The following is a 144,179-nucleotide window of genomic DNA, read 5'->3' as shown; positions in this document are numbered from 1 at the left end:
ACCAATGCGTGCATTACCATCTGTAAGTCATGCAACGAACAAGGCATTGTTCACAAGCATGTTACTGTCAGAAAATGCAGCAACTAGATTGGTGCCAACTAGGCCCAAAACTACTGAGGAATGCAGTAACGGAGCACTGCCCCAGCATGCACTTTGTAAAAAAGTGCAACAGAAATGTTGCTACCAACGGAAGCCATAGTTGCAGAAATACCACAACAAAATGTTGCTGCCATGCGGGGCAAACACGTGGGGAAATTCCAGCTTGTGAAGATGCTGCCACAAAGTCCATTGCTGCAAGAATGGCAGTGGCGAAAGGGGCTACCCTACATAAGTATCTCTGCAGTCACACTGCAGCAACAAAACGTGGCCCAACGGGTGCTACTACTGCGGAAAAATGCAGTGACACCAACGCTGCCCAAAGGGGCACAAACCTTACAGAAAATGACAGCCACTAGGGGCTGCCCCGAAGCGCACTTACTACAGAAAAAATACAGTAAGAGCGAGCTGCCGAGAGGTGGCAAGACTGACACAAACGGGCTAAAAAAGAAGGGTCCTCAAATAAGGCTTCGGCCATGGACAAGCTGCACCACGAGGCTGCAACCAAAGCGTGGTTACACATAGGCTGGTTCAAACAAGGAGCTTCCCACTCGCCCAGACTGCTGCCCCTAGAGGGCAGGACTGTCGAAAGTGAGTTATATCACTTGACGTGCTGTAACCGCAACACCCGCAACAACAAGGTCTGGACTGGCCTGGGCTAACCAGTCTACAGCAGGCTGGCGCTGCCCGCAACGAGCAAGACACTCCAGCTGTAGGGCATGGCGTTGCTGACTGGGCCAGACTGCCGAGCACCAAAAACTGCTCAAGGGGAAGGGGTTGCCCGACCCAGAGCCATGGCTAGTCTGGAGAGAACCAGAGGTCGGACCAGCCAGGCTCCTTCGACAGACCGCTAGGACAAACAACAGTGCCAAGCCTGGTCAGACCCGGGACGTCTAGCTGCTGCCGAAAAGGACAGGTCTGGGTTGCTGCCATAGCAGGGCAACACCTAGGTCTGGTCGTCACCGAGACAAATGACATCCGGTGCGCAAAAATTGTAGCACGCAAGGGAGAAAGAAAGAGGAGAAAAAAGGGTGTGGCCGCCCTGCAACAGATCGGCCTACAGATAGGGCGTTCTGCTACAAGATATGGCCTTCAACAGATGCGGTAAGCAAGCCTGAACTGGCTGGGTTAAACCCACACATGCTGGAAATAAAAAACAAAGGAAAACTGTGCATGGGAAAGAAAGGAAAAATGGGTTGGTGTTTGAAAAAATCGGGGGTTCAGCCCTCGGCGAGCTAGGGTGCCGGAGATGGCATCCTTTGCCCTCAATGCAGCAAGGATGAGGCCATGAACCGTTCAGCAAGATCCCCGAGCTACTGGCCCTTCTCGCACAAGAAAAAAATGTTGAAACCATGCATGATTATGAACAAAAAAGAGGGAAAGAAAAGAAACATGGAATCGAAATGTTACCAACAAATGAGCTTGGTGAGTGTGTGAGGGCATGCATTGTGAGATATGCAAGAGAGGCAAAAATAAACCCCATTGAGGATTCTAAATCCGCCTAGCCTCCAAGCATTTCATAAAATGATATGGAGCTTGGCATTATGCTAAACTCATGTTTTTCTACAAAAGGGAGTGACAGCCATGGAGTTTTTCTCACCTCGCAATTTTCTTTCCTAAACGGTGGAGAAGAGAGGATCTCCTCTTGCTTGGGGGTGTAGGGAGGAGTCCCACGTAGTACCCGACCCTACACTCTAGCAAGAAGAGAGGAGAAAGAGGGTCTCACGGTTTTAGAGAGAGAGAAGAGAGAGAGGGGAGAGAGAAAAAGAGAGGAGAGAATGAACTCTCTCTCTCTTCTCTAGGGTTATATAGATTAGGGTTTCAAGATCTACGGTTGTGTTTTAATCTTGAAAATGAAGGGATGTGGTTCATTCACTTAAGTGTCACACCCTTCTAGGTGGTGACACTTTTGTAAATAAACTCCCAAGCCTAAAAACACCCCTATATGCTTCTTTCTTTTAAATTCTTTTGAAATATCTTTCAATAGTGCCCCTCCAGGGCACTATTCATGCACTATTCGTGAGTGCCCCCTCTAGGTTTCATTATTTTATTCATTTCATCATATTTTTGTGAAATTACACTTGGGTTTTGAAAGCATCTTTTCAAATTCTGGTAAAAACCCAAAAAATTTCTTAAACCTCGATTCTTATCCGAATTTCTCAAAGTACATTGAGCGTAGGCATTTAAATTTTTTGGTGGATCAATTCAAATGTTTCTATGCATTTTAAATAAAAACTTAAGGATTCGGTATATTATCATCATGATGCATGTATATATGTATATATATTCATTCATTCTAGGGTTTTGTATATATATATATATATATATATATATATATATATATATATATATATATATATATATATATATATATATATATATATATATATATATATACGAATATATATACATACATATATATACGTATACATAGATCCACGTAGATACATAATTTAAAATTCCATCGTGTATTGAATTTTTTTTATCAGAAAATTTGCGGGTCTTACATAAAGATTGTATTTTTATTAAAATAAAACCTTAAACCAATAAAAATCAATAAATATTGTTCATACATATAAGTGCCCTTGCCCACGTGTTTGAGTGTGTCCGCTTGTGTCACCAGGGATACACTACCAAAATGGTGTGTCCCTCGGATATAGGTCCTAACCCAACCTGTTTTTTCAATAGATCTTAGGGTGTGTTTGACAGCGGGTCACGCAGGACTCTCGCGCAATCAAATTGCGGATGCATTATTAATAATTGTAGCCATTTTTTATTTTATCTAAAAAAAAAATTTAGGGGGCGCTGCCCCCGAACCCCCGACTATCACACCAGTTTTTTTTTTTGCCCCCCCCCCCCCCCTCACATGAATCCTACCTACGCCACTAGGTATGAACCCTTGGAAATCCAAGTGTGAACTCTAAATGGTCGGCGATTCAGAGAGAGAAAGAGAGAGATTACTGGTGACAGTACCAAAAGAGAAGGAGCATATGAAAACCTTAATGAGTTGTTTGCTCCAGGCAAATCAAACACAGGAGACATGGAAACACACTGTCTTTGTTCAGACAAACCAAACACTGAACAAGGACAACATGTACTGTCCTAGACAATAACAATGTCTTGTATGTGTTTTGTCCAAGCTTAGACGAAGCAAACATTTGAATGATTGTCCAAGCTTGGATAGGATAGTGTGCCTATAACAGATAAGACATGTCCTGTCCAAGACACACCATCCAATTTGTCATGGACATGTTTTTCTTGTTTTTTATTTTTATTTTTAAAAAAGTGTCCCGTTTCCCACCATTATAGGATGATGACGACAAAATCCCTGTTAAATTGTAGTGTGTGTTTGGGTCTGAGTCAAAAAAACAAATTTTTTTTCTTGTTACGTGTATGAAGCATTTTTGGTCAATTTGTCTTGCGTAAAGATTTTAAGGGTGGTATTTACATAATTATGTGCGGGTAGCGTGGCCATGTTAATTTATTTAGTATGTAGTAAATATCATGGGGCATGTGACAGGTTAGTATGATGAATATGAAAAGTAATATGTATTGGTGAGTCATTAGCAGTGAGTGATTAAAAATAAATTTTGGTATCTTGTATTGGGGCTTAAGAAAATAAGGCCAAAAGACAATGAAATTATAATAGAAGTGTCTACAAAGGCTCTCATTGCCTACATATGTGGGACCTGTACGTAAACAAGTGATTTATGAGTGAATTTTTTCTTTTTTCTTCATTGGTTTTTCTCTCTTGGGTTGGGTTTTTTCTATAAAACTCATCCTACAGATGTCTAGAACATCCCGAATGCACGTTCGCTGTTTGATGGGGACAACGTCTTGCTCGTCTATGATATCTCGTGTGAGACTTTGTATCAAAGGTGTCCTTATGGCACATAGTCACTTTTCTTGCCTGAATCTCTTTTTCTCAGGCGGGTCTCTCTCTCTCTCTCTCTCTCTCTCTCTCTATATATATATATATATATATATATATATATATATATATATACACAAATAAAATCATGCTCACTACAAAACATGCCAAACCTACTCATCATGTCTAGACTGTCTTATCATTTTATGATGGGATAATCCAGATTATCATGTCAAACCTCTTCCTCTCTCCCCGTCCCTCCTTCCAACGATGGCAATTGTAGAGCGTCGTCATCTCTCTTTCCCTAGGGAGAGGGGGAGGATGGGGACTCAGCAATCGCCGGCCCCAAAGGGAGGGGGATCTGCGGTTGCCGGAGCCGGAAGGTGGGAGGTGCGATCATCGCCAAAGAGAGAGAGGGGATAGGGCAACATGTTTTAAGTATATATATATATATATATATATATATATATATATATATATATATATATATATATATATATATATATATATATATATATATATATATCACTTTAATCTGGACAGACCTGGTGTGGTGGGCATGTTTGGCCAATGTTGTCAGTATGGGTATCAGTCCTGAATCCATTTCTAATGAAATAATTGAATACAAAAAAGAGAATTGAATTCCATTTCTAATGAAAAAAAAACATACCAAAGAATTGGAGTATGGAAAAATTTAATTTTGCCGAATCCAAATGCCATAAAGGGAAGGACTCCGAAGGAGTGAGAATCAACAATAAAAACAAGCACGAAATGATGTGAAAATATATTTAAATCTTAAATTTTTTTATTTTATTTTATGTGAATTTTACGACTTTTTATGCAAAGGTATTCGTTGTATTTACAGATAATATTATTGTAAAAACTGAAATTCGAGAAAGGAAAGTGCAAAGCAACTTTTCTGACATTAAAAGATGCATTTTAATATAGAGGATATCTATTTTAAAATAAAAAGAAATAAACTTTCCCATTTTTTTAATGTGAAATCTTGAAATGAAGCGTGAAAAAAAGCTTGTAGTTTCAATCACTTCCAAATGCAAGTTATTTGGTAGCCATAATTCTGGGGCTTTTCTGCCTATATAAATTTATTAAAATAGAGCAAAATCAACTAGATACGTCTAATTCACGCCTGCAAAGACTAAAGGTACCCTCCTCTGAAGGAGGGAGAGTTGTGTATGTTCGCCCCCGATGATTCACTGAATCCCACGTCCGTGTTCGGGGGATCGAATGAGCGCCACGTATTCATGCACATGGGGCTCGTATTCCCGTGTATGTTGACATAACTTTGCATCAGACTCTGGTGTTGTTGCAAAGACTTAATCACCCTTACTTGCTTTTCTTGCCCTGAAATGACGGTTCGAGGAAATGACAAAAATATCCTCCATTCAAAAGTTGTGAAACGACGAGTGGGGAAAAGGACAAAAAAGTCCTCCATCCAGAAAGTTTGATGTTAACCATTTAAAGTGGAGACGTTCACCTGCGCCATCTGCTGTAACAGTTGCTCCCATTATCAACCCAAACTTTGCCTTCGTCTCCAGTCGAGCTTTCCGCTATGTTTTTTATCCTGTTGTACAACACACTGTCGCCTTCTCGTGCCTGCCTTGTGTTACAAAACATTCCAGTGTCTTCCCTTCATTTCTGCTGTCGTTAGGCATCATGGAAGAAAGCAATGATTCACAAACATTCCAACCAGTGCCATTAAGGCACCGTGAGTAGCTTTTCATCTCATCATGCTATCGATGAAGAAGGCATGTCGTCTTGTGTGTCATTAAGGCATTGTTTGGTTATTGCAGGTAGATCTTGTTATTACGAAGGTTGGAAACTTATCGATATTTATAAGACACTGGGACTTGTTGACAAGAACGCTTGTTTGCAGATGCTAGGAAGGGCCTCTACCCCATCAGGTATCCTACAGTCACTCATCATATGCATTGTATCTCAAACCGCTGTATTAGTAACAGACTCTCATTTTTGTGAGATACATTTTTGTTAGTTAATATCGATTTGTTTGCTATTATGTTCAAGTTCTTCCTTATCGATTTGTAATTTATTGTGCGATATATTTATCGACCTTTTAGATAGTATGTTTTTGTATCGTCGAGTTGTAAGTTATAAATACTGAACTGCCGTATCGATTTTCAATATCTGACAAATCGCTATACATATCGTTTTGTAAGATATTATATGTTTTGTAATATGTATTTGTAAGATATTTGTACACAGACTTTGAAAACGTTTGGGTGCAGAAACACATCTTGACACGCATGGCGGGGCGATTTTCGCATGCATATCGTTGCTCTCTCAGTGACTTCTATTGAACTCGCTTTAGAGCCTCGTGGATATTATGAGAGCGTTATCGTCAACACACATGTACGACATGTTTATTTTATTGGCATGGTAAGCGACACGTCGATGCTCAGCATAAGCAAACATCAAACCGCACTTGCTTTGATACTTTCATTCATTAAATCGTTGCTTTGACTTGCGTAACCCGAGTGGTATCCGTTCTTATATGCATCCTGATTAAATCGTAGTAAACCTATGCCGCTTGCTAACGGAAATTGATATATTGCTTACAAAACATTCCACTGTCTTCTTTTATTTGTCGTTGTTGTTAGGCATTAAGGAAGAAAGCAATGATGCACAAACATTCCAACCAGTTCCATCAAGGCGGCGTGAGTAGCTTCCCAGCATCATGCTATTGATGAAGAAGGCATGTCGTTTTGTGTGTTAAGGCTTTGTTTGGTTATTGCAGGTAGATCTTGTTCTTACGAAGGTTGGAAACTTATCGATATTTGTAAGACGCTGGGACCTGTTGACAGGAATGCTTGTTTGCAGATGCTAGGAAGGGCCTCTACCCCATCAGGTATCCTACATTCACTCATCATATGCATTGTATCTCAAACCGCTGTATTAGTAACAGACTCTCATTTTTGTGAGATAATATCGACTTGTTTGCTATGTTGCTGCAAACACAAATTGATATATTGCTTAAAACATTATTGAGCTTATCATCAGGTTGTAATAAAGACGATGTAGCTCAATCAATAGAAAGATCTGGAGAATTGAATATCTATACTTATGACCCAACTGAAGAATTGAACATCTGCACTAACGATGCACATGAAAAGAAGGGTGCAGGCATTAGACCCACTATTGACTTGAATGTTCCAGTGGAAGAAATGCAATTCAATGATGAGGTAGACTACCATGACAGCGCACATAATAAAAGTGTATGCACCGGGAATGTACACGGAAGTACACTTGACTTCAATGTTCCAGGAGAAGAAATGCAATTCAATAATGATCCTGATTTTGATGTCAATACACTTAATAAAACCGTAGGAACTGGGAATGTACATGGAATCGCACTTGACTATGTTCCTGTAGAAGGAATGCATTTTAATAACGAAGAAGATGCATATAAATTTTACAATGATTATGCCTTAAAAGTTGGCTTCAGTGTGAGAAGGTTTTCTTGGTCAAAAAATGCACAGGATATCTTGGTTAGAAAGACATATGTCTGTTCCAAGCAAGGTTGGAAGAAATCAATGGGAAATTCAACTAGGAGCACACCAGAATCAAGATGTGGATGTCAGGCGAGATTGGTTTTGAGAAGACATCCGAATGGGAAATTTGTCATGCGTACTTTAATCAGTGATCATAATCATGATTTATCTGCATCATTTATTACTCCTATGCTAAGGTCACATCGTAAAGTAATTGTAGCGCATGCTGCAATGGCTGAAATAGCCGATAGCGCCGGCATTGCACCAAGGAAGACATACAATTTGTTTACCCGCATAGATGGTGGTCGCAAAAATGTGTCATTCACACCTTTGGATCTTAGAAACCACTTGAGCAGGAAGAGGACAGATAACATGAAGAACGGAGAAATATGTTGTTTGGTTCGTTACTTACAGAATAAATCAAGCAATGAACATGGTTTCTTTAGTGCAATGCAAGTGAACGTAGATGGATATGCTGTGAATATGTTTTGGTCAGATTCAAGGTCTAGATTAGATTATGAATGCTTCAATGATGTGCTTGTGTTTGATACTACAGTAAAGATTAACACTGAACAGTGGCCATTTGCGCAATTTGTGGGAGTGAACCATCACGCACAGAGTTGTATATTAGGCGGTGCTTTTGTGTATGACCAGACCAAGGAAACCTTTGAGTGGTTGTTCAGAGTATTTACACAGGCAATGAACGGGAAGCATCCTGAAATTGTACTTACAGATGGTGATCACGCAATTGCGGCTGCAGTGCTTCATGTGTGGCCAGATGCACATCATCGCCTGTGTTTGTGGCATATCTTTCAAAATGCAGCAAAGAACATAGGACACATATTTAATCAGAATACAGGGTTTGACAAACATTTTATAAGGTGTGTACTTCATAGCGTAGACGAGGTCACCTTTAAGTCAGATTGGGACAAAATGATTAAGACATACGACCTTGCTGACTGTCTGTGGTTACAAAATTTATATGCAGAAAAAGAGAAGTGGGCATTGGCATATGGAAGACAATACTTTTGTGCAGGTATGATAAGCACACAAAGAGCCGAATCTATGCATGCCACGCTGAAGAAAACCCTGTATTCATGTTTAACAATGTTTCGTTTCATGGAACAATATGAATTATTTGTAGACGGTCTAAGACAGAATGAGCTTGAACAAGACGTGAAATGCTTCAATACACGACCTCTAACTTTTGGCATGAAAATATTGATGCGACCTGCAGCTTTGTATACACTAATTGTATTTGAATGGATCAAGAAAGAGGTGTTGCATGTCATGAATTGCAAAATAGAAGAACTGGTGCAAACCGAGAATATGCACAAATACCATATTTTTTGTCAGGGCGAAAAGCATCAGGAATGGCAAGAAGCACATGTCACGTACAATGTCGACAACGAAAGGGTAGAATGTTCGTGCAAAATGTATGAATTCAAAGGTATCCTATGCTGTCATGCATTAAAGGCACTCAATCAAGAGAAGATACAAGAAATACTTGAGTCTTACGTAATGCGAAGATGGACGAGACGCGCGAAGATTGAAATGCTCATTATGGACAATGCGAGTAAATCTGGTGTTGACGAGAAGTGCCACATAGCCTCCCGTTACCAACAACTGTGTAGGTCATTCATGCATGTTGCTGATTTGACATCGAGAAGCGAAGAAGGCTATGCATGTGTGAGAAAAGTTGCAACGGAGTTACTTGAAAACGTGGAGTTAATTCACATTAAGTTTGTTGCAGCGAATGAATACCAGTCGAAGATAATGGGATCGAACAACATAGGTCAAAATCATGTCTCGCTTGACACTCCCGAGAAGTTGCGCCGAAGCGTAAACATTATCTTCAACAAGTCAGTAGTAAACGTTGTTGATTATGATGGACATATTCATGAAGCGCACGGTATCAAAAGAAAACCTGCCTCTGATCGCAGTCGTCGGATGACAAAGGGTGCACTAGAATTGGTTGGCAAGAAAAGGACTAAGAAACAACCAACCTGTAATAAAAAACAACAAAGCCCTTCGAATGAACAGGTATGTAAAACATTATATTGCTTCCCATTGCGTGAAGCTTGTCAAATAGCTAACTCGTGTAATGTCCATCATGCAGCAATACCCTGCAGAAGTACCAGCAAACGTTCAAACCTACATTCCTCCCGACCAGATTTTCGGCAACGATCACTACAGTTTTACAAGGCTTTTGGTATGTAATCGATGTTGCGAGGAGGTATGCATTTCTTGTGAAACTTAATTCAGTGTCTAATATTTTCTCTTTCATGACAGGCTATGATGCAGTCGACAGATAGGTTTGGGACACAGGAATCTCGTGTGGGCTATTAACTTAGTTGTCATGCCTCTTTGCATGACCCGATCTCCACAATGCCAGATTTTTTGAGAGTTTATAGTCGTTTGTCATTGATGACTTGCGGTTCGTGGTTGAATATGTTCAAATCGATAGATAGCGGGTTTTTGCTTCTGCAGGAAGGCGAATGATGACATCACTGTATGGCAATTTGTGGTTATCGTTGAATAGCGATATGTGGCATCGCAGCGTAGAACGTTGTTGATTATTGTTGGACTGTCAATCTTAGCGTGATGCGAAGGATTGTTCAAGTGTGTTGCGATGTGTGGCATCGCAGCGTAGGACTGTCAATCACTGTGCTGCGATGCCACAGATCGCTATTCAACGATAACCACAAATCGCCATACACCTCCAGTCAACTTCTTCTCCAGCAAATCTTTCGCGTTCCCGACACCTCCACTTGCCTTTTGAAATCATTATTGTTATCTTGTGAAAAGTTGTATCCATATATTATAAATAAAAGGCTACTCAATGTGTATTTTCCAACGGATACCCATAAATGTTTGAGTTGTCGTACAGTATTCATTGATCATGTTGGTTGAGCAGTACATCTTTTAGGTCATAAATAGTCGCACAAGCACTGGAAGGTGTGTTTGTCTTCTACTTCGTGAACCAGCAACAACCAAACCGACGGTTCCTTCATAAACCTGGAGATCCGCCCTCGAACATAGAAAATTGTAGTCGGTGAGGCAGACGAAGACAGCTACACGACCAACGATGGCGAATCATGGGTATATTGTCTACACATAGTCTACATGTTCAACAAAATCCGTCTCTTTCATGCATTTTTTGTGATTTGTTTTTGTGTACTATATAATGTAATTTAAATATTGGTCGTTGCAATGTCCGCATTCATTTCAGTCGAACATCCACCGACGAAGTTGGGCGAAAACTTAGTCAATCACTCCTGGAGGACATCAACCGAATGCGCAGTGAATTCGCATAATGCAACATGATCAGTAATTTTGTTAGTATGAAACTAGTAGTAGTTGTCTATAAACGTAAGCCATGTGTACGTATGATCAATACAACACCATATTTGCTGCAAACAGACTATATTCGATTTCGTAAATTATATTAAAAGCAACGCACCAAGCCAGACTGTGAGCGTCGTCAGCCCATATTTCATGGTATATCGGTTGTATTTTATGTTGTTTTTCATTATTGATTTAGTCCAATTGATTCGTATGTTAACGTTGGTGTTAGCAGTGTTTCTTTCGGTTTGCAGACTATATTACGCCGTTTGCCATACTCTAGTGGATTTCAAGACGGCAAACCTTATTAGGTTAACGGTAATCACTGTAGAGACCTTATGACAAGTGAAAAGGTAAGCAAACAAACCTACAGTGCAATATTACAACGTGACAGTGGTAACAACATTTTTTCGATCTATTTGCAGATATTGATTCCTACACTCTGGCAGTCTGAAAAGCATTGGGTCTTATACGTGATGGATTTACGCGAAAAACAACTATGGTGTTACAATTCGTTGGAAGTTGACAGTGGTTTACGGCTAGACATTTCCCATCTCGTAAGATTCCATTTATATGAGTATCGTGTAGTGTACTGGGGTCATGAATTTACTTTCGGTCGCATTATTCTCATATCGGTTTCCTCATAGCCATTTTGGGAGTCGATGTCAGCGAGTGGATCTATCGCACAGCATACCATGCTCCTTTACAAGATAATGGCGTTGATTGCAGCGTATTTGTAATGAAGTACATTGAAGCGATATACAATGGTGCAGAACCCTGTTTCGACGCTGTATGTCATTCCTTGACCTCTGTTATTGAGAATTAAGGGCATGTCTATTGCTTCTAGTTTACAATATGTTTTTGCAGGTTGATATACCCGGATTCCGCGAAGAACTCTGCAAAAAGTTGACGTCCTTTCTAATTTCGGAGGAGAAACTGACGGAGGCGTCGCGAGGATCTAAAAGGCTTGTAATTGATAAAAGATGTGCGCTCAACCCGCGTGATTGACAGTCGCAGGGTGAGACTGCGATGTGTGCAATGAACAAAGACTTCTAATGTTCGAAATGATAATATTCAACATCGCTATGAAATGTTGTATGCTTAAACATCGCTTTATTGCTGGCATATGAAAAAGGTGATGAATAAGAGCCATTAATGTCGCGTTCGTATTTTACGAATAGTACAAAGCGATACGCTTGGTGGTCTAACGTCAAACTACACTGCTACGACCATGAAAACCTGTGCCAGCATTTGAAAATTGCTTGAATTTTAAACGACGGTTTCTTTAATTATGATCTTACAGACGTATGAAAAAGGTATAGACGGATACGACAACTGCGTCGAAGCCGCCTATGCACTCGATTCAAGAATAAGTCGTTTATGCAGGAATTGTCGATTTTGTCGGTTCCTTATTCGCGAAGCAAAGTGGAACTGTGTGTTGTGTCATTCAAATATTAATGAAACGTCCTATCACCCTCCGTCAGTTTTCGAGTATATACGTCAGTTTCATTAAACCAAAAGCAAATCTTAAATAAAAAAGCACTCCGCATTAATGAAAACAATGTCATGCCAGAGGGCTATTCTGAATCGTAGTCAATGCGATTGGACCGAATCTTTAGGTCTCAAATAAATCCACAAGTACGTCTCAAGAAATCGCCTTAGGTGTACATTACCGTCGATTCATCAATACAGCGATTTCTGAGAACAAACATTTCTTATTGATAAGTTCACGTAATGCGATATTTAAAAATATCTTTCGCCGTACAGTATTCTTCATTGCTTAAGAACAACTTTACCAACATTGGTTATGCGTATACAACACAAAACTATTTCTGAATACAATTTACTTTTCATAGAACACCCATCACCGGAACGAGATGAACACCCATCACCGGAACGACAAATCCGCTGAGACCTCGCTAGGGAGAGGAAGAGGACTTGGCGGAGCTCAGCGCGACTGCACCGACTGGGTTGCTGTCGAGGAGGACGGCGAGAACGGTGATGGAGGGGCTCGTTAGGTTGTACAGACAGAGAAATCGATAGGTTTCACTTTATACTATTCTGTCTGTCGTTCGTTTTAAACTCAATCAATTTTCCGCATATTTCGTCGCGTATTTCCGGCATATGTTCCTGCAACAAAACAGGTAATGTGAAACCAATATATAACAGGAATACCCAATAACATCGGATACGAAGCTCATACAGCGTGGAAACAAGGTACTTCTCCATTGTATATTGCTTCAATATGCTTCATTACGAATATGCCACAATCGACCCCATTACTTTGTAACGGAGCATCGTCAGCACAGAGCAACATCCACTCGGCAATGTCGACACCCATAAGCCCGTTAAGGAATCTCGCCTGTGAAAAAGGGATAATATATTACAGTCTGGTCCACCTCGAATAGCTACTTCACCTTTGGGCACAAGCTTACCAAATGCATAGCATCGCGTTTTACGCCACTGTGGCAGTCCAATGAGTTGTAGCACCATAGTTGTTTTACCTGAAAATTCATCTCGTATAGGACCCAATGGTCTGGATGTTGCCAAAGTGTAGGAAGTAAAATCTGTGAATCGATAAAATCATTTTTCGTTCCAGAGACTTATCGTGATGGGGATGTTACGAATAAACCTTGGATAAGAGGTTTGTTCACTTACCTTTCCAAATTTCGAAATGTCTACGCACTCTTCATCGTTGTTCCAACAAGGTAGTGCATCTGCGAATCCTATGCCATATGGCTTTCGCCGGACGTACATCTGTTGCACGAAATAGCAAGGTTTAACCACCAAGAAACATGAGTACGTCATGAAAGCAAACAGAACAACAGCGGCCCAAACATACCATGAAATACGGGTTGATGATGCGTACTGTATTGCTCGTTGGGTTGCTCTGAATGTAATTGACAAAATCATACATTGTCTGGTTGCACAAATTTACGAACTTCAGAACATGCAAACCGATGACCTAGAAATTGATAGTGGACAAATACTTACAAAATTACTGATAGTGTTCCCATCTGCAAATTCATCTTGCATCTGCTCGATGTCATCTACGAACTCGTCAAGGCGTTGCCGCCCACCCGAGACTGTGGATGTTGCACTGAGTGCACCATGAGCGTGGTATTCAGAATTGGACATTAAAATTATTGTCTACAGTAAACAATACTAATCCAAATACGACATGAAAAGGCAAATGTTCACTAAACTGCTCAGGCGTTTCAAAAAATATACCTCTTAAGCGCTAGTCCTGGTACTGTGGATGTGGTTGTCTTCTTGTTCAGGGCCGTGCGTGGCCGTTTTGCTCCCATCGTCCACTCCATTGGCGCCGTGCCTGGTCGTTTAGCTCCCATCCTCCTATCTGTTTGCTTCGTGCCTGGTCGTTTTTCTCCCCTCGTCCACTCCTCTGGCGCCGTGCCTGGTCGTTTTGCTACCATCGTCCTCTCTGTTGCCGCCGTGCCCGGTCGTAGTGCTCCCATCGTCTTTGGCGTCGTGCCGGGTCGTATTGCTCCACTCGTCCTCTTCTTGGCCGCCATGGCTGGTCGTACTGCTCCGATTGTCCCCTTCTTCGGCGCCATGCCTGGACGGAGATATCGATGGCACCTTTGCAACGCAGATACTGAAACGCCGTCCTCACCTACAAAGGTAAAGTCCTTTAACGTGCAGCCATTTTTTGAAAACAGCCCGCTAATTAATTGATTGCGTTTAAAAAAAATATAAATACGGCTTTTCGCATGCCGCCTTTTTTTTATAACCGCCGCCAAATTAAATGCTTGCATTCGAAGTATTCAAAAATACGTCTTTCCATGCCGCTCATTAAGTTTTAAATATTCAAAAATACGTTTTCCATGTGTGATTTGACATTCGAACAATACCCACAAATCACTATGCTGCGATGCTCTCCGACTCAAAGCACAAAGTATCCAGCGATGGCAATAAATCCTTTCCTTATCTATTGATTATTTAACACAAATACCTTTTCACGATTATCGTATATGGATACAAACCTTTGTGCCGTCAGAACTCGTTAAATTATTGTTCATGGCTTAGATCGCGAATACTTTGTGCGATATTCTTTTGAGGCGAAGACAAATACAGCGATTGCTAAACAGAAATGCTATATCTTAGCGATGCCAAAGAGGTTAGGCAATGCCACGATTTCTGAAGAAACATCTATTTTCGTTTAAAGTTTATTTATTACCAAGACCCAAAGTCGGAAAGATGTAATAATAAAGAATTAAACAGTAAAAGAATTTCACGTTACCGCAACTCATTATACAATTACAACAAATGTATAGTGTGATAAAAATGAAAATCTAGGATTTATTCCGAGTCACTGGATGAATCTGATGAAATTTCATAGACTTGCCTGTCACTTTTTATTGGTGGACTGTCTATCCTGGGTGGCCTCTTCGTTGCGAAATCTTGCCTAAGAAGACTGGTCATCATGTCCACCACTGCATTCAATTGAATGCCCATAGTGCTTACTTCTGTCCTTAATTTCTTATTCTCCCTCTCAATAAGTTCGAACCTTGCGGCAGAGACAATCTTCTCTTTTGGAGCAAGTGTTCGGTCTTCCTCGTGATTTGTTACTGAAGGACTAGTCGTATTAACCAGAGCGAGACAACGTTTTGGTTGTAGAGGCTGGGCTACAACATGAGAAGGGACAGTTGGGAGGCATGGGTTGACAATTTTCTCAATCTTCCGATTTCGCCGCATTGGTTCCCAATAGCTTTCGAAATAGAAGGGATCAAATTGTCGTCCTTCATGATCATACGATACGGCAGGAAAACCACCTGAGTTCCAATTTAATAATTCGTCCCTTTAGCGATCGCTCCAATTCACGTGCCTGCCCCCACCAATATTCATCTTCTTTCTCACCTCCAAAGGCTTATTTGGGATAGACTGCCCCAAGCCAGATTGTAGGAGAACTCGACTACCTTGCTGTAACTCGGCTTCAAAATTACAGAATAGACACAAATCGCGGTCAGACAATCTGGCAGCCTCCGCAACAACGTCTTCATCATCGCCCCCATCTCCATAAGGTCTCCACAAAACCTGTACATTGGTAATTCTTTTTAATAACGAATGACAAATATATTAAAATTTATTTACGCATGATATGGCAACAACGATATCCACTACGGAAGACAATCCTGCAGTGATGTATACTTAAGAATGTTGAACATTACAACGATTTATAATACTCAATGGTAAATGCTGACACGATTGTAAACAATTTTAGAACGTTTACCTCATTTAATTGCAGCCCATCTAAAATGGACTTAGCATTATAAACTGCGACGTTTATTCTGGCCCAGCGACCGATCTTTGGAAAACCACAAATCGGAGGGCCACACCGTGGACGCAATGGGATAATATGTTCCAACGCCCAGGCCTAACAAAAAAAATATTATTAGCAACGCCACAGACTGCAATGAGATTTGTCTACAAATACTAAGTATGTAATCAACAAATACCTGAACAAATGGCCAAAATCCGCCAACTGTTTTTGTACCATTACTCGCACGGTGGAGTTGACTATACAGGTGTGCGAGCATAGCGGCACCCCAGGCATAGTTGTCGACTTTGTCTAAGTCTGCCAGGTACTGCAGCCACATGGAACTTATTCTCGAACCAGAACAATCGGAAAATAATGTAAGAGCAAAAAAATATAGAAGGAAGCCGCGCAACTCTTGGTCAGCTGTTTCAGATGCACAAGTAGCGGAGTAGCCTTCCCATTTATTACGAAAAATTGAGACCTTCATTGATGTGGAATTGCTTCCACCAGAAATACATTGACTCCATTCGTCCATCGACATTCCTAGAAGGGCAGTGCAGTTTTCCCTTGCGTTATAGTTTGAATGCCGTAATAGGACAGCACTGCCATCACACTTAAGGCCAGTGATCCTCGCCACATCTTCTAGAGTCATGGTGATCTCAAAAGAATCAAACTGGAATGTGTTAGTCTTATCATTCCACTTATTTACCAGGTGAGTCATGGTATTCCAGCAAGTTTCAAAATATTGCTGGTCCAAAAGGCCACCGAAGTGCATATTTCGTAGTCGGTCCTTCTGATATGCACTCAGTTGACCATACCAAGACAGAACTACAGGCCATTGACAGCGACCTCCGAGCTTTTCACCTGGTGCTCTACTTCTCCTGTGACCTCCCTGTAACACAAAATAACATATTATTCCTACAAATTATAAATTACTTTCATTTGTACTTATAAATACTATTCTACTAACCGCTATAAATAATATCGGTTGCAGACATACTATCGCAGTAATCGCTATAAATATCAATACCTAACACAGTAATCGCTATACCAAAATCGCTAAACATATTATTAAATCTTCGTAGACAGGACGGATATATTTACCTTGGTCGCTATTTTCTGTTGTTCTCCCTCCAACCTGGGACTTTCTGGTGGGTCCACTGCCTCCAACTGTCTTTCAATCTCCATCTCTACCGGCTCCACCGTCGCATGCCTTTCTCTCGCCTTCCTTTCTCTCGCCTTCCTTTTCTCATCCTCCTTCTGCTTCCTTTCTCTGTCCCTATTCTCCTCCTCCTCCTTCTGCTTCCTTTCTCTCTCCTTTTCCGCCTGCTCCTTCTGATTCCTTTCTCTCTCGCGTTTCTCCTTCTCCTTCCTTTCTCTCTCCCTTTTCTCCTCCTCCTCCTTCTCCTTCCTTTCTCTCTCCCTTTTCTCCTCCTCCTCCTTCTGCTTCCTTTCTCTCTGCCTTTTCTCCTCCTCCTTCTCCTTCATTTCTCTCTCCCTTTTCTCCTCCTGCATCCTTTCTCTCTCCTTTTTCGCATCCTCCTCCTTCTCCTTCCTTTCTCTCTCCTTTATCTCCTCCTCCTTCTGCTTCCTTTGTCTCTCCCTTTTCGCCTCTTCCTTCTGCTTCTTCCTTTCCCTTTCCTTTTCTTCCTCCTCCTTCTCCTTCAGCCGCCTTTCTTTCTCTTCGATTTCTTGTTTCCTTCTTTGCCGTAGTTCTTCCACCTGCTTCTTCCTTTCCCTTTCCTTTTCTTCCTCCTCCTTCCGCCGTCTTTCTTTCTCTTGCAGTTGTTGTTTCCTTCTTTCCTGTAATTCTTCCTCCTGCTTCTTCCTTTCTCTTTCCTTCTCTACCTCCTCCTCCTCCTTCTCCTTCCGTTGCCTTTCCTTCTTTTCCTCATTCTCCTTCTGCTGCCTTTGCATTTCCTTAGCTTCCTCGAACTCCAACTCCCTCCTTCGCCTTTCCTTTTCTTCCTCAAACTGAGGAATATTTTGTTCCTTCTCTTCCTCCTCCTTATTCATTTGCCTTTGCCTCTCCTCCGCCTCCTTCAGTAGCCTTGCCTTGTGTCGCATTGCTCTACTCTCCAAGTTTCTCCTATGAGCCTCCGCCAGCATATTGCTAACATCCCTTTCCCACTCCTCCGCCTTCTTCTTCCTCTTTTCCATCTACTGTGCGTTAATCCTTCGCCTTCTATTTATATTCTCATCAATATTTCTGGCCTTTGCCTTCTCTTCGTCATCCTTGTTCTGCATCTTTCGTTCTTCAGAGTTCTTCCTTTGGTCCGCAGCCTCGATATCTGATGGATAATCCTCCGCATAATACGATTCCAAGGCTATTTCCCTGTCTTCATCATTCTCAATCTTAAGTATATTTTGGTATCTTTCAAAAACTTTAGATAGATGGGACTGGCGGATCACTTCTCTAATAGACAACCCATAGAACGATGGGGTATCTCTAATCTGATGAGGCGCAGACATTGCTAACCTGCACAACACAATACACGATTATCATCATTAGAAATCGTCGGAATATTTGTGTTCATAATACAAATACTTATATAAGAAGCAATCTTCAGATTGAAGAAAGAAAACTTACACGAAACTCACCGAAACGATGGGAATTTGGATATTTCAACTGTAGAGTAAGCAACAGTAACAACTAATACGCAACAGAAGGTGGCAACGATGTTGCGACTGCGCGTAAGACGGAAACAGATGCTCTGGTAAGAGAGAAAGGATGCTCCGGCAACTCGAGATGAAAGCAAAGAATCTCCGGTAGAGTGCTTAGAGCGAGAAAGGATTTTTTTGAACTATTTATATCATACAACATAACGCTTGCTACATATGCAAACTCTGCGGAACGTTTTCCTGCGATATCGATGGAGGGCAGTTTTGTCATTTTCACGAACCGACGATTCAGTTTTCTAGAAGGAGGGCATTTATGTCCGTCCGAGGAAGAGGAAGCGAATGACGGTAAAGGTTACTTAAGTCTTTGTTGCGGCACCAAATTACGATGCAATATGATGGCGACCCACATGGGGATACATGCCGGTTTGCATCTTATACGTGGCGCGGTTTGGAACCCCCGAACATGAGATCTCAGTAACAGCTCTGTAAATTCTTCCGCAAATCGCTATAGCGATTTGTAGTGTTAATCAGTAAGCAAATCGCTGTAAATCGCTACCCGAATTAGGACCAATTTGTCAGGGCCATATCTCCCTAACCGGAGGTCATATTCCAAATCCGTAAAAAGTGGTGTATTCGTTATTGAGTCTAGTTTATTTCTGTAAATTTTCAGCGATTTCTATTGTCATTTCATTCCCCATTTTAACTTCAACGATACATTACAACCACAATCAACAAAAGAAAGATTGCCCAAGCTAAGAGTCTTAAGAGAGTAGAGGAGGGCCTCACCACCCACCGAATAAAAAAAAATACAACGACTCAACTTCAAGTGTGTAAACACCCCAAATTTTCACACTCATCTAGTGTTTGTCCATTTCATAAGTAATTGCATATCACTGCATACATTTTGCATATCATTTCATCGCATTGCATAGCATTGCATGACATTGCATCTCATTCTTGAGATCCAGCACTCCTATTTCAAAATATTCAATCCAGATTTGAATTTTAAAGCTTTATTTCAAAATCAATTTCAAAACCTGGGTTTTTATTCAATACTCTGTCATTTTCCAACCCCAGGACTTTATATTTCGAAATATTTTCTCAAGGAAACAATCTGGATTAATTTCAAATTCAAATTTTAATCGATTTAAATTCACAGATGAGACCCATTGAGGTGGTGTCGCTTCTGAATTCCTCTATTCATCAAATTTCTCAAAATTTTGAAAGTTTCAGTCCGATCAGGACTCTGTCTCAGAGTCCTGATCCGGTCAAGAGTCTGTTTTGAAGTCTGTTTTACTTTCATTTTCATTTATTTCCATTTGTTTTCAAAATTCAGGTCATTTTACAGAGTCCAGTTAGTTCAGGACTCTATTTTAGAGTTCGGTCGAGTTAGGAGTCTAACCCTGACTGTGTTTTCTGACTTATTTCATCATTTCTTGATAAAATCTTTTGAAAATTCTTTCATTTGGCTTTTAAAATCTAAAATATCAGAGTCCTAAGAGTTCAGGACTCTAACTCGGAGTTCTAGTTCGCTTGAGACCCTATTTTCAAAGATCTTGAATTTCAAATGTCGATTTTAACCCTTTTTCAAAGCCATTTTCAGTGTTTATTTCAAAATTTCCAAAACTCGATGTGGGCCCACTCAGTTGGCACCATATCCAGAGGAATTCTAATTCAGTTAGAACCCTATGCCATTTCAAAAATTCTAATTTTAAGATTACTTTTGAAAATCTTTTGAAAACTTTCTCAATTTCAAGTTTTAAAATCATTTTTTAAAAAAAAAAAAACTCAAGTAGGGCCCACTCGGGGTGACGCCATATTCGAGTAAGTCAGGGCTAGACTAGGGTTAGTCATTGTCCTAGTTAGGTTAGAGGTTTAGAGGAGTCAAAATCAATTTTAAAAATCTATTTTATTTAAGTTTTAAACCATTGGTTTTTAAAGGTTTTAAATTCAGGTTTTTAAAAACCAAATGTGGGTCCATACTAGGTGGTACCACATTTGGACTTTTTAGGGTTTAATTAGGTGTTAATTAAGGTTTAATTAGAGTTCATTTAGGGTTAGAAAACCACAAAAAATCGTTGCCTTTAGTGGATTTATTAGAAAGAGTCCTAAAAAAATGAAAAACCTCTTAATTAACCCTAATTAAGTGACTTTTTGAAAAACTATAAAAAGGGGCCTAAGGGGGCCCAAAAGGGGAGCTCTTTTTCCCTCAAATTTTCGTGGCATCTCTCTCCTATCCAGCACCTCCACCTTCCTCCATTGCAGATGCAAGCACCAAGGTAATATTTTTAATATTTTTTAGTTTTATTTAATACTTTTTCATGTTTTAAATCAATTTTAGCCATTGGTGTCATCCCCTTCATGGATTAAACCATGGATTTAACCGCAAGAACCATCAAGAATCAGCAAGAACGATCCAAGAAGGTGATCTAACCCTGTTTTGGATTATTTACAGAGATTTTAATCCATTAGAATTGATTTTAATATGATTCTTTACATTATTAACCAATAAAATATATGATTTACCCTTTTTATGGGTTAAATCTATGTTTTAAAGGTGATATCAAATTCCAGCCATTGATTCCCTATTTTTATTTTATTTTCATGGTTTATTCATGTTTGTTTTACGTTCTATAGCATAGAAATAAGTTTTATTTACTGTTTTATGGTTTATTTTATTTATTTACATTAGTTAATGCATGGTTTGTCAAGTTTCTTAAATTTCTGTGTGTTTTAGGTTTAGAACAGTAAAGATAATGTTATTTCGGATTGAAGTACTCATTGTTTATTTCTGATTTTTTTATATGTGATGCATGCATGAGTTATTGAGTCACTGTAAAAAAATCAGAGGTTTTGGATCTCGGGAACCCTGTAAAAAAAATCAGACATCAAATCGGGTTTTTAAAGCTTTAAAATCATGGTTAAAATCAAGAAGGTAACTTGCTGTTATGATATTTCTCTCATCTTATATCCGATTTTAGATCTGTAAAGTGCTATGGATTCACATTGAGTAGATCTGTCTTCTGTGAAATTTTTGGATTTTTTAATCACTGTTTAGTATTTTTCCCCTTTTAGAGAATCTGTTTTTAAATTTAAAACTCGTTAGGGTTTACCAAAACCCTAATCAGACTTGTGTTAGTCATAAATCCCAAACCACAGATCCGATTTTAGATCTGTAAAAAATGAGTATTGTTATTTTTCTGTCTACTATTCACCACTAAAATTTCAGAGATTTTTGTTTAGTTTTGATATTTATGTTTGTATTTTCAATCTGGAATAGCTGTTTTAATCCCTGTTAAGAGTGATATATTTTAGCTCAGATTGCCGGAAGGGTTTCTCCCTAACCGAAGATGATTTTTCCGATCTGTAAATTGGGAAATCTTTATTTTTATTCCTAGCTAGTCTCTGTAAAAGTTCATAAATTTCCATGGAGATTTGACCCCTGATTTAGGTCTTGGATTGAAACTGGTTGGTGAATTAGGTCGAAAATAGCATATTTTTAGGGTTTAATGCAATTTTCGGATTAATTCAATGTCAAAAAATTTATTTTTATAATTCCAATTCGAAATTAGGGTTATAAAAAGTGCAGGTACCAATTTTTATGGATTTTGGAATCCATTCGATGGCTGAATTAAGCAAATTGCAAAACCGGGTTCCTGAAAGATCCAAAAACATTGCTAAAATCACAGTTTTTGTGATATTATTGGATTTTCGTGCATAAGCATATATTTTTAGGGTTTAATCATGTTTATAATCATATTAGGATGCTTTAGGTTTAATTTGATGCTCATTTGATTTCATTTAGTGCATAAAACCTAAGTTTTTACCAAAAATCTATTTCTAAAAACCCTGATTTCAAGGCCATAGTCTTGCTATCGGGGGCAATTTGGTCATTTGACCTAAATTTCGAAATCCCTAACCCTAATTTCATATTTTTAATCATGTCATAGCATATTTGGTTTGAGTTTATTCCATTCAAATTCCAAAACTTGCATTTTATCAAAATATCTTTCTAAAAACCCTAATTTCAAGGCCATAGTCTTGTTATTAGGGGTATTTTGGTCATTTGGACCTCAATTTCGAAATTTCATATCTTATCTTCCTTATTTATTCCATTTTATTTCATACTTTATCACTTTTGATTTAAGGGAATCAAGGAAAAGGCTTATATCTAGCAAAATCCAGTAATTTCTAGATATTACTCGATAAATCTAGAAAAGCCAACATATTTTCATTAACCAAGTTTTCTAGTTTTGCAGGTACATTGAAGACTTTATTTTTCATGTATTTAAATTTCAATAGTGATGTAATTTGTAATTAAACTTTGGAATAAGAATTTACATTTCCTGCTTAGCTTAAGTTGCATTGCATATAGCTTATTTTTATAATTTTAATGTGTGATGGATGATGATTCATGCATATTTTTACAAATTCACCATGGTCTACACGAATGGCACATGCACCAGCTTCTATGAAGTTTATAAACTTGGTGGAATTTGTATTTATGGCCATAGTCAGAATATGAATGATACTCAGATTTATAATCTTCACATTAGCCACATTCAGCCTACACTCTTAGGCTAACTTCAAAATGCACTGCATTTCTCAAAAATACAAAAAGTATTTCTCAATTCCTCAAATCCATATTCATTCATTTCATGCATTTGTCAACTCCAATTCAAAATCCAAGTCAAGGAAATTGAATTCCTCAAAAGCTCCTAAGTCTTATAGCAAAATCGATTTTCCCAAAGACATTGAATTTCAAAGAATATTTCAAATATTTCCCAAGTTCCAAATTCAAATTTTCTAAGTTAGAATTTCAATTTCAAAGTTTGAATTCAGAGAAACCAAGTCTCTCAGAGTCGATTTTCACCAAATGTCAAGGATTTCTCAAAATCGATTTTTATTTCTCTCAGAAGTATATTTCAAATCCCAATTCACGATTTTCCATGTGATACCTATTCTAAATATTTCAATCATTCAAAGCAAACATCATGTTGTCAAAATGTGCATTTTCTGAAAATTCATAGCACATGCCTGATTCTATGTGCATTTAGAAATTAGAATATGATTTAGACAAGTTGAATAGAGTAGAGCATAAGATTGATCCTTGGTTCAATTACCCCTGTTAAAGGTGGCAGGAACGGTTGAACCTCGTACCGACAGGCGAGTCCCATTCTACGGAATTTTCCCGCATTTTAAAAACGGAGGCGAGTTATTTTCAAAAATCTTTTTCAAAGGTCAGTTTGATTTGCAAAAGTTAAAAATTTTGCGATGATAACAGGTTTGGCGACCGTGATGGGACCTGTCTTCGTCTGATCAATCTAATGCTTTGCTTAGTTCAAATTGTCACAATCGTGTTCCATGGAATGTCAGCTCTTACTTTATAATATCATGTGAACCTAGGAGCCTAGACTTGAACCCAGCTGACATGGACTGCATGTAGACTAGGTATGGTTTGGTAGGACCATATTGAGGAGAATTATTCATGCTCACATAGACTTAGGTCTAATACAACACTCGTCAATTTAGGAATTGTATGAAAACAATGTTTGCTTCTTCAAATATTTCAAAATCTCTATCTCTTTAGGTTTTAGAGCCTTTTGATTTGATTGGATGTGCTCATATTTTTCAAAAATCACCCCACCTATATTGTCCCGGTCTTCACGTTGCTGGGCTCTCTTCCAGAACCATAGTTCGGGACAGAGCCTCACAACTGGGCCACTTATTTGGGTGAAAACCCCCCTGCCACGTACCAAGGGTCATAGTCCAACGTATATCGGCAGGTACTCAAGGATGTTGGAAAACTTGAACCTAGAACCGGAGGAATGGATTTTATGCCACGTACATCGAGCCTTGGCTTGAGTATATAGGCATAGCATGATTGGACACAGATGATCTGAACCTTAGAGTTAGGATTAAGGTCCTACAGCCATTTCAAAATTTGTGCATCTAGAGTCAGCTGTCAGGGAATGTTGTTTGTGCATACTTGTTTATGCAGAATTTGATTGAATATGTTATTTCCTTTTTATTTTTCATATTTTTCCCAATTTTCTAAAATACTGGACGATTTTCTCAAAATTCCCCAATCTATGTCCATGTATTGTCCATGTTTTAAACCTTGGATGATTTTCCAAATACTTCATTTTCCATTTATTTCTTCATATTTCATCAAACCCTGGACGATTTTCCAAATTTCCCTTAATTTCCTTCAAAACTCCAGGTGATTTCCCATCTTTCCTGTCTTCTGGATCTCGAATTTCCTGCTTTATTTTTATCCTGCCTGCATTTTCCTCAAAATTCCTGTATTTTCAAAGTCTTATTCTAATTTTCCATGTTTTCCAGTCCGATGGCATCCAGTCAGCTTGATTGAGTCTTCCCTGAGGGTCACATCTCCTACGAGGTGCGACAAAGTCTTCCCGAACATCGAGTCCTCAGCACCGGATCCTTCTTTCCCCGGTGATATTATTCATGGTTCAAGAACTTCTCTCGTATGTTTCCGGACCATCTAGACGAGTGTGGATTGAAACTGGCGTCCGCAGTGGGAAAGCAGACAGTCAACGGCAACTTGATTCATGCACTAGCAGAGCGGTGGAATCCGAGCACTTCTACCTTCTGGTTCCCGTGGGGCGAGATGACAGTACTGATGGATGAATTTTCAGAGATTATGGGATTGCCCGAGCCAGCCGGTCAGCCTGAAGATCCATTGGAGAAACAGTTTCTGATTAATGTTAAGGGTCTGGACCCTAAGGATGCCTTAGCTCGCATGACAGGACGCAAGTCTTGGCCATTGATAGAGGAGGATGGAAACGAATATGTGGACCTGCTCGAAATCTACAGACAGTATGGAACATTTGCAGAAGTCAGCTCGTTGTCCAGGACAGCTCGAGAGAGAATTCAGCACGCGATGGTTCTGTGCACGGTGAGATTAGCTTTCTTTCCCGATGGATGGAATCATATAGATATCAGAATAGTTCAGCTTCTAAGGAGATGGGGAAATCGACAGACCAGCCGCCTCTCGATAGCCATGGCCGCACTCGCCTTTCTATACCGAGGGTTGACTCGTTTCGCACTCGAAGAATCAATTCTAGTCGAAGGGTGCACCTATGCCTTGCAATCTTGGTTCCTCCGACATGTGCCAGTCTGAGCCAGTTCATTCAGATACAATGGAGAGAAGCTTCTTCCAGTTGCGCGACACCGGTTCTTGATCGACAACCTTCAGGAGGAAGAAGTCGTATGGGACTACTTTGATCGTCAGGAATCACCTCCCATATATACTTATGCTTACGGCAAGCGATTCAGACTACTTGGCCCGTTCTTCTGCGCATACTATCATCCCGAGCAGTGTGTCAGGCAGTTCTCTCAGAGGCAGAAGCGCGTAGAGATTCGTCCACTAGCGGGGGTTCTGCCAGAATTCGATCTCGCATCAGATCAGTGGTTCGGAGCATACCATTCTGCCAGACTTGGCTGGGATTCCTTTGTCAATCTCACTATTTTTCCTGGTCCTCAAGTGTCCTCTGATTATCCGGAGTGGTGGAAAATTGTTTGTCCCCCTCCCCTTTGTCAAGAGTATTATTGATAAAATCATGTTTTTTCCCTCAATAAAATTCCTTTATTTTACATCTCATCTTGGTTTGACGACCTCGCCTAGGTAACAAGGCATATTTCCAGTTGTTTATTTTGCAAAGAATAGCAGCGCAATTGTCGTAATTCCAGCGACGACCAAATCCTTAGTAATGGGATACTCTTTCAATTGTCTACCAAAATTCTCAACAAATATTTTCCTCCAACCAAATTTCCTTCAGAAGCCTAACCATCAGTTCTGCCCTGCAGAGAGCATCAGCAACATCCAAGAGAACATTTGTGATACCCGATGGTTCATACAAGATCCAGAAAGAAAACCACATCAGTTGAAGGCGTCGCGTACTCAGTAGCTTCAGAAGAAGAGATGGACTCACCTCGATCCATCCAGAGTCAGGGTCAGCAGGCGGATGATGGCATCGATCCCCAAATGTACGTCATGTTCAAAAAAATGATGACCAAGATGCTGGCAGAGCAAGCTGAAGCCAGTGCTGAACAGACTCAGATCAAACAGAAGGATAGGGATCACACAACCAAGAATGTGAAAATCATTAAAAAGCAGAATCGCCATGAGGAAATGTTTGATGAGTCAGAATCAGCAGATGATACTGACAAAGAGTATGAAAACAAGCAAGAATTCAAAAGGTCGACTCAGGGGCAGGGGTCGGCCTACAAATCCAAGAATCAGTCTGTTGACGACCCTACGCAGTCACAACTGAAAGATGTGATGAAGATGGTTAAGGATCTTCAAGCTCGTGACAAGGGCAAAAGAGTCTTTACAAGTGAAGACTTCTATGATGCACTGGATGGGGATGATGATCTCTATAACCTCCCCAAGAAATTCATTAAGTTTGATGGTTCGGGTGACCCAAAGTCACACCTCGCCCTTTTCTTTGCAGAGTGTTCCAAGCTCAGGAGGAATAACCGAGCCTTATTTCTTTGTTTCCCTCGCAGTCTGGAGGGTATTGCAGCAAAATGGTATTCAGAGCATATTAATTCCATAGAGCTGAAAGAGTTTGATAAAGTGGTCAATTTGTTTATTGAGCGCTTTTTATTCAATGTTGAAGCACTCCCGACTCTCAGTCATCTCTGCAGTCTGAGGCAAAAGGAAAACGAGAAGGCCAGGGATTTCATTCACAGATGGAGATCCGCTTGCAATAAGATGCGTGAGCCAATAGCAGAAGGACACGCACTATCTTTGATCCTGAGCAACTTCTCGCAACCCCTGAGGGGACTGATTTCTACATCTCCATCGAAGAGCTTCATAGAACTGACAGAACGAGCTGAATGGATTGAGTTGAGTATGAAAAATGGATCTTATGAAGGTTTCATATTCACCAAAAGCAGCAGTCAGCAGGAATCTAACAAGAAAACCCATTTTACCTACCCTACCAGCAACAACAAGAACCATTATAAAGGAAATGTGAAAGATCACAGCTCTGGCCGAGGGGGACCAAACCCCAACAAAAATGAGCAAAAAGGTGAGTCGATTCCCCAGTATGATAAGCAACCTCAGCGATCTTTTGAGCAAGGGTTGAGACCTCAAGAAAAGTCGAAGCACGACAACTGGAGTTTTAAACGTGACTTTACTCCCCTAGATCAACCGCGTGAAGAAATCCTTGAATATATGTTGGCCAAAGAGATGATTAAGCTCCCAAGAGTCGATGATCCTCCTATCACTAGGGGAAGATTTAAAGATCAATTCTGCAAGTTTCATCGGGCCATGGGGCATGATACCGAGTACTGTTTCGTTCTCAGGAATATTATTCAAGACTATATCGATGAAAATATCCTTGTGGAAGGCAAAGAAGAAGATAAAGCAACCAGCTCATCAGCCCCTTAAGAGCGACAAGGCCATCACTCTTTCATTCTTGCATTTTGCTTTCGTCATTTTGTATGGATGACATGGTCTCATCTCTTTCATCAATAAAATTATCAATCTTCCTCATAGTTTGGCATCATCTTTTGTATTTCTCCTTCTTTACAAAATGTCTTTTTACAAGGAGTAACCTCTTTCAGAGTGTGTCCCGAATTCATCAAGAAGCACATCGTCAATCTTTCGACTGTTATCTTCAGAGAACATTCTTCAAATATCAATTATTTATCCTTTCATCCAATATCTTACTCCCCCATTACACTGGGGCATTATTTTAAAAATTGTCTTCAAAACATCCTGTATGCAGGCAGGTACAAGCAAATCTCTCATTTTGCACACATGTGTACTCAATTACATCATTTTGCATTTGCATGCATTCATTTGCATTTTTGCATACATCAACTTGCATCAATCCAATACCCATTTAGGATAAGGGATGAATTCTGAGACTCGTGGCATTTGTCTAGGTAAGCGTGAGGGTAAAAGATTGAAAATCTCACATTACAATCATCAAGCGCTTTCTAAACACCAACCTTTTTCAAGTTCGTCCTGCGGGCCGAGTTTTTATCAAAACCATTTTTACCGGTCAACCTTCAGGTGAAGCCTACTTTCTAAATCCAGTTTTCACTGGTCGAACTTCCTGAATCCGGTTTTCACTAGTCGAACTTCCTGAATCCAGTTTTCACTGGTCGAACTTCCTGAATCCAGTTTTCACTGGTCGAACTTCCTAAATCCGGTTTTTACTGGTCGAACTTCCTAAATCCAGTTTTCGCTGGTCGAACTTCTTAAATCCAGTTTTCACTGGTCGAACTTCCTAAATCCAGTTTTCGCTGGTCGAACTTCTTAAATCCAGTTTTCACTGGTCGAACTTCCTGAATCCAGTTTTCACTGGTCGAACTTCCTAAATCCGGTTTTTACTGGTCGAACTTCCTAAATCCAGTTTTCGCTGGTCGAACTTCTTAAATCCAGTTTTCACTGGTCGAACTTCCTAAATCCAGTTTTCGCTAGTCGAACTTCTTAAATCCAGTTTTCACTGGTCGAACTTTCTGAATCCAGTTTTCACTGGTCGAACTTCCTAAATCCGATTTTTACTGGTCGAACTTCCTAAATCCAGTTTTCGCTGGTCGAACTTCTTAAATCCAGTTTTCACTGGTCGAACTTCCTAAATCCAGTTTTCACTGGTCGAACTTCTTAAATCCAGTTTTCACTGGTCGAACTTCCTGAATCCAGTTTTCACTGGTCGAACTTCCTGAATCTATTTTTACTGGTCGAACTTTCTAAATTCAGTATTCACTGGTCAGACTTTTTCAAAGCCCAACGTTCGTGCGGGTACTTTTTTTTAAAATCCAGTGCTCATGCTGGTATCCTTCCAAAATCCAGTGCTCGTACTGGTAGCCTTTTAAAATCCAGTGCTCGAACTGGTATCCTTTAAAAATCCAGTGCTCGTACTGGTAATCTTTCAAAATCCAGTGCTCGTACTGGTAATCTTCCAAAATCCAGCACTCGTACTGGTAATCTTCCAAAACCCGGTATTCGTACTGGTAATTTTTCAAAACATAATGCTTGTATTGGCACATTTTCAAAATCCGGTGTTTACACTGGTACACTTTAAAATTCAGTGTCCACTAATTTAGTTTTCCTTTGAGATTCGAGTTCCGACTCGAATTTCCTACACTTTAAAATTCAGTGTCCACTAATTTAGTTTTCCTTTGAGATTCGAGTTCCGACTCGAATTTCCTTTCCTTCCACACCGGTTTAAGTTTGCCTTCGAGACTCGAGTTCCGACTCGAATCTTCTTTCCTTCTGGTTAACCTAGTTTTCTCTCGGAATTCGAGTTCCGACTCGAATTTCCTTTCCTTCCACACCGGTTTAAGTTTGCCTTTGGGATTCGAGTTTCGACTCGAATCTTCTTTCCTTTTGGTTAACCTAGTTTTCCTCCGAAATTCGAGTTCCGATTCGAATTTCCTTTCCTTCAAACCGGTCTAGTTTTCCTTCGGGATTCGAGTTCCGACTCGAATCTTCTTTCCTTTTGGTTAACCTAGTTTTCCTCCAGAGTTTGAGTTCCGACTCGAATTTCCTTATAACCGGTTTAGTTTTCCTTCGAGATTTGAGTTCCGACTCGAATCTTCTTTCCTTCTAGTTGATCCAGTTTGCCTTTGGGATTCGGGTTCCGACTCGAATTTCTTCTCCTTCCAAATTGATCTACCTTTCCTTCAAAGATTCGGGTTCCGATCCGAGTTTTCCTTTCCTTCAGAGTTGGTCTAGAAGATCCGAGTCCCGACTTGAATCTTCTTCCAAATCCAATTCAGAATTGGTCTAGAAAATCAGAGTTCCGACTCGAATTTTTTTTCAAATCCAATTTGCTTAGCTTTCCTTTACAAGTTTGAACTTCTACTCAAACTATCCTGCGAGTTGGTCTAGAAGATCCGAGTTCCGACTCGAATTGTCTTTCAAAATCCAATTCATCTAGTTTTCCTTGAAGAATTGAATTCCGATTCGAATCTTCCCTCAAAAACCCAGTTTAGCACCTGGTTCATTCAAAGCTCACAAGTTGGAATCATTCCTTCTTAAGCTATGATCCTTAGGTTGAATTCCTATGGAATTGATAGTTCGTAGGTCGAACCCCTGCGGGACCAATGTCATTCTTAGGCTGAATCCCTATAGAACCCATGTCATTCTCAGTAAACCAATTCACAATTTCGACCTTCGGGTCAATCAATTTCCAATTTTCAATTATCAATTTCCAATTTCAAATATCAAATTTCAAAATTCCAATTTCCAAAATTTGACCCTTTTGAGTCACCCAATACCCAATTTCAATCATTTTCTCTTGAGAGAGACCCTTTTATAGAGAGAGTTCGAGGGAGCTTGCTCTTTTCGCATGCTATCCAATTCGTTCACTTAGCCCCTTTTCAGGGAGAGTTTGAAGGGACTCGTGTCTTTGTGAACCGTTTGCAAAACAAAATTCCAAATTTCACACAAGAAACCCTTTTTATAGGGAGAGACTCGACGGAGACTTGCTTTCCTTGTGGCCCCATAATTTCAGACTAGGCCATTTCATCATGAAGGACCCTCTTTTCAGGGAGAGTGTGATGAACTCGTTCTTTCATGACCAATCTACCAACCTCACAAATTTTGGCCCCCTTTCCATAAGAGAAGCCTAATGTTAGGAAGTTTTGACGAAAGCTTAATTTCTCTTCGAAAGTTCGTTTTGCAAACACCTCCTCTTCAGGGAAGAGAGGAGTAATTCCCAATTCCAATTTCTGAATCTTCTCCTTTGGGGAAAGGAGAAGAGAATTTTTGTCATGGATGTGTTGCGTTGTGCTTCAAATGCTCGCTTTCACAAAAGGATTTCAAGAAAGTTTTGCCAATTTGTCACTAAATATTTGTTGATTTCAAAAATCTTTATTGCACAAAATTATTACCTTAGAATACCCTCAGTATTACTTCCGAAAGGACAAAGCTTTCGCGAAAAGGGATTCAAAGTTCAAAATCTTTCTATTGGCCAACCAAAAGGATGAAGAATAAATCCGCGATATGGCTAGCAAAGAGAATTCAATGTTGTTGCAAAGCCATGAGTGATTGATATTGATCGCAGTCAATGGCACATTTTTAAAGACCATTCTTGAAAAATAAAGCAGTCGAAATATCCTGGGTGATACAGAAAAATCCACTCAATTTCCATATCTCCTCAATCACCTAAGCTGCAATTAAATATCTGCAAAAGGGATCTCTTAATTTGTCGTCAAGATGAAGGCGAATTAAGCGAGTCGACCCCCGGGGCTAAAGAAGATTTGGATCATCTCCAAGATGACGGAGTTTGTGACGGATCCTTCCAGGGAAAGTTCAGATCACCGTCAAGATGAAGGCGAGTGTGATGAGCCTACCGACAAACCCTAAAAGATATTTAATTCCAGCTATCATCAAGAGATTTCCTACCAAAGAGCCAATAATCATCATCATAACCCCTGAGAGAAAAGAAGGATCAGAACATCTCTGAGATGAAGGAGTTTGTGACGTACCCTTCCAAAAAAAAAAAGAGAGAGACAAGTCAGGACATCTCCAAAATGAAGGATGATGTAATTCCCGAAAAATCCAAGAGAGCTCCAATCTGCTAAAAAGAGAGTGCAAAGAGATCATCATGAGAAAAGAATCCCAGGATATCAGACTTCCTAATCTATCAAGAATCTTCTTTAATTTTGTGAAATTCTTTTATCAATATTCTTTCACCAATAGCCCTCGCAATATCAAGAATACTTTCTTTTCCGTCCATATCAAGGAAATTGATAGCTTCCTTGAAAGAAAGCCAATCGCAAGCAATTTGAATTCGAATCTTGATTCTACGGAGTTAAGCCTAGTCGGAGGTAATACTTCAGGTAGAAAAGAGGGAATACTTTCAAAACAATGTGCATCATTTTCAATTATTTTGAATCAACAACAATTTTCAACATTTTGACAATATTTTCTAGCTATCCTGGCATGAAGCGAGAGCTTGAGGTTCATCTTTGGCGCATCCTGACACCATCCCTTTTAGGACTTGATAACGGGAGTTTTCAAGATTCCTTCCCTTCTTTGGTATAATCTGAGCGCACGGGCTCTCAGATTCGCACACTTCCCTGTGTCCCCACTGTCCCACCATAGACAGTCCAATTTCGGCTTGAGGTTAAGCCACCAATTTCAGCAAAAGGCAATTTCAAAAGCTATTTAGTCTCAGCAATGAGATACCCAAAATCAAACCTATTTCAAGCTTTAGGGACCTCAATTTCCTTCCTTTTGCAAAACCCCTATCGGATTCATTGTGCGGAAATCCGAGGGTTCCATCACGGTCTCTTCTTTCGAGGATTTCATCCATTCTCTGCCCAATCAGGTTAAGGGTATAAACCTGGGCCTCCTTTGATGAGGTATTTCATTTTCCACCCAATCAGGTTAAGCGTATAAACCTGGGCCTCCTTTGATGAGGTATTACATTCTCTGCCCAATCAGGTCAAGGGTACAAACCTGAGCCTCCTTTGATGAGGTATTTCATTTTCTGCCCAATCAGGTTAAAGGTACAAACCTGAGCCTCCTTTGATGAGGTATTTCATTTTCTGCCCAATCAGGTTAAGGGTACAAACCTGAGCCTCCTTTGATGAGGTATTTTATTTTCAACCCAATCAGGTTAAGGGTATAAACCTGAGCCTCCTTTGATGAGGTATTTCATTTTCAACCCGATCAGGTTAAGGGTACAAACTTGAGCCTCCTTTGATGAGGTATTCCATTTTCATTTCCCGGTCAGGTTAAGGGTCAAACCTGAGCTTCGTTTCTACACGAGGTATTTTCTGTCCCATCCAGGTTAAGGGCAAAACCTGAATCTCACTTCCTTTCGAAGTAAAATTTTCTCCTTATTCTTCATTTCATATCTATCATCATTACTTGGATTAATTCCTTCATACCCAGTCAGATTTATCTAACTGAGGCATTTTTATGGTTCAAATTTGGCGTATTTTCTTTGCCACTAAGCTCGGCTTTCAACCGGCTTAGCAGCAAAGAGGGGCATCTGTAAACACCCCAAATTTTCACACTCATCTAGTGTTTGTCCATTTCATAAGTAATTGCATATCACTGCATACATTTTGCATATCATTTCATCGCATTGCATAGCATTGCATCTCATTCTTGAGATCCAGCACTCCTATTTCAAAATATTCAATCCAGATTTGAATTTTAAAGCTTTATTTCAAAATCAATTTCAAAACCTGGGTTTTTATTCAATACTCTGTCATTTTCCAACCCCAGGACTTTATATTTCGAAATATTTTCTCAAGGAAACAATCTGGATTCATTTCAAATTCAAATTTTAATCGATTTAAATTCACAGATGAGACCCATTGAGGTGGTGTCGCTTCTGAATTCCTCTATTCATCAAATTTCTCAAAATTTTGAAAGTTTCAGTCCGATCAGGACTCTGTCTCAGATTCCTGATCCGGTCAGGAGTCTGTTTTGAAGTCTGTTTTACTTTCATTTCCATTTATTTCCATTTGTTTTCAAAATTCAGGTCATTTTACAGAGTCCAGTTAGTTCAGGACTCTATTTTAGAGTTCGGTCGAGTTAGGAGTCTAACCCTGACTGTGTTTTCTGACTTATTTCATCATTTCTTGATAAAATCTTTTGAAAATTCTTTCATTTGGCTTTTAAAATCTAAAATATCAGAGTCCTAAGAGTTCAGGACTCTAACTCGGAGTTCCAGTTCGCTTGAGACCCTATTTTCAAAGATCTTGAATTTCAAATGTCGATTTTAACCCTTTTTCAAAGCCATTTTCAGTGTTTATTTCAAAATTTCCAAAACTCGATGTGGGCCCACTCAGTTGGCACCATATCCAGAGGAATTCTAATTCAGTTAGAACCCTATGCCATTTCAAAAATTCTAATTTTAAGATTACTTTTGAAAATCTTTTGAAAACTTTCTCAATTTCAAGTTTTAAAATCATTTTTTTAAAAAAAAAAACTCAAGTAGGGCCCACTCGGGGTGACGCCATATTCGAGTAAGTCAGGGCTAGACTAGGGTTAGTCATTGTCCTAGTTAGGTTAGAGGTTTAGAGGAGTCAAAATCAATTTTAAAAATCCATTTTATTTAAGTTTTAAACCATTGGTTTTTAAAGGTTTTAAATTCAGGTTTTTAAAAACCAAATGTGGGTCCATACTAGGTGGTACCACATTTGGACTTTTTAGGGTTTAATTAGGTGTTAATTAAGGTTTAATTAGAGTTCATTTAGGGTTAGAAAACCACAAAAAATCGTTGCCTTTAGTGGATTTATTAGAAAGAGTCCTAAAAAAATGAAAAACCTCTTAATTAACCCTAATTAAGTGACTTTTTGAAAAACTATAAAAAGGGGCCTAAGGGGGGCCAAAAGGGGAGCTCTTTTTCCCTCAAATTTTCGTGGCCTCTCTCTCCTATCCAGCACCTCCACCTTCCTCCATTGCAGATGCAAGCACCAAGGTAATATTTTTAATATTTTTTAGTTTTATTTAATACTTTTTCATGTTTTAAATCAATTTTAGCCATTGGTGTCATCCCCTTCATGGATTAAACCATGGATTTAACCGCAAGAACCATCAAGAATCAGCAAGAACGATCCAAGAAGGTGATCTAACCCTGTTTTGGATTATTTACAGAGATTTTAATCCATTAGAATTGATTTTAATATGATTCTTTACATTATTAACCAATAAAATATATGATTTACCCTTTTTATGGGTTAAATCTATGTTTTAAAGGTGATATCAAATTTCAGCCATTGATTCCCTATTTTTATTTTATTTTCATGGTTTATTCATGTTTGTTTTACGTTCTATAGCATAGAAATAAGTTTTATTTACTGTTTTATGGTTTATTTTATTTATTTACATTAGTTAATGCATGGTTTGTCAAGTTTCTTAAATTTCTGTGTGTTTTAGGTTTAGAACAGTAAAGATAATGTTATTTCGGATTGAAGTACTCATTGTTTATTTCTGATTTTTTTATATGTGATGCATGCATGAGTTATTGAGTCACTGTAGAAAAATCAGAGGTTTTGGATCTCGGGAACCCTGTAAAAAAAATCAGACATCAAATCGGGTTTTTAAAGCTTTAAAATCATGGTTAAAATCAAGAAGGTAACTTGCTGTTATGATATTTCTCTCATCTTATATCCGATTTTAGATCTGTAAAGTGCTATGGATTCACATTGAGTAGATCTGTCTTCTGTGAAATTTTTGGATTTTTTGATCACTGTTTAGTATTTTTCCCCTTTTAGAGAATCTGTTTTTAAATTTAAAACTCGTTAGGGTTTACCAAAACCCTAATCAGACTTGTGTTAGTCATAAATCCCAAACCACAGATCCGATTTTAGATCTGTAAAAAATGAGTATTGTTATTTTTCTGTCTACTATTCACCACTAAAATTTCAGAGATTTTTGTTTAGTTTTGATATTTATGTTTGTATTTTCAATCTGGAATAGCTGTTTTAATCCCTGTTAAGAGTGATATATTTTAGCTCAGATTGCCGGAAGGGTTTCTCCCTAACCGAAGATGATTTTTCCGATCTGTAAATTGGGAAATCTTTATTTTTATTCCTAGCTAGTCTCTGTAAAAGTTCATAAATTTCCATGGAGATTTGACCCCTGATTTAGGTCTTGGATTGAAACTGGTTGGTGAATTAGGTCGAAAATAGCATATTTTTAGGGTTTAATGCAATTTTCGGATTAATTCAATGTCAAAAAATTTATTTTTATAATTCCAATTCGAAATTAGGGTTATAAAAAGTGCAGGTACCAATTTTTATGGATTTTGGAATCCATTCGATGGCTGAATTAAGCAAATTGCAAAACCGGGTTCCTGAAAGATCCAAAAACATTGCTAAAATCACAGTTTTTGTGATATTATTGGATTTTCGTGCATAAGCATATATTTTTAGGGTTTAATCATGTTTATAATCATATTAGGATGCTTTAGGTTTAATTTGATGCTCATTTGATTTCATTTAGTGCATAAAACCTAAGTTTTTACCAAAAATCTATTTCTAAAAACCCTGATTTCAAGGCCATAGTCTTGCTATCGGGGGCAATTTGGTCATTTGACCTAAATTTCGAAATCCCTAACCCTAATTTCATATTTTTAATCATGTCATAGCATATTTGGTTTGAGTTTATTCCATTCAAATTCCAAAACTTGCATTTTATCAAAATATCTTTCTAAAAACCCTAATTTCAAGGCCATAGTCTTGTTATTAGGGGTATTTTGGTCATTTGGACCTCAATTTCGAAATTTCATATCTTATCTTCCTTATTTATTCCATTTTATTTCATACTTTATCACTTTTGATTTAAGGGAATCAAGGAAAAGGCTTATATCTAGCAAAATCCAGTAATTTCTAGATATTACTCGATAAATCTAGAAAAGCCAACATATTTTCATTAACCAAGTTTTCTAGTTTTGCAGGTACATTGAAGACTTTATTTTTCATGTATTTAAATTTCAATAGTGATGTAATTTGTAATTAAACTTTGGAATAAGAATTTACATTTCCTGCTTAGCTTAAGTTGCATTGCATATAGCTTATTTTTATAATTTTAATGTGTGATGGATGATGATTCATGCATATTTTTACAAATTCACCATGGTCTACACGAATGGCACATGCACCAGCTTCTATGAAGTTTATAAACTTGGTGGAATTTGTATTTATGGCCATAGTCAGAATATGAATGATACTCAGATTTATAATCTTCACATTAGCCACATTCAGCCTACACTCTTAGGCTAACTTCAAAATGCACTGCATTTCTCAAAAATACAAAAAGTATTTCTCAATTCCTCAAATCCATATTCATTCATTTCATGCATTTGTCAACTCCAATTCAAAATCCAAGTCAAGGAAATTGAATTCCTCAAAAGCTCCTAAGTCTTATAGCAAAATCGATTTTCCCAAAGACATTGAATTTCAAAGAATATTTCAAATATTTCCCAAGTTCCAAATTCAAATTTTCTAAGTTAGAATTTCAATTTCAAAGTTTGAATTCAGAGAAACCAAGTCTCTCAGAGTCGATTTTCACCAAATGTCAAGGATTTCTCAAAATCGATTTTTATTTCTCTCAGAAGTATATTTCAAATCCCAATTCACGATTTTCCATGTGATACCTATTCTAAATATTTCAATCATTCAAAGCAAACATCATGTTGTCAAAATGTGCATTTTCTGAAAATTCATAGCACATGCCTGATTCTATGTGCACTTAGAAATTAGAATATGATTTAGACAAGTTGAATAGAGTAGAGCATAAGATTGATCCTTGGTTCAATTACCCCTGTTAAAGGTGGCAGGAACGGTTGAACCTCGTACCGACAGGCGAGTCCCATTCTACGGAATTTTCCCGCATTTTAAAAACGGAGGCGAGTTATTTTCAAAAATCTTTTTCAAAGGTCAGTTTGATTTGCAAAAGTTAAAAATTTTGCGATGATAACAAAGTGCAGTAAGGACCCAGAGTCGAATAAATTTAGAGGCAGCTCATCAGTAAGGACCCACAACAGTCAATGTGCAGGTCAGTCGGTGCTTGATGGAGCAATGTAGGATCTTCTGATGGATGTGCACAGAAGCAGAAATAGAAGGGAGAGAGAGCGAGAGAGGGTTGATGAGCCCCCGGACCCCCCTCCCGTAAGGGCAAAAGGCCATGAACACGCTGGGAGGAGCCCTCAGACCCCCCTTCTGTAAGGGTAAAAGCTCTGAATCAGACTCCATAACTCTTCAAGTTGAATGATGCTACCCACACTGGGAGGAACTCTCAGACCCCCCTTTCTGTAAGGGTAAAAACTCTAAATCAGACTCCACAACTCTTCAAGTTGAATGATGCTACCCACGCTGAGAGGAGCCCTCAGACCCTCCTCCTGTAAGGGTAAAAAGTCTGAATCAGGCTCCACAACAGTAAATGTGCAGGTCAGTCGGTGCTTGATGGAGCAATGTATGATCTTCTAATGGATGTGCACAGAAGCAGAAATAAAAGGAAGAGAGAGAGAGTGAGAGTTGAATGATGCTACCCACGCTGGGATGAGCCCCCAAACCCTCCTCCTGTAAAGGTAAAAACTTTGAATCAGGCTCCACAACAGTCAATGTGCAGGTCAGTCGGTGCTTGATGGAGCAATGTATGATCTTCTAATGGATGTGCACAGAAACAAAAATAGAAGGGAGAGAGAGAGTAAGAGGGTTGATGTTCATGGCCTCCTCCAGGGGAGATTTCTTTCTCGGATAATCCTGCAGTGCAGAGACTGGGTCTTAAATAATCATCTTCGGGGCACTTAAGTCTTTATAACCACTCCTTTTCAAGAACCGTCATTTTTTTTTGCACCAATGGAGGAGAGGGTACTTAAGTCTTTGCAATCACATCAAACTCCAACGCTAATTAATGCTGACAAACATGGGGATACGAGACGCACATGCTTACATATGTAGTGCTCTTTGGGACCCCGATCATGAGATGTAGAACATATAACCTGCTTCGTCTGAAGGAAATCTTAAAGTGGACGGCCTCATTTTTTGGGTTCAAGAAAGCATTGGAAACTAATGAAATGTTGACCGGGCGTTCAAGAAGGGAAGGGAGAGGAGAGGTGGCCATGAAAAGAAGTCGTCGTTGCAGCATGAGACCGACCGACCCAACGAAGGAGACCTTTGTGAATAATAAGTTGCAGTGACACATTTTCATTCATATTCTCTCATAGCAGATTCGTATTTTGTGGAAAAAGTACAGATAAAAGTAAGAGTCCGGGTGGAAGTGGGAAGGGAAGGGAGCCCAAGGAGTCTCATTCGATCGTTCGGTTGATTGGTTGGTCTCCTCTTTCTGTCGGTTTTCCCCGGCGATCCAAGATCCGCCGGCGAGGCGGATCCTTCATCTCTTCTCTCTCCACCTCCTCCAGGGATTCCGAATTGCAGATCTCTTCTCCACGAGTTCTGATCGCTCTCGGAATTGGGAGCGGAGCAAGCATTTCCGGACGATGGGGATTGCGGGGTGAGAGACAGAGACAAAGAGGAGGAGAGCAAAGAAAGATGTCTGCAGGGGAATTCGGCGACCAAGCGTACCTTCTCCGATCGGCGGGACCTTCGTCGGAGCCGGATTTGGAGGCGCAGGCCGGGAGGAGGAGCCTTCGGGATCTGTTGAAGCGTTTGGAGCGAGGGTTGTCCAGCCGAAGGCTCAGCAGGAAGCATCTGGACAGGGAGGCCGGACCTCTCTCTCCTCTTCCTCTCTCGTCGTCTCCCTCTTCTTCTTCCGCTCCACCACACGACGTGCTCGGAGACGGCGCTCCGCCGGAGTGGGCGCTGCTTCTCATCGGTTGCCTTCTCGGCCTCGCCACCGGTCTATGCGTCGCTGCCTTCAACCACGGGGTGAGAAAACTCTCTTTCCCTCTCTCGCTCTTCCTTTTCTTTTTTTTCACAAGGATTTTCCCGTTTTCTATCGCAAATTGAATCGAAATCGGGCCATCTGTTGGATTATGATCTCTAAGGCATAAGTCTTCGTGGATCTGAGGTTATTAACTGCCGATCCAGGCCTTATTTGTTATTCTATCAAGGGAAATCACATTTGCAACGTCAATTCATAAATTCCAAGACGAAGTTTACGCTAGAGCTAGTGTTGCTTCGTGCGTTAGGCATATCCGTTTCTAGTTCTAAAACTGAGCGTTGCTTGTGCTGGTTTTGCTTTTCTGTACATTAGTGGTTGTTTTGAATTCCTCAAGTTTGTAGTTGGGGAGATCAGCTTCGAGAAAAGAACACGTGTTGAGTATCGTGAAGTTTTCGAAGAGACTGTCTTCTTCTTCGTAGATTAGAGCAGCACGAGAAAGGATTCAACATAAGATGGTCTTGTGCACAATAGGACTAACCTTCTTCCAAAATGGGCGGAACTACGTTGACATCAGAATAGTATAGCTTTGCGAAGATGGAGAAGTCGGTAGACCAACCGTCTCTCTATCACCATGGCCGCACTTGCTTTCTTGTATCGAGGATTGACCCACTTCACACTCAAAGATTCAATCTTATTAGATGGGTGCATCTATGCATTGCAGTTTTGGTTCTTCCGGTATGTGCCATCTCGAGCCAACTCATTCAGATATAATAGCAAGAAGCCACTACCTACTTCTTGGTGTACAAATTATTGATCGAGAACCTTCATGAAGAAGAAATCGTGTGGGACTACTTCGACCGTCAGGAGTTACCTCCTCGGTACACTTATGCATATGGCAAACGATTCAAGTTACTCAGGCCATTCTTCTCAGTTTATTACCAGCTAGAGCGATGTGTCAGGCAGTTCTCACAGAGACAGAAGCGCGTTGAAGTTCGATTATTGTCAGGCATTATGCTAGAATTCGATCTAAAGTCTGCTCAGTGGTTCGGAACATACTTTTCTGCCAAGCATAGCTGGGATTCGTTTGTCATTCTTACTGTTTTTCCTGGTCCTCGAGTGTCTTCTGATTACCATGAGTGGTGGTAGATTGTTTGTCTACCCTCTCTCTGTCAAGTTTATTATTAATAAAATCATTCTTCTTCAACAATTAATCTCTTTATCATATGATGTTGTAAAATTGGATGATGCAAGGTGGCTCAACATTGGGAGGAGATACATAGCTAATGACTGAAAATCCTCCATGTAGAGAACGAATAGTGCAGTCCGAATGATGCTGGCCGGTGAGCGCACCGGGGCCTAAATATGCAAGTGCTTTACAAGTCATTGACGACACATAAGCTGTAAGAGGAACAAGTAAATACCACTTTTGGTTTTGATACCTTCAGTATGGTGTCTGGATTGCTTTTTAAAAAATACTTGTTTGGGTTTGCTTATCCAAGCAACATGAGAAGCTCGGGGAGAAAAGGAAAAGAACCATGGATGAATAAAAATACGAGTGACATCATTGAGTTGAGATATTAGAAAATGCAAAGTCGGCCACAAGAATCGGATGTGGACATTACTCTGCTGTGCATTGCAGGGATGTTAAGTTGCCATAATATGGGATGAAAGAGTTCTGCACATAAAAGTCCTGTTAGATTTGCTATTAGGCAACACTCTCTGATTAGCCCAATATCCATCATCAACAAGGCAATGAGAGCCATATTAATTCATAAAAATTCAGGATAAAACCCTGCCATTTTTACCATTTTTGTAGTAAACGTTGCAAGGTCTATGCTGGATCCAAGATGAATCTATTATCCCTTGCTAGGAGTAGCATCAAAATCTGGTTGGATCCAGATATGGCTGTGTTAGATTTTGATTAACAGGATTCAAACGAATCATAAAGGAATAGGTCCACATGGACCTAAAGAATAGGTAGGCTTCAGGTAACAATGCCAGGCCCAATTCATTTGCTGCCTTACTGTTTCTGCTTGCTTCTGATACTGTAAGATAAAAGGAAAAAAGGGTGATAGCGATATCATACCATCCATAGTGGGTTATGACATGTAAAATTGAAAACTGACGCTCAATAGAGGATACCCTGGAGTAGGTAGGGTTAGAATAAGTGACAATGAGAACATAATAATAATATAGGAAGGCAAATGAGAAAGGTACAAATAAGATTGGAAACCTTACAGTACCACAATATAATACATCAAAACTATGGGTCTCAAGAGAACGGGTAGTAGGAGCTCTGTTGAATAATAATTTGGTGCTTCTCCTAGGTCATTTTAATAACACACTATGGTAAACATATGCTTTTTCACTGTGCTCAATGCTGGGCAGCAAAGAAGCAACAAGAACATATCATTCTTATGGCTGAGATGCATATATATTAAAATGGATAGAATCAACAATTAGTACATTAAAATTAGCTTGTGAGTAGCAGAAATAGAATATAAAGTAATCAATACCGTTTGAATTGATTTTTGCATACTAGATAGAACCTAAAGCAAAGCTAGTCTAAAAGAACGATGTAGAATACACAGAAACCGAGGCAGAGAGAGAAAAGAAGAGGGATAAAATACCTAAAAACAACTTTTAAGAATAAAGACTTTAAGTGGTCGACTATTCTTAACACTCCCCCTCAAGCTGGAGCATAGATATCAATCATGCTCAGCTTGCCGCAACATTTTGAGAAACTGGGTCTGGCAAGAGGCTTTGTAAAAATATCTGCAACTTGGTCCTCAAAGTTAACATGCTTGGTAGAGATATGTCCATCTTGAACCATATCTCTTATGTAGTGACAGTCAACTTCAATATGTTTTGTCTTCTCATGAAATACCGGATTATTTGCTATATATGTAGCCGCCTTGTTATCACACATCATCACCATAGGAGATGGAACCTTCACTTGAAGATCACTCAGCATAGTTCGAACCCACATCAATTCAGCTGCTGTTTGGGCCATAACCCTATATTCTGATTCGACACTCAACCTAGCAACCACGGTTTGCTTCTTGTTCTCCAAAAAATTAAGTTACCTCCCACAAATACACAGAATCCTGTGGTAGATTTTCTATCCTCTATAGACCCAGCATAATCAGCATCAAAGTAAGCAACTATCTTCAGGGTACCCCCTTTCTTGAATAATAACCCTTTTCCAGGAGAAGATTTTAAGTATCTGAGTATCATCATTGCAGCATTCCAGTGTACCTCAGTCGGTTTGTCCATGAATTGGCTAACCTTGTTTACAACCAAAGCAATATTAGGTCTAGTCACTGTCACATATAGTAACTTTCCTACCAGTGAGCGATATCTTCTGCTATCAACAGGTTTTGACCCCTCTTTCAACAAATGAACTTTGTTATCCATGGGAATATTTGTTGGTTTAGCTCCCAACATTCCTGTTTCTTTTAGTAAATTAAGAACATACTTCCATTGTGACAAAACCACACCCTCACTGACCCTGGCTATTTCTATGCCCAGAAAGTATCTAAGGGAACCAAGGTCTTTTGTAACAAAATGTTTTTGAAGATGAGCATTTGTAGCTTCAATATCATTCATGTTATCTTCTGTAAGGATGATGTCATCCATATATACCACCATAACTACTATGCCTGAGTTAGTTGTCTTAATAAATAATGTGTGATCGGACGCTGATCTATTAAAGCCAAACTTTGACATTACTTCAAACAACTTTTGAAACCATGTTTGAGGACTTTGCTTTAAACCATATATCGCCTTTCTTAATCTACACACTTTCTGACACTCCTCCTCAACCTCGTACGCAGGAGGTTGTTGCATGTAGACAATCTCAGACAAATCTCCATATAGGAATGCATTTTTCACATCTAGCTGACACAAACTCCATCCACGGTGAACAACTACAAAAAGAACAAGACGAATGGTGCCCATTCGTACCACATGAGAAAAGGTCTCAAAGAAATCAGCCCCATATGTTTGAGTATAGCCTTTTGCTACTAACCTGGCCTTATACCTTCAATTGAACCATCTGAGTTATACTTAATGGTATATACCCATTTGCATCCAACAATGTCCACATCCTCTGGGGGATCAACAAGGTCCCATGTCTGTTGAGACAGCAAAGCATCGACTATCGAGAACTGCCTGTTGATAACTCATATGAATAGTTTCAGCAGTTAAGGCGAAAATAAAAGCTTTCATCTGATTACCGAGTCTGGCATCAGACACAAACTTAGATATAGGGTATAAGGTACATTGTCATGTTCCCTTCCGCAGAGCTATCAGCATGAATGTCATCGCTATCAGGAGTACTTACCTCAAGAGAAAAAGTAGATAAAGGCACCTGAGGAGTGGGAGCTCTACGCACATACACCAATGGAGGATTGTGAAACCGTGAGGGAGGTGGAGTTGGATTCGATAATAAGGGCACCAATTCCAAAGGAAGAGGAGGAACAAAAAGTGAAAAAGAGTCATCATGATTAGATTGCAGCCGAGTACCAGTACTAGAATAGTATGAAAGGGACTCCAGGAAGGATACATCCGCACTGACATACTCCCGACGAGAGATCGGATCATAACATCGATACCCCTTTTGGTTTTTTGGATAGCCTATAAATATACACTTAGTGGCTTGAGGTGCTAACTTATCACGATCAGGTCCAAGTCTATGCACAAAGCAAACACACCCAAATACCTTGGGCGAAAGAGGAAAGAGAGGTGCACTCGGATACAGGATTTGTAAAGGGATTTGGTCTTCCACAGATGAAGACGACATGCAGTTAATCAAGTAACAGGCAGTAGTAACTGCATCACCCCAATATGAAGCCGGAACATTAGATTGAATCATAAGGGTGCGTGCTACGTCAAGGAGATGCCTGTGTTTTCGTTCAGCCACCCCATTTTGCTGAGAAGTATATGTTAAAATGTAATATATATATATATAATAATAATATATATATATATATATATAATGAAATGGTGGTCTTCCAAGAATGCCCTTTGAATGATCGAACGAAGTGTCTAAAAGACACTTTAAGCAAAACCCTTAAAAAGGGTAAAATAGGAACAATACACACATAAATAAATAATTTTATTTATGTAAAAAGGATGCTTGAAAAGCATTACAAGAAGTGAAGTTTACAAGGGGGCTGCACCCCTATTTATACAAGAGCTAATGGGAGAGCTCTCCCTTCTAGCTGTTGGACTAGTCCAATGGCTAGAAATCTAGCTGTTGGACTAGTCCAATGGCTAGAAATCTAGCTGTTGGACTAGTTCCAACAGCTAATATTTGGTTAAGTTCCAAGTGGAACTTAACCAAACTAGATATTATCTAGTTCGATACGAACTAGATAATATTTATTGTACAATAAATTAAAAGAAAATAAAAAATACAACAACAACAACAACAACTACGCCTTCATCCTAAAACAATTGGGATCGGCGATATGAACCAAAAAAGAAAATCATTCTGGGTCTTCCACATGAATCCTTCTCCTCCAATCATTTCTATCCAATGCCATGTCCTCGGTGAGGTTCAAAGCATTCATATCCTTTCCTATCATCTCCATCCATGTCTTCCTAGGCCTACCCCGACCTCTTTTAACTAATATATTTTCCCATTTCTCTATCCTTCTAACTGGAGCATCATTAGGCCTTCGCCGAATATGTCCAAACCACCGTAAACGATTCTCTCTCATCTTATTTTCAATGGGTGCAATGCCTACCTTCTTACGTATCTCTTCATTCCGAATCTTATCTTTTATTGTATTTCCACACATCCATCTAAGCATACGCATCTCAGCTACACTCAATTTTTGAATATGATGTCTCTTGGCAGCCCAACATTCCGTACCATATAGTAAAGCGGGCCTAATAGTCGTCCTATAAAACTTTCCCTTCAACCGCAATGGCATTCTACGATCGCACAACACTCCAGTTGCACTTTTCCATTTCATCCACCCAACCTTTATCCTATGATTTACATCTCCATCAATTTCTCCATACTTTTGAATGATAGATCCCAAATATTTGAAACAATCATCCACCGGTATTTCTTGCTCACCAAGCTTCACTACACTCCAATCACTACTTCGTTGCTTACTAAACCGACATAATAAATATATAATAATAATAATAATATATTATTATTATTATTATATATATCTATATTACATTTTAACACTCCCCCTTAAACTTACGGTACAATGAGCGAAAGTTTGTCTAAGAGGAAGTGAAATCTGGGAGCCGCAAGAGGTTTGGTGAAGAAATCTGCTAGTTGGTACTCAGATGTAACATATGGCAGATCAATGGTGCCGTGTAGGTACTCCTCTCAAACATAGTGACAATCCATCTCTATGTGTTTGGTGCGTTCATGAAAGGTCCGATTGCTTGCGATGTAGATTGCACTCTTATTGTCACAGCACATGTGAGAGGCCTGTGTTGCTTCAGCTCTCATGTCAGCTAACAATCTTCGGAGCCAAACAACTTCTATTGTGGTGGTTGCCATGACTCTATATTCGGCTTCAGTGGAGGAAAGAGAGACCTTCTGTTGCTTCTTGCACCTTCACGATATGAGATTCACCTAAGAACACACAAAAACCAGTGGTTGAGTGTCTATCATTAGAATCACCTCCTCAGTCAGCATCAGTATAAGCAATTAAATCTAAAGAAGATGATGCAGACAAGAAAAGTCCTCGTGAAAGAGAACTCTTTAAATATCTAATAATGCGTAAGACTGCTCCCATGTGAACAGAGGTGAGAGCATGTTGAAATTGACTAGCTGTGTGGACAACATGTGCAATGTCTGGCCGAGTGATAGAAAGGTAGGAAAGAGCTCCAAAAAGTTGTCTAAATGAAGTAGGATCTTCAAGTCGTTCTCCATCATCAATTTTCATCTTAACATTAACTACTTCTGGAGTATCTACTTTCTTTTGATCTGAAATGCCAGACCTGCAAACAATGTCAAAAGCAAATTTAGTTTGAGAAATCAAATACCCTCTAGGGGAATAAGCAATTTCTATGCCGAGGAAATATCGTAATAGTCCTAGGTCAGACATCTCAAAATGAGTTTTAAGAAGAGTTTTGATATTAGCAACTCCCTGTTTGTCACCTCCAGTGATGATCATATCATCCACATAAAGAAGAAGGATAATGATACCTGCATAAGATTGCTTAATAAACAAGACAGTGTTAGTCAAACAAGAACGAAAACTAATATTAGTCATAACATGACTAAACCTGTCATACCCGGCTTTTGGTGCCTGTTTAAGATCATAAAGCGTTTTCTCAAGACGAAGAATTTTACCCTTAAGAAGACTAATACCAGAAGGAGCTTCCATGTATACTTCTTCAACAAGGCTCCCATTTAAGAATGCATTTTTAACGTCCATTTGAAATATAGGCCATTTCTTAATAGAGGCTAAGGCAATTAAAGTTTGAACTGTGGTCATTCGAGCCACAGGAGCAAAGGTTTCCTCGTAATCAATGCCATACTCTTGAGCGTAGCCTTTGGCTACAAGACGTGCCTTGTATCTTTCTAGGGTCCCATCACTTTTGGTTTGACTTTATAGACCCATGGACAACCTATAGGTTTCTTTTCAAGAGGTAGGTCTTGGATAGACCAAGTATTGACTTTTTCTAAAGCATCTAGCTCTAATTTCATAGCTTCAATCCATTCTGCATGATTTTTGGCTTCAAAATATGAGGAAGGTTCAACATAGGATTGAATTAAAGCAAGAGCTGCCCTATATGAGGGTGAAAAAGATTCATAAGACACAAACTTCCCGGGGGGTCTAGAGATTCTAGAAGTCCTATGAGGAGGAACTTCAGAAAATCTTTATAATGCGCATGGAGGTAGAGATTCTAGAAGTCCTATGAGGAGGAACTTCAGAAAATCTTTATAATGCGCATGGAGGGCGTTGCTCTCCAATTCTTCGTCTTGAATACTGAAGACTAACATCCCTACTAGTTTGATCTTCAGTATCAAGATCAAAGCTAGTAGGGCTTTGGTCATGGTCAAAACTATATTCTAAATTCTCTTCATCGGATTTGGAAGTTAAGTCAATTAAAAAGGAATATTCAGTAATATTCTTGTGTTTTTCACTTTAAAAAAAAACTTCTTTTCAAGAAAGGTCACATTCTTTGACACATATAATTTATTATTTTGAACATCGTAACATCTGTACCCTTTTTGGTTTTCGGCATATCCTAAAAAGGCACATGGGATTGCACGAGGGGAGAATTTATCGTTTTTGTTTGTAAATACAAAACATTTGCAACCAAATACTCTTAGTCTGGAGTAGTCTGGAGCTAAGGTATAAAGTTTTTTAACCGGAGATATGTTTTCTAAAAAAGAAGATGTCATTCGGTTTATGAGATAAGTAGCAATTAAAACTGCTTCTGCCCAAAACCCTTTTGGCACTTGGCTTGCTATTAGCAAAGTCCGAGTGATCTCCATAATGTGACGATGTTTGCGTTCTGCAAGACCATTCTGTTGTGGGGTGTTTGGGCAAGATCGTTGATAAATAATGCCATATGAAATAAGATAGTTTTTAAACTCTCTAGACATAAATTCTCCCCCTGAATCAGTGCGAAAAATGAAGACATTACTTTGAAATTTGTTTGTGACCATTTTATGAAATATTTGAAAGTGAGTAAAAACTTCGGATTTATGTTTAAGAAAATAAATCCAAGTATGTCTAGTAAAATCATCTATAAAGATGACATAATATGCAAAACCACCTTTAGAAATTACTGGTGCGGGTCCCCAAACATCTGAATGTATTAACTCAAGTGGTTTTGAAGAGACAAAAGTTCTACTAGAGAAAGGTAATCTTTTCATTTTTCCAAGAATGCAGTCTTTACAAGCAAAATTTTCAGATTTACAAAACTTTCCCAAATTTGGAAAATATTGGATTTTAGACATATGAGGATGGCCAATTCTTTTGTGCCATAAGTCTGTTTCCAATTTCTGAACATTTAAGCAAAAAACATTCTTGGGTAGCTCCAAAAAATCCATGTACTATAGTCCTCCTTCTCTATGGCCTTCCCCAATCAGCTTCCCTGATTGGCGATCCTGTATCCAAGAACCATCAGAAGAGAAAGATATATTACATCTATAATCAGAAATTTGAGAAACAGATAAGAGATTCAAATTAAGTTTTGGGATATATCTAACTTCTGGAACACAAAAAGTTTTGTGTTTTTCAAAACACCCAATTCCCTTTATTTCAAGAGATGTTCCATCTGCTGTAAAGACTTTTGAAATACTTGAGTTATTTTTAAGACATTCGGATAAACATTTATAATGTGGGGTCATATGAAATGAGGCACCAGAATCTAAAAGCCAAGAAAAGTTACCTGGACCGGAAACAGATGCAATTGCCGCTCTAGTTGAGGCTTCAGCGGAAGAAGAGACCCCTTGAAGAAGAGGCTGAAGGATCTCCATAAGTTGAGCCATAGAAACAGGTGCATCTTGATCTTTTGATTCTTCAACTGATGCAACCTTCTTTTCATCTCTTTTCTTTAATTTTGGACATTGAGGCCTATAATGCCCCGGTTCATGACAGTGATGACAAATCACCTTTCTTTTATCAAACTCACCATTTTGCCTCCCAAAATGAGGTGGCCTGTAAGTGCGAGTGTGATTCCCAGGCCTAGATACAGCTAGGACGGAATCATCATCAGTTTTAGAGGAACCTTTTCGGAGACGATTTTCCTCCATTGTTAGTTCTTCAATAGTTTCAACAATGGAGGGAATCTTTCCCAGGTGAGGGAGGGCCGATTTGGTGGTTTCAAATTCCGGCCTTAACCCAGTTATAAATTGGTAAAAGTGTTCATCATCAAGTTGCTTTTGGCGAAGCTCAATATCTTCGGCACAATGCCACTTTGGTTCTAAGAGAGAAAGTTCCTCCCAAAGTTCCGATAACCCATTGTAATATTCACGAATCGTTTTATCACCTTGAGTCATTATTCGAACCTTTTTTTGGAGGTTGTACACATGTGCAATATCTTTAAGGGAATACATATTTTTAAGGTATTCTTAAGCCATGACATTATTTTTGCATGAGCCATTCTCCACTCTTTCCATTTTTTCTCATAAGAGGCTAGGGCTTTGATTTTCTCTTCTTTCGATAGAGGAACCTCTTTATCTCCCTCTTTTTTGGTAAGAGATAGTTTAGGTTCCGAATCGGAACCATCCACAATCCCCCATAAACCTTTTCCCCATACATGGTGCTTCATGATATAAGCCCATGTTTCATAATTCGTATCACTTAACTTCATGGGAATGATGGTGACTTTATCATTGTCATCCATCGATTACAAGGGGAGAAAAAGAATAGGGATAGAAGAGAAGAACAATAAAAGAATGAAAAAGGAAAGGGATACAAGATGTGGGAGCTCTTCAAATGAAGTGATAAAACACTTTCCTTCAAGCGGCAAAACACTTTTGCAAGGGGCATGAAAACCGAGGCAGCTTTTCTCCAAGATCTAATATTCCCGTACCTCTGATACCATGTAATGAAATGGTGGTCTTCCACGAACGCCCTTGGAATGATCGAACGAAGTGTCTAAAAGACACTTTAAGCAAAGCCCTTAAAAAGTGTAAAATAAGAACAACACACACATAAATAAATAATTTTATTTATGTAAAAAGGATGCTTGAAAAGCATCACAAGAAGTGAAGTTTACAAGGGGGCTGCACCCCTATTTATACAAGAGCTAATGGGAGAGCTCTCCCTTCTAGCTGTTGGACTAGTTCCAATAGCTAGTATTTGGTTAACAAACTAGATATTATCTAGTTCGATACGAACTAGATAATATTTATTGGACAATAAATTAAAAGAAAATAAAAAAATAAAAAAATAAAAAAATAAAAATATAATAATAATAATATATTATTATTATTTTATATATCTATATTACATTTTAACAGTATAGGCACAGGAGAGCATTATCAACTCAAGAGCATTATCAGTGCGAATAATCTTAACAACTGACTCAAACTGGGTTTTTATTTCAATGACCAAAGATTTGAGAATATTAGGAACTTCAGATCTTTCTTTTATTAAGAATACCCAAGACAACTTAGAAAAATCATCAACAATGACAAAATAATAACGACACTGAGTCCTTGTAGGAATCTTACTAGGACCCCATACATCTGCATGAAGAAGTTCAAAGACTTTATGACTAGACTGACTCTGACTAGAAGGAAACGAACTCCGATGATGCTTGCTCAACTGGCATGCTTTATACTGAAATGATGTAGTAGACAAAATTTGAGAAAAAACACGACGAAGCTTTGACAATGAAGGATGTCTGAGACGACGATGCCACTGAACAGGACTGGAGGAATAATTGACTGCAGCATAAATGTTTTCCATTGGGTGATGTAGATAGTAGACTCCATTTTCTTCATAGCCTCCACCAATCTTCTTCCCCGTCAACAAATCCTGAAAATGACAACACACAGGATCAAATATCACTCTACAGTTTAGCTCTTTTGTAAGACAACTCATTGAGAGTAAACTTTGAGGAAATGAAGGAGCAAGAAGAACATTTTTCAACTGCAAAGAGGAGGATATAGAAACATTTCCCTGACCAATAACCGCAGAGGAACTCCCATCTGCTAATGAGACCCCCCGATGTGCAGTAATAACCTTTAGATCTGAAAGATTTTGAGAGTTTCCACATAGATGTCTAGATGCACCAGAGTCAATGATCCACTTACTATCATGGGGATGAAGATGGTTCCTATTAAGTAGGCCACACCAGCTACAGGAGAAGAGGAGCTTGAAGGACGATGAGCGACCAGTTCATCATATTCTGCACGACTCAGGGTGATACAGTCACTTGGAGAAGTGGTGTCATTCGCTACCTCTAATTTTGTAACATTAGCTTTTGGAACATTAGGCTTCGATGTAGGAAAGGTAGGCCGTCCATGTTTATCCCAGCAACGATCTTCTAAATGTCCTGGTTTTCCGCAAAAAGTACATTGGAGTTTACCTCTACCTCCCATACCTCTTCCACGACCTCGTCCTCTAATATTTAGATGATTTCTTCTTCCATAACTAGACGGAGCAGCTAGAGCAAATGGCTGAGATAAAGGTTGAGATTGTGGAAGAGAGATGGCAAGTCTACTCAAACGATTGTATGCATCAACAAGGGTAGGAACATCAGACCCGATCAACATTTGAACTTTAGCAACTGAGAAGTCTGAAGATAAGCCTGTGAGGAACCGAGCAACCATAGTCTGTTCTTGATGGTCTTTTTGCTTTGAACAACACAGTGGCCTATGAGCATTAAGTCTTTCAAAAGCAGTTTTAACTGAGGCATAGTACTGTGCCAAGGTCTGATCACCCTGCTGCAAGTTATATATCTCCTGTTCAACTTGGAGAATACGGCTCACGTTAGTCTCTTGAGAGTACGTATCTCGAAGATTGTCCCACATCTGTTTAGCTGTGGTATAATAAATTAGACCATCTGCAATATAAGGTTAGATGCTATTCATGATCCATGACATAACAATGTCATTATCTTCGTCCCAATTAATATATTTTCCCACTTTATCATTTGGTTCAATTTCCAACAGAATATATTTTTTACGATGTCCAGATACCGACATCATAAACGTTCTGGACCACCTGACATAGTTCGTTTTATTTAATTTCACATAAGAACCATAAGAGAAAGGATTTGCAAAGGCTTTATATTCCCCAATAGTCTCATTCTTGGAATCGGATTTCAGAACTTCACCCGTAGTGAATGCCGCTAACTCAAGAAATACTGCCAACAACACTGCTGCAACAAACGATCACGTGAAACAGAATTTATCACAGTTTTGTAAATCTGGTAGATTCCAAAAAGAAATTCGTTTAGAAATACTCTCCACTCCACAAAAAACTGAATGCTTCAAGACCATACGGTCTGCTCCACACGATGCAAAACTTAAGATGACACCAGAGATGGTGCAAAACCACGACACACCTGATCTGAGATCAAATCTGAACTAACCAGATTGGATTCAAAAGAAATCAGTTAAAAAAACGACATCGATCCAGGTTAAAAAAAATTTAATAGATGATCTGATATGAACAAATCTCAGACCAACTACTCCACCCGATGCAGGATTCACGACACCACCAGATCTGTGATCAGATCTAAATTTAACAAAAAAAAACAACTACTTCAAAAAAATCCCTCGACAGCCAGATCCACGACTGAACAACATAGTTATTCTGTTTCCACCCGATGCAGGATTCACGACACCACCAGATCTGTGATCAGATCTAAATTTAACAAAAAAAAATGACTACTTCAAAAAAAAAATCCCTCGACAGCCAGATCCACGACTGAACAACATAGTTATTCTTTACCCCAATCAGATCCATTATAAGATCTGAACTAACCAGATCGGATAAAAAAAAATCCAGTTTCACGACTTTTGCTCAGCACCCGTACCTGTAGCTACTCGATCCTGTCGACATGGATATATAGATCCAGCGTAACCTTTAGATCTGACTACAGATTTGAGTCATGACATTTGTCAGACCTCAGATCTGTTATCATATTTGTATTACTTATTTTCCAAAACAGAGATCGATCACACCTTTTATTTTTCTTCACATAATCTACTGTCCTTCACTCGAACTTGGCGCAAAACACGAGATCACGCTCCCAGGGTCGACAGCTTTGATACCATGTAGAATACACAGAAACTGAGGCAGAGAGAGAAAAGAAGAGGGAGAGAGAGAGAGGAAGAAAGAGAGATAGAAGAAAAAACGTCAAAAAGTTGTATTAGGTCTAATCTCCTCTTAGTTAAATAGAGATTAGCTAAAAGGTTAAAATTACATATGGGTCCCTTATTATATATAAAATACCTGAAAACAACTTTTAAGAATAAAGACTTCAAGTGGTCGACTATTCTTAACAAATGACATGACACAATTGAACAACATAGGAAAGAACAAATAGTTAAAGACCTAGGTTTTAGGTACCGATGATGATAAATGGAGAAAAAGGATTCGTAAAGGCCAAGGAATGCTGAGAACATAAAAGAAAATTTTAAATTATTACAAAGGAGTAAGATGGATTAAACTTTCAAGGTTTCAAACCTCAGATACTTGAGCCTCGACTAGACTGAGCTTGACTGGGGACTCTGGTTGGTCATGTAACACCCCGATCTGGGACCTCTAAAGTCCAGGTCCGGTTGGTATTACTGTCCAGAGGAAAAGTATACAAAGTTCGCAAAGAGAAAACATAGCTAATTTTTTTTCTTTAATAGACTCAAATTCTATAACAAGGTTCATCATTCATAATATACGAAAATAAAGATTACATGAATATTCAATATAACAATAACAACGCCTTCATCCCAAACAATTGGGGTCGGCGATACGAACCAAAAAGAAAATCATTTTGGGTCCTCCACATGAATCCTTCTCCTCCAATCATTTCTATCCAATGTCATGTCCTCGGTGAGGTTCAAAGCATTCATATCCTTCTTATCATCTCCATCCCAAGTCTTCTTAGGCCTACCCCGACCTCTTTTAGCTAATATATTTTCCCATTTCTCCATCCTTCTAACCTGAGCATCATTAGGCCTTCGCCGAATATGCCCAAACCATCGTAAATGATTCTCACTCATCTTATTTTCAATGAATGCAACGCCTACCTTACGTATTTTCTCGTTCTGAATCTTATCTTTTAGTGTCTTTCCACACATCCATCGAAGCATACGCATCTCAGTTACACTCATTTTTTGAATATGATGTCTCTTGGCAGCCCAACATTCCGTACCATATAGTAAAGCGAGTCTAATTGTCGTCCTATAAAACTTTCCCTTCAACCGCAATGGCATTCTACGATCGCACAACACTCCAGTTGCACTTTTCCATTTCATCCACCCAACCTTAATCCTATGATTTACATCTCCATCAATTTCTCCGTTCTTTTGAATGATAGATCCCAAATATTTGAAACAGTCATCCACCGCTATTTCTTGCTCACCAAGCTTCACTACACTCTCATCACTACTTCGTTGCTTACTAAACCGACATTCCATATATTCTGTCTTACTCTTACTCAACGTAAAACCTCTTGCTTCCAAAGTCTGTCTCTATAATTCTAACTTAGCATTAACCCCAGCTCTAGACTCATCAATCAAAACAATATCATCAGCAAACAACATACACCACAACACATTTTCTTGAATTTATCTCGTAAGTTCATTTATCACTATAGCAAAAAGGAAAGGGCTTAATGCAGATCCTTGATGTAACCCAACCGTTATAAGAAAATTGTTTGTCACCCCTCCACAAGTGCGGACATTGGTTACTACTCCTTCGTACATATCTTTAATTATACTAATGTACTTGAGAGAGATACCTTTCTTCATCATTGTCCACCAGAGAACATCCCTAGGTACTCTATCGTATGCCTTCTCCAAATCAATAAAAACCATATGCAAATCTTTGTTCCCCTCTCTATATCTCTCAATAAGTTGTCTAAGAAGATGTATAGCTTCCATAGTTGATTGTTTGTCACCCCTCCACAAGTGCGGACATTGGTTACTACTCCTTCGTACATATCTTTAATTATACTAATGTACTTGAGAGAGATACCTTTCTTCATCATTGTCCACCAGAGAACATCCCTAGGTACTCTATCGTATGCCTTCTCCAAATCAATAAAAACCATATGCAAATCTTTGTTCCCCTCTCTATATCTCTCAATAAGTTGTCTAAGAAGATGTATAGCTTCCATAGTTGATCTTCCAGGCATAAAACCAAATTGATTCTCCGATATCATGGCAACCTTCCTCAACCTATACTCAATCACCCTCTCCCAAAGTTTCATAGTATGACTCATGAGTTTTATACCACGATAGTTTGTGCAATCTTGTATATCACCCTTATTCTTATAGAGAGGCACCAAAGTACTCTTCCTTTACTCATTAGGCATCTTATTTGTTCGCCAAATCTTGTTAAAAAGATTTGCCAACCATACTAAACCTTTTTCACCCAAGCATTTCCAAGCCTCAATAGGTATACCATCCGGGCCAACTGCTTTTTTGGATTGCATTTTCTTCAAAGCCTCTGCAATTTCTTTCTTTTGAATCTTGCGCATGAAGTCACGATTCATCTCATGAAAATGAATGGAGAAGTCTCCAAGATCCTGGGCATGCCTTCTATTAAATAGCTTATCAAAATAATCTTTCCATCTCTCCTTAATCTCCTCATCTTTAACTAAAACCCTTTGTGTTTCATCTTTGATACATCTAACCATACCTAGATCCCTCGATTTCATATCTCTCATCTTTGCAAGCCTATAAATATCCTTTTCGCCCTCGGTATCCAACTTGTCATAGACCTCCTTATATACCTTATCCCTCGCGTTTCAAACTACTTTTTTAGCTTCCTTCTTTGCTACCATATACTTCTCCAAATTCTCATTATCACGACTCTTACTTAGATTTCTATAACACTCTCTTTTAACCTTAATAACTAATTTGACATCTTCGTTCCACCATGATGTATCCTTACCTAGCGGTGCACCGCATTTAGACTCACCCAAAACCTCCTTCGCCACCTTTCGCATGCAACCCGCTATCTTATTCCACATTGATTCTGCATCCTCCTCGAGACACCAATTATCTTCCTTAGCTACCTGTTCTACAAACATTCCTTGTTTAGCTCCTTTCAGTGCCCACCACTTAATTCTAGGATCTATCCTATGTCTATCACTTTTGTGGCATTTTCTAATTTTAAGATCTAAAATTAAGACTCTATGCTGTGTAGCTACACTTTCTCCCGGTATAACCTTACAATCGATGCAACAACCCCTATCTCTCTTTCTGAGTAGGAAAAAATCTATGTGACTCTTATTAACCCCACTTTTAAATGTTACTAGGTGAGACTCCTGTTGAGAAACTCTGTTTTGATGTCAAATAATATGATACACTGTCGTATTTGATTTTATATGATATGATAATATGTCTTCTTGAAAAATGTTATATTATGACTGAATATATTTTGCCATAAATCTAACGAGTATTTGATGCAAGGATATCTCACCCAAAAAGGATGAAGACTTCCTGTTCAAGTACAACTATGGTGCAATCATACTCCTTGAAGAAAAAGACTCTAGTTACCATCTTTAAAGAAATGATTTTAAATATAGGAAAAAGACAAAACATGAAAATCGGCTACACAAAGAAAACAAATATAATAAAGGTTTTGAAAAGACTCTAGTTACCTTTTTACAAACCCATAAAATGTCGATTTACTTGAAGTCATCATTCTCTTTGTATAACATTAAATACCTCCTGTAAGAAATCCTTGTTAAATATCCTTCTCAAGAATGTCGACTTTCTTGTAGTCTTTATTCTCTCTGAAGACTTTGAAAAACACAACATAAAAAAAACACTTGACATGACTATGTAGATAAAGCACTCATTGTACTTACACTCATTTAAAGTAAAGAAGTACTTATGTACCTCAAATCATTAATTAGAATAAAGACAAAACTACATAATAACCTACAATCCAACGTTCAATGTACTATTGTAAGAAATAGACTTTTTACATAAAATATGTATTACCTAAAATATTACAACGACTAGTGTACCCTACATTTTACTTTTATGGAAAAAAAACTTTCTCGAATTTCTCTAAAGATGTTTTTGAAATGACATAACATTTCACATCTCAAAAAGCTACGATTTCAAAAAGTAACGACTACTTTTTTAAAAGCTATATAAACACATTCAAATAAACTATTCAACAATGGAATGGACATGTGAGCTTACAACGAGAAAAATTCCTATTCATTATTTGAAAAGAGAGCCTTGAAAAAGAAAGAGAAAAAGAAAAGAGAAAAAGAAAAGAGAAAAAGTCAAGTATAGCTCTTTGACAAAGAGTATCCTCTGAGTGAAAAGAACAGAACATTCTGAGAATCCTTCATTCGTGCATTCATATCATTCTGAAGGTTCTATAGGAAGTACTGTAACTCTGTTATTCACTGTTTTCCTTCTTTGTTGAAAGAAGTAGACCTCTGTGAAAGAGGGTGTTGCCCTTCTCTGTTGAGAGAAGAAGACCTTTGTGAAAGAGGGTGTTGTCCTTCTCTGTTGAGAGAAGAAGACCTCTGTGGAAGAAGGTGTGTCCCTTCTCTGTTGAGAGAAGAAGACCTCTGAGGAAGAGGGTGTTGTACTATTTATTCGGTGACTCGGATGTTATAGTGGAAAGCTCAAGTGGTTTGCTTGGGGACTTGATGTAGGTCTGGGTTTTGACCGAACCAGTATAAATTCTGTGTTTTATGTGTTGTGCCTTATTGCCTGATTATTTTATTTTATCGATCTTTATCGTATTTCACTATTCACCCCCCCTCTAGTGGAATTTCATTTGGTATCAGAGCAGGTTTGCTGGTTTCAACATAACAAGTCTTCCAACACAAATGACATCTACCTCTTATGCTCGTGATATTGAAGGTCAACACGCATCTCGTCCTCCTTTCTTCAACGGCTCCAACTATGGATACTGGAAGTGCAGAATGACTATATTTCTCAAGTCCATAGATTTTGCTGTATGGAAAATTGTTGAGCATCCATACACATCTCCATCCGCAGACTATAACTTATGGTCTGATGAAGAAAAGGAAATGGAAAACCTAAATGCAAAGGCTATGAATGCCTTATATTGTGCCATTGATCAGAACGAATTCAATAAAATATCTATATGTGAATCTGCATATGATATTTGGCATTTTTTAGAGGTTATTCATGAAGGAACCAACAAAGTGAAAGAAGTCAAAATCTCATCTCTTGTCAGAAAATATGAGTTGTTCAAAATGAACAAAGATGAACCCATCACAGAGATGTTTACCAGATTCACCAACATCACCAACGATCTGAAATCTCTGGGTGTAACATATTCCCAGACAGAAAAGGTGAAGAAAATCTTGAGATCTCTCACAACTGATTGGGAGAAAAAGACTACAGCTATTGAAGAAGCTCAAGATTTATCTAAGCTTACTCTGGACGACTTAATAAACAATCTTATGGCCTATGAAGTCCACATGAAAGAAAGAAGGGAAGAAGAACAACCCTTGAAGAAAACTCTAGCCTTCCCATCCCTTTATGAGGATGAAGACTCAGAAAAAGAAACTGAGATTGCGCTACTCACCAGAAAATTTCAGCGCTTTATGAGAAGGAACCGACTTCCAAATAAGCACAAAGAAAGAAAAGACCCAAAAGAAGATTCTATGTGCTACCAGTGTAATAAGGCAGGTCACCTGAGACGTGACTGTCCTCTTCTCAAAAGAAAATCCAAGACTGAGGAACCAAAGAAAAGGTTCTTCAAGAAAAAGGCTCTGCATGCTCAATGGGATGATTCAGAACCATCCACCAGTGAAGAGTCAAATGATGATGAAGCAGAAACCGCCAACATGTGCTTCATGGCAGAAAGCTCTGTAAGTGAATCTCTTGATTTCTCCTTTGAAGATCTTCAAAATGCTTTTCAGGAACTTTTTGAAGAATCAAGGAAAACGATTCTAAAAAATAAACAGTTAAAATCTGAGAATCTAGAGCTCCTTTTGAAAAATGAAAAACTCAGTATTGAAAATTCTGAGTTACAAAAGAAAAATCTTCTTATTACTTCTGAAATCTCATCTACTAGCTCCAAGACTAAAAATCTGCAAGTATAAATTTCAGAATTAAAAAGTAAAACTGAGAACCTTATGAAAACGGTTTTCAAGTTTACTAAAGGAAAAAGAACTTGGATAAACTCCTATCCTCTCAAAAAGTCTCTTTCTACAAAAATGGTATTGGCTACTCCCATTTCAACAAGCCTTTTTGTATGAATCAAAAGACCACTTTTGTGAAAAGTTCTCCTGAACCAAATAAGGAGTATTATAATTCTAATTTTTTGAACTCCTCTAAGGCTATAGACAAACCCAAATCCAAATGGATATGGGTTCCAAAGTCTAACAAAAAAGGACCCGATTGGGTACCAAAAAGAAATTTTACTTAATGATTTGCAGGCTCCAAACAAGAAGAACAGATGAATTCTAGACAGTGGATGTTCAAAACACATGACTGAACATTCAGGCCTCTTTGCTGTTCTTCATAAAAAAGGAGGAACCGTCACCTTTGGAGATAACAACAAAGGTTTGATAATAGGTATTGGTAATATTGGAAATATAGATAAACCTCTTATCAAAGACATTCTCCTGGTTAAAGGCTTAAAACATAACCTTCTAAGTATTAGTCAAATGTGTGATACAGGTTATAATGTTAGCTTTAATCATAATGCTTGTCTTATAGCAGACACCAACGAAAATATTATCTTAAAAGGTATAAGAAAAAATAATATATATGAACTATACCTAGAAAACATCACTGAACATTGCCTCATAGCTAATAATGACTCTCAACATTTATGGCACATGAGAATGGGTCATGTCAATTCTAAGTACATGTCTAAATTAGCTAAAGATAAGTTAGTACGTGGGTTACCCAAAATATCTTTTAAAAATGATTATTTTTGTGATGCATGTCAATTAGGAAAACTGTCCAAATCATCTTTTAAATCAAAAAATATCATTTCAAGCAAAAGACCTCTAGAGCTTCTCCACCTGGATCTCTTTGGTTCTTCTAGAGTAGCTAGTCATAATCACAATAAATACGTTTCTGTCATTGTAGATGACTACTCAAGATTTACTTGGGTAATATTTTTGAAAAACAAAAGTGATACGTTTTGTCAATTTGAAATTTTATGTAAAAAATTACAAAATGAAAAATCTTGTTCTATTGTTAAAATCCGTAGTGACCATGGAGGAGAATTTGAAAATGAACTTTTTGAAAATTTTTGTAACTTGCATGGTATTTCTCATAATTTTGCCTTTCCTAGAGCTGCACCTCAAAATGGTGTAGTAGAAAGAAAGAATAGAACCCTTCAGGAATCTGCTAGAACTATGCTCCAACATAATAATCTTGCTAAATCTTTTTGGGCAGAAACTGTTAATACTGCATGCTACATAACAAATAGAGTTCTCATTAGACCTTTATTAAATAAAACTCCCTATGAATTATTCTATGACAGAACTCCAAGAATAGACTATTTCAAGGTCTTTGGTTGTAAATGCTTTATCCTAAACACAAAAGATAGCCTAGATAAATTTGATGTTAAATCTATTGAAGACATATTTTTAGGATATTCAAGTCATAGTAAAGCATACAGGGTTTTCAATAAGTGTTCTAAGTCTATTGAAGAATCTATGCATGTTAGTTTCTGTGAATCTATTGATCAATCTGTTCATAAGCAAACTAACGATGATGATGTTGAAAGTACATATTTATTTTTAGATAACACAGCTAAGTCTAATGAAGATGATCATCAAAGAACATTTGTCGATATCAAAGATCATCCTCAAAAGCAGATTTTGGGAGAACTGACAAAGGAGGTTCAAACTAGAGCTCAGCTAGAACGGATTGCAAACATGACTTTCATTTCTCAACTTGAACCAAAGAAGATTGATGAAGCCATCATTGATGAGTTCTGGATGCTAGTCATGACTGAAGAACTGAATCAATTCCAAAGGAATGAAGTTTGGGATCTTGTACCAAGACCAAAGGATCATCAGATCATTGGGACAAGATGGATCTTCAGAAACAAGCTAGATGAAACAGGTAATGTTATAAGAAACAAAGCAAGACTAGTAGCTCAAGGATACAACTAGGAGGAAGGTATTGATTTTGATGAAACATTTGCTCCTGCTGCTAGACTTGAATCTATTAGAATGTTTTTAGCATATGCAAGCTATATGAATTTCAAATTATATCAAATGGATGTTAAAAGTGGCTTTTTAAATGGTTTTATAAATGAAGAAGTTTATGTAAAACAACCTCCAGGATTTGAAAATGAACAATATCCAGATCATGTTTTCAAACTCAAACATGCTTTGTATGGATTAAAACAAGCACCTCGTGCTTGGTATGATAGACTTAAAACCTTTTTATTAAAAACTGGTTTTTCTGTAGGCAAAGCATACTCTACTTTATTTGTGAAAATAGTGAATAATCATACCCTAATTGTTCAAATATATGTGGACGATATCATCTTTGGATCTTCTAACATCACTCTTTGTGAAGAATTTTCTAAGTCCATGCAGAAAGAATTTGAAATGAGTATGATGGGAGAACTCACCTACTTTCTTGGACTGCATATTAAGCAAACCAAGGATGGAGTTTTCATCAATCAGTCTAAGTATGCTCGTGAACTTCTGAAGAGGTTCAACATGAACTCAACTGCCTCAAAATCTACTCCTATGAGCACTACTACTGTTTTGGACAAAGATGAAGATGGTAAGTCTGTTGATACAAAGGTATACCGAGGTATGATAGGATCACTTCTCTATTTAACTGCTAGCCGTCCAGATATTATGTTTAGTGTTTGCTTGTGTGCTAGATTTCAGTCAAATCCAAAAGAATCGCATCTTAAGGCTGTAAAAAGAATAATGAGATATTTAAAAGACACAGTTGATTTTGGATTATTCTATTCAAAATCCTCTACATTTGATTTAATCTCATACAGCGATGCTGACTTTGCTGGAAGTAAATCTGACAGAAAAAGCACAAGTGGAACATGTCATATGCTAGGGCACTTTCTTGTATCATGGTTCAGTAAGAAACAAAATTGTGTATCCTTATCAACTACTGAAGCTGAATACATTGCTGCTAGCCTAGCCTGTACACAAGTTATCTGGATGAAACGAACCTTAAAAGATTTTGGTTTAAATTTTGAAAATACAACTATTTTCTGTGATAATACTAGTGCTATAAACTTATCTAAGAATCCTATTTTACACTCACGAACTAAGCACATTCAAATAAGACACTTCTTAAGAGAACAAGTCTTAAACAACATAATTAAACTGGAATTCATATCCACTAATCAACAGTTAGCAGACATATTCACTAAACCATTGAAACATGAAGACTTTACACGAATTAGAAGAGAACTAGGAATATGCAAACTAAGTGACTTATAAAAACATCACACTCATTATAATACTTCTTATAAGTTTTGTTAAAATCTTATTTTAAAAGTTTTTTTCTTCTTATCGATTTTTGTTAGTCAAACTAGGTTTCCATATTCACGTATACTCTAAACTCTTATAAGACACATTCTTTATGTCTTTCAACTTGTCATCTTTCAAGTACACATCCATTATGACTCCTTGTCCTATCTCCTTTCACTCATATCCATAAAAACTAATTATATTAAAAGCTATCATAACATTGTTCACATCACTCATCTCATAACTCCTTTATTATTTTTGTCCTTTTGTGAAAACTTCTCTTACGATAAATTGATTCACCTTCAACATGATAACATATTAGTTTATGAGAAATCTTGCTTTTCAAATTGTTAGTTAAAATCTAATGATTATTTTTTTTTTGTTCTTTTACCTTTTTCTAAAGATCTAGTTGCTATGTTCTCACGTAAATTTTTACTATATCATTTGATATATCATATATTACGTACACTCTATTATATCTCACGTAAATTTTTACTATATCATCTTTTATATCATAGCCTAAAGAACTATCTATTATCATCTTCATGCTTTACATCTTTTACAAAAAGTATTGTAAAAACACTTGTACTCCACCCATTAGTACGTTTTGTATCACCTTTTTATCTCTCTCTCTCTCACTACATTATACGAAGCTCCTTTTCATCCGTAACCATGACTCTCTCATATATTTTATATCTCTCTCCAATCGAGACTCATTAAAACCTTGTCCTTCATTTTTTTATTCTCATTAGTACCTTTAGTACTTTCTCTCTCTCATACAAATTGAGCCTCCATTCTTGTCAATCCGTGTTTTTGACTACTTTACTAGTTTAAAACTTAACTTTATTCTCTAAAAACTATGAACTTCCTCAAATCGAGTTTCTTTAAAAATATGTTTATCAAATAAACATTAATTCATGTCAATCATAACTTTATTTTATGTCTTTTATCTCATATCAATCATGATTTTTTTTATTATTTCTTATCCTACTCGAAAATCCATATATGTCATCTCACTTTTCTCTATGACTACTCTCACTCCTTCCACGCCTATCCATAAAAATATTTCTTATATAAGCAATTATTACTCTTCACTCATGAATATCTTTTTGTCTCATCATCTCTCTTACCACTATTCATAGTCAAAGTGTGTCCTTCTCATATTTACGTATACTCATAAAAATTACAAATGTGAAGACACATTAATCATGACACATTTTTTAAGTCATTCTTTTCTTTCAAAAATGTCATATCTTTCAAACTACATATCCGTATCACCCTTCTTTATGTCTATTCATTATTCTTCCACGCATATCAAAATATATACTTATTAAATAACAAATTATTGCCTCTCACTCACTTATCTTTGTTTGTCTTATTCCAAAATCACTCTTCACGAATTTGGAATGCTTCCACATAAAGTAATATCTTGTAGAAAAAGTTTGTTTTATTAGGCCATTATTTTATTTCACTCTCTTCAATATGACACTCCATACTCAATTCATGACACTTCTCACTACTCGATAAACTCTCCCATAGTATATTTGTTCAAAACTATGTCCTTTTTAACATACATACCAATATAATACACTATCTTCCACCATTGTTTTGATTTGTCATTCACAAGCCCCTTAACTTACAACTCACGAATTTCCTTATTCAAGCTACAATCCAAAAATCATTCACTTCCATTGTCATTCAATTATTATCACAATTATTTTCTCTCTTCTATTTAATCGATTGGTTCATTCCTCACCAATACCACTCGTATCTCACTATCTTCATACATACTTTCAAACTCGTTCCTCCTCTCTCAACTCCCTTTTGCAATGACTTCCTCCTCAAACTCTGCTATCACTGCCGCCGATCTAAGGTATCCAGATCTTTTTCACGACTACAACTTACTTTGCTCTCGCCCAATTCATGAAGGTAAGTTGGTTCACTATGAAGACTTCATGTTATTTGACCTATACAGATCTCTCCCCGAACTCAAACACCTACTAGGATCTTCATCCTAAGCTGCCTACTATCCTGAACTCGTTCGACTATTCTACACAAAATTTTCTTCTGATCATGAACAAACTACCATCACCACCAAAGTACGCGGACGCCTGATGTTCTTTCATGCTTCCTCATTAGGCAAAATTCTTAACCTTCCTTCCACCGGCACAGACCTCAACAACATAGTACCACTCGAACGGTCGGTACTTCGAAAAATTCTTCTCTGCACCACCTGCTTACAACTTCCCTGGCACATGAGGAATCTCCAACCTCATGCTCAACTGCTTGCCCAGATTCTTCTCCACAATATCTATCCCAAGCCTCCACGCAAGGGATTAGTACCAAGAAAAATCTCTCTCCTTATCTACGCATTTTTTTCTTCTACTCCGATAAACTGGTCCAACATTCTTTTCGACCTTTTTATTCGTTATAAAAAATTCCAGCCTCTTCTTTTCGGGTGTTTTATAACTCCCATTCTAAAATACTTCAAAGTATCCCTTCAAAACGAAGTTATCCTCCATCCCTCTCAGGTCCTCGATACTACTTCCTTCAATCTCAGGTCCCTGCACCTGCCCGGCTCTGATGAAGATGCTCCACCATCCAACAACTTATTTTTTTGACTGTAATAACTTTACATTATTTCTATTGGTCTATAATAACTCTCTTACTCTGATCCCTTCCTTTTTGTCTATGACAAAGGGGGAGAAAACCTGTCTCCATTATTAGAGAAATACTCTTTTTAAACATTTTTCAATATTTTATAATATTATTATTTCTATGCATAATGTCTTTTTGATAGGGGGAGCATATTTTGTCATCATAAAAAAGGGGGAGAATGTTGAGAAACTCTGTTTTGATGTCACATAATATGATACACTGTCGTATTTGATTTTATATGATATGATAATATGTCCTCGTGAAAAATGTTATATTATGACTGAATATGTTTTGCCATAAATCTAACGAGTATTTGATGCAAGGATATCTCACCCAAAAAGGATGAAGACTTCCTGTTCAAGTACAACTATGGTGCAATCATACTCCTTGAAGAAAAAGCTTGATGAGCCATGCATTCCTAAAGATCAACTGAAGAGATCGGCTACCTCAAGATGAAGATTTTTTTCTTCTTTAGAGTCATATGTAACAGAACCTTCAGGAACATGCATATTGCATATTACATACTCATTCATAAAAGCTATATCATAAAAGTATACGATAGTTTCAAAAAGCTCTTTTTTGAAAACTAATAATTGTACCTTCTTACAACCCTTTATGAAAAAGGTATTTTGACATGATTTCAAAATGTAATAATTGTACCTTACATCATATACAAGACAACATGAAAAGAAATATAGGAAAAAGACAAAACATGAAATCGGCTACATAAAGAAAAACAAATATAATATGTTTTGAAAAGACTCTAGTTACCTTCTTTAAAGAAATGATTTTAAATATAGGAAAAAGACAAAACATGAAATCGGCTACATAACAAATATAATATGTTTTGAAAAGACTCTAGTTACCATCTTTAAAGAAATGATTTTAAATATAGGAAAAAGACAAAACATGAAAATCGGCTATACAAAGAAAAAAAATATAATAAAGGTTTTGAAAAGACTCTAGTTACCTTTTTACAAACCCATAGAATGTCGATTTACTTGAAGTCATCATTCTCTTTGTATAACATTAAATACCTCCTGTAAGAAATCCTTGTTAAATATCCTTCTCAAGAATGTCGACTTTCTTGTAGTCTTCATTCTCTCTGAAGACTTTGAAAAACACAACATAAAGAAAACACTTGACATGACTATGTAGATAAAGCACTCATTGTACTTACACTCATTTAAAGTAAAGAAGTACTTATGTACCTCAAATCATTAATTAGAATAAAGACAAAACTACATAATAGCCTACAATCCAACGTTCAATGTACTATTGTAAGAAATAGACTTTTTACATAAAATATGTATTACCTAAAATATTACAACGACTAGTGTACCCTACATTTTACTTTTATGGAAAAAAAAACTTTCTCGAATTTCTCTAAAGATGTTTTTGAAATGACATAACATTTCACATCTCAAAAAGCTACGATTTCAAAAAGTAACGACTACTTTTTTAAAAGCTATATAAACACATTCAAATAAACTATTCAACAATGGAATGGACATGTGAGCTTACAACGAGAAAAATTCCTATTCATTATTTGAAAAAAGAGCCTTGAAAAAGAAAGAGAAAAAGAAAAGAGAAAAAGTCAAGTATAGCTCTTTGACAAAGAGTATCCTCTGAGTGAAAAGAACAGAACATTCTGAGAATCCTTCATTCGTGCATTCATATCATTCTGAAGGTTCTATAGGAAGTACTGTAACTCTGTTATTCACTGTTTTCCTTCTTTGTTGAAAGAAGTAGACCTCTGTGAAAGAGGGTGTTGCCCTTCTCTGTTGAGAGAAGAAGACCTTTGTGAAAGAGGGTGTTGTCCTTCTCTGTTGAGAGAAGAAGACCTCTGTGGAAGAGGGTGTGTCCCTTCTCTGTTGAGAGAAGAAGACCTCTGAGGAAGAGGGTGTTGTACTATTTATTCGGTGACTCGGATGTTATAGTGGAAAGCTCAAGTGGTTTGTTTGGGGACTGGATGTAGGTCTGGGTTTTGACCGAACCGGTATAAATTCTGTGTTTTATGTGTTGTGCCTTATTGCCTGATTATTTTATTTTATCGATCTTTATCGTATTTCACTATTCACCCCCCCCTCTAGTGGAATTTCAACTCCCTCTTCCTAAACCACGTGTTGGCTAAGATCAAATCATAGGACAAACCAAAATCTAAAATCCTTTCTCAACTTTCGTTTCTTTCTCCTATACCATAGCCTCCATGGATACTCTCAAATCCATCCCTACTAATGCCTACATGTCCATTAAGGTCTCCGCCGATGAAAATCTTTTCTCCATGAGATATCCCTTGTACGACTCCGTCTAAATCTTCCCAAAATTGACGCTTAATGGAATCGTCTAAACCGACTTGAGGTGCATAAACACTAATAAAATTAATAATATCCGTACCTACTACTAATCTAATAAGTATAATCCTATCCCCCTTCCTACAGACCTCCACTACATTAGCTATAAACTCACGACTAATAACAATCCCAACTCCATTTCTATTCCTATGTATTCCTGAATACCAAATCTTATATCCCCAAGGTTGTATCACTTTTGCTTTCTCACCTACCCATTTGGTCTCTTGTAAATATTCAATGACAAAAAATAAAACTAACAAATATCTCTGCTGCACAATCGAAGTAGCTGATCACGTCCTGCCTCCGCTCGTGTACCTGGAACCTACAGTTGTAATTATTTAGGAGGGTAAGTCTACAACTTAGTAAAAAATATTTATAAGCAATAAATAACTTTAACTTCCAACTGTAATGGGCTTTAAGCCTCCTAATCTGAGTTTAGTTTTCGACACACCACACAAGGTTTGTATATTTTAAATTTGTTCTTCAACTCTCTCAATCTAACACTTACTCATAACAGACTATAACACTATGTCAACTATACTAGTTATAGCCGTCTATGAGCATAACAACTCAAGTAGAGTACCTCAATTCTATTTGTTGGCCAAATTATGAACCATACACTCTTAGTGATTCTCGGATCACCAGGCACTGCATTGAAACAATAAGAGAGACCCCATCGGTAGCTAACCAGAAAATCAGACTCAAACTCGACATGGTTCATGCTACATCCTAAACATAAATGACTTTCAACCATCTATGATTGTCTAGAGTCCCAATGATTGTCTAGAGTCCAAAATACTGTGTAAATATAAAACCTTAAGTCATATCTTAAGTTCATTACCTTAAACCTTACTCTCAAGCTCGTGTTTCACTCGTTTTTTAACGAGTGCTATCGTGAAATAATCACGATGGATCTCATTCTCAATCTCAAAATCGTATTAGGGTTCACACTTTGTATCATACTAAGCATGCAATGATATAGAGTCTCTACATCGTTAAATCACCGACGACCCACTCTTCATAGTGGCTGCACTCTGGCCGCGAACCAAGTAGCCTTTTCTACAAGTCACCACTTCTGGGATTTAAGGGGTTAAGCATGTTAATCTCAATTTAAATTCAAACAACATGACTAAACTCAAAAGACTCAAGGCTAATCACAATTCTCATTCCAATGCATTCAGAGCGTATAACATAGATATGTTGTCAAAAGACAATCTTTCTTTCTAATATGCATTTCATATCACGATCGACATGTGCATACATTCATTTCATTGCAATTAACTCATGCATGGTCATTCTATGCATATCATGTTCACGCTCAAGCGATACATTTCTAAACATGTTAATATACAACAAACAATGCTAACAGGCAACACAACATGATTTATTCACAACTAAGGTTATTTATAATATCCCTTACTTCGAATACGAATGTTGCACTCTAGCCACAATCGAGTTTCAAGTAGCTCTAATAATAAAATCTAATCATCACACAAGCATGTTCATATTTAATACACATACATTATTTATATTTTGATAAAATTGCCAAAATACGTCTCTCTAGGTGATCTATCAGACCTCGATTTTTGTGCCCCTAATTTGGTTAGATTAATAGGACAGGAAGATTCCTTTCTACGATACAAATCCAACACACAAAACCTCACTAAATTCTGAGTTCGATGTGCAAAGTTATGCCCATTTTACTTAATTGGATATTGGGTACATACAAGAGTAGTTTGATCATTTCAACTCTGTGATTTGACCTTACTCATCCTAAGTCAAAACAGGTTCGGTCTGAGTTTGAAACACTAGGTTTATTGAACCTAGTTCGGACCCAACTGAGTTTGGATTCAAACTTAAATGAATTTTCAAAAATTCATAATGGATCCGCTTACTAACAGGTGTGGATCCATATCCAGTTTGGTGTAACTGCACTGGACCCAACTATTCTAACTGGGTTCAGTTCTGTCTCAGTCAGAGACAGACTGAACTGGTTCAGTTCTGTCCCAGTCAAGAATAGACTGAATTGAATCCAGTTCAATTCCAAACTAGATCCATAATAAATTACAAACTGGATCCAGATCTAGTTCTTATTTGGATCCAAAACTGATCCATTCAGCTACAGACTGGATCTAAATCCAGTCATATGCTGGATCCAGAACTGATCCAAATAGTCTCGAACTGAATCCAGATTCAGTTCTCGAACTGAATCCAGATTCAGTTCTGATTTGGATCCAGGACTAATCTATCCCGCCTCATACTAGATCCAAACCCAATTTTGTCTGGATCTAGTTCAACTTGGATTGGTCCAGGTCACCTAGATCAAACTGGACCCAGACCCAGTCTGGTCCAGTTCAATCCAGACCCAAACTGGCAACCGAGACCTTATCAGACCCTACTCGGTTTGGTCGACCGAGTCGGGTTCAAGACTCGTTGACCAGACTCGGTCTGGACTGACCTAGACCGAGACGGTCTTAGTCGGACCCGACCCGGTCTAGGTTCACACCGTGACTGGTTTGGTCAGACACAGTCAGTCTAGTTTAGTCCAGACTGGTTTGGTTGGCCGAGACCTTTTTTTTTTCCTGGGTCGGTCTGGGTCTCACCCAGACCAACTCCTTTAAGTCCTGCCAGAGAGACCAACTCCTTTAAGTCCTGCCAGATCCGACTCGGTCTGGTTTACCCCCAGACCGAGTCAGCTCTGCCGACTTCTTGCCGAGGGTCGAGATTGTCAGCAACCTCTGTTGTCGGCTTCCTCTCCTTCTCTCTCACTCTCTCTCTCCCCTTCTCTAAAATCTCTCTCTCTCTATATATATCTGAAAATCTCTCTTTGTCTCCCTCTCTGTTACGATGCCGACAACAACCATGCTACCTCTCCTCGAACTTGTCAGCAGCCATGACTGCCGGGCCTCTTAAGGAAAACAGGAAAAAAGGAAAAAAGAAGAAAAATAGGGGGGAAAGAGGCGGTTGTTACCTGCGGTGGCCGTCAGCGGTGCTCTGGCAGCTGCCTCCCTCCCTCTCTCTCTCTGTCACTCTCTGCAATCCCTTCTCTTTGTCAAGTGGGGCAACACGGCACACTGTATAGAGTCCTCACAGTGGGTGATGATAACCTCACCCCCCCCACCCGACGATCGTGGGGGGCGAGGTTTAACCTCACCCCCTTCACCCGACGAGTGGGGGAGACTGTTGGGAACCGTCTTCCCATTCGTTCATGACTTTTTTTTACTTCCCCACCCGACATCGGGTGGGTTTACAGGTCAACCCAGCTTGACCTCCCACCAGTTCTACTTCTATACTCTGTTTTTGTTTCTAATATTCAAATTTTGTGTACTCCAAGAAAAAAATATAATAGGTTTGTAGGGTGCTGCCATAACTGCTTCTGCAGTTGTGTATAATATGTTTGTTTTTTATGTGTTTTCGGGGCTTCTAGTGAGTGTTGTTTGAATTGCTCCACACTTGATTCATTTGCATGCTTTATTATGAAGCCATCTCATCTGTACTTGCTACTAACTTTTCATACTTGCATGTCTTTTTTTGTAGGTTCATGTAATCCATGAGTGGGCTTGGGCAGGAACTCCAAATGAAGGTGCTGCTTGGCTTCGTCTGCAGAGGCTAGCTGATACATGGCATAGAATTTTGTTGATACCTGTAACTGGGGGAGTAATTGTTGGGATGATGCATAAGTTGCTTGAAATCATTGACCAAATTAACCAATCGAGGTCTTCTCAGCGGCAAAATTTTGATTTGCTGGCTGGAGTATTTCCAACCATAAAGGCTATCCAAGCTGCTGTGACTTTAGGAACTGGTTGTTCGTTGGGCCCTGAAGGTCCAAGTGTTGATATTGGTAAATCATGTGCTCATGGGTTCTCAGAAATGATGGAAAACAACAGAGAACGAAGGATAGCTTTAGTTGCAGCTGGTGCAGCAGCTGGGATTGCTTCAGGTGGGCAAGTTCTTGACTTAATTGAAAGTTCTCTTAACCCAACTTGGAATCTTAATAGTTGCACGGGTTATAATGTAAAACGCAAAAGTCTGCTTGATCACTCCTTTCCACAAAAAATGATAGATTTTTATTGTACTTCTTAGAAACACTGCCATTTTCTATCATCAGTTTCCTATTTGTTTTATCATGTATGCTGAAACCTTACAAGAATCTGCTACTGTTAAAATATGTATATATAAATATTTATATATATACATATACTTATATATATACATTTGTATATATATAAGTATATATATACATATATACTATTTATTTCTCATTGTACATTCAAATACCCAATAGGGGTATTTTTGTAATTATTCTGTACATTTTTATTTTTAGGTTTTTCTTTTTATCTTTCTTTTTATCTTTTTTCTTTTTATTATTTAAACTTGTAATAGGACCACTAGGGGCTCCACCATCTAGTCGTTGAGGCCCCAACGACTAGAAGGGAGCCCCAAGTGGTCTCTCTCTCTCCTACTTTTCTCCTCTATAAAGGGAGGGCTCTCCCTCTTGTGTTGTAAGGCTTTCAAGCCCACTTTACCTCTCTCTTCAATAATACTTTTTTGCCTTTTAGGCACTTTACCCCTTAGTGGGTTATTTGTGCACTTTACGTGCTTGCGTTCTTGGCTCTTTGTTTGACTCCTTTAAAGAGTTCTTTGGATTGTTGGTGCTTCCGCTATTTTCATTACATGGTATCAAAACTTAGTTGATTTTCAATAATCTTGGAAGATCTTTGGAGCTATTTTGTATTCCTTATTTCTCTTCATCAATGGAGCATGAATCAAGAGTTGAGCTCTCCTTCAAACTCAATGTCGCACTACCTTATATGGTCATCAGCTATGAAAAATCATCTAAGAGGTAAGAAATTGTGGGGTTTTGTGATGGGCACCACTCTTGAACCTACTTTAAGGCTCACGAAAATTGGAGGAGTTGAGAAATCTCTAGATGAAGACGACCACATCAAAGCCATTGAAGAACATCAATCCAAAGTAGAGGATTGGGAAAGTAATGCCAAAATTTTGGCATGGTTCATGAACAATGTTGATATTAAAAATTGTGCCAAACATTGCGAAATTTAGGAGAGCCAATGAAGCATGGTTCTTTCTTAAAGGTATGTATAACAAAAAAGATCTAGCTAGACAAATTTTTTGTCAAGAAAAAATTAGATCTACTAGACAAGCGGACATGAGTGTCCGTGATTACTTTAGTGCTCTGACCCCTCTTTGGGATGAGCTTGCTCTTCTTGAACCCAAATGGGTGGCTCCGGAAGACATTGAGTTAAGAAGAGAACAAATTGAAAAATAGCATTTCTTTCAATTTCTACACCGCCTTAGGTCGGAATTCGAGCAAGTTCGGGCATCTCTTCTTCATAGAAGCAAAGCCCTACCTATTGAAGATGCTCTTGCCGAAGTATGCCAAGCGAAAACTCGTTTTGGCATAAGTCTCAAGAATGATGAAATTTTGGCTGTCACTAGGCCGGGAACAAATGTAAAAGTATATAAACTATTAAAATGTAAACCCAAAGATCCCATTGTACATATATATATACATATATATATACATTTATATATAGAGAGATACATATACATATATTATATATGTATAGGTATCTATATATATATATATATATATATATACTTTTATCATAATACCTGAAAAGGGTAATTCTGTAATTTCCAGTTTTACGCATATTCCACTTGAAATATGCTTGTATTTTCATTCTTTATTTTTTCCTTTTTCTATTTTTACCTTTTTATTTTTCTTCTTTTTTATGACTTGACATCAACTTGGGGGCCTCCCAATAGAGTCGTTGGCCCCCCCCAACGGTCACAATTGTGACCGTTGGGGGCTCCCAACGCCTCCTTTGGGAGCCCCAAGGTGGTTCCCTTTTGCACTTGTATAAATAGGGGTGTTCCCCCTTTGTATTCTTAAGCATGAGAGTCTCAAGCATTCTCCTTTTTTATTGAAATACATGCCTTAGTGCATGTTTGCTATTTTTATGCATTTGTGCATATTTGTTCAAGTCTTGTGTGAGTGCCTTCGTGCACATCTTTTGTAAAGTATTTGTGCTTGCATGCGTATTATCTCTTCATAGACATCTTCACATGGTATCAGAGCCAGGTTGGTGATAGAGGATCGTGGGATTCTTCGTTTTTTGAGTGCCTCGAAAAGCGTGCTTTCAGTGTTTTTGAAGATTGAAGTGGTGGATCTTGCTTCTCCAATATTTTAGAAGAATCTTGCGCAAGCAAAACTTAAAGATATCCTTTTGGTTCGTATTTCTCCCTTTATCTTTTCTCTCTAATGGGCGAAAAAGAGTTCTCCTTTGCTCTCGGCTTTAAACTAAATGGTTTCAACTATCATGTTTGGGCCGGGAACATGGAGGCTCACATAAAAGGGAAGGGTTTATGGGGTTACGTGCATGACATAATCTCGGAACCCGAACCTAAAATTACTATTGTAAAAGATGGAGAAATCAAGATTCCTGAAGGAGATGAAAGAACCAAAGCGCTTGAAGATTACTCAAAGAAACATGACGAATGAGAAATGAAGAATTTTAAGATTCTTTCTTGGATTTTTTCATCGGTTGAAACCATGATTAATGCCAATATTATCAAGTTCAAGAAAGCTTCGGAATCATGTCATTATCTTGAAAAAATGTATACCTCAAGGGATCTATCCCATAAGTACTACCTTCAAAAGAAGACTCTTACTCTTCAACAAGACGACATGACTATTAGAGAATATTTCGCTGACCTTTCTTCTATTTGGGATGAACTTGCTATGCTCGAACCAAAATGGAGTGGAGAAGCAATTGAACTCCGTCATAAGCAACTTGCAGAAGATCGGTTCTTCAATTTTTTCAATGAGCTAAGGCCCAAATTTGAGCAAATAAGGTCGTCTCTTTTATCTTCTTTTACTTCTCCCTCTCTTGAGGATGTTCTCACCAAATTAAGTGGTGAAGAGACCCGTATGGGTATAAGTAAACAAGGATCAAATGTTCTTGCCATTCCTTTTAATTATGAAGAAAATGATGGGGTCAATGCCGTATCAAGACCCGGAAACAATGTAAAAGCCTATCATCCTCCTCACTTTAAACCACAAAATCAAGGAGGAAATAGTGGGCAAGGAGGAAAGGACTATAGCAAATTTTTTTGCCATTTTTGTAAAGAACCGGGGCATATTAAATCCATATGCCCTAAATGGAAGAGACTTCTAGCCATGGCCACCACCGGTATACCGCAAAAGGAGGAGACATCTTCAAGTGGATCTCTTTCACTAAATCAAATAGTGGAAGCTCTTCAACCTCTCCTCATGGAAGCTACCTCCGACGCCACCATGTCTACCTCTTCCCCTCCAGGTAAAGTTTCTTGGCTTTTAGATTCCGGTGCATCTTTTCATATGTCCTTATACACATATTCTCTTTTCGATTATTCAAAAAATATTTTTCCATCTTTTGTTTCCACTGCGGATGAGACTTTTCTTGAAATTAAAGGCATAGGTAATTTTGAAACTCAAGATTTTTTTATTCCAAAAATTAGATTTATACCTAAGCTAAACTTAAACCTTCTCTCTGTTTCTCAACTCTCGGACCATGGTTGCGATATTAAATTTTCTTTTGATAAATGTTCAATACAGGATCGCCGGTCCGGGAAATTGATTGGGGAAGGCTTTAGGAAGGGAGACTTATACTATATGGACTCTCTTCAAGTTCCAATTTTTTTTTGTAATGTTGTCCGACACAAAGATATAAATGTGTGGCACAAAAGACTTCATCCTAACATCACCAAGTTGTCTTACTTATATTTTGTAAAAGATCTCTGTAAAAGTTCATTTTCTTGTGATGATTGTATTCTCGGAAAAATGCGAAGTTTACCTTTTGAGCAAAGAACTATGTTCTCTTCTAAACCTTTCGAAATTGTTCATTCAGATGTCTGGGGACCTGCACCGGTTGTTTCAAAAGGAGTTTTTTCTTATTATGTAATTTTTGTGAATGACTTTTTTAGATATTCGTGGATTTATTTTCTCAAGTATAAGCATGAAGTATTTTCGTGTTTTAAATCTCTTCATGTAATGATCATGAATCACAACAGTAACATAAATATATTTAGAAGTGATTCTGGAGGAGAATATCTCTCCAATGAATTCAAGAAATATCTTGAGGATAGTGATATTGTTCACCAAAGGTCATGTCCTAAAACCCCTCAACAAAATGGGTTGGCCGAAAGGAAACATAGACACATCGTTGAGACCACTAGAACCCTTCTTATATCCCAAAATATTCCTAAAAACTTTTGGGCCGAGGCGGCCTTGCTTCGGTGTATCTTATAAATCGCTTACCATCTAGGAATTTGGGAAAGATCTCTCCGTTTGAAGCATTACATAAAATGGAACTTGATTATAATAGGTTACGAGTCTTTGATTGTAAGTGTTTTATACTTACAGATAAGAATGACAAACTCTCTCCTAAGGCTATTCCTTGCGCCTTTCTTGGATATTCCGAAACTCAAAAAGGGTTTCGATGTTATGATCCTAGAAATGATAAGTTATATGTCTCAAGAAATGTGACATTCTTAGAAAATGAGAGCGGCTTTAAAAGAGATGTCTCTCACCAAGAAAATGTTGACTATTCCTTCTTATTTGACTTATTGACTAGTAATGATGATATGTCTAGTGATGATGAAGTATCATCAAACCATGATGGGGAAAATGGAGTAGATATTGATGAATTTAACTCATCCAATATCCAAGAAGGTAGAATTTCAAGTGACCCAATAACCTATTCTCGTAGAAATCGAGACACTTTCAGAAGTGCTATTGATCAATTTAGTGAGTCTGCTCCTACTCCTGATCACAAAAGATCTGAAAGGAATAGGAGACCTCCAACTCGATTTGTCTCTTTTGATTCGTTTTCACCTAGATATAGGGCTTGTTTTAGTGCTATTCATTTTTACTTTGAACCAAGAAATTTTGAGGAAGCTAAAAAATGTATAGAATGGCAAGAAGCCATGCAAAACAAACTCAATGCTCTTAGGAAAGCTGAAACCTGGGAACTCCAAACTCTACCTATTGGAAAGAAAACTATAGGTTGTCATTGGGTATTTAAGGTTAAGATTAAGAGCGATGGATCTCTGGAGAGATACAAAGCTCGATTAGTCGCAAAAAGGGTATTGCCAAGAATATGGTATTGATTATGAAGAAACTTTTGCTCCTGTAGCCCGAATGGTTATAGTTAGATGTCTTATCACTATTATGTCTATAAAAAACTGAAACATTTTTCAAATGGATGTGAAAAATGCTTTTTTAAATGGTGATCTTAACGAAGAAATTTATATGGATGCCCCACCAGGCATGAAAATTCCTAATAATAAAGTTCTTTGCCTTCGGAAAGCCCTTTATGGTTTGAAACATGCTCCCAAAGCCTAGTATGATAGATTTAACAGTGTAATGCTAGAAAATGGATTTTCTTCTTGTTATACTGATACTGCTTTTACTAGAAAATCTGATGCAGGGAATGTGATATTATTACTTTATGTTGATGATATGTTAATCACAAGTGATGATGTTCAAGGAGTCAAGGGTATTAAGTCCGTCTTGACTTCGAAATTTGAGATGTCAGATTTGGGATTTCTGACATATTTTCTTGGAATTGAAGTTGCTTATTCTCCACGTGGTTATTTTTTATCTAAATCTAAATTTGCTTGTGAGATTATTGAGGAATTTCTGATGACAAAATCTACGAAACTCCTGAAATAGTGGGCTCAAAAATGAAGATTGATGACGGGGTTCTTCTAACTGATCCTACTCCTTACAGGCAATTGGTAGGCTCATTGATGTACCTTACATCACTCAGCCTGATTTGTCACATGCTATTCACATAGCCAGCCAGTTCAAGCATGCTCCCACAAGCGTTCATATGAGTGTTGTTCTTCGCATCATTAGATATCTAAAGGGAACAATAAATAAAAGAGTATTTTTATCCTCTTCTTCTGAATTAAAGTTAATTGCTTATACTGACTCAGATTGGGGAGGTGACCCTAATAACCTTCACTACACCACTGGTTTTTGTGTCTTTCTAGGTGAGTCACTAATTTCTTGGCGATGTAAAAAGCAACAGAAGGTCTCCCTGTCTTCCACAGAAGCAGAATATAGAGCCATGGCGTCTACCACTATGGAAATTGTGTGGATTCGACGCCTTCTATAAGATATGGGAGTTTACATTGGAGAACCAACAAAGTTATGCTGCGACAACAAAAGTGCAATTTATATTGCCAAGAATCACACTTTTCATGAGCGAACAAAACATATAGAGATAGACTGCCATTATGTAAGAGAAGAATACTTGAAGAAGGTCATTGATCTCCCGTATGTGACATCTGAATATCAATTTGCGGACTTCTTCACTAAAGCCCTTTGTTCGCCCATATTTCACTTGCTTATTGGCAAACTTGCGGTCATCACACCGTAAGTTTGAGGGGGGGGGGGTGTTAAAATGTAAACCCAAAGATCCCATTGTACGTATATATGTATATATATACTTTTATCATAATACCCGAAAAGGGTAATTCTGTAATTTCCAGTTTTACGCATATTCCACTTGAAATATGCTTGTATTTTCATTCTTTATTTTTTTCTTTTTTATGACTTGACATCACCTTGGCGGCCTCCCAATAGAGTCGTTGGGGGTCCTCAACGGTCATAATTGTGACCGTTGGGGGCTCCCAACGACTCCTTTGGGAGCCCCAAGGTGGTTCCCTTTTGCACTTGTATAAATAGGGGTGTTCCCCCTTTGTATTCTTAAGCTTGGCATTCTCCTTTTTTATTGAAATACATGCCTTAGTGCATGTTTGCTATTTTTACGCATTTGTGCGTATTTGTTCAAGTGTTGTGTAAGTGCCTCTTTTGTAAAGTATTTGTGCTTGTATGCGTATTATCTCTTTATAGACATCTTCACATAAACCTCCACACTTTTCCAAAAATAATGGGTATAGAAAGGGTGTGATTTGTCCCTATTGTAATGAACCGGGGCATATTAAACCGGTTTGTCCAAAGCTTAAAGGAAAGGTGGCCGCGGTTGAAGAAAGTTCACCAAAGAAAGAAGAAAATGTCAATGGAGGAGATATTAAAGAGACTCTTAGCCATATTTCGGAAGTCCTCCAACATCTTCTCAAAATATCTTCAACATCAACTTCAGAAGCCGCCATATCCTATTCATCATCACCTCCAGGTATGTGGATACTAGACTCCGGTGCTTCCTTTCATATGACATCTCATAAAAACTCTCTTTATAATATTTTTTTTGACCCCATATCTTCTTATGTTTCAACGGCCGATGGGACATCCTTAAAAATTGAAAGTATTGGAACTCTTGATTTAAAATTCTCTCAAAAGTTTTTCATTCCTAAAGTAAGAGTTGTTCCAAAAGTTAACTTAAATCTTTTTTCGGTTTCCCAAATCACCGATCATGGTTGCCAAGTCTCTTTCTCACCCAAAGATTGCACCATGCTGGATCTCCAGTCAGGGAAGCTGATTAGGGAAGGCCATAGGAGGGGCGATCTTTATTTTATGGATTTTTTGAATCTTCCATCCAAGTCATTTTGCAATTTTGTAAATGTCAAAAGTATTGAAGTTTGGCATAAGAGACTTGGTCATCCGAACTTTTTGAAGATGTCTCTTTTTTTTTTTGGACAATACTTGTAAGGATAAATAATTGACTTCTAAAGATTGCATTTTTGGGAAATCTAAAGCTATTCCATTTCTTTAAAGAAATTATGTTCCCACACGGCCATTTGAATTTGTTCATTCCGATGTATGGGGTCCCTCTCCTGTTGTATCTAAAGGAGGTTTTTCATATTACGTCGTTTTTTTGACGATTTTACTAGATTTACATGGATTTTATTCCTAAATTGCAAATTTGAGGTTTTTTCGTCCTTTAAAGAATTTCATGCAATAGTTAAAAATCAATTTTTAGGAAATCTATCCATTCTTAGATCCGATTCGGGAGGAAAATATATGTCCAATGAATTTCAAAACTATTTAAAAGAAAATGGAATTTGTCACCAACGTTCTTGTCCAAACACTCCGCAACAAAATGGCCTTGCGGAAAGAAAGCATAGACACGTATTAGAAACAACAAGAACTCTATTAATTTCCAAAAATATTCCAATTTTTTTTTGGGCCAAAGCTATTCTAACTTCGACATATCTAATTAATAGAACACCCTCATCCTCGTTGAAAAATCTTTCTCCATTTGAAAAACTTTACAATATGTCTCCCGACTATAAAAGATTAAGAATTTTTTGATGTAAGTGTTTTGTTCTAACTCACAAAAATGATAAACTTTCTTCAAGGACAATTGAATGCATTTTCTTAGGATACGGCGAAAAACAAAAGGGTTGTTGATGTTTTGACCTAGTAAATAACAAACTTTATATTTCAAAAGATGTCACTTTTCTAAAAGAAGAAAATGGTTTTTCGCATAACCAAAATGAAAATATTGATTATTCATTTTTATTTGACTTGTTACCTCAAGAAAAAAGCATAGATAATCATGTTGAAACTATTGAACCTTTTGAAGCTCTCGTTGAGGATCATGTTGATTCTCAAAACAATGAACATGAAAACATAAATGAAAATATATCAAGACATACTCAAGTTTATACTTAAAGAAATGAATATAATCATCCTAGTGCCCTTGAGAAATTCTCTTAAAATGAATCACTAGAAGAATCCTCTCAAAGAAGATTAAATCGTATTCCGAAAATACCTAATAGATTTGTATCTTATGATTCTTCTTCTCCGAATTTTTGAGCTTGCTTATTAGCTATTCACTCTTTCCATGAACCATCTCATTATAATGATGCCAAACAATATGCACATTGGAATGGAGCAATGAAACTTGAACTTAATGCACTTAAAAAAGGCACAAACTTGGGAAATCATTGATCCCCCTAACGACAAGAAACCCATTGGACGTAGATGGGTCTTTAAAGTAAAAACAAAAAGTGATGCTTCTTTAGAAAGATTTAAGGCTCGATTAGTAGCCAAAGGATATGTCCAAGAGTATGGGGTGGATTATGATGAGACTTTGCCCCTGTTGCTCGAATGACTAGTGTTCGAGCCCTTATTGCAATAGCTTCTATTAAAAAATGGCCCATTTTTCAACTTGATATTAAGAATGCATTTTTAAATGGAGATCTGGGTAAAAAAGTTTATATGGAACCACCTCCTGGCATGAATCTAAATGGTAAAATTTTGAAATTGAAAAAGGCATTATATGGTGAAAAGAAGTGTTTTCTCTGGTTACGGGTCATGGATCTGAAGATCCAGACCCGTGACACCCACTTCTTCATTAATGGCATTATGTAATATTGATTATTGTAAAAAGGGTATTCTAGTACCCTAATTTTGTTTGTAATCTCATGTTAACATAAAGGAATACACAGCAACCGACCTATACATAGCTGGGTATCGGTTTTCCCCAAACCTCTCTCTCCCTTTCTCTATCTCTCTCTGTTTTGCAGCTCTCCAACGTGGAACGAACTGCAGGTTGCAAAACTAACATGGTATCAGAGCCACGCTTCATCTGAAACTGGGATCGATTCAAAAAAGGCACGTCTGAAGATCCTTTTCTCCTCTATTTCCTCTTCCAAAGTCTGAAAATCAAAAAAAAAAAAAAGGTACGGCTGTTATTGTTTTCCTTTCTTTTTGGATTCACGACTGACCCAGTCAGTTTCATTCTTTTCATCCTACATCTGTTTCCTGTTTCTTTCTGGAATCACGACTGACCCAGTCAGTCTCAGCCTGTTTCTTGCCTCTTTCTGGAATCACGACTGACCCAGTCAGTTTTTTTTTTTTTTGGTTCACGACTGACCCAGACAACTCAGATTTTTTTCTGGTTTCTGGGACTCACGACTGACCCAACTAATTCTGTTTTTCTTTGGATTCACGTCTTATTCATCCCCTTCTTTTCTCACCCAGCCAACTTTGGATTCATGTCTCAATTTTTCTCCCTACAGTTTCCTTTTCTCCTACTTTGGTGGTGGCCGAACCTTGGTTTCGCCATTGTTTATTTCTGTCTCTTGAGTGACTCAGCCCAAATTCCTCATTCCCTCATTCAGCCATTAACAAACCGATACATTAGGAATACATATTCACATTGTTTTTTTTTTTGGATTTTCATATCCGATATTCCATTTCATATACAAATCCGAAATCTGATTGACATTTAATTTCTGTTTCATATCAGCAATCTGAATTAGTTCCTGCAAAAAAAAAAAAATACAGAACTGCAGGTGTAAGCAGATTGTGCTGAATACATTCTTCATTCTGTGAAACATGAATTCTCTTCCTAGCCAGTCAGTTCTTTCTTCAAGTTTCCTCAGCCAACTTGTGTCTGAAAAATTAAATAATGGTAACTTCTTGACTTGGAAGAGGCAAATCATACCTTTCATTAGGAGTCAGGATCTTTCTGGACATCTGGATGGATCTATTCCAGTTCCTCCTGAGTTCATATCACAAGAAGAAAGGGACAGCAAAGGGGAATCTACTACCGTATATGTTAGAAATCCTGAATTTGTGGCTTGGATGAAAAGAGACCAAGCGCTTGTTGCTTATATTACATCAACACTCTCACAAGAGGTTCTTGTAGCCATTCCAGATGACTGCACTGCCATGCAACTTTGGAACAGACTTGTTCAGACATACTCACAGGTTTCTCAGGCCAGGATTATGTTTCCTAAAAGAGAGTTTCAAATGTTAAGAAAGGAGTCCATGACCATCATGGAATATTTGAACAAAATGAAGGTCATCACAGATCAGTTAGCAGTTGTTGGAAGTACAGTTTCTGATAAAGATTTGGTATAACAAACCCTCAATGGATTGGGACACGACTATCATATGATTGTCACTTCTCTGTTATGTTTACCTGAGCTGCCCAATTTTGAAGATCTGCGTGCAAAATTGTTACAATATGAGATGAATCTAAAGGGATTTTCTGAAGAATCATCTATGCATGCTGGGGCACAAGAAGTTCTTGCTACAGGGGTTACTTATGCACGAGGACGAGGAAACTATGATATCAAGGGAAAAGGAGCACAAGGTAGAAGTGGTCATGGAGGTCGTGGATTATTGCCTACACCCAACTCATATACCAACCCACAAAGACAGAGGTCAATTCCTACTTGCTTTCTGTGTAATAAAAGGGGGCATATCAAAGCTAACTGCTGGTTCAATCCCCTAAATAAAGGAAAATCAACACAAACTGAAGCAAAAAGAGGCACAAACAATACAAGGACCAACGGAGAAGTAAAAGAGTTGTTATTGTCAGCCTTAGCAGAATTGAATCTGAAACAAAATGAGCAAGGCACTTGGTACGTGGATTCTGGCGCAGCAACTCATGTTACTGGTGATGCAGGTAAGCTCCTAAAACTTGTTCCTTACATTGGTAGAAGTAGTATAGTTACTGGAGATGGATCACACCACTCTGTCTCGCATATTGGAAACTCCATCATACCCTTGCCTGAATCTTCCATCAATCTTTCAAATGTTCTTTATGCTCCTAATATCAAGAAAAACATTGTTTCAGTTTCTAAACTTGTTGATGATATCAAAGCCTCAGTTGAATTTACTCCCTCTTCTGTTCTTGTTAAGGATCTCTGCACGAAGGAGACGCTGGCTAGAGGAAAACGGCAAGGCAATATGTATATTTTTCAAGAAGATCCTTCAGCACATATTCGCTCTGCAGACCCAAACTTGAAGCTCCAATCATCATTGTCTTCTGAAAATCCTACCTGTGTTTTTAGTGTCTCTGAAATCAATAAGTCAAACCTTTGGCATGGTCGTCTAGGTCACTGCAGTAATAATTTCATTGAGAAGCTTGTTTCAAGTAACCTCATTCCCAAGTCAAGTTTAGGAATAAATGTAAATGACAACAAATGTTCTAGTTGTCTCTTGTGTAAGAGTCATGTTTTACCATTTCATTCTATCAATAAAAGAGCTTCAAGACCTTTTGAGACTATTTGTTCTGATGTTTGGGGGCCTGCTCCAGTTGCTTCTATGTCTGAAACTAGATACTATCTTTTATTTGTTGACAGTTATTCTCGCTATTCCTGGATATTTTTCATGAAACATAAATCTGAGACTTTCAAGTTGTTCCGTAACTTCCATTCCTTTGTCAGAAACCAATTTTCTGAAAACATCATAAGTTTCCAATGTGACGGAGGAGGTGAATTCTCTTCCATTGACTTTACTAACTTTCTTCAAAGTAATGGGATAAGGAAAAAGGTGTCTTGCCCGCACACACCTCAGCAGAATGGGATTGCTGAAAGAAAGCATTGCCATATTGTTGAGAGTGCGATGAGCATGATGCATGATAGTAATCTTCTGATCACTTTATGGACAAAGGCTTTTCATTCTGCAGTTCATGTGATAAATCGATTGCCCATGACTATTTTGGAAAACAAGTCTCCTTACTTGTCTCTTTTTGGTATTCACCCCAACTACTATGATTTGCATGTGTTTGGCTGTTTATGCTATGTTCATGTTGACAGTTCAAAGAGACATAAGTTTCAGGACAAGGCTTTGAGGTGCAGGTTTGTGGGTTATGCCGATGACTATAAAGGGTACAGGTGCTATGATCCGGTGAGCAAGCGCATCAAAATATCAAGAAATGTCATCTTCGATGAATTGAATTTTGATTGTCAATGTACTAGTTCTTCAGAATCAAAACATGAAGTTCAGGCTTACTATCCTTGGTTGAAATATGAACTTTTCACAGGAGCTAGTGATGCTTGCTCAAATTGCACTCAAAAGGATAAGATACCGGTGTTTACTGATGGGATGATTGATCATGAAAATACAGACTCAACTTTGAATCCAGGAAGATATAGAGGCTTTGTCTATACTCGACGAGAAAGAGAGTCACCCACCATAGTTGATTCAGACATGGACACATCCTCAACATCCAACATTGTTGATACTAGAAGATCCACACGTCCTCGCCATCCAATTGAAAGGTGGGTCAGTTATGAAAATTTCTCATTAGATTTTCAACTCTTTCTAACAACCTTGAATAAAGAAGATGAACCCACAACGTTCTATCAAGCATCAAATTCCAGAAGATGGATTGAAGCTATGAATGAGGAGATGGAAGCTCTACATGAATGTGGTACGTGGGATGTCGTATCAAGACCACCTGACAAAAATGTTGTTGGTTCGAAATGGGTGTACAAAATAAAGTATAAACCAGATGGGACTATAGAGCGATACAAGACGAGACTTGTAGCCAAAGGTTTTACACAGGAGCAAGGACAGGACTATGATGAAACCTTTAGTCCAGTGGTGAGGATGGGGACAATCCGAGTCATACTTTCTTTAGCTATTGAACACCAATGGACCATTAGCCAACTTGATGTGAAGAATGCCTTTCTTCATGGAGATTTGAGAGAAGAAGTTTACATGGAACAACCCATTGGTTACGCAGAAGGTAATCCTACAAAATATGTCTGCAGACTAAAAAGGGCGATATATGGATTGAAGCAGGCATCTCGATCTTGGTTTGACAACTTTTCTCTTGAAATACAAAAATATGGTTTTAAGAAATCTCTTCTTGACCACTCCTTATTTATATTTAAGAACCAAGACACAATTACTCTGTTGTTGATATATGTGGATGATATCATCATTACTGGCAGTTCCAATGACCACATTGAAGAAGTCAAACATCTCTTGAATCAGAGGTTCAAAATGAAGGACCTTGGCAAACTACGGTACTTTCTTGGAGTTGAAGTCGACAGTTCCTCTGAAGAAATGACTCTCACTCAACATAAGTATACTATTGATGTTTTCAATAAAGCGGGTATGAAAGACTGCAAGCCCTTAAGCACTCCTAGCGTTCTTCATCAAAGGCTTAGCTCTCAAGATGGAGATTCATTTGATAATCCCACACAGTACCGTAGCATAGTGGGTATGTTACAATACCTCACTTTTACTCGCCCTGATATAGTCTACTCAGTGAATCAAGTTTCTCAGTTTATGCATGCCCCATGTGAAGGGCATATGGAAGCAGTTAAACGGATACTACGATATCTGAAGGGAACGGTTGGGGATGGTCTCATATATAAACGAAAGACAAATGGGCAAAGTGCACATGAGATCACTATTTATTCTGATGCGGACTGGGCGGGAGATCCAGATGAACGTAGATCAGTATCCGGCTATTGTGTATTTGTTGGGATGAATTTGGTTTCTTGGAGTAGTAAGAAACAAAAGGCTGTTGCTAGATCCAGTACAGAGGCTGAATACAGTGTAATGAGATATTGCAGAAATATAAAGAGTGCATACAAGCACATACAACAATGAATAAAAGAGAAAATATCACAAGTCCACGAAGGGATAATACAAGCACAAGCCTTTAAGAAGGCAACAATATACAAAGCCTCTTATTGAAAAGAGAGAGAAGCTCTCCAAGATGAGAATACACAAGGGGTTCACCCCTATTTATACAAGAGGAAGAGGAGGAAAAAGGAGGGCCAAAGGGCCTCAAAAGGGGGCTCCCATAGAGTCGTTGGGAGCCCCCAACAGTCACATTTGTGACCGTTGGGGGCTCCAACGACTTCTATGTTGGAGCCCCTTTAGGTCCTCAAAAAGAATAAAAAAGAATTGAAAAAATAAAAATAAAAAATTACATTTATTCAAAAAAGAAAAATAGTTGTTTTCTAAAACAACTATGTGAAATTACAAAAATACCCCTATCGAGTATTGATGTAATATACAGAATTTATATATATATATATATATATATAAATATAATAGGTACATTTTAACACCCCCCCCTCAAACTTTACGGGGGAATGACGGAAAGTTTGCCAAGAAGAAACATGAAGCGAGGAGCCGGAAGAGCTTTAGTGAAGAAGTCCGCCAACTGATATTCTGAAGTGACATATGGCAGAGCAATAGTTCCTCGTAAAAATTCGTCACGAACATAGTGGCAATCCATTTCGATATGTTTCGTACGTTCATGAAAAGTATGATTGCTCGCAATATAGATGGCACTCTTATTGTCGCAACACAGCTTTGAGGCTTCAGTAATATCAACTCCCATATCTTTAAGCAAACTGCGAAGCCATACAAGTTCCATTGTTGTGGTTGCCATCGCCCGGTACTCAGCTTCAGTGGATGATAGTGAAACTTTCTGCTGCTTCTTGCATCGCCAGACAATCAATGAGTCCCCTAAAAAGACACAAAAACCAGTAGTTGAGACTCGATCATTGGGATTACCTCCCCAATCTGCATCAGTATAAGCAAGAAGATTCAAAGAGGAAGAGGAGGATAAAAATAGCCCTTTATTGATGGTATTCCGAATGTAGCGGATGATTCGGAGAACCGCACTCATATGCACGGTTGTAGGAGCATGCTGAAATTGACTGACTGAGTGAACCGCATGAGTGATATCTGGTCTGCTGATGGTCAAATATGTAAGAGACCCAATGAGTTGTCTGTACGGTGTGGGATCTTCCAGAAGAACCCCATCATCTAACCGCAATTTGGCATTAATAACCTCAGGAGTCTCTACCTTCTTATCATCAGAAATCCTAGACTTAGAACATATATCTGCAGCAAGCTTCATCTGTGACAAAATATATCCTCTAGGAGAATATGCAACCTCAATTCCAAGAAAGTATCTGAGAAAACCTAAATCAGACATATCAAAATTATCTTTCAACATATTTTTAACATTAATAATACTACTTTGATCATTCCCAGTGATAATCATATCATCAACATAAAGCAACAAAATTACGATACTAGAACCTGCATTTTTAACAAAAAGAGCAGTGTCAGTATAACAAGAATGAAATCCTAACTTTATCATGATATCACTAAAACGATCATACCAAGCCTTAGGGGCTTGTTTAAGACTATATAATGCCTTCAAAAGCCGAAGTGTTTGACCTTGCTTAATATTTATTCCGGGTGGTGGATCCATATAAACTTCTTCACTTAAACTTCCATTTAAAAAAGCATTTTTTACGTCAAGTTGATAAATAGGCCATTTTTTGGTTGATGCGACAGCTATTAAGGTTCTGACACTAGTCATACGAGCTACGGGGGCGAATGTTTCTTCGTAATCAATACCATATTCTTGGGAGTATCCCTTAGCAACTAATCTGGCTTTATATCGTTCTAAAGAGCCATCGCTTTTAGTTTTAACTTTGAAGACCCAACGACAACCAATAGGTTTTTTGTGTGAGGGTAGATCAACTACTTCCCAGGTATTGGCCTTTTTTAAAGCATTTAGTTTAACTTGCATTGCTTCAACCCAATGAGGTATAGATTTAACTTGATTATAGTGAGCCGGTTCAAAATAAGAATGTAGAGTTATCAAACATGCCCAATAGTTGGGAGTTAAAGAATCATAGGATACAAACCTATTTGGGGGTATTGATATTCTAGAAGAATGCCTAACTTGTGGTTCCTCAGTGGATTTGGAAATTTGAGAGTATTTTTCGAGGGCACTAATAGGTTTTTCTTGATTTCTTCTTGAGTAAACATTTATATTGGCATCACTATCATGAACATTTGTATTTGAATTACTATCATTTGAGAGTGTTATGTCAAGAGGGGATACCTCGTGAGTGTCATCTATGTTTTTAAGAGAATCTTCTTGTATGTCATCAATAAGATCATATAAGAATATATAATCGATTTCATTTGTCTCTTCTATTTTATCAAAACCGTTTTCTTCTTCTAGAAATGTTACATCTTTTGAAACATATAGTTTATCATTCTTAAAATCATAACATCTATACCCTTTTTGATTTTCACCATATCCAAAAAATACACATTCAATTGCTTTTGGAGATAACTTATCCCTTTTATGTAGTAGGACAAAACATTTGCAACCAAAAATACGAAGTCGATTAAAATCGGGTGAAAACTTAAAGAGTTTCTCATAGGGAGAAGCATTTTTTAACTTAGAAGAGGGCATTCTATTGATTAGATAGGTTGAGGTAAGAACGACTTCCGCCCAATTTTTTTTTGGAATATTTCTAGACACAAGTAATGTTCTAGCGGTTTCTATAATGTGCCTATGTTTCCTTTCCGCTAGGCCATTTTGTTGAGGAGTCCTAGGACATAACTTTTGATGACAAATGCCATTTTGGTTTAAATAGTTTTGGAATTCGTGAGATAAGTATTCACCACCGGAATCGGATCTTAAAATAGATATGTTACTTTGAAATTGATTTTGAACCTTTTTATGAAAATCTTTAAAGAAAGTAAATACTTCCGACTTATGACTAAGGAAATAAATCCAAACATACCGAGTAAAGTCATCAATAAACGTAACATAATATGAATAGCCCCCTTTAGACATAACCGGAGAAGGACCCCAAACATCCGAATGCACCAATTCAAAAGGCCTTGATGAGAGAAAAGATCTAGTTGAAAATTGAATAGACTTCATTTTTCCAAAAATGCAATCTTTGCAATTAATTTCTTTTTCCTTACAAAATTTGTTTCTAAAAGGAAAGAGATACATTTTGGAATAACTTGGATGACCAAGTCTTTTATGCCAAGTTTCCATATTTTTTTCTTGGACATAAGAACAAAAAAAGTTTGTAGGGAGATCAAGATGGTCCATATAATAGAGGTCTCCCTTTCTATGGCCTTGCCCAATCCGCTTCCCGGACCGGAGATCCTGCACAAAGCAACCATTAGATGAGAAAGATATTTCACATCTATGGTCGGCAATTTGAGAAACCGAAAAAAGGTTTAAATTTAATTTGGGAACAACTCTTACTTTTGGAACACAAAAATTTTGTGAATCTTTAAAAGAGCCAATACTTGAAATTTTCAAAAAAGTTCCATCGGCCGTTGAGACACAAGAGTCCTTTGAATTGATGCAAACATCACTAAGTGCATTTTCATGAGGGGTCATATGAAAAGAAGCTCCGGAATCAAGGATCCAAGAATACGTACCGGGTGATGATGTTGAAGCAATGGCCGCACCCGATGTGAAGGAAGAAACTTTTAGCATTTGTTGGAGAGCCATAGATATTTGTCCAAGAGTTTCTTTAATGTCATTGTTTTTGCCTTCATCTTCTTTAGTGGTGGTTTCTTCAAGAGAGGCTACTTTAGGCTTGAAGGTTCCCATAAGCTTTGGACAAGCGGGTCTAATGTGACCCGGCTCATTGCAATAATGACAAACAATCATTTTTCTTCCTCCATTGTAGTTCCCTTGTTTCCCAACATGAGGAGGCTTATAGGTTCTAACATTGTTACCCGGTTTGGATACGGCAATGACTTCATCAACATGCTTACTCATGCCAAGCCTTGTCTCCTCTTGAGTGATTTCGGCAATAGCATCCTCAATAGGAGGAAAAATAGATCTATGAAGAAGTGAGGATCTCACTTGCTCAAATTCGGGACGTAGCCCAAAAAGAAATTGAAACAATCGCTCTTGTTCCATTTGTTTTTGTCTTAAATCAATATCTTCCATAGAAACCCACTTTGGCTCCAAGAGAGCCAATTCATCCCATAGTGGGTTTAGGGCACTATAGTAGTCTTGAATGCTAGAATCACCTTGCCTGGTGGTTCTAATCTTTTCTTGCAAGAAGTATGCTCTTGCAAGATCCTTTTGGGTATACATACCCCTCATAAAGGAGCAAGTCTCATTGGCTCTACGAAATTTAGTTATATTAGCACATACCTTAAGCTCCACATTGTTCATAAACCACGCAAGGATTTTTGCGTGATTGCTTTCCCAATCTTCCACTTCCTTTTGATGATTTTCAATGGCCTTGAGACGAGCATCTCCCTCAAGAGCCTTTTCTTGATCTTCTTCCATCTTCGTGAGCATAAGCTTAGGTTCCGGAACGGTCCCCATGACATAACCCCAAAGCTTCTTTCCTTTGAGATTATTCTCCATTGCCGATGCCCACATCATATAATTCTTTCCATTGAGCTTGAAAGAAAGATCAATCTTTGTCTCCATGATGTTGCCAAGAAGTGAGAAGATGCTCACTAAATATGAGATACACGAACCACACCTTTCCTTCAAGAATCGAGTGGCTCTGATACCATGTAATGAGATATTGCGGAAATATAAAGAGTGCATACAAGCACATACAACAATGAATAAAAGAGAAAATATCACAAGTCCACGAAGGGATAATACAAGCACAAGCCTTTAAGAAGGCAACAATATACAAAGCCTCTTATTGAAAAGAGAGAGAAGCTCTCCAAGATGAGAATACACAAGGGGTTCACCCCTATTTATACAAGAGGAAGAGGAGGAAAAAGGAGGGCCAAAGGGCCTCAAAAGGAGAGCCAAAAGGGGGCTCCTATAGAGTCGTTGGGAGCCCCCAACGGTCACATTTGTGACCGTTGGGGGCTCCAACGACTTCTATGTTGGAGCCCCTTTAGGTCCTCAAAAAGAATAAAAAAGAATTGAAAAAATAAAAATAAAAAATTACATTTATTCAAAAAAGAAAAATAGTTGTTTTCTAAAACAACTATGTGAAATTACAAAAATACCCCTATCGGGTATTGATGTAATATACAGAATATATATATATATATATATATATATATATATATATATATATATATATATATATATATATATATATATATAATAGGTACATTTTAACATACAGGTCCATGGCAGCCGCCACTGCTGAGGCTACTTGGGTTAGACATCTACTGACAGAAGTAGGAGAATCGATATCTCGTTCACTTCTTTTGTGTGACAACCAGAGTGCCATTAGTATGTCTTTTAATCCAATTCATCACAGTCGTGCCAAGCATATTGAAATAGACCAGCATTTTGTGAGACAAAAGGTAGAAGAGAAAGAGATTGAGCCTGAATTTGTTCGAACTACAGATCAAGTGGCGGATATATTTACAAAAGGATTGACTAAAGACAGATTTTGGACGTTAAAAGGCAAGTTGTTCATGATTCAAGATCATGTACAACTTGAGGGAGGGTGAAAAGAAGTGTTTTCTCTGGTTACGGGTCATGGATCTGAAGATCCAGACCCGTGACACCCACTTCTTTATTAATGGCATTATGTAATATTGATTATTGTAAAAAGGGTATTCTAGTACCCTAATTTTGTTTGTAATCTCATGTTAACATAAAGGAATACACAGCAGCCGACCTATACACAGTTGGGTATCGGTTTTCCCCAAACCTCTCTCTCCCTTTCTCTATCTCTCTCTCTGTTTTGCAGCTCTCTAACGTGGAATGAACTGTAGGTTGCAAAACTAACATATGGCCTTAAGCAAGCTCCTAAAGCTTGGTATGACAAGTTTAGTAATGTATTAATCAATTTGGGCTTTATTTCGTGTTATACTAACACTACTCTTTTTGTTAAGAAAACATGCGACTCCATTGTTATTCTACTTCTGTATGTTGATGATATGATCATCACTGGAAGTGACAAAAAAAGAAGTAAATGAAGTTAAGACAATGTTAAAGAAAACTTTTGATATGTCTGACTTGGGTTTTTTTGAGAAATTTTTTAGGTATTGAAGTGGCGTATTCCCCTCGATGATACATGTTATCCCAAATGAAATTAGCAGCAGACATCTGTACTAAGTCGGAGGTTTCAGATGAAAAGAAAGTTGAAACTCCTGAAGTTATAAATGCAAAACTGAGACTTGAGGATGGTGTTCTACTTAAAGATCCTACTCCTTATCGGCAATTGATTGGATCCCTCACTTACTTATCCATCACCCGTTCGGGCATAGCTCATGCGGTTCATGCTGCAAGTCAGTTTCAGCATGCACCTACTTCAGTTCATATGGCGGTTGTGATGAAAATTGTGCGCTACATCAAAAACACCATCTCTAAAGGGTTTTTCTTATCCTCTTCTTCATCTCTTGAATTAACTGCTTATACTGATGCAGACCGGAGAGGAAATCCCAATGATCGAATCTCAACCACTGGTTTTTGCATTTTCTTAGGAGAATCACTTATTTCTTGGAGATGTAAGAAGCAACAAAAAGTTTCTCTATCTTCCACTGAAGCTGAATATCATGCTATGACAATGACAACTATGAAAATTGTGTCTTAGAAGTCTCCTCAGTGACATGGGCATCCTCATTTCTACTTCCACCAAGATGTGTTGTGATAACAAGAGCGTGATTTACATCGCAAGCAACCATACCTTCTACGAACGTACCAAGCATATTGAGATGGATTGCTACTATGTTCGAGATGAATACCTCAGAGGAACCATCACATTACCATATGTTACTTCAGAAAATCAGCTGGTTGACTTCTTCACCAAAGCGCTTCCAACTCCGCGTTTTTGTTTCTTCTTGGTAAACTTTCGGTCTTCTCCCCGTAAAGTTTGAGGAGGCGTGTTAAAATATGTATATATAAATATATATATACATTCATATATATATATATATACATATATACTTTTTATTTCTCATTGTACATTCAAATACCCGATAGGGGTATTTTTATAATTATTCTGTACATTTTTACTTTTAGGTTTTTCTTTTTATTTTCTTTTTATGTTTCTTTTTTTCTTTTTTCTTTTTATTATTTAAACTTGTAATAGGACCACTAGGGGCCCCACCATCTAGTCGTTGGGGCCCCAACGGTCATTAATATGACCGTTGGGGCTCCCAACGACTAGAAGGGAGCCCCAAGTGGTCCCTCTCTAGAGGGCTCTCCCTCTTGTGTTGTAAGGCTTTCAAGCCCACTTTGTCTCTCTCTTCAATAATACTTTTTTGCCTTTTAGGCACTTTACCCCTTAGTGGGTTATTTGTGCACTTTAAGTGCTTGTGTTCTTGGCTCTTTGTTTGACTCCTTTAAAGAGTTCTTTGGATTGTTGGTGCTTCTGCTATTTTCGTTACTTAATTCTAAGAGTGATATTCTCCTTTGTGCCAAGCAAAGAGGATTAAGGATGCAAAGCATATGGTCAATGGAAGCTAGACTGAATAATCTTATTTTAAAGAGATGAATTGGTTGCGGTGCTTCTTCTGTATTTATTTAAGCTTCTGGACAGTGTTATGTATCTTTTGTACTATGAGGTTGCCGACAGTAATTCTGATTTATTAGCTAGTATTCATCCTTTTTCCATTTAGAAGAATGTCATTTAGACCCTCAAAAACCTGTTACCTTTGAATAGCCATCCTAATTGGAGATAATTTTCATTTTTTCTTTCCCCCATTTTCTGAAGGAGATGGGAGTATAAATTTTGCAAGATATAAAATAGAGTTTCTCAACTGTTGCTCTTGAACAGTTGCAGTTTCTTTCCATATTTTAGTCTTCCTTTTTATTTTTCCCTTTATGGTTTTGTTTTCTTTGAACATGTCGGTTTGTTTTATCTATCTGTCTGGCTATCTACTTATGTCTGTCTGTCTTTCTATTTTTCTATATTCTTTTCTTTTTATCTTTCTTCAGAAATATACTTCTTTCATTTCCTTTTTCCTTATGTTTATTGAATAAGATGTACAATAAGTCATGTTTTCAGTTTCTCTAGGTGCCAGGCATTTCATGATTCTTCGCTAATTGATCAAAACCTTACTTCTTGGTTAAGTTTATGTGCTATGAATATGATTAAATTCTTATTGATGACAGGATACAACCAAGCAAGCATATTTAACCATGAGCTTGTATTCTCAATGTCATGCATCAAATAATGTGCAACCTACTAAAAAAGAAATACCTTTTGGTATGTGGATAACGGGGATGAAATAAAAGGACAAAGCAAAACATGAGAGAAGCTATTGATGCAACTACATGTGTAGCAGATTATCTTTTAGAGATATTTGTGGATATACATTGAAGTTTCAAATGAGTTCTAGCATGATCCCTGATACGTGTAATGGATCTATTGCCTATGTGGTTGTTCTGTCACCCAATACATTATTTGGTTTCTCAGTAGAGGATTATTCTGGATCCTGGGTTAAAGTGTGAATATGTTGTAATAAAATGACCATACGAGTGTTTCTGGTTTATCTTTAGACATTCTCATTTATTTGTAGCATGTCTGATGCTAGAACTCATCCTTATTTCAGAACTAAAATTGTGCCAAGTCTTAGTGGGTTTTCTTGGAAACTTTTCAATTTCGAGTTATCGAGTTATTGAGTTACTGAGTTACTTTTGGACCGGTTCCGTCTTGAAGTTGCCAAAATATGATACTCCAACTCTCCAGGATAGGTTAATTCATATTGGTAAATATGCAACCACATTGATTGTTGCTTTGTCTTACTTTAATGACGGTGTACTATTTCTTTATCCCCTTGGATAATAATAGTTGTGCTCTTCCTTTGCAGGGTTCAATGCAGCAGTTGCAGGTTGTTTCTTTGCAATTGAGACTGTACTACGACCACTTCGTGCAGAAAACTCGCCTCCATTTACGACTGCAATGATAATATTGGCTTCTGTCATATCATCAACCGTGTCAAATGTTTTACTTGGAGAGCGGCCAGCTTTTATAGTGCCCACGTATGAACTCAAATCTGCTGCTGGTATTTTATCCTATTCTATCCCATCTAGCTATTATTTGATTTGTGCCTGGAGATGGACACTGTCTAATCCATTTAGTTGAAGAAGAAACATTTTAGATAGTTTTCTCAAACATACCTAAATGATTTTGCATACTTATAATTTGTGGACTCTGGTGCCATGCCTGCAGGAGTTCATTTGTTGTATTTGTAATGTTTCATAGTACATTTGTTAGATATTATTGTGGTGGTCAGTCATAACCTCTAAGTACTTGACATGCATGTGTTGTATTAGTTTCTTTTTGCTGCTGAACCTTGTGCGGTCAACAATTTAGACATGAAATCTATAATAAGGACTGTTAAAGGATTACCTTTTTAAACTGATTAATTTGTAATCACTTAGGTGCATGTTGCTAATCGATCTATGCTATTTTTGGTCTCTTATTCTTTTGAGGAAATGCTTTTGGGAAATGCCCACATCTTTTCATTACAGAATTCTTTGTAAAGCATTACAGTTTGTTCCCGCATGAAAACCCTGTAATAATTTTCTAGCGAATAAATGTTCAGAACTGATGATCTTATGGTAGAAGTTACTGTTATTATTGGGATTGTTTCCTTTAATGAAAATTTTGAATTAATAAACAAAGGTATTTTGTCCTTGATGTGTTGTAGGATTTCAGCCGACTGGCTAACGTTGTTCAATTTGTTCATGTGATTTTCAAGGACTTATAATTTATACCTTTGCAGAACTACCTCTATACCTTATACTGGGTATGCTATGTGGTGTAGTAAGTGTAGTCTTTACTCGTTTGCTGACCTGGTTCACCAAGTGCTTTGAGTATATCAAGGATCGTTTTGGAATTCCAGATGTTGTCTGTCCTGCATTAGGTGGCTTAGGTGCTGGAATAATAGCTCTTAGGTACCCTGGGATTTTGTATTGGGGTTTTACAAATGTTGAAGAAATCCTCCATACTGGGAAGAGTGCATCTGCCCCTGGGATCTGGTTATTGGCTCAACTCTCAGCTGCTAAGGTAGTGGCTACTTCTCTGTGTAAGGGGTCTGGGCTTGTGGGCGGGTTGTACGCCCCTAGCCTGATGATTGGTGCTGCAGTTGGTGCTGTTTTTGGTGGATCTGCTGCAGAGATCATAAATTCAGCAATTCCTGAAAATGCTGCTGTTGCTCAGCCACAGGCTTATGCATTAGTAAGTCATTATTTAATGTTCTTCCTTACCATGATAGATTTCCGAGTATGGACTGTTTGCTTGATTGCTTCAAATTTTGATTTGTTGAGTTAATCCTATTCCTCTCATGCAGGTCGGGATGGCTGCCACATTAGCTTCAGTTTGTTCAGTTCCTTTGACTTCAGTATTGCTTCTTTTTGAGTTGACTAAGGACTACAGGATTTTGCTTCCTCTCATGGTAAATTCTTGTTTCAGAGCTTTGCAGTTATTAAGTGATCTTTTTGAAATACATTAAGCTCTTGAAGGGGATGTCTCTCGATGCATCTTACAAGCTGCTGATCAGCTTGCTTTAAATATCTACATCCCATATATATTGTTGTGAAACCCACATATGCTATAAACTTGCCAAAAAATGCTGAGGCATGTTTAGCTAGTCATGTATCCAACTTGCTGATAGTTAGCATGAATATTTCTCATGTTTATTGTTATATGTTGATAATTCAGTTTCAGTTTTCCTCTGGCTAATCAATACTGGATTTCTTGTCTTCTAGCAGAATGCTACTAATTTGTTACTGAATATTATTGATCTGGTTTCTAATTTTCATCCAATTTTGTTGTGGAGAACTCATGCCATGAGAGAACTTGAATTGCATAAGTTGAGAAGAGATTTTGATTGCTAAATCATAGTGATGTTTATCTAAAAACGTTGTGAAGTCTTTTTAAAAAATGCTCATGGATCTTTCAGTCTTGCCACACTGTGGCACTCATCTTATCTGCATTGGCAGAAATATCATGTACCATGATTCCGAAAAGAGATGCTGTTACAATGAAAGTTCATCATTACAACATATTGTATGCAAAATTGGTGATGCCTTGTATAAATTTTCTAAAATTAAGAGAACTTGTAAAATTGTACTCTTGCTTAATTGCATATGCATGTCTTTCTGCAGTCCGATATAAGTTAGTCTCATCTAATTGAAGTTGATGTGGCATGCACCTGGTGTGATATACAGTTGCTGCGAAAGTTTTGTTCCAGATTCCTCATTTTCATATACTATATGAAATTAGTGTTTCATATTCTTTTAAGCTTACTTAGTTAAACGTGGATATCCCTAAGGCTTCAAATAACGTGTTCTTCAAGCTGAACTCATTTAAAAGCGTTATAAACAGGGGGCTGTTGGATTAGCAATATGGGTTCCTTCTGTTGCAAACCAGCCAAAGGAGACTGAATTATCTGAAGCAAGGGGATCTGGACGGGCTTATACTTCTGTTTCAACTATTGAAGACAAAAACCAGATTTCGCGGCATCACCCAGATGGTGTAAGCAATTTGGAACTCTGTAACATAGAGAGTTCCATTGACCATGAAGCAATGAAAGAAGATGCACTCTTGGATGGTCTGAAGGTTTGTTTGAATCTTTTTCACTTTTTTCAGAGATTAAGTTAAATTGGTAGGACTGGAGCAGCTTACCATGAGACAATATCGAACTGTTATGTTAATGTGCCAAGATCCAATATCGAAATCATTGCAGAGGTTTTCCCTTGCTTTGTCCTTATTAGTTTTCAAATTTCTGCTAAACTTACCTGCCAAGATATGATCAGATCTGCTTCTGTTCACTTCCTAGTTCCTAAATTTGAAACCTATAGATCCCCTTTTTTCTCCCTTTTATGTTTTTCTTTGATCATAGACCTTGACAGGCTATAACTCTTGAATCAGGTTTCTCAAGCTATGTCGAAGAACTATGTCAAAGTATCAACAACAGAGACATTAAAAGAGACGGTAAAACTGATGCTGGAAAATCGACAAAGTTGTGCTCTTGTGGTTGATGCTGATGATCTTCTTGAGGGAATTCTTACTCTAGGTGACATACAGCGAGGAATATCCAAGACCTCTGATGGCTTAAGGGGTGATGCAACAGTTTTTGCTGTATGTTTTTTTAAAGCTTTCAAGTATTAAACAAATAATTCAGAATCCAATTATGAAAATGAATCAGATTACAAAGTTGCATATTGTCATTTATATGAAGCATACGTATTATTCTGTCTCCCTCAGAACAGAGTTCTTCCACCAAATTTCATGCACAATAGGCTCTCCTTGGTCTTCCTTATCCATCCGCAACATGTCCTATCACTTCAGGACTGAAGTGGTGTGCCATGCCATGTCCCTCCAGTCATCCTACCATGCATAGTAGGGTTTTTGAACTAGTAATTTATTGGGCCTGCAGATGCCTAGGTTGTGCCACACTTTCTCATTCACCCAAGATAGCTGAACGTCTTTTCCTCCCCCGGTGAGGTCAGTCTTTCCCTGCTTCAATGCCAATTTCCCTGTATTGTCAACCGATATTTTAGTCTTGCCCATCTACTTATTGGTTATTGTGAAATAAGCTTCTTTCTTTGGGGAATCCTTGTCAGATATTCAATCACAACAGCATATGTTTTCGTTTACAATGTCAATGCAGTTTATTCCCTTTGTGAAATATCTAATGGTGGTATATACAGGTGGATACCAGTCCTGTATCAGCTGTCTGTACTCGGGGAATACGATATCGTGGACGTGAGCGCGGGCTTCTGGTTTGCTACTCTGACACAGAACTAATTATTGCAAAAGAACTCATGGAGGCTGGCGGTATAAAACAACTGCCTGTAGTTAGGCGTGGTGGAAATGAGAGGAAAGAGCATAGACGCAGAGTTATTGCTCTCCTTTCATATGATTCTATCTGGCACTGTCTCAGGTTAGTATTGAGGGACGCCTAGAATAAACATGCCTAGTATCCAATGTTTGATAATCTTTCAGTTTAGTTTCAGGTTTGCTAGCTTTGAATAAAAATATTGTGATCACTTAAGCTTAGAGAAGGGAGTATTCATAAGACTTGATAGGTCATACAACGTAAGACATTCCTGGTGTATATATATATATATATATATATATATATATACACACACACACACACAAAAGTGGTAGGTGCTTAATCCATCCGTGCTTGATCAAAACGCACACGTGATGGACGGTCAGCATGCAAAAAATGACAAAAAAAAAGGATGTGCACATCTTTTTTGGATTTGTTTTTAGTGGCGTTCTTAAGCGCTGTTAAATACCTAAAACGTGGTTTTTAGCATTTTTACGGAGAAAAAATGTTGAGTGTCCATCATGCGTGTGATGGACGCTCAGCAATAGTGTGTTTTCATCGAGCACGTAACGATTAGGCACCTCTCTCTCTCTCTCTATATATATATAATATTCTCATGTTCTAATCGTAGTTGGAAGGTCATGGTTAACTGATGTAACAAGTTCCCTAACTTAAGGCTTAGATGGTTCAACTAGATGGACATATATAGTTCTGACATTTAGAAATGAAAAAGAAAAGGAAAGAGATTGCTTGAGCTTGTTTCAAATAGCACGGTAACTTAGGGGAGTTAACGCGGTTGATTAGTTTGCTTGCATTAGTCATGCCACTCGTGTCTCAGACTTGGTCTATCTAGGTAGAGTAGGCCAAATTTGGTGTGCTTGTATTCCAAGTCTCTAACCTCCAATTTTGACCCTACTTTTTCTTTCAGAGAGGAATTGGAACCTCGAAAGTCCGTTTATCCACAGAGGAAAGAAGATGACATGGAGATCAGCATCAATGGTCACTGAAGGATAACAAGTGGGAAGTGCAATTTCTTCATCAGCCCATAGCTTTGCAAGAAGCTGTTTGATTTTGAAGTATTCATCTGATAACGTTGATGTTCGAAGATCTTGTGAAGTATGGGCAGAGTTGCGACTTCTAGCAGGCGATCGAGACTTTTGGCAGGGACGGTCCCGTCATGCTGGAGTCATAATGGGTTCGTTTGCTAATTATGTCATATAGCGACTTGAGCAGTTGAATTATGCATTTTGGTTCGTTTGCTGGCGCTTCACAGCTCGAATGGAGTTGCAACGTTGGTCATGAAGCACCAATTTTCATCCGCAGAGACTAGAGATTAATTTCAAATAGGTTCACCCTCTCTCCATAGGCCTTCTCTTTTTTTTTTCCCTCTTAAAAGTGTACAGAGGATGCTTAAGCTGTGTACGTGCGTATGCATTGTGACCCATGCATTTGTCTTTCGAGAGTGCTCTAAAGTCTAAACCTGGACTAGTACGGAAGGGATTCTACGAAAGTGGTCTTTCCCTATCAACCTGGGCTCCGCTTGTCTGGCAGCAGCAGTTAGTGATGGGACGTTGCAAGTTTTAATCCCAATGGTATGGTTGTATAGCTGGTAGGGGTCTGCCTAACCCCGTCTTTCTTTGCCAAAAAAAAAGTGGTCTTTCCTTAACTAATGCTTCTTTTTGTCATGGGCTTTCTTTTTTCAATAAGCCAGTGCGGTGCAATGATCTTTCCTTACCGCCACAAGCCTTTTTATTGCTCTGTCACGGGCATAAAATGCTTCACAAACCTGCGATGTGTCAAGCTGACCAGCCTAACGGCTTACTACCAACAAGTTTTCATGTGTTGAATCATTTTCATTGGCCCTGCGCATCATCCCGTGCGTAACTGCCTAGCGTAAGCTGATCAAGTGTATTTTTAAATGCGCATTCGATGTAGTCCATGTTGCTTAGTGCATAACCGTTCCATACCAGCTATCACTTTCGAAAGAGGCACAAACTTTGGCTTAGCCTTGCGTGTCATGAAGCGTATTGCAGCTTCATGCGCACGACAAAGCAAAACCTCGCCATTAAAGGAACAAGACTTTGCAGCCCTCAGTCTGAAGACCAGTTGAGGATTAATACTATAGCGAAGAGCACCACCCAGACTCATTCGTCGGTGCCTAGGCATTCACTCGCCTAGTCCCAAGTCACAATACTCGGTTGGAATCACCTAAGGTGATTCCTGAAAGAATTAACCCTAACCCACACGCACCCCCGTGCGTTCAATAGTTACACGTGACACCCTTGCAAGCTGAGAGGTTCTTAACCAAATCTCCAAAGGCAACATCCTTTGATCTGCTGGCACTGCTTAACCGAACAATGCTCCACGTCTGTGCCGCCACATAGCGATGCACTAACGACGATACCGATGCCTATCGCATGTCATGCTATCACCGCACGTCACCGATCAAGCGAATGCATATCGTGCGTTCCTACACTCGATGCATTTTTCACTCAGTAGAGCTTCACACTCCACATGTCCTATTCTGAAAGATCGGCCTGAGACATTCTCCTCCACCCAAAACCATTGTCGTCCTCGACAATGCTGGTGTAGGTAAGAACACAGTTTTCACTGATATGCCAGTTTTCCTTTTTACTTATCTTTGGTTTACCCTTTTTCTTCAGCCTACTCAACTTGTTCTGGATTACATCCACTATCGTCGCAACCTTTAACACGCAAAGTCTCATTCATTAACGCATATTCGATCACTTAGACAACAATCTTTTACATTATCAACATCATGTATTCTCTATTCGTGAGACCCCAGTGCAGTCTTAAACACAAACGAGTCATCTTCGTCCGCACGACAAACTTGCCGTCTTTATGCTCATGGCTGGGGTGCCTTCCAACCCCATCAAGGGCAAGTCTAAGCCCTTCGTGGTCCTCACAGAGAAATACGACAACTACTGCGTGCTGTAGGGATATCAACTCCCTTAAGCACCAACTTGCTGTTTTCCAATGGTCCAAACTAGTCCTTAAGTGGGGGACGCCTTCTTGCGTATCACCCCAAAGTGGTCCTTCAAAGCATCTTCTTGGCACTCGTCCTCACATGGGCACCTTTGGCCCAACGCTGAAACTCCCCTCCTGAAGCCAACAAACTGTACTCTCTCTCAGATTCGACAAAACGTTCTCGTAGGAACCAACGAGCCAGAAACAACAACTTTTTCTACACACAATCCATTGAGGATCTACCAACTCAAGGGACCAAAACAACGAGCACTCTACTCAACGTGGACACTCCGCTAACCCACAATCTTGGGAGAGTATCTAGAAGTTTAGTTGAGTCGCCCATACCCAAATGTGCAAATCCATTCAGCCGAATCTAATGTACATTCTCTACATGCACAAAGCAAATGTCACGCTCTACTTGTAATACAATCGTTGTTAGATCATTTTCAAGATCTATGCCAATGGCACCTTTAATGCAATTCCACAAGCATTTACACTTCAAGTTAGCTTCTGTGCAAGCCTGAACAGTCCCTACACAGAGTGTATGCGTGGACAGTCATTAAAATTGAAATTCGTCAATTGGCCAAAAACAAAACATCACGAGGTTCCTCATATATGAGTTGCCGACAAAAACTAAATGTTCTTCAAAAATGCATGTATGATTTGCTGAGAAATAGCTTTAATAATCCGGCCCAGTGATATGCGCGTGTCAAAGACATGCTGAACTTCAAATTCACTTTCAGAAGTGAATTTACCTTCGATTTTGACATGGAAATACTTGATTTGATAGCCCTCGACCCAAGAAATTTGAATACGCAATTGCTATTGACTGACGAGCTATCAATTGGCCAAAAAAATTTCTATAACAGAAAAGACGTTGTTCAAGAAGCTTGGTTTCTAGTAGAAACTGGATGACTGGATTAGATCTTGCTACAGAATTTTGATTAACACAAATTTGCAGTTCAGTAAGCAATTAAGATTGAGTAAAACTTTAAATCATTAATGCGCTTATCTGAATGTCATTGTAAGACGATCATGAGCTTTGTTGAGCTCAAGCGATACGTCTGGAGCACTTTGCAAACTCCAACAGTGAAGTCTGAGGAAGCAATCAGCTGATCTCTATTTCATCCAGCTGCAGTTCATGTCTGACTCAACTTTGATTTTCGCAGCTTAAACATCCGAGATGGAGCTCAATCATATGATCAACAATAGCTAAATCTTGTCTGATCTACTATAGAAATACGTTCTTGGAGAAGAAGAGTAGAAGAAGAAGTGAACAAGTGAGGGAATGGAATGAGATCCCTAGAATAAGCCTAAGCTTAATCCAAGGCCACTCCTCTCAAAGAGAGGCCATCTCTCAATCGAGAGCCAAAGCTTTATTTCACAAGCTTGAGAATTACAAATCTCTTTTTCAAGGTAAAAATGACAGAAGATATAAAACACATGCCTTTGGGTCCTACTTATAGGCCGAGTCAGTCTGTACAACACAGGGATTGGTTTGGTTAACCCAAAGCTGAGGTAGCGCCTAGTGGGATGGTCAAACTTGGCTCCTGTCCTCCTCCAATCCGAACACGCCACTTCTGGAAAGCCCCCTCACACAGGCTGACTCGATCCACTTGTAGTTTCTCATTGACGCACCACGCCTATGTGTCTCCGCCGTCTCGCATGCCACTAGCTTGCATACCGCGTGCTTGCGCTTCTGAACTGATGCACTACCGCCCGTTGTTTCACTGTTGCTTGTGCACTTGCGCGTTGCGCACTCATGCGCTACCCCTGATGCATCACACTCATGTGGGCTACCATCTACGCACCCTGCGTGAGCGTGCATTGCGTTCATGCGTCGCTCGCCTATGCACGTACCTTGCATGTTGTGCACCATGCGCGTGTACACACACCAACTGTGCATCGTGTCTACGTGCCCTGCACGCTCCCACTTACCTGCTGCAAGTGTGTGCACCCAACTTGGTGTACCATTTATAGTGCAAACCGACCTCGTAGCATATGTGCTCGTGCACTTGTAGACAAGTTTATATCACCTGTGAGCCTAACACACAACTGGTAGAAATATTTGGCTTATCTACGTTCTCTTAGCCAACTAAACAACAACCTTACACTTCTGCTTATCATCGACAAGATGTCCCATACCATCCTGCCAACATCTTGCTTCTATGCTCGGTCAACCACACTTCAGCTGCGAAAATTTACGTAACCAAGATAAACCATCATTGTCCTCTACAGTATCGCACACAATGAAGAACAATGTCTTCGTGAATCTTTCTGCTCTGATACCAATTTGTCACGGGCTTACTTTTTCCAATAACTCAGTGCAGCGCGATGATCCTTCCTTACCACCGCAAGCCTTTCTATCGTTCTGTTACGGGCATAGAATGCTTTGCAAACCTGGGACTAGCCAAGCTGCCCAAGTTGGATAGCCTACTGGCCAAAAGCCACGTACCAATACATTTCCATGTGCTGAATCATTTTCATTGGCCCTGCGCATCACTCCGTGTGCAACTGCCTAGTGAAAGCTGATCAAGCGTATTTCCAAATGCCCATTCCATGTAGTCCATGTCGCTTAGTGCATAGCCGTCCCATACTAGCTATCACTTTCGAAAGAGGCACAAACTTTGCCTTAGCCTTACGTGCCATGAAGTGTATTGCAGCTCCATGCGCACGACAAAGCAAAACTTCGCCACTAAAGGAACAAGACCTTGCGACTCTCAGTCTGAAGACCAATTGATGATTGAACACCATAGCGAAGAACACCACCGAGACTCATTCGCTGGCGCCTAGGCATTCACTCGCCTAACCTCGAGTCACCATACTTGGTTGGAATCACTTAAGGTGATTCCTGGGGGAATTAGCCCTAACCCACATGCACCCACGTGCGTTCAACCGCTACGCATGGGACACTCTTGCAAGCCGAGAGATCTTTAACCAAATCCCCAAATGCAACATCTTCTGATCCGTTGGCATTGCTTAACCGAACAATGCTCCACGTTTATGCCGCCACACAATGATGCACTAACAACGATACTGATGCCTATCACATGCCGTGCTACCACCGCACATCACCGATCAAGTGAACACATACCGCATGTTCCTACACTCGATGCATTTTTCACTTAGTAGATCTCAGCACTGCACATATCTTATTCCGAAAGATCGGTCTGGGACATTTTATCCTATTGACATGAATTTGTTGGCTTTTTGAATGAAGCTTTAAAAGGTAGTTTCTGACTAATAAGCAATTGCTGAGGGGTTTTCTTCTTGAGAGAAAAATTACAAATTTCTCGGTGAATTTTTATGTTTTTTTGCACAAATTCTTGAGAGCTGAAACATGGTTGCCAGAGTTTCTATTGAAACACTTATTTTAAAATTTTGGTATGAGGTCCTAGTACGTGGTTTTCTTGATGATGATATAAGTTTCTGAAAATTAGGTCCCATCATTTATATTATAAGAATAATGATATTATATATGTTGTGAAAAAAAATTCTAATAAAAGCAAATGCACTAAAATTCAAAATATTACATAATTCCACCCTGTATAGCAATGGGTCAATGTCTCAAGTTAAATGTAAAACCAAAATATTGAAAGACTGACCAAATAAAGAAAAAAACATAGAACAATCTCAAGCTAATATGGTCAATGGCATAAAGGTTGCCTCTTGCAAAGTATATGCAACTATGAGCATGACATCTTGGGTGTCTTTTCAAATCTCAACTATGAGATTGATATAAAAAGTAACAAAAACAGGTTTAGATTGAAGAATAATCTCTTATGATAGACTGAATAGAAGTGAGAAAATCCTGTTGATAGTTTCAATGGAAGTTAAATTTACATAAATAAGAATGATGTAGGAGGGGCTGTGGAGGTCCTATTGTCCTATGTCTTACCTATTTGATTAGGGTAAAATGATTGCCACCACCATATACAAAACCGGATTTGGTGCTGGTTTCACTTGTACAAAGGGCTGATTTGTTATATTTTTAGGAACGAGTTTCATATGCATTTAGAAACGAGTTTCTTGGCATTTCTGAAATTTGTTTGTGTTTTTAAAACAAGTTTCATACCAGTACCAAGTAAAGGTATGCTTGAAACGGGATAAGTAGGGCAAAATAGAGTTTCTATGCAAAGTACCACAAGAACATGGGGGGTTTTATCGACCATCCTTCTTCCCTGTGATTTCTCCCAATAAATCGTCGTGTTCTGCTCCTGTTCACCTCGACGAGCTACTACTCTGCAAGCTCGTTATGTTTTAACAAGGTGAGTCAGAACAAGAGGTGCTCAACTCGGCTTGAACAGGCCTGTGGTGTCCGTTTGCGTGCGTGTGTTTACATGTGCATTGATTTCTATTTGGTCTGGAGTGGACCTTTCCATACTTGTGGCAAAAAGTCATGGGCGTGAACTTCATCCATCAGTTTGAACATACAAATACGCTCAACATGATTCGTTTTATTGGAAATTACACGAGATCGAGTGCTTTTGACGTCAAATTGAATTTTCGATTCATCAAAGTTTGGTACGCTGTTGCTGTTGATTGTTGATTTTAGAAGCCATCTTGCAGAGTAGAAGTGGCTGAGCTGCTTTTAGAAAGAATGTTACCAAGTACCTATGAACACGGATCCCATCATTTGAAATAGGATGGATTCCATCATACATTCAATCCTAGCCATACATCTGAACCATCTAGCGGTTGATTGGATGGTTAGGATTGAATGTATGATCGAACCCATCCTATTTCAAATGATGGGATCCGTGTTCAGTACTACTAACCTATTACACCCAAATTGGCATAACCATATATAAGGGCACCAATTTTATTAATGATATGACAACCATAACAGGCCTCCCAGAAGTAGCCATAACTTGGTCTGGTAATTGGTCAGTTCTAACTTCCTAAACCTAGAACTTTATTTTTCAGTCAATACCTACGTTAGGAATGTGGACAGTACATAGCTTGAGTCGAGCCTGCAGCGGTGCTGATGCAAGTGCTAGCCGTAAGCACGTTTTGAATCAGTTTGGACCTTCAAATGGCCAGAGTTTGGTTTATACATGCATTCAGTTGACTGAGGCTAGCCTTGCTCGGCTTATATACGTTGTGCAAAATTCAGTTAGGTCCGTACCGCTACAACAGTTCAGAGCTAGCCGGTTGAACCTGACGCCAGTTTGGCTTTAAAGTTACCTGCTCTTGAGTTCTCATGCCTGGTAGCTAGCTAGCTAGCCTTATTAGGTTTATGGGCAAAGGGCATCAAAATGTCTCACCCCACATAAAAATGTGCTTTCTAGTCAAAGTCAAACCGTCGTTTCTCAATGAATGATAATACGATTATTGGTTTGGTTGAATTTGGGATGAGCCCAGTTTTATATCCATTTTCTTCTTTGTTTTTTAATCAAAGGGCCAGGGGCAAATTCTATCTTAAAGAGTTTTTTGCCTACTCACTGGTTGTCATTCACGTCAAGGGATTTCTTCTCTCTCTCTCTCTCTCTCTCTCTACAATCTTTAGCGTATCGATTTTCAAGCGATTTCAGTAAATAAAACCAAATGACGCTTTTGCTTCTTGCTATGGGGTTCCTCTACTGGCCCGTATCCTTTCGTTGGATCCAGGTGGCTCCACATCAAAATCGTACACAAAAGAGCACCACAATCTGTTCATGCCTGGTCAGTGTTGGACCATGATCAGGTAAGATCCAACAAGTGAACCAGGTATGATCTAGATGCAACCCATTGAAGAACCCGTTAATTGTGAAGAATAGGAGGCCATTCACCATTGAACCCAATTGCTTTGGGCCCACAAAGCATGAATTGGTTAATGTGAATGAGCCAATGAGCTCTAGTTTGGTTCCCCCTCCATCCCGATTGAAAGTTGGGCTGGTACAAGTACAGCTTAGCTTAGCATGGACTTGGAGTACCTCATACGGAAGTTCCCCACCACCTTCTTTTGCATCCAAATCAAATTATATATATATATATATATATATATATATATAGGAGAGAGAGAGAGAGAGAGAGAGGAAGAAATTTTTGAGAGATTTGACTGGCGACATGCTTACACCATTCACCGCCGTGATTTCTCACTCACTCAACGCAGTCTCCTTCTTGTGCGGTCCCGTGAGTGTCGTCTCAGAGAAGCAAGAACCCCTACCATAAAAAACAAACAAACAAGGGTGGTGGTGGTCAAAGCTGAAAAAGGGAACGAACCGGATTCGCCAACCAACCAGGACAATCAGCGTCAGCAATCGCGGTCACACCACGGCAAAATCCCCTTCTTTTCCTCATATTGGTGGGCCCTCCCCTACCCTTTGACCGGATCAAAACGCTAAGGCAAAAAAAGGAGAGCCCCCCTCTCAACTCCCTTTTCAACGGGAGTACCTTTACCTCACCAACATGAGACAAAAGACCACGATAGGATCGTGCGTTACATCACATCCAAACGTGAGACAAAAGACCAGGCAAGGCAACCATCATCCTCATCAATCATTCATAACAGATAGGAACATCATTTTATGATTTGAGTCGGTACAAAATTCCCGTTCCGCTTGTCATCTCCTAACTTGCTTCATACATTAATCATTTCATGAAGCCCGCCCACAACAGCACAATCTACAAACCCCAAAAGTGAAACAAAGGGAGGGACGGATAGAAACCAAAGAAAGAATTACAAAATATGACTCTAGTCTTCTTGGTTCAGGAAACCCACAAAAAAAACATGAAAAAGGAAGTCTCGCTTCCAGTTCACCTCCATTTCTGCAAAGCAAACTGGGGTCCTTCTCTCTTTCGGTCCCCGCGCTCGGAGAGATTGAAGGCTACACACTGTACCGAGAAGATATATTTGAAAATATGCATATACATGATCGTTTCTATGGTGTGCGTTTTCATCATTTACAGTATGGCAATTCAAAACGTATAGGTATGAAAAAAAAGAAAAGAAACAGGGCTGGCAAAAACAAGGGAGAGAAAACTAGTAAAAGAGAGAATGGGGAGAGAGCCTCACACTCGTTTGCTTATCTTCTCGACAATGGTAGTTTCTCCGATGGAGAACGTATCGAGGTCGCTGTCTGAATCCATCTGCAGTTCCTTAAACATCGCCATCACTTGAATCATCGTAGGCCGCCCGAGTGGCCTGTCATCCAAGCATTCGCCAGCTATTTTCAAGTACTGGCACAGCTCGGCCTCGCCAGATTTCTGCTGGAGGAGCACCGGGTCGAATATCTCGCTCACCCTCTTCTCCTTAACTAGCTGCTTGGCCCAACCGACGAGGTTGCTGTCTCCGAATTCAGCAGGGTCGATGGGCCTCCTGCCGGAAAGGAGCTCCAACAGAATGACACCGTAGCTATAGACATCACCCTTGGTAGTACACCGGAAGCTCTGGTAGTATTCCGGAGGGACATAGCCAGGTGTCCCGGCAAGGTTGCTAACGCTAAGATGAGTACCCAATGCATTCATGAGCCGCGCCATCCCGAAATCGGTCCAACAGCACATTGCTCGACTTCATGTCCCTGTGGATTATGTGAGGAATGCAGCTGTGGTGAAGGAAGGCGAGGCCCCTCGCCGCCCCGATCACGATTTTCCTCCTCACTGCCCAGTCTAACTTCGAGCCGCCATTGTTAGCAACACCTCCTTTGGCTCTGTCATGGAGGACGTTCTCCAGGCTGCCCCATTTCACCAACACAAAGGTTGATCTTTCAATATAACGGTTTGAAAAACTTATTTTTGAAGACGTGATCAACACGAGGGTTGATTTTTTGTCAAAGGTTAGACCAAGGAATATTTGAACTCCTTGGTCATAACGAAGATTTTTTTTTTTTTTTTTTTTAAATTTCATGATTTTTGAAAAAGCCCTCATAGGCAATATCATTTCTCTCATGAATGATGTCAGGATTGTCTCGCATTCCGAAAAGAACAAGAATTTAAATGCCCCAGTATGGCAGAAGAAGGAAGTATTTAGATATCAAAGATATAAAGAAAACTTGACATTTCCTTGATAAGCAAAGTTTTGATGACAAAATTGAATATTTACAAGAACTTTAAAAAGAAAAAGATCCGTAGAAGGCTGAGCTGACTTGCCCCTACAAGATGACTAACAAAAAGAGACGAAAGCAGGAAACTTTGGCTTTATCAATTCTTCGGGTGATCCGGAAGAGTCTAGGTTGGAACTGCAGGTTGCTCCCCTCCTTCATCTGGTACCAAAATTTCTTTGTCGATGAAATCCTGTATGATGTTTTTGAGGACGAAGCAATGTTCTGCATCGTGCCCCCTTACTTGATGAAATTTGCAAAAACACTCTTTCCATTTTCCCATGGTGACAGAAGGATCAACTCCCCTAGGAAGCTTGATCATATCTTCCGTGAGCAGGTATTCGAGAACCTCCTCGACTGGCTGACCTAAAGGGGAAAAATTGCGATCATAACTCCAGCCAACATGCTTTGTCTCCTTTGGCTTGCCTGATTTTTGTCGAGAGCCGTCCCTTTTCTGAGAACTAGACTGAGCATGCTTGGTTAGGGGAATCAGGCACTCTTCTTCTTTGTCTTCAACAAAAAGATTCCTATCAATGCAGTCTTGAATAATATTTTTGAAAACAAAGCAATGATCAGTGTCATGTCCTGTTGTCCGATGGAATTTGCAGAATTGGTTCTTGTATTTTTCCAAGATAGTGGAAGGACTTGTGGCTTTTGGGAGCCTGACTAGTCTCTTGGTCAACATGTATTCAAGAACTTTATCCAGCGGCTCATCCAAGGGAGTGAAATCTCGGTTGCTACTCCAATCTTTACGCTTTAGCTTTTCTTGATTCTTCTCCTTCTACGGAGGATTGGATTGAAGTGGTTCATCTTGGTTTCTGCTGAACTTTCCCTTCTGGTTTCTAGATGACTCCAAATTGCTGTTTTGATTGCCCGGGTCGCCTTTGTAGCTGCCCCCGCTGGTTTTAGAACTTCCTGCACTGCCATCGTTGTGCTTGCTCGTTCGGAAAGTGACAGGTGTCTCTTCCTTGGTGAGAGCTTTTCCAAAACTGGCTTCAGCCTGCTCGGATAATATCTCAACCATCATCTTTTTGAACAACCGATATATGGCAGGATCAATCTCATTCTGGCTGTCCTGACCTCCTTCTCTGGCAAACCTCTGAGAATCCATTTTTCAATTCTTGCTTCTGACTGGTGCGGCCTCTGATCTTAGTCTGAACCACCCGATAATACCGAATGCTCTCTCTGGCAGGACAAAATGGGACCTTTTAGAAAGATTTTGGAGGAAACTTTGATAAAGGAAGAAATCAAATTGACAAAGAGATATCCCACTACTAGGGATTGAGCACGCACGAGAGGCACGACAGTCGTATTATTTTCCCGTGAGAAGAAATAAACAATTTAGAATATGATTAAAATGACATCTCTTGATGAAAGAGATTTTTTGTTACAAAATAGATTTAGAAGATATGTAGAAGAAAATTTTAGAATAGTGGATGGTAAATTTTGAAAAGTTGGAAAAATTGCAGGCAGGATCAGAAAAGAATTTAAAGAAATCAAGAAAAGAAGGAGAGAAAAAAAAGATACACTTGGGGTTTTAAAAGAGGAAATTTTAAATAATATATACCCATGGTTTTGGAAAGGTTTGATATATATAAGAGAATACAATAAAAAATTACACAATCATGGCTGCACAAACAAGGTTGCGCACACAGCACTCCCTAAAGGCTGACTCTATATGCAATATTTGAAATAGCTTGTAGGACCTTAATCCTAACTCTATGGTTCAGATCATCTGATTCCAATCAAGGTATGCCGATATACTCAAGCCGAAGCTCGAAGTACGTGGCATAAAGATATCTCTTCGGTTCTAAGGTAAGGGCTTCCCAACATCCTTGAGCACCTACCGATATACCTCAGACTATGGCCCTTAGGTACGTGGTAGGGGGGCGCGAACCCAAATAAGTGGTCCAGTTGTGAGGCTCTCTCCCGAACTATGGTTCAGTGAGACAGCCCAGCAACGTGAAGACCGGGACAATATAGGTAGGGATGTTTTCAAAATATGATCAGCATGCAATAAAATCAGGAGGCTCTAATGCAAGTCCTAAAGAGATAGATTTAAATAAGGAGGAACATACACTTGCATACATTGTTTTGCATTCAATCCCTAAAATTGAGGAGAGTTGTATTTAAGACCTAAGTCTAATATGAACATGGAATATTCTCCTCAATATGGTCCTACCAAACCATACTTAAGTCCTATATGCAATGATGTCAGCTTTAGGACAAAATCTAGGCTCCTAAGGTTTGCATGAAAATGTAGCTGACACATGTTAGAATAAAGACTTAGATTATATAAAAGCAAAGCAAAGGCACAAATTCGACCGGACGAAGACGAGTCCCATCTCGGTCGCCAAAACTGTGATCATCGCAAAATTTTTCCTCTCTTTATGGTTTCTCTCTCTTCCTTCTCTTTTCCTTTTCTAACCTCTATTCTCCTCCTTTTTGAAGGGAGAAGGATAAAAGAAAGAAAAGAAAGAGAGAAGAGAAAAGAAAGAAAGAGAGAGAGAAGATGAACTATTTTGCGTGGTTTTCACTTGACCTTTATTTGAAAACATTTAGAAAATTACTCGCCTCCGTTTTGAAAATTCGCGGGAAAAATGGAGAGACGGGATTCGCTCGTCGGTACGAGGTTCGACCGTTCCTGGCGCCTTTACCAGGGGTAATCGAACCAAGGATCGAATCTATGCCTTTTGCTTTGCCTAAATATAATCTAAGGTTTTATTCTAACTCTAAATGCACAAAGAATCATGCTTGTGCAATGCAAGAATGTATGCTCTTTTCAAAGATGTTTTTGGAAATTTCCAAGTATTCTGAGATGAACTTGGTAAGAGAATGAAGAAATGATTGAATCTAACTTAGAACTTGAGATAGATCAGAGAAGTTCTAAGTTTTTGAAGTAATTTAGAATTTTGGAAGAATAAATGAGGGGGAATGACTTGAAGTTTTGAAAATTGAATTTTCAATAGTCAGAAATGGATTTTGAACTTGAATTTAGGAAAGGAAAGGAAATGCTTGAGATGAATTTGAATTTTGAAATTTAGAATAGATCTGAGGGATCCAAATGGTAAAAAATAGAGATGGATTTAAGGAATGTTTTGGATTTGAAATCTGGAGATGAATTGGTTTTGAAAAAAAAGTTGGACTTGGGAATGAAAGTTGGATTCTGAATCTTGGAATGGATTCAGATCTTGAAGTCTGAGGTCCAATGTAGAATTGGATTCTGGACCCTAAGGAGAAACTGGATCTGAAGTCTGAAATCCCATGTAGAGTTGGACTCTGGATCCTAAGATGGATTTGGATAAGAAGTCTAAGATCCAATATGTGATTGAATTCTGGATCCTAGAACTGGATCTGAAATCTAAGATCCGAAGTAGAATTGGGTGCCGGATCCTAAGATGGAGTTGGATCTGAAGTCTGAGATCCAATGTAGAATTAGATTCTGGATTCTAAGATGGACTTGGATCTGAAGTCTGAGATCCAATGTGAAATTGGAGTCTGGGTCCTAAAGGAGAATTGGATCCGAAGTCTGAGATCAAAAAGTGGTATGGGACTCTAGATCCTAAAGAGGAATCAGATCTGAAAGTCTGAGATCCAATATGGGTGTTGAATTTTGGATCTTTAAAATGGATTTGGAGTTAAATTCAGAAGAGGAATCAAGAATTTCTAAGTCTGATTTGAATTTGGAAAAAGGAATTTTAGACATTGAATTTTGAGTATACAGATGAATCCCAAAGTCAATTTAGATCTGGGATTTGAAGCTTGAAATGAATCAAGAATCTCAAAGTTAAATTGAACTTTGAGTTTGATTGGAGCTTTTAAAAATGAATTTGAAATTTCAAAGTAAAATTGAATTTTGAAAATGAATTTGAATTGGAAATTTTGAATATGAAGTGAAATTGAAATCTCAAAGTTAAATTGGACTCTGAGATGGAAAATGAAATAGAATTGAAAAAGATGAATTGGATTGAAGATTGATTGAAGGAGATATTTACATCACTTGGAGTTTTGAAAAAGTAATTTTGAAAGTATGATGTAGTTCTATCCTAAATGATGAATGAATTAAAAGAATTTTGAAATGGGATTTTGAAAGGCTATTTCATTCTTTGGATGAATTAAAATAAGATTGAAGATATAATACATCCTTGACTATGGTCATTGAATGTATTATATGATAATCTATATTAAAATTCAAGAGAAGAATGAAACACATTTGGTGCTTTTATAGAATTTAAAATGAAATTAACTCTCAATATACCCTGACTATGGCCATTGGTATATATTTTGAATTAATTTTAAGTTGAATTCTAATAAAAGAAGAAGATATTTTGAGGAAAATATGATGGATTTTGAAAAATGGATCCAGTGTGGATCCGGTGTTATTTCGTAAAAGATGAAAATCCTAAGTTTTGTCCATACCCTGACTATGGCCATTGATGTGGATCATCAACTTAGGATTGATTTACCTCTTACGAAATGGTGCACACGCCATTCGTGTTTCACCAATGTAAGAATTTAAGAAATGAAAGTAAAATGAATGAAAACAAACAATTCATGATGGTTACGGTGCTCATTCATTCTATCTAAAACAAGAAGATGTAAATTCTCATTAAGTCCTATCTTATTACAACATATAAAATTGCATTTTCAAATCCAAGTAATAACATCCTCCACACATTCCTTGCAAAATCCAAATTAGCTGAAAGATTCATGGGCAAAGAGAAATCATGTCATATACAAATGGTGTAATTATGGACTATCATGAATACAAGATATGATTCCATGGAGATGCAAAAGATCCAACTAGGAGACTGCTGGATACTACTAAATGGGCTGACAGCAGCTATTATGGTGTATATACAGGGAATATAACATGTGGAGTGGTGATGCTGGGGGGGATGGACATATAACAGGGTAACAGCCCCGTGAGTGTAACTGCTGTGGTATGTGCAGGCTTAGTATTACTTGCAACTAAGGACCGGATGTAGATTGGGAATGCCATGAATACTGATTCTATCAAACGAGGGTTTTTCTAACAAGTTTCTCCATTAATGTCCATTGATGTTTGGGGAGCTTTTACTGTTGCAATAGCTTGAGCAGAAGGCTTTGAAACTAAATGAATGAATTCTACTGAGGAGTTTTCGACATAAAGATCTGTCTGGCTCTAGTGGGATGTTATTAGATCCTTTAGGACAATGATACATGTAGCAGACTGAAATATCAGTCAGGGAAAACTTAACTGAGTATGGAAGTAGCAGACATAGCACTAATTATACAGTTAAGGTGTATCATATCCTAATGTTTAGGTGTTTAATTGCTAATATTTACATTAACTGACAATTCCTGATTATCAACAAAGACCCTATCACTGATGCAATTTGTTGAAAATAACAAGTGCTAACTGATATTAAAGTAACCATCAACATGTATTAACATGATTGTCAAACCCAGACTATTTCAATAAGGACCGACACCCCTACTGCTAACTCCTTTGTGATTTTAAATTCAATCATTAACCTGCTGATACAAACCATCCTGACTTATGAGGCAGTATACGCTAGGTAATTCCACACTCAACAAGTCTATTTTATTCAAAGATTCAAAGGATGACTTTCATTCCAGATCTAAGATCTATTATCCAAGCTGAATTCAATGATTTAAACATCAACTCTGATTCCAATAAAGTGTCCATCAGTAAGAATGATATTTACCTAAAATGAATGGTAACTAAAATCCGAATATAACACTTTGACATACATATTCAAATGTTCATTCATTATGCAAGATCAAATATATTTTGACAGATACGAAATATCACAAATTCCGGCAGATAAAATTCAATGGATTACTTCAAACCTCAGTAGACGATGCCTTGATTCACTGTACAGCTGACAGGAATTCCACACAACAGCCCCCAAAAAAAAAACTTCTCCCAATCTGAAACATCGGGGAACTTCCTGTAAAAAAAAAAACAATGATTTAGACAAAACATGAAGCAACAACAATTGAGGCCGATTGGGGTGCAACACAAAACAATTTTTTAAAAGGCAAAGTTTTCTTTTTTTTTTTCGGAGAAACAGAATCAAATTTTAGGACTTCCCTTCACATGGGGAGTCTTTGAATGACGCCAAAGTCCAAGATGCATGGGTAACACGGCAGGTGAATACCATGACACCTTAGATTACCTGTTAACAGATATTACAGAGAGGCAGAGCACATATACTATTTCTCCAAAAGCCAAAGATATAGATAGACCAAACAAACCTCACGCTGTAGAAACTGTTAATCTTCAAAATTAACATTAGAGGGACCAAACCAAGGTAAAGTCTGATAACAGATACAACAAAGCAGCCACCATGTAGGTCCTGAAGAGAATTGCCTCACTGCGATCGACCAACTTACCGAGAAATGGGTGGCGATTCTTCAAACGAATCCATGAGACCAACTTCAAAAGGAGATGCTAGCTTCAAAATTGACGGCACTAACTTTGCATTGAATCCAGCGACCCGTCTATGGATATATAAAAAGAAAGATTAATAGTGTAATTTGACTTCGATATCAATGAACTTCAGTAATTGTAGGAATTTTATGGCAGCATTCAATGATTTCTCGTGATTCCAATAATTGACAACCATCTAGCAGGGATGAATGAAATCATTGAAACATTCAGCTTATCAGAACAAAAACTCTCAAATCTTCAGAAAGAGAGAAAATAGTAAATTCATACACATTATAGAACTCAGAAAAACTTTTTCTAACAATTCGGCCAGCACATTTTCAGATGTCTGGCAAGTATCCTCTGCATTTCATAAACCTAAATTTGATCTGAAGAGTTACTCCAGATTTTTTTTTTTGAACTCAGACTTTCACTTAATCCAAATTTGCATTCTCCAGGGGACAACAGGTGGTCGGTTAGTGATCGACTGCTCTTCAAGTATCCTCCAGAGTTTCATCAGAAAGCAAATATACCAAATGAATGTTCAACCAAGGGGAACAAATATTCATAACCTACAGCCACACTAACTTGATTACTAAGGTATTCTACCTTCAAAAGATGACTCACTGAATTAGTTCAAATGTCTCAGATCACACTGAAGCGCCAATCAAGCCACTTCGTAAATTCTTTCCCTCACTTGTTCTGCAGGGGTTTTTGTAGGATGGGGAGAGCCTCCTCTTTATTCTGCAGGTGATTGATCCTCCAGAGGCCCAGTCCGATGATGAGAATGGACGGATGCTTCAGAAGAAAGGTCCTTCCTCGCTCAGAGTGAAACCGATATCAGAGGAAGAAATTGATCGGTGGTGTGAAACTAGATGGATGAAAGGCTGGATGTTTGAAGAGAAAAGGCCAAGACCATCCGAAGGCTGAAGTTCTGCTGTGGGATTTCAAAGCTTAAAAAAAAAAGAATGGGGCGACCATGAAAGAAAAACTCGATGCCTCCAGGGAGCCTGGAGGCCTCTCTTTAAAGAAGGAATGGAAGGCTCGAAAGGGTGAAGGTTGGTTGAGGATCAACGGTGGAAGTGATCGAGCGAGATGGAGGGTTTTGGATGGAGGTCGCACATGGGGCTGTCGGGGGAAGCTTCGTGAAGGTGGGGGGAAGTTGAAGGTGAAGGGCAGGTTGTTGGCGCACATGGGGGTGGCATGGAAAGGCAGAAGGTCTGCGATACCGTTGAAGATGAACGGAGGAGGCCCCAGGCCATGGTGATCGAGGGTGGCTGAAGAAGAGGGAAGGAGGGCGGCTGAGAGAGAGAAACAAACTCGAGAAAAAGCTTGAAAGGATCCCCCCCCCCCTCAAAAACCCTAACTTGACTATTTAATTTTGCATTTTCCAAAAGAGGTCTTCTTATAAAAAGATTTTAAAAAACGGGTTTTCTAAAAACCATTTTGCAATTTTCTTCATTTATTTTTGATTTTTTTTTCTTTTCTGAGTATTTTTATTTTTTTGTATTTTGGGAAATACAAAATCCTAAAATGTACGACAAAACAAGGATTTAAACTATTTTTTTTGTGTTTTTGAGAAATATTTACAAAAGGAAGGTTTTCAAGGCTATTTTGAGGAAATTTCTTTAGAAAATGGGTTTGGACCCGAGTTTTGAGAAAATGTTTGAGTTTTGACACTCGAATCGAGAAATACAACTCGATGGATCCAAACGGATACCGGACGAAGTGTCTGAGCTTTTCAAAAGATTATTTTGGTAATTTTGAGAATTTAATTTAAAATTGGATAATGAAGCTCAGATTTGGATTTTGGTAATGGATCCGGATCCAAAATTGAGTCAGATATGGAAAATGAATTTAATTTCAACCAAATTTTGAGAAACAAAAGGGAATTTAGATTTAAAACTGACTCAATTACCCAGAAAATGGGGGCAAAGGGCAAAACGGGGATATTTACAACATTTTGAAAAATTTGGGGTGTTCACAGACTTTCTTGGGCTTTTACATCATCCTTCACTTTGGAGATGTCCTGACTTTTCTCTCTCTTTTTTCGGGGAAGGGTACATCACAAACTCCTTCATCTTGGAGATGCTCTGATCCTCCTTTTTCTCAGGGATTATATATGATGGTATTGGCTCAAAGGTCTTTAGATGATAGCTGGAATCAAATATCTTTTAGGGTTTGTCGGTAGGTACATCACACTCGCCTTCATCTCGACGGTGATCTGAACTTTCCCTGGAAGGATCCTTCACAAACTCCTTCATCTTGGAGATGATCCAAATCTTCTTTGGCCCCGGAGATCTAGCTCGCATAATTCGTCTTCATCTTGATGACAATTGAGAGATCCCTTTTACGGATATTTGATTGCAACTTTGAAGGACTGATGATATATATGGATTGGGTAGGTCCTTTTTTGATTGCCTAGGATATTTCCATTGTCTTATTGCAAAAAATAATAATTCTTAAGGATGTGCCATAGCTACGATCAATATCAACTCATTTATGGCTTTTCAGCATCATTGAATATTTCTTTCGCCGGTCATGTCGAAGATTTTTCTTGATCCTCTTGGTTGACTAACAGAAAAATTGAAGTTTGAGCCTATCTTCACAGAAGTTTCACCCTTTTGGAAGGAAATACTAAGGAGATTTGAGGAAATTCTTTATGTAATAGAAGTTCGAGATCAACAACTATTTCATGGCAATTTGGCAAGATATTCCTGAAATCCTTGATGACGAAACCTTTGCTTAACATCGAATTTTGACATATCAGTGGGATTCTGGGGAAGAATCCAACATGAGGTTGAATTCTGAAGGTAAATGTGAATTTAAAGTTCTGAAGGTAAGCTTGACATAAAACTGGATGTTGAAGGTAAGCCTAACTCAGAAGTTGGTTTTGAAAAACCAACCGAATTAGGACTCAGGTTTTTACAAGGAAAACAGGAAAATTCGAGTCGAAACTCGAGTCTTTAAAGGGAAACTGGAAGGTTCGAGTCGGGGCTCGAATCTCAAAGGAAAACTTAAAAATTCATTTATTGAAGGCAAGAAAACTCAAGATAAAACTCAAATCTTCGAAGGCAAGAAAACTTGAGATAAAACCTAAATTTTCAAAGGAAAAGTAGGAAAATTCGAGTCAGGGCTCGAATCTTGAAGGAAAACTTGGAAAGTTCTTTTATTAAAGAAAACTCGAGATAAAACTCAAATTTTCGAAGGGAAACAGGAAAATTCGAGTCAGGGCTCGAATCAAAACTTGAAGGTTCATTTATTGAAGGCAAGAAAACTCGAGATAAAACCCAAATTTTCGAAGGAAAGCAGAAAAGTTCGAGTCAGGGCTCGAATCAAAATTTTGAAGGTATATTTATTGAAGGCAAGAAAACTCGAGATAAAAACTCAAATTTTCGAAGGAAAGCAGAAAAGTTCGAGTCAGGGCTCGAATTTGGAAGGAAAACTTAGAAGTTTAGATTTTTGAAGGAAAAAATACTCGAGTTAAGACCCAAATCTTCAAGGAAAGTTGGAAAATTCGAGTCAAGGCTCGAATCTCAAGGAAAGAGTTGGAAGTTCGAGCTGAAACTCGAATCTCAAAGGAGAATTGATGAGAAGGGATAGAAGAAGATTGGCAGAATTTAAGGAGAATTGAGGAAAGATTGTAACATGAAGGCTTCAATTTGAGATTTGAATGACCCGAAGGTCAACATTGGATTTAGAGCTTTGATTTTTTGGTGAAGGGTCAGTGCAAAGACTGATCCTGAGAGGCTAACTGATCGGTCAGCCAGACACTAGCACGAGCGCTAGGCTTACCTGTATGAGTACTGGATTTTTCAAAAATGTCCCAGTATGAGTACTGGGTTTTCTGACGGAGATTTAAAGAAAAAAGGGACACTGACATTCTAAGATACTTGAGATTTTTAGCGAGAATGATTATCGGTGCTTTCAGAATTTCTCCTTATCCTGAAGGGAAAATAGAATAGACATTTGATGAAAATCTAGAAAAGAATGATTCAGATTTATCCCTTAACCTGAAAGGGGAAAAAGAAAAAAAATTATAAGAATGGAGAAGAAGAAAAGAAATTTATTGAAAATTTATTTTGGAAAAGAATTCTCACAGGTAGCACTGTTGCTCCTATGAGGGGTTTCAGGATTATCCCTTATCCTGAATGGAGGAAAAGGATAGAATTTAAAGAGATTTAATAAAGGGAAATTGATATAAATCTAGAAAATCAACAAAGATTGACAAAACTTGTATTTACAAAAGAATCCTCATAGGTAGCGTTGTGGCTCCTACGAGGGGTTTCAGGATTTACCCTTATCCTGAATGGAGGAAAAGGATAGAATTTAAAGAGATTTAATGAAATTGATATAAATCTAGAAAATCAACAAAGATTGACAAAACTTGTATTTACAAAAGAATTCTCATAGGTAACGTTATTGCTCTTGCGAGGGGTTTCAGGATTTCCCCTTATCCTGAATGGAGGAAAAGAATAGAATTTAAAGAGATTTAATGAAATTGATATAAATCTACAAAATCAACAAAGATTGACAAAACTTGTATTTACAAAAGAATCCTCATAGGTAGCGTTATTGCTCCTGCGAGGGGTCTCAGGATTTATCCTTATTCTGAATGGGAACACCTTGGACAACGAGGGTCAGGTTTATCCCTTAACCTGAAAGGGTAAGAGATTTGATAAAATTTAATAGAATTGAGGAAAATTTAATAAAACTTGATAAAATTGACATAAACTTGATAAAAATATGAATAAAATGAATGAAACTGATAAAGATATCAAAATTAACTGAAGATTTATAAGATTTGAGAAAAAGGAGTTTTTCTGATCCTGCCTGCATATGGGATTTTGAAAGAAAAATGTTTATTTAAAAGATAAATGAGAAATCATTTTGGGGGAAGAAAATCCACCACAAGAAGAATGATCAGCGCGAGATCTGATCCTTTAAATCAAACATGAGAGATCATCATGAGGGTTAATTTTTTAAGGCAATGGTTTGAAAAGCTATTTTTGAAAACATGATCAACACGATGGTTGATTTTTGACAAAGGTTGGACCAAAAAATATTTGAACTCTTTGGTCATAATGAAGACTTTTTAAAATTTCATGATTTTTGAAAAGCCCTCATAGGTAATAGCATTTCTCTCGTGAATGATGTTAGGATTTGTCCCGCATTCTGATAAGAATAGAAAAAATGTGGGTTTAATAGAAGCCGATGAAGAGATTTTTGAAATATAAATTTTTTAAAAGCAAATGCCCCTATGTGGCAGAGGAAGGGAGTATTGTGATATCAGAGATATAAAGGAAAATTGACATTTCATTAATGAGCAAAATTGATAACAAAGAACTGAAATATTTACAAGTATTTTGACAAAAAGGTCAAAAAGGATTGGGCTGACTGGCCCTCCACAAGGTGACTGGCAAAAGGGGAGAAAAGTAGGAGAATTCTGGCATCTTCAATCTTCTGAGTATTCTGGGAGAGACTTGGTCATGACGGCTAGCTCGTCTTCCTCTTCGTCTTCAACAAAGAGACTCTTGTCGACGCAATCCTGAACAATATTTTTGAAGACGAAGCAGTGATCGGTGTCATGCCCCACTGCTCAATGGAACTTACAGAATTGATTTGTGAACCTTCCCATGACCGTAGGAGGATCTGCGACTTTTGGGAGTTTAACCAATCCCTTGGTCAGCATAAATTCAAGGGCTTCTTCGAGCGTTTGCTTCAGAGGAGTGAACTCACGATCATTACTCCAACCTTCGCGCTTTATCTTTTCTTTTTGCGGAAAGTTAGACTGAGACGACTTGTTATTATGCTTGGAAGACTTCTCCCTTTTAGTTGCGCCGTGGTTCTGGCCATTCTTGCTGTCATTTCTGTTTCTTCTGCTGCTATCAAGATCATTGCCAGAAGTATCAGTTGCATGAGTGAACTGCGCTTTCTTTTTCTGGTCTTGGATATTTTTGGCCAGAGGCATGCCCTCGTAAAGCCCGCTTTCTATTCCTGCCTCGAGCCATTCGGCTCGCTCAATCAATTTGATAAAGGGTTTTGCTGGAGAAGTAGCAATAAGGCTTCTCAGGGGCTGTAAACACCCCAAATTTTCACTCACCTCCTTGACATCGTCCTCAATCATCATATTTCAGTTCTTCAGAAGCAATGAAGGGCAAAATGGTCATTTTCCAAGATTGAACCTTGCAGAAAGTCCTAATGTTCACTCTTGAGCCTCAAAATTTCTATATTTAGGTTCAGAGACATCTTCAAATTGCAAAATTTCAAAATCCTCTTTCTGGACAAAAAGTTAGAATTTCCAAGTCCGAGCTCAGAGTGACATTTCACTGAAACATGTCTTTGCATCGCATTGCAAGAACACTTTGCATCATTTCATTGCATAGCATGTCAGTTTGAGATCCAGAACTCCTGATTTTCAAAATTGTCAATCCAGATTTGATTGTTAAACTTTTCAAAATCGATTTTTAAAACCCTGGGTATTCAAAATTACCAAATTTTCCCATTTTACCCCCAGGACTTTGAATTAAAAAATTTTTTCTCAAGAAAACAATCTGGATATTTGGATATTGATTTTAAAGACTTTATCTCAAGACTTTTTGCAAAAGATTTTAAATCTCTTTACAAATTTTGTTTTTACATTTATCCATATTTTTTTGCCCTGAAAACCCAATTTTTCGAAATTCTTGAAAATAAATAATGTTTTATCTCGTATTTTCAAATAAATGGAGCAGGACCCGCCTTTGAACTAGCACCATACTCAGATTCCCACGTAAGTATCTTATTCTCAAGTGGGACCCACCCGAAGTTCATACCAATTTGCAAATTTTCCTTTTTATTTTTCTAAATATTATTCATTTTTAGTTAGTGGGCCCACACACATGTGGCACCCCAATTGAAAATAAAAGAAGTTGCCAACACAAAATAAAGCTTTATTTTTAAAAGAATTTTAAAGATGGCTGAGGTGGCATCTCCCATTTATTATTATCATTAAATTTTTTTTTTATGATATCACTATTCATTTTTTTTTTAGAAACAGTTTTTAAAAATGCTTAGTTATCTAAGACTTAGGTCAACAAACCCAAAATGATTTTAAAAAACCTAAGATTTTGTCCAGCTTCTAAAACAGCGAGTTTTTAAAATTCAGTTACAAAAATTTCAAAAGTTTTCAAAAAAAAAAAAATTGTAACGGAAGGGAGAGCTGCGTTTTCTTGTGAGAAGGGAAAGTTTTAAAAAGAGGGGGACAGAGCATTCACGAGGAGGGGATTTTGAATTGGAGATTTCGGTTTTTGAAGGAGGCTCTCAAGGTGGAAAGGAGGCGTTTTCACCTTCTTCAGCCCCAGCCATTTGCTATCGAGATCCCTCTTCAGCCACTACAGCCCAGCCGCAGGTTTCTCACCATCTCCCACCCACCAACAATAGCTTCATCCTTCTTCAGCACCAACCACCAGAGACTTCAACGGCTGCATCACCATCACCACCAGTCGCAGGTCTTCCACCTCTAGCCAGCTGCTGTCAGTGCTTCCTTCAGCCCAATAGCAGAGGATTGGCCATCACTTGCTGGCTGCAAATCCATTTGGTGCAGAACATCCCCAAAACCGTTGTTGTAAGCGTACCATCCAGAAGGAGCATTCTACTCCCTTCAGCCCCTGCCAAACCAAGATACTCAACTCGTTGACAGCAAGCGTGGAGGTCACCCTCTCTTTCCCAACCTAAATCTCTACGGTAAGTGAATGCCTCTGAGATGTCTGTAAAAATTGGAGCTTATGTGATCCAACAGTAATATATCATATAGTTATTGAAATTTTCATATTTCTTGATGTTTAATTGCAATCTTCAACTAAAGAGTCTCCACTTGACTACTTGTTTGTGTGATATACTGTCATACGGAGAAAACATAGGTGCATTTATTCTGGACATGCTTTTTCTTTCAAAGGAATTTTCAGTCTCACTTGACTAGACTCAAACTGCTGAACTCCATATCAAGATTTATAGGTTCCAAATCTACAACAGTTGAAGGCCAAAAGCTCAAAGTTGATGAATGTCAGCAACTTCTGAATCAACGCAAGGATCTGATTTCCCAGTATAAGAGTTGTGTGGAGGACTTGATTAAGTCGGATATAAAAAAAAAAAAAAAAATCTTAGAGCTTCCATACCATCGGTCCTGATGGGTGGGCAGCTCTTGGTTTTATGGAGTATGCTAATAAGGAGTTTGCTGGATGTAATTTGTAAAGCATGATAATAAGATGGTTTTCGAAATGTGCTTCAGATTTCATGGAGGGATCGAATATCACTTGGTTTTAACTAATTAGAGATTTCAAGTACTTGAGGTTTCAAATGCTGGTACTTCACATTAATTGATGGTTTAGGTATATTTGATAATGCTCAATCTTTGGTAGCTTCTATGCACTGTATTTGCAGGGAGCACTGAATGTTAGTTCTGTACATCCTTATATTCTGCCAACAAACACCTTCCTGCATATCACCTATTATCCCATACTTACCTGCACCATGATCATGTTTCACACTGTTGTAGCCTTCTTTTATCCTTACAGCAGATGTTCCTTTTGTTCACCACCTACAGCAATGTGGTGCATTGCTGTAGTAGCCCTGTGCTCATGAGCACATCTTATCCCCATTACATTCACCATTATCCTCTTCCCTCATTGTTGCAATCACAACAATATCCACTCCAGCTGCCATACCTGTTCACCACAGCCCAACCTCCCACAGTCACCTACATACTCCATGGCAACTCAATTGTTATGCATTTACCCACTTTTCTGCTGCAGGTGTGCAGTCTTGAAAATGAGCCATGTTCATGTATGAATATTTTAATATCCATTTAGGCTTTATGGACCATATTTTGCATGCTTTGTCATTGGTATATAGGGAAGCTCCATACCCATTTTTATTGAAAAATACATTATAATTTGAGAAATATGACTGTGTAAAATTGCCTACAGAAAATGTATATACCTGTATTTTCTGATTTTACCCATTATATGGATTTTCCATTTATATGTATATGTTTCCCATTACATGTATATATATCTATATATATATATATTGTATATCTACCTATATGTATACGTGTATATGTATATATATATATATGTATATATATACTTATATATATATATATATATCCCTTCATGAGTATTTGCTATTACATGTATTTTTCTTTTCTCTTACTCTTGTAAATACATCATCATTTGATTTATGAAATTTTGTTTAGCTTGATGGTAAAATTCTTGTTTTATGAAGTTATGGCTGGAACTTCATCATTTGATGATACAATTTCTGTTTTATGAAACTATGGGCTGGAATATCATCATTTGATTTATGAGCTTGATGTTCAAAATTCTTGTTTTATGAAGTTATGGCTGGAACTTCATCATTTGATTTATGAGCTTGATATTCAAATTCCTGTTTTATGAAGTTATGTTGGAACACCATCATTTGATTTATGAAATTTTGTCTAGCCTGCTGTTAAAATCCCTATTTTATGAAGCTATGGCTGGAACATCACCCTTGGTTTTATGAAATTTTGCTTAGCTTAGTGCTAAATTCTTGTTTGCTATATCACCCCATTTGCAGCATCAATTATACATATTATTTCATCATTTTCCACGACATTTTCACCTATTCACCAAGCTTTTCATATCCTTTTCATGATATCCTTGAAATAGCCCATGATGCTTCCACAACCCATTTCCTGCACATATTCATTTTCTGCTGCAAGTGTGCAGTCTTGATATTTGGCCATATTCATGAACGGATATCTCTATATCCAATCGTGATCTCCCAACCATCTTTGGCGTGCTTCATTATGGATATATAGGGAGGATCCATACCCATTTTTACTGAAAATTGCATTATAATTTGAGAAGTATGGTTGTGTGAAATCACCTACAGAAACTGTATATACCTGTAATTTCTGGTTTTACTTATTATACGTAATTTCCATTAGTACGTACATATTTTCTCATTATATGTATATATATATATCTATATATATATGTATATCTATATATATTTATCTATATGTATACGTATATATATGTATATATATATATACATAGATATATACTTATATATATATATATACCTCTTCATGTGCTCTTATTTCCATGTATTGAACATCCATATATTTTCTCATATAGTTACACCTCCATCGTTACATGACATTTAACACCTATTTTAGCATTTTGATATATGTATATGTCTCTTCGTTGTATATATTATATATATATGTCCATTTCCTTGTTTATTTTGTACTAACTCTCATTTTGCAGAAAAATCTAGAAGCGGTTGATTCCTTGGCTCCATTTCAATTTTCTTTTATTTTATGTTATGAAATGTAACAATCCGATGTAAACCTTGGAATAAGATTTACTTTTACTGCTTAGATTAGGCCGCATCTCATATAGTTTGATTTCAGTAATATCCGATTCTATGATGCATATATCTCAATTTTCAAAACCCACCGTGGATGAACACGAATGGCACGTGCACCAACTCTTAGAGAGTTGATGAACTCGGTGGAGTCCATATTTACGGCCCTAGTCGAAATATGGACGAGACCCAGATCCATCATCTCTCTACGAGTCACATTGAGCCTACACTCTTAGGCTATCTTGAAAATGCACCTCATATTTCCAATGTTTTTAAAATATTGTGAATTAACTCAAATAAACCCTGAATATATTCATGGCCACAGTCAGAATATATGAAGGATTTACTTTGGCTTAATCCACATTTTTCCAATAAAATTTTTAGAAATCTTTTCAAAAGTGCATTCATTCATTCACATCATCTGCACCATTTGTTTTTCTCAAAAGATTTTCACTTCATGGAATCGATTTTCTCAAGAAACTATGATGATATTTGGAGTTGGATTTCCCAAATCAAATGTTTTCCTGTGATTTTCCTTAAAAAGTTATTTCCTTAAGATTCTTTTCAAAGGAATTTCTCATTTTCTCAAGAATCCAAGTTGATTTTCAGATATTGCAAAAAAAACCAGATTCTCAGGATTTCAATTTCCTAAGTTTTGAATTTCCTTTTTCAATGAATCTTTCCTATAAATTTTCCCTCATTTTCCTAAGAAAATTCTCAAAGTCTGAGTTTTCCCGATAAGTATTTTCCGTTTCAAAAAGTTCATCTTTTCTCAAGAATTCCTTCATTTTCCTGAGATTCTTATTTTTTCATGGTTTTCTAAGTCTTTCTAAACTTTTTCAAAATTTTCCTGAGATTCTCATTTCTTCATGATTTTCCAGATCTTTATAAAATTTCTCAAGATTTTCTCGAGATTCTCACTTCTTCATGATTTTCCAAGTCCCTATAAACTTTCTCAAGATTTTCTCGAGATTCTCACTTCTTCAAGATTTTCTAAGTCTTTATAAACTTTCCCGAGATTTTCAAACCTTCTTCGTCTGAGTTTTTCTGAGAGATTGATTTCCATATTTTCCTGAGAAATGCTTTTCAACTCCAAATGTTTTCTAAGCATACATCATAGTTTTCCAACCCATATTTTACCAAATCTCATAGCACATGCCTGAATTCTCTGTGCATTTAGGATAGAACATAATTTCAATGATTTTACTAAGTCAAGCATAATTTTGGTCCTTGGTTCGATTACCCCTGTTAAAGGCGGCAGGAACGGTCGAACCTCGTACCGACAGGTCGAGCCCCATCCCATGGATTTTCCCACAATTTTCAAAAACGGAGGCGAGTATTTCAAAACAATTTCCAAAATCCGGTCATGTTTGAATCACGAAAGCATTTTCCCTCTCTCTCCCGCAAGGAAGGGAAGACAGGAAAAATTTTGCGACGATAACAGGTTTGGCGACCGTGATGGGATCTGTCCTTGTCTGACCTAAATTATGCTTGACTTAGTTCAATTATCGAAATTATGTTCACAAAATGTCAGCTCTTTTACTTTCAATATCATGCGAACCTAGGAGCCTAGATTTTGACCTAGCTGACATTGATTGCATATAGCTTAGGCATGGTTTGGTAGGACTATATTGAGGAGATATTTTCATGCTCACATAGACTTAGGTCTAAATACAACTCTCCTCAATTTAGGATCTGAATGCAAACAATGTAATGCTTCTTCAAAGTTTTCAAAAGTCTATCTTTCTAGGATTTAGAGCCATTTATTTCTTGCATGTGATGATTTTTTAAAAAAAACCCCAATTACCTATCATTACCCGGTCTTCACGTTGCTGGGCTCTCTTCCAGAACCCTAGTTCGGGACAAAACCTCACAACTGGGCCAATTATTTGGGTTAACACCCCCCTACCACGTACCGCGGGCCACAGTCCGAAGTATATCGGTAGGCGCTCAAGGATGTTGGAAACCTTACCTTAGAACCAGAGTTTAAATTATATGCCACGTACCTCGGATTTCGGTTTGGGTATATCGGCATAACTGGATTGGACAAAGATGATCTGAACCTAGAGTTAGGATTAGGGTCCTACAGTGTTTTCAAATGGATGCATTTAGAGTCAGCCTTTTAGGGAATGCTGAATGTGCATAAATGTTTGTGCAGGATGAGATTATATGTGTGATTTCCTCAATTCTTTATATTTCCCAATGTTTTCCAACTTATTAGGCCTTTTTCAAATATCCTTATTTTGCACGAGATATTTTTCTCAAACCCTGGATGATTTTCTCAAATATCCCATTTCTTTCAAAACTCCAGGTAATTTTACATTCTACATTTCCACTGGATCTCGAATTTTCCAGCTACATTTTTTTGTCCTGCCTGCAAATTTTTTCCAAAATTTCACAATTTCCTAAGTCTCATTCTAAGTCTTCCTCTGTTTTCAGTTCAATGGCATCCAGTCAAGTCGATCCTATCTTTCCTGAAGGTCACATCTCCTTCGAGGTGCGACAAGGTCGTCCTGAACATCGAGCCCTTAGCACCGGAACTTTTATTCTCCGGTGGTATTATTCCTGGCTAAAAAGCTTTTCCCGAATGTTCCCGGACCATTTGAGCGAGTGCGGATTAGAATTGGCGTCAGCAGTTGGGAAGCAGACCATCAACGGCAACCTGATCCACGTAATGGCAGAACGATGGAATCCTCAGACATGTACATTCTGGTTCCCGTGGGGAGAAATGACCGTTTTAATGGATGAATTTTCAGAGATCATGGGATTGCCAGAGCCAGCCGGTCAGCCAAGCGATCCATTAGAACATCAATTCCTGATCAATGTCAAGGGTTTGGACCCCCGAGACTCCTTAGCTCGTATGACAGGCCGCCGATCCTGGCCCTTGATCCAGTTGGAGGGGAATGAATATGTTGATCTGCTCGAGTTGTATCGTGAGTACTGGACCTTCGTTGAAGTCAGTTCGCTATCCAGGACAGCTAAAGAAAGGATTCAGAATGCAATGGTTTTATGCACTGTAGGATTATCCCTCTTCCCAGATGGACAAAACTACATGGACATCAGAATAATCCAGCTCGTGAGAAGATGGGGAAGTCGACAAACCAATCGTCTCTCCATAGCCATGGCAGCGCTCGCCTTCCTATATCGTGGTCTGACTCGATTCTCACTTGGAGAATCCATCTTAGTTGAAGGATGCATCTACGCACTTCAATCCTGGTTCTTTCAGCACGTTCCATCTCGAGCAAGCTCTTTCAGATACAATGGTCAAGAACTTCTTCCAGTGGCACAGTACCGGTCTATGATCAATAACATTCAAGAAGATGACGTAGTCTGGGACTATTTTGATCGGCAACTATATCCTCCCAGATATACATATGCTTATGGAAAGCGGTTCAAGTTACTGGGACCATTCTTCTGCACTTACTACCAATTAGAGAGATGTGTTCGGCAGTTCTCCCAGAGACAGCAGTACGTCGAAGCCCGATTGTTATCAGGAGTTGTGGCAGAGTTTGATCTCACTTCCGCACAATGGTCCGGGGCATATCATTCTGCCCGCTACGGCTGGGATTCCTTTGTCTCTCTTAAAATCTTTCCTGGTCCTAGAGTGTCTGCTGATTATCGTGAATGGTGGCAAATTGTTTGTCCTCCACCTCTTTGTCAAGATCAATAAAATCATATTTCCTCATTTCAATAAAATTCTCTCTTTTTCTATTGTGGTTTGACGACCTCGCCTAGGTAACAAGGCATATTTTCGTTGTTTGTTTCTCGTGCTAAGAATTGACAACACAATTGTCGTGATTCTCGCAACGACTCAGTCCCTAGTAATGGGATATCTTCTTCAAATTGTCTACAATATTTTCAATAAATATTTCTTCCAAAAGCCAATTCCTTCATAATCTAATCAGGTCTTTGCCCTGCAGAGAGCAACCACAGCTACATTAGAGCATCCATAACATTTGATGGTTCAGACAAGATCAGGCAAAAGAACAACGGCATCGCAGTACTCGTCAGCCTCAGAAGAAGAGATGGGCTCCCCCCGATCCGAGAAGAGTCAAGAGCAGCAACAAGAGGATGACGGCATAGACCCTCAAATGTATGCCATGTTCCGAAAGATGATGAATAAAATGATGAGTGAACAGGCTGGGACTAGTGCAGAAAAAAATCAATTCAGAGAAAAGTTCCACGGGCACAAGAATAAGAAGGCTCCCAAAAAGCAGATTCAGTCAGAAGAAATCTCAGATGAATCCGAATCAACTGAAGACACTGAGGAAGAATATGAGGTGCCTTCGGCATTTCAGAAACGTGGCTGAGAACAAAGGAAAAGCCGCAAATCAAAGAATCAAGTTATAGAAGAACCCCTGCAGTCACAATTTAGGGAAATGGCCCGAGTTGTTAAGGATCTCCAAGCCCGTGACAAGGGCAAGAAAGTCTTCACCAGTGAGGACTTCTATGACGGCCTCGAAGGGGATGATGATCTCGAAAACCTTCCCCGAAAATTCATCAAGTTCGATGGTTCTGGCGATCCGAAAGCCCATCTCGCCACTTTCTTCGCAGAGTGCTCAAGATTCAAGAGAGATAACAGGGCACTGTTCCTGTGTTTCCCTCGCAACTTGGAAGGAGTTGCAGCTAAATGGTATGCTGAGCATATCAATCCCATCGAGCTCAAGGAGTTCGATAAAGTGGTGAATTTATTTATTGAACGCTTTTTGTTCAACACAGAAGTGCTCTCAACATTAAGTCATCTCTGCAGTCTGAGGCAGAATGAGAATGAAAAAACACGAGTTTTCATTCACAAATGGAGGTCAGCCTGCAACAAAATGAGAGATCCCATATCTGAAAGGCACGCTTTGTCATTGATCCTCAACAACTTTTCTCAACCATTAAGAGGATTAATCTCTACTGCACCGTCTAGGACCTTCATTGAATTAAGTGAGCGAGCAGAATGGATCGAGCTGAGCGAAGAGAATGGAGTCTATGAAGGCTTCACCTTTTCCAAGAGTAATCCCCAAGGTGAGCAGAAGAAGAAAGCTCACTTCACCTTCTTTGCCAACAACAACAACAACAATAGCCGAAATCAATACAAAGGGCAGAAGAAAGATTACTGCTACGGCGCAGGCAATTCCAACAATAAAGGAGATCAGAAAATGAAGCCTGCTCCTCAATACAGTAAGCCTTCTCAGCAAGATCAAGGGCCTAAATTGCGTGAAAAGGTTAAACATGAAGGATGAAGTTATGACCGAAAATTCACTCCTCTCGATCAATCACTCGAAGATGTGCTCGAGTATATGTTGTCGAAGGAAATGGTCAAATTACCGAGGTTGGCTGACCCCCCTGTGCCTATGGGGAAATGAAAAGATCAATTCTGCAAGTTTCACAGAACAGTGGGACACAACACTGAGAACTGTTTCGTTCTCAAGAATATTGTGCAGGATCTTATTGACAAGAATTTATTGGTAGAAGGAGAAGAAGAAGAAAAAATGGACATTCTTAAGCAGCCTTTTCCTTCACACACCACGGCAGTGGTGTCCGCACAACCATTCTTACCACATGAGCACATCAAGCCATGTTCTGCACAAGATCTCCAGGTTCAACACCAGGTGTCAGTACTACGACAAGCAACTCCTGATTCTAAGAAGATGGATCTAATCTCAGTATTGGGCAAGATGAAAATTTCTGAAGCATCTGTAAAGTCAGCCCCCAAGTCAAAGGGACTTCCTGATTTTCTCAATCAAATCATCAAGCCCAAGCCGGAGAATTCAAGTCAGAAGCCTTTGACCGCTCTGTCCAATGTTTCCATTCTTGACTTGGCCAAAAGTTCCTGCAAGCATCACCAAGTACTAGATGATCTGCTCAGAAAGATCAAAGTTAAGCCCAGTACCACTCCTGAAGACATGGCACAAATTGTGAATTCAGCCATGACTAATGCGCCGATCACTTTCTCGGATGAGGACCTTCCAAAGCCTCATTCCTTTCACAATAAAGCTCTTTACATCGTCGTTCGGGTAAGGGGAATGACAGTACCCCATGTGCTAGTAGATGGAGGCAGCAACCTCAATATATGTCCTGAAATGACCGCAAAGGCGCTAGGCATTAAGGAAGAGGAATACATTCCAGATCCTATTACAATCTATGGGTTTGACAACCATGGTCAAACGGCAAAAGGGAAGATATTCCTGGAAGTATTCATTAATTATTCAGTACATTCAATGCTTTTTCATGTGGTCAATATGCCACCCACCTACAATTTGCTGCTCGGAAGGGCATGGATTCATAATGCAAATGCAGTGCTTTCCACATTGCATCAATGCGTAAAATGGTCCAAAGGTGGAATGATTACAACAGTGCTCGGAGAGGACCCAGAAGAAAGGCTCCCACAGCCTATGATTCCTTGACCATCATTCACTGCAGATATTCCTAGCATCAGAGAGAATGAAGAAATCAGTCTCAAAGAAAGTCGGGAAATACTTCAGGCAACATCAGAATTATCCCTGCAGAGTGTAGTCATGACCCGATGGAGAGGTCCCAAGTTCTTCAAGATTGGAGGTCGTGTCAGCTACGACACTGTCAAAGATCATCCATTGTTTCCACAATTCATGAAAGAAAGAAAGGGATTTGATTTACTTCTGAAGCATGGTTATCAACCCTTTAAAGGACTAGGCAAAAATGAAGATGGTCGTGTCGAGCCAATGATCCAAAAGCATCGTCCCCACAGGGCAGGATTAGGGTTTTCCGGCGGGAGCTCACCAAAGAAGACTGTTTTTGTTAGAGGGGCACATTGAGAATCGTTGTTGCATTTCCTTTCAATTCCTTTCAAAATAAATGTCTCAATGTCTTTTATCAATTGAAATCAATAAAATGTCAAGTTTTTTTGTCTATCTGGATGCCATCTATCTTCCTTCTCTATCTCCTCATTATATAACTCAAATGTCATTTTATGCATAATTCTTTTTAAATGATTGTTTGTCGTATGATGGACGATTTTTTTTCTGAATCCAATTTCTTATCCAAAATTTCAGAAATGTCTTCCCAAACAATCAAGAAACTCGTTATCAATCCAAAGGCTTTCCAGAAATCGGCAGCAATTCACCGAGTCAAAGCAAGCACAGGAGATGACAAGGTTGCAAAGCAGTTAGATGATTATGCAGAATTTGATCCGTCTCTTCAGGAATTACCAGAGTTCGCCTCAGTTCAGAAGCAAGATGAACCATCTGCTCTAGTACAAGATCCTACTGAAGATGTCAATATCGGCTCAGAGGAAGATCCCAAGATTCTCAAGATCGGTACTAGTCTAAGTCCAGAAGAGAAAGAAAGACTTACAAATTTTCTCAAGCAACATGAAGAGGTGTTCACATGGACATATGAAGATATGCCGGGCTTGGACCCAAAATTAGTCGAACACCGTCTTGTCTTGAAGCCAGATGCTAAGCCAGTTAAGCAAAAGCTGAGAAAAATAGATCCCAGAATAGAACAACAAGTCAAAGAAGGACTCGAAGATCTGCTCAAAGCAGGGTTTATCCGACCTATTGACTATCCAGATTGGTTAGCCAATATCGTCGTTGTCCCAAAGAAAAGTGGCAAAGTCAGGATTTGCATAGACTTCAGAGACCTCAACAAGGCAACTCCGAAGGATGACTATCCACTGCCAAGCATTGATCTTCTGATTGATAGCACAGCAAGACATGCCATGTTCTCCTTCATGGATGGATATTCCGGCTACAACCAGATTAAGTTGGCCGCCCGCGACCAATCAAAAACTTCCTTTACTACGCCTTGGGGCACTTTTTGCTATACAGTTATGCCTTTTGGGCTCAAGAATGCTGGAGCAACATATCAATGGGCAATGGCCGTTATCTTTCACGATCAGATGCGCAAAATCATGGATGCGTATGTTGATGATATCCTCGTGAAATCTAAAGAGGGAGAAGATCACCTCGAAGTGCTTGATCAAGTCTTTAAGAGACTCATTCTTTACAAGTTAAGGCTTAACCCGCAAAAATGTGTCTTTGGAGTCGAATCAGGAAAACTGTTGGGTTTTCTGGTCAGCAAAAAGGGAATTGAAGTTGACCCGGCCAAAGCAAAGGCTATCATTGATATGCCACCCCCGAAAAATCTCAGAGAGTTGCGTAGCCTTCAGGGACGCATGCAATCAATCCGGCGATTTATTTCCAACTTGGCGATGAGATGTGAACCTTTCAACCACTTGCTCAGAAAAGGAGTTAAGTTCGAATGGGGACCAGAGCGTCAGCAATCGTTCGATAGAATCAAGAAGTATCTTCTCAATCCTCCAATCCTGAAGCCGCCAGAATTGGAAAAGCCTCTTTTGTTATACATCTCAGTCAATCAAGTTACATGCGGCGGATTCTTGGCACAATACAAAGAAGGCAGCCTGATAGAGCACGCCATCTATTATGTGAGTAAGACTTTCATAGACTATGAAAAGAAATATTCCCAAATAGAGAAGACCTGCCTAGCTCTGGTGTGGATGTGTCAGAAGCTAAGACACTACCTGCTAGCATCAGAAGTCAAAATCTTGTCTAAACTCAATCCTCTCAAATACATCTTGGAGCAACCTTTTCTCAGCGGATGAGTCGCCAAATGGCAAGTCTTATTGATGTAGTATGACTTAGAATATGTCTCGCAGCAATCAATCGAAGGCCAAGCAATTGCAGATCAATTGACAGATTTTCCTCTAGCAGAAGAGGTGAAAGCCGAAGATGACTTCCCTGATGAGCAAATTTGCAATATCCAGCAATCTCCAGTATGGAATTTATTTTTTGATGGTTCTAAGAATATGGCTGGAATAGGCATTGGGATCTTATTAATCACTCCAGAGAAAAAAATGATTCCATTTTCTCTCAAGTTAGATTTTCAATGTACCCATAATATGACTGAGTATGAAGCCCTGATTCAAGGTCTAAAAATTCTACTAGACTTCAATGTCAAGAGAGTGCATGCCTACGGTGACTCATTACTCGTCGTCAATCAAGTTCGAGCCGAATGGCAAGTGAAAGACCAGAAGTTATTCCCCTATCAGAAAATTGTTTCAGCTCTTGTCAGCAAGTTTGAAGAATTTCAGTTATTCCACATCAAGAGAGATTTTAATCAAGTGGCCGATAGTCTAGCCAGTTTAGGCTCCATTATGGCATTCAGAAATGGAGAATCTTGTCGCTCTTTTGAAATTGGCAGACTTGACCAACCTGCTTTCCTTCCAGCGGAACAAGTAAACCAGGCTAAGCAAAGGAAGAAACCTTGGTATTACAACATCAAAACTTTCATAGAAACCGGCGAATTTCCTCCAGAACTTCAAAGAAAGAGCAGCGAGCAATCCAGCGTACGTCCACTCGATATTTCATTTTGGCCAATGTCCTCTATCATCGTGGATTCAGCTCAGAGTATTCCAGATGTTTAGATGAAGAAGAAGCCAAAGAAGTCGTGCGAGAAGCACACGAAGGCATTTGTGGTGGCCACGTCGGCTACCAAACCCTTGTCAAGCAAATCATAAGAGCAGGGTACTACTGGAAGAATATGCAACAAGACTGTTATCATTATGTGAAGAAGTGTGTGCAATGCCAGATACACGCACCTTCTATTCATGCTCCGGCAACTTATTTACAGTCTGTTGTTTCTCCATGGCCGTTCTCCATGTGGGCCTTCGATGTCGTAGGTCCCATCACTCCTTCAGCTTCAAATGGCCATAAATATTTCCTTGCCGCAACAGAATATTTCACCAAGTGGGTAGAAGCTATCACTCTTCGCACAGTAGAAGGCCGACATGTGGTCTCTTTTATTCACAAGAGCATCCTTTGCCATTTCGGCATCCCGCATGACATTGTATTAGATAATGGCAGTCATTTCAAGAATGAAAGAATGAAGACATTCTGCTCAAAGTTCAAGATTTATCATCATTTCTCTGCCCCATATTATCCTTAAGGGAATGGTCAGGCAGAGGCCACCAACAAGATTTTAATTCTTATCTTGGAGCGAACTGTGGAAACAGGTCGTGACTGGCATGAGAAGATCCACGATGCACTATGGGCCTACCGGACCACTATTCGCACTTCAACGAATGCTACTCCATCAGAACTGGTCTATGGAACAGAAGTAGTGTTGCCGCTACATGTTCAGAAGCTCGCTTTGAAATTCGCATCGCTTCTGCAATTACCTCTTGATCAATACCAGCAGCAGCGACTGGTACAATTAGACTTGCTCGATGAGAGAAGGCTAAAAGCAGCAAAACATGCTCAATCTTATCGCCAGAGAGTAGCCAGGCAATATGCAAAGTCTGTCATCGAAAGAAGATTCAAAGTCAATGATTTAGTACTTCAATCCACAGCTTATCTCAAGCATCGTCCAGGCGGAAAATGGTCACCAAATTGGGAAGGCCCATATGTTATCAAAGAAGCATTACCCCGCAACTCATATCGGCTCATCAACGCCGATGGGGTAGAATTGCCAGATCCCATTAATGCTCGATACTTGAAAAAGTTCTACACCTGAAACATTTAGTCTCCTCTTGTAATCTTCCTGTTTCCTTCAAATAATGATTCAACTTTCTTTCCCAGTTACACTGGGGCATTTTTAAAATTTTGTTCTGTATGCAGGCAGGATAAACAAATTCCTCATTTCACGCACTTGTGCATTCATGTGCATTAATTCATATTCATTTGCATTCAACTACATTAACAACAATCCAGTCAGTATTGGGATTTCAACAAACAGTCCCATCACAATTTCTAATGATTCAAAATTGGAAGGTAATCACCAATACTGAACTAAAACCCAGTGCTCGAACTGGTATTGTTTCAAAATCCAATGTTTAAACTGGTACATTTTCAAAATCCCAAACTTTTCGAAAAACCGAGTTCCAACTCGGGTTTTATTTCACATCATTTTCTTTTGTTGATCCGGGTTCCGACTCGTGATCTCTATATTTTATTTGAGCTTTGACTCGAATTCATCATTCTCCTTTCTTGATCCAAGTCATTTCGATCATCAGGGTCTGTCAATTGCTCAAGTTTGATATTTTGCCCTCCAAATTCCAATTTAAATCTTCAAATCATACAATTCTCCAATTTCGACCTCTGGGTCACCCAATTTTCAATTCTCAATTTCAATTACCAATTTCCAAATTTTTGACCTTTGGGTCAATCAATTTCCAATCTTTGGACCTTCGGGTCGCTCAAATTCTCTATTTCGACCTTTAGGTCACTCAATTCCCAAATTCGACCTTCGGGTCACACAATTTCGACCTTTCGGTCAACCAATTGTCAATTTTGACCCTTTTGGTCAAATCAATTCTCAATTTTGACCGTCAGGTCATCCAATTTCGACCTTCGGGTTATTCAATTTTCAACAACCAATTTTCCAATTTCAACCTTTGGGTCAATCAATATCAATATCCAATTTCAATCATTTTCTCTTGCGAGAGACCCTTTTTAGGGAGAGTTCGAGGGAACTCATTCTTTTCGCATGCTATCCAATTCGTTCACTTAGCCCCTTTTCAGGGAGAGTTTGAAGGGATTCGCGTCTTTGTGAACCGTTTGCAAAACAATTTCTAATTTCACACGAGGAGCCCTTTTTAAAAGGGAGAGGCTCGACGGAGACTCGCTTTTCTTGTGACCTCCCAATTTCATACTAGGCCATCTTCATCATGAAGGACCCTCTTTGCAGGGAGAGTGTGATGGACTCGTTCCTTTCATGACCTAATTATCAGACCTCACTATTATCGGCCCCTTTCCATAAGAGACGCCTAATATTAGGGAGCTTTGACGAAAGCTCAATTTATCTTCGAAAGTTCGTTTTGCAAACACCTCCTCTTCAGGGAAGAGAGGAGTATTTCCCATTTCCCATTCAGGTAAGGGCTAAGCTTGAGTCTCTCTTTTTGGGAAAAAAAAGAGGAGAATTTTTGTCACGGATGTGTTGAGCCAGACTTCAAATGCTCACTTTTACCAAAGATTTCAAGAAAACTTTGTCAACCAAATTATTTGTTGATTTCGGTATCTTTATTGCACAAATCTTTATTTCAGTTTACCTTCAGCATTACTCCCATAAGAGAGCGAAGCTTTTGCGAAAAGAGATTCAAATTTCAAATTCTTTCTATTGGCCAACCAAAAGGATGAAGGATAAGTCCTCGATATGGCCAGAAAAGAAAATTCAATGTTATTGAAAAGCCATAGATGATCGATATTGATCGCAGTCAATGGCACATCTTTAAAGACTATTCTTGTAAAAGACGAGGCAGTGGACATATCCTGAGTGCTAGAAAAGAGAGCATTTACCCAAGCCCCGTTTCCTCAAAATCACCTAAGCTGCAATTAAATATCCGCAAAAGGGATCGCTCACCTGTTGTCAAGATGAAGGCGAATTAGGCGAGTAGACCCCCGGGGCCAAAGAAGATTCGAAACATCTCCAAGATGACGGAGTTTGTGACGGATCCTTCCAGGGAAAGTCCAAAGCACTGTCGAGATGAAGGCAGATGCGATGAACCTCTCGACAATCCCTAAAAGATATTTAATTTCAGCTATCATCCAAAGATCTCCAAACCCATCGTCTAAGAAGGATCAAAACATCTCCAAGTTGAAGGAGCTTGTGACGTACCCTTCCCCAAAAGAGAGCAAGAGAGGAAAAAGAAAGAGAGAAAAGTCAGAACATCTCCAAAATGAAGGAGAATGTAGCCAAAACACTAAAGAGCCAAAAGAGTGCAGCAAGATTATCATGAGAGAAGCTCCCAGGATATCAAACTGCCAAATCTACCAAGAATTTCTTTAAATTTGTGAAATTCTATTATCAATATCCTTTCATCAACTGCTTTCATAATATCAAATTATCTTTCCTATTCATATCAAGGAAATTGATAGCTTCCTTAAAGAAGGTCAATTGCAAGCAATTTGGATTTCAAGTCTCGATTCTCCGAAGTGAACCTTGTTTGGAGGTAATGCTTTGGGTAGAAAGTAAGAAATATCTTTGCAATAATGTGCAACATCTTCAAAAACTTTGAATCAACAACAGAATTCTCAATATTTTGACAATATTTTCTAGCTATCCTGACGTGAAGTGAGAGCTCGATGTCTGTCCTTGATACATCCTGACACCAATTTTACATCCCTCTTAAGGACTTGATTCCTTCCTTTCTTTAAGAGCATGAACTCTCAGATTGCACACTTCCCTGTGTCCCCACTATCCCACCATAGACAGTTCCATTTCGGTTTGAGGTCGAACCAACAATCATTTTCTCGCAAAAGGCAATTTCAAAAGCTGATTTTAGTCTCAGCAATGAGACGTCCAAGATCAACCCCTTTTCAAGCTTTAGGGACCCCATTTTCCTTCCTTTTGCAAAACCCCTGTCGGATTTACTGTGCAAAATCCGAAGGTTCCATCATAGTCTCTTCCTTCGAGGATTCCACCCATTTTACGCCCGATCAGGATAAGGGTACAAACCTGAGCCTCATTCAAAGAGGTATTCCATTTTCCGCCCGATCAGGATAAGGGTATAAACCTGAGCCTCCTTCAATGAGGTATTCCATTTTCTGCCCGATCAGGTTAAGGGTCAAAGCCTGAGCTTCGTTCCATACGGAGCATTTCCTGTCCCATCCAGGTTAAGGGCATAAACCTGAATTTCACTCTCACAGAGTGAGTCTTTCCTCTTCATTTCTCCAGTTCATATCTACCATCTTCCTCGGGCTAATTTTCTTCATACCCAGTCAGATCCTTCTAACTGGGGCATTTTTATATAGCCCAAATTTGGTGTGTTTTCTTTGCCACTAAGCTCGACCATAAGCCGGCTTAGTAGCAAAGAGGGGCATCTGTAAACACCCCAAATTTTCACTCACCTCCTTGACATCGCCCTCAATCATCATATTTCAGTTCTTCAGAAGCAATGAAGGGCAAAATGGTCATTTTCCAAGATTGAACCTTGCAGAAAGTCCTAAATTTCACTCTTGAGCCTCAAAATTTCTATATTTAGGTTCAGAGACATCTTCAAATTGCAAAATTTCAAAATCCTCTTTCTGGACAAAAAGTTAGAATTTCCAAGTCCGAGCTCAGAGTGACATTTCACTGAAATGTCTTTGCATCGCATTGCATGAACACTTTGCATCATTTCATTGCATAGCATGTCAGTTTGAGATCCAGAACTCCTGATTTTCAAAATTGTCAATCCAGATTTGATTTTTAAACTTTTCAAAATCGATTTTTAAAACCCTAGGTATTCAAAATTACCAAATTTTCCCATTTTACCCCCAGGACTTTGAATTACAAAAAATTTTCTCAAGAAAACAATCTGGATATTTGGATATTGATTTTAAAGACTTTATCTCAAGACTTTTTGCAAAAGATTTTAAATCTCTTTACAAATTTTGTTTTTACATTTATCCATATTTTTTTGCCCTGAAAACCCAATTTTTCCAAATTCTTGAAAATAAATAATGTTTTATCTCGTATTTTCAAATAAATGGAGCAGGACCCGCCTTTGAACTAGCACCATACTCAGATTCCCAGGTAAGTATCTTATTCTCAAGTGGGACCCACCCGAAGTTCATACCAATTTGCAAATTTTCCTTTTTATTTTTCTAAATATTATTCATTTTTAGTTAGTGGGCCCACACACATGTGGCACCCCAATTGAAAATAAAAGAAGTTGCCAACACAAAATAAAGCTTTATTTTTAAAAGAATTTTAAAGATGGCTGAGGTGGCATCTCCCATTTATTATTATCATTAATTTTTTTTATTTATTTATTTATGATATCACTATTCATTTTTTTTTTTTTAGAAACAGTTTTTAAAAATGCTTAGTTATCTAAGACTTAGGTCAACAAACCCAAAATGATTTTAAAAAACCTAAGATTTTGTCCAGCTTCTAAAACGGCGAGTTTTCAAAATTCAGTTACAAAAATTTCAAAAGTTTTCAAAAAAAAAAAAAATTGTAACGGAAGGGAGAGCTGCGTTTTCTTGTGAGAAGGGAAAGTTTTAAAAAGAAGGGGACAAGGCATTCACGAGGAGGGGATTTTGAATTGGAGATTTCGGTTTTTGCAGGAGGCTCTCAAGGTGGAAAGGAGGCGTTTTCACCTTCTTCAGCCCCAGCCATTTGCTATCGAGATCCCTCTTCAGCCACTACAGCCCAGTCGCAGGTTTCTCACCATCTCCAACCCACCAACAATAGCTTCATCCTTCTTCAGCACCAACCACCAGAGACTTCAACGGCTGCATCACCATCACCACCAATCGCAGGTCTTCCACCTCTAGCCAGCTGCTGTCGGTGCTTCCTTCAGCCCAATAGCAGAGGATTGGCCATCACTTGATGGCTGCAAATCCATTTGGTGCAGAACATCCCCAAAACCGTTGTTGTAAGCGTGCCATCCAGAAGGAGCATTCTACTCCCTTCAGCCCCTGCCAAACCAAGATACTCAACTCGTTGACAGCAAGCGTGGAGGTCACCCTCTCTTTCCCAACCTAAATCTCTACGGTAAGTGAATGCCTCTGAGATGTCTGTAAAAATTGGAGCTTATGTGATCCAACAGTAATATATCATATAGTTATTGAAATTTTCATATTTCTTGATGTTTAATTGCAATCTGCAACTAAAGAGTCTCCACTTGACTACTTGTTTGTGTGATATACTGTCATACGGAGAAAACATAGGTGCATTTATTCTGGACATGCTTTTTCTTTCAAAGGAATTTTCAGTCTCACTTGACTGGACTCAAACTGCTGAACTCCATATCAAGATTTATAGGTTCCAAATCTACAACAGTTGAAGGCCAAAAGCTCAAAGTTGATGAATGTCATCAACTTCTGAATCAACGCAGGGATCTGATTTCCCAGTATAAGAGTTGTGTGGAGGACTTGATTAAGTCGGATATAAAAAAAAAAAAAATCTTAGAGCTTCCATACCATCGGTCCTGATGGGTGGGCAGCTCTTGGTTTTATGGAGTATGCTAATAAGGAGTTTGCTGGATGTAATTTGTAAAGCATGATAATAAGATGGTTTTTGAAATGTGCTTCAGATTTCATGGAGGGATCGAATATCACTTGGTTTTAAATAATTAGAGATTTCAAGTACTTGAGGTTTCAAATGCTGGTACTTCACATTAATTGATGGTTTAGGTATATTTGATAATGCTCAATCTTTGGTAGCTTCTATGCACTGTATTTGCAGGGAGCATTGAATGTTAGTTCTGTACATCCTTATATTCTGCCAACAAACACCTTCCTGCATATCACCTATTATCCCATACTTACCTGCACCATGATCATGTTTCACACTGTTGTAGCCTTCTTTTATCCTTACAGCAGATGTTCCTTTTGTTCACCACCTACAACAATGTGGTGCATTGCTGTAGTAGCCCTGTGCTCATGAGCACATCTTATCCCCATTACATTCACCATTATCCTCTTCCCTCATTGTTGCAATCACAACAATATCCACTCCAGCTGCCATACCTGTTCACCACAGCCCAACCTCCCACAGTCACCTACATACTCCATGGCAACTCAATTGTTATGCATTTACCCACATTTCTGCTGCAGGTGTGCAGTCTTGAAAATGATCCATGTTCATGTATGAATATTTTAATATCCATTTAGGTTTTATGGACCATCTTTTGCATGCTTTGTCAATGGTATATAGGGAAGCTCCATACCCATTTTTATTGAAAAATACATTATAATTTGAGAAATATGACTGTGTAAAATTTCCTACAGAAAATGTATATACCTGTATTTTTTGATTTTACCCATTATATGGATTTTCCATTTATATGTATATGTTTCCCATTACATGTATATATAACTATATATATATTGTATATGTACCTATATGTATACGTGTATATGTATATATGGATGGTGTGAGTTTTATGAAAACCCTTTTTAAAACAATATTTTTAATGAAAATCTGGTGAAAGCCAGACACCAA

General features: G+C 38.5%; 2 protein-coding genes across 4 annotated transcripts; one reads left to right on the top strand and one right to left on the bottom strand.

Moving 5' to 3' along the window:
* The first annotated feature begins 39,278 nt into the window (after window positions 1–39,278).
* On the top strand, window positions 39,279–101,090 carry CLC-F (chloride channel F). Of its 3 annotated transcripts, none has more exons than XM_089984981.1 (9): window positions 39,279–40,084; window positions 71,696–72,098; window positions 95,445–95,639; window positions 96,363–96,817; window positions 96,930–97,034; window positions 97,967–98,200; window positions 98,513–98,722; window positions 99,295–99,527; window positions 100,351–101,090. In XM_089984981.1, the coding sequence occupies exons 1-9, from the start codon at window positions 39,749–39,751 to the stop codon at window positions 100,427–100,429; spliced, it is 2,250 nt and encodes a 749-aa protein (XP_089841107.1). In that variant the 5' UTR covers window positions 39,279–39,748; the 3' UTR covers window positions 100,430–101,090. The 3 variants fall into 3 exon arrangements, with proteins under 3 accessions (XP_089841107.1, XP_089841108.1, XP_089841109.1); XM_089984983.1 differs by lacking the exon at window positions 39,279–40,084 and adding an exon at window positions 71,526–71,584; XM_089984982.1 differs by lacking the exon at window positions 100,351–101,090 and having other exon boundaries at window positions 39,401–40,084; window positions 98,513–98,702; window positions 99,295–99,470.
* Window positions 101,091–109,403: 8,313 nt separating this feature from the next.
* Window positions 109,404–109,871, bottom strand: LOC149818278 (brassinosteroid LRR receptor kinase BRL1-like). Its single transcript, XM_089986190.1, has one exon. It carries the CDS (start codon window positions 109,869–109,871, stop codon window positions 109,404–109,406), a length of 468 nt encoding a protein of 155 aa, XP_089842316.1.
* Window positions 109,872–144,179: the final 34,308 nt, after the last annotated feature.

Source organism: Nuphar pumila, chromosome 13, assembly GCF_984573655.1.
Source record: "Nuphar pumila chromosome 13, dmNupPumi1.hap1.1, whole genome shotgun sequence".
Taxonomy (NCBI): domain Eukaryota; kingdom Viridiplantae; phylum Streptophyta; class Magnoliopsida; order Nymphaeales; family Nymphaeaceae; genus Nuphar; species Nuphar pumila.
Note: the sequence above shows the minus strand (reverse complement) of the source record. Positions and strands in the feature narration are given on the sequence as shown.

Bases quoted from the DNA above. Each gene is read 5' to 3' on its own strand.
- LOC149818278 (XM_089986190.1), bottom strand. From the start codon at position 109,871: ATGGCGCGGCTCATGAATGCATTGGGTACTCATCTTAGCGTTAGCAAC.
- CLC-F (XM_089984981.1), top strand. From the start codon at position 39,749: ATGTCTGCAGGGGAATTCGGCGACCAAGCGTACCTTCTCCGATCGGCG. The intron at 98,201-98,512 runs GTTTGTTTGAAT...CTCTTGAATCAG, and splicing joins CACTCTTGGATGGTCTGAAG to GTTTCTCAAGCTATGTCGAA. The intron at 98,723-99,294 runs GTATGTTTTTTT...TGGTATATACAG, and splicing joins GTGATGCAACAGTTTTTGCT to GTGGATACCAGTCCTGTATC.